Source organism: Oncorhynchus tshawytscha, linkage group LG05 (genome assembly GCF_018296145.1).
Source record: "Oncorhynchus tshawytscha isolate Ot180627B linkage group LG05, Otsh_v2.0, whole genome shotgun sequence".
In the NCBI taxonomy this organism is placed as follows: Eukaryota; Metazoa; Chordata; class Actinopteri; order Salmoniformes; family Salmonidae; genus Oncorhynchus; species Oncorhynchus tshawytscha.
In genome coordinates this window covers 4,419,476-4,563,654 of record NC_056433.1, presented here as the reverse complement: position 1 = coordinate 4,563,654, position 144,179 = coordinate 4,419,476, and the positions used below count along the sequence as shown (strand labels likewise).

Below are 144,179 nucleotides of genomic sequence, written 5' to 3'. Positions count from 1 at the left end.
GCCGTCATTGAAAATAAGAATTTGTTCTTAACTGACTTGCCTGGTTAAATAAAAAATAAAAATTAAATAGCTACTTAAATCCACTGTGTCACACGTTTTGATCTTATCAGCAGCATACATGTATTTAGGCCACGGCTTCCAACTTCTCCTCACTTCTCCAGTATATAAAACCGATACGTCACAGTGGGGTTATTATATGATATATTTGGGGTGTCTTGGGCATTGCTATTTGGGTCACGCTGCTCATCAGAGACGCAGCTAGAAACACTGAGATCCGAGGTTATTACACGCTTGTTGTTGGACAGAGGAGTTAACGACGGACGGATGGACACACGCACACACACATAGAGAAACATGAACCCGTACTATTCTCCCTGCAGAACTATAAAGCATTTGTTATTTCTCTTTCTCTCTCTTTCTCTCTGTTTCATGTATATTAGATACCCAAACACATTGGAAACAACAGGGCCTTTATGTGTGATGTAAAAGCAGTGGTTTAACAGCTTTATGTTGTGATGATGTTTGAGCACCAACAAAGTCATACGGTATTTAACCACAACCATCAACACATTACCTTATTGAACCACAACCATCAACACATGACCTTATTGAACCACAACCATCAACACATTACCTTATTGAACCACAACCATCAACACATTACCTTATTGAACCACAACCATCAACACATGACCTTATTGAACCACAACCATCAACACATTACCTTATTGAACCACAACCATCAACACATGACCTTATTGAACCACAGCCATCAACACATTACCTTATTGAACCACAACCATCAACACATTACCTTATTGAACCACAACCATCAACACATTACCTTATTGAACCACAACCATCAACACATTGCGGTATGCACCACAACCATCAACACATTACCTTATTGAACCACAACCATCAACACATTACCTTATTGAACCACAACCATCAACACATTACCTTATTGAACCACAACCATCAACACATTACGGTATGCACCACAACCATCAACACATTACCTTATTGAACCACAACCATCAACACATTACCTTATTGAACCACAACCATCAACACATTACCTTATTGAACCACAACCATCAACACATTACGGTATGCACCACAACCATCAACACATTACCTTATTGAACCACAACCATCAACACATTACGGTATTTAACCACAACCATCAACACATTACCTTATTGAACCACAACCATCAACACATGACCTTATTGAACCACAACCATCAACACATTACCTTATTGAACCACAACCATCAACACATTACCTTATTGAACCACAACCATCAACACATTACCTTATTGAACCACAACCATCAACACATTACGGTATGCACCACAACCATCAACACATTACCTTATTGAACCACAACCATCAACACATTACCTTATTGAACCACAACCATCAACACATTACCTTATTGAACCACAACCATCAACACATTACGGTATGCACCACAACCATCAACACATTACCTTATTGAACCACAACCATCAACACATTACCTTATTGAACCACAACCATCAACACATTACGGTATGCACCATAACCATCAACACATTACGGTATGCACCACAACCATCAACACATTACCTTATTGAACCACAACCATCAACACATTACGGTATTTAACCACAACCATCAACACATTACCTTATTGAACCACAACCATCAACACATTACCTTATTGAACCACAACCATCAACACATTACGGTATTTAACCACAACCATCAACACATTACCTTATTGAACCACAACCATCAACACATTACCTTATTGAACCACAACCATCAACACATTACGGTATGCACCACAACCATCAACACATTACGGTATGCACCATAACCATCAACACATTACCTTATTGAACCACAACCATCAACACATTACGGTATGCACCATAACCATCAACACATTACCTTATTCTTCTGAACAGTCGGGAGTGTGAAATTCGCAAACCCTGTTAGTTGTGTGTGTGTGTGTGTGTCAGTGTGTGTGTGTGTTCGGTGTGTGTGTGTGTTCGGTGTGTGTGTGTGTCAGTGTGTGTGTGTGTGTGTGTGTGTTGTGTGTGTGTGTGTGTTCGGTGTGTGTGTGTGTGTTGTGTGTGCGTGTGTGTGTGTGTGTGTGTGTGTGTGCATGTGGCATGTCAGTGGAAAGGGTATGTGTGTGTGTGTGTGTGTCGGTGTGTGTGTGTGTGTGTGTGTCAGTGTGTGTGTCAGTGTGTGTGTGTGTCAGTGTGTTTGTCAGCGTGTGTGTGTGTTCAGTGTGTGTATCAGTGTGTGTGTTCGGTGTGTGCATGTGGCATGTCAGTGGAAAGGGTATTGAATAATACAGTGCCTTGCGAAAGTATTCGGCCCCCTTGAACTTTGCGACCTTTTGCCACATTTCAGGCTTCAAACATAAAGATATAAAACTGTATTTTTTTGTGAAGAATCAATCATCTCGGACCTGCCTGGTGTGTTCCTTGTTCTTCATGATGCTCTCTGCGCTTTTAACGGACCTCTGAGACTATCACAGTGCAGGTGCATTTATACGGAGACTTGATTACACACAGGTGGATTGTATTTATCATCATTAGTCATTTAGGTCAACATTGGATCATTCAGAGATCCTCACTGAACTTCTGGAGAGAGTTTGCTGCACTGAAAGTAAAGGGGCTGAATAATTTTGCACGCCCAATTTTTCAGTTTTTGATTTGTTAAAAAAGTTTGAAATATCCAATAAATGTCGTTCCACTTCATGATTGTGTCCCACTTGTTGTTGATTCTTCACAAAAATGTACAGTTTTATATCTCTATGTTTGAAGCCTGAAATGTGGCAAAAGGTCACAAAGTTCAAGGGGGCCGAATACTTTCGCAAGGCACTGTATTATTCCACATTGGACACTAATTGGGCTTCCAATGACATTGGTGTGTAGAATACAGTAGGCAGAGCAAGAGCAAGAGCTAGCTAGAACAGGCGGCAGGTAGCCTAGTGGTTAGGTTGTTAGATCGAATCCCAGAGCTGACGAGGTAAACATCTTTCCTTCTGCCCCCTGAACAAGGCAGTTAAACCCACTGTTCCTAGGCCGTCATTGTAAATAATCTTTTGTTCTTAACTGACTTGCCTAGTTAAATTTAAAAAACAGAGTAGAACAGAGTTAGTTAGCTAGAGCAGAGTTAGCTAGCTAGAGCAGAGTTAGTTAGCTATAGCAGAGTAGAACAGAGTTAGCTAGCTAGAGCAGAGTAGAACAGAGTTAGCTAGCTAGAGCAGAGTAGAACAGAGCAGAGTTAGCTAGCTAGAGCAGAGTAGAACAGAGTTAGCTAGCTAGAACAGAGTTAGCTAGCTAGAACAGAGTTAGCTAACTAGAACAGAGTAGAACAGAGTTAGCTAGCTAGAACAGAGTTAGCTGGCTAGAGCAGAGTAGAACAGAGTTAGCTAGCTAGAACAGAGTTAGCTAGCTAGAGCAGAGTAGAACAGAGTTAGCTAGCTAGAACAGAGTTAGCTAACTAGAGCAGAGTAGAACAGAGTTAGCTAGCTAGAACAGAGTTAGCTAGCTAGAGCAGAGTTAGCTAGCTAGAGCAGAGTAGAGCAGAGTTAGCTAGCTAGAGCAGAGTTAGCTAGCTAGAGCAGAGTTAGCTAGCTAGAACAGAGTTAGCTAGCTAGAACAGAGTAGAACAGAGATAGCTAGCTAGAACAGAGTAGAACAGAGATAGCTAGCTAGAACAGAGCAGAGATAGCTAGCTAGAACAGAGCAGAGTTAGCAAGCTAGAGCAGAGTAGAGCAGAGCAGAGTTAGCTACCCAGACTGTTCTGTCTTTGGTCAGACAGAACAGAGCTAACTAGGTAGCTAGAGCCGGTCTCAGCAGGCAAGTCACACAGCATCTGAAACATCGGAGAACAATCAACTGACCTTTATGGCACCCAAATATGAATTCAAAACTCACTATCATACCACAACAAGAATATAGTTTTGCCTTCTTCCCAGTTTGGATTGAAAAGGAATGATCATGTAAATGGTCACGGATGATAAACCGAAAAATGATCACCCCATAAAACCAAATAGTAAACGTGGACATTTTGCTGATATTGTTAGGTCAAACCTGTTGTCTACACACTGACCTGTCTCCTGAGTTGAAGCCTGACTCCAGCTCTAGGTTACGGCCTGGTTAGGCCAACCTGCATAAAGTCTCAACTGGATTGAAAAAATAGGAAAATACAATTAGAAAGAAATCAGTGTGGTTATGACTCCAACCTGCACGCTGGCTGCTATGACAACAGGAAACAGTGTGGTTTTGACTCCAACTATGACACGCTGGCTGCTATGACAACAGAAAACAGTGTGGTTATGACTCCAACCTGCACGCTGGCTGCTATGACAACAGAAATCAGTGTGGTTATGACTCCAACCTGCACGCTGGCTGCTATGACAACAGGAAACAGTGTGGTTTTGACTGGCTGCTATGACTACAGGGTTTATATAAAGCCAGGATACTATGGAAGGAGAGGGTCAAACACTGTCTCTGTTGTCTACTTAATATACACAGCTATTATCTATCCAAAGCCTTTGCGTGTGCGTGTGATACCTCCAGCACTCTGCATAAGGAAGCCATCTTAGGGCTGAGTCCCAAATGGCACCCTATTCCCTATGGGCTCTCTGGTCAAAAGTAGTGCACTATAAAGGGAATAGGGTGCCATTTGGGAAGCATATTGGATCAATACCGCTCCCTGTAGCTTCCTATAGTCCACTTAAAGAAGAAACAGCTAATGTAGTGCACTATATAGGGAATGGTTCTCTGGTCTAAAGTAGGGCACTATATAGGGAATAGGGTGCCATTTGGGAAGCATATTGGATCAATACCGCTCCCTGTAGCTTCCTATAGTCCACTTAAAGAAGAAAGAGCTAATGCATTCACTATGTCTGCATTCAAAATAGCAAAAAATTCCCTTTGGAGCCAATAGGGCCCTGGTCTAAAGTAGTGCACTATTTTGGGAATAGGGCCCTGGTCTAAAGTAGTGCACTATGTAGGGAATAGGGCTCTGGTCTAAAGTAGTGCACTATATAGGGAATAGGGCCCTGGTCTAAAGTAGTGCACTATGTAGGGAATAGGGCTCTGGTCTAAAGTAGTGCACTATATAGGGAGTAGGGCTCTGGTCTATAGTAGTGCACTACATAGGGAGTAGGGCCCTGGTCTAAAGTAGTGCACTATGTAGGGAGTAGGGTGACATTTGGGACATGTGTTGTATGGACCAGTGGGAAGATGTCAACGGTCATCCTATAGAATGCTTTAGTGAGCTTTGTTAAGACTGAAGGCCAGCCATTCACCTTGGCCTTTAGAACCAGCCATTCACCTTGGCCTTTAGAACCAGCCATTCACCTTGGCCTTTAGAACCAGCCACTCACCTTGGCCTTTAGAACCAGCCATTCACCTTGGCCTTTAGATAGGCCTTTAGAACCAGCCATTCACTTTGGCCTTTAGAACCAGCCATTCACCTTGGCCTTTAGAACCAGCAATTCACTTTGGCCTTTAGAACCAGCCATTCACCTTGGCCTTTAGAACCAGCCATTCACCTTGGCCTTTAGAACCAGCCATTCACTTTGGCCTTTAGAACCAGCCATTCACCTTCGCTTTTAGAACCAACCACTCACCATGGCCTTTAGAACCAGCCATTCACCATGGCTTTTAGAACCAACCACTCACCATGGCCTTTAGAACCAACCACTCACCATGGCCTTTAGATAGGCCTTTAGAACCAGCCATTCACCTTGGCCTTTAGAACCAGCCATTCACCTTGGCCTTTAGATAGGCCTTTAGAACCAGCCATTCACCTTGGCCTTTAGAACCAGCCATTCACCTTGGCCTTTAGAACCAGCCACTCACCATGGCCTTTAGAACTAGCCACTCACCATGGCCTTTAGAACCAGCCATTCACCTTGGCCTTTAGAACCAGCCATTCACCTTGGCCTTTAGAACCAGCCATTCACCATGGCCTTTAGAACCAACCACTCACCATGGCCTTTAGAACCAACCATTCACCTTGGCCTTTAGAACCAACCATTCACCTTGGCCTTTAGAACCAACCACTCACCATGGCCTTTAGAACCAGCCATTCACCTTGGCTTGTAGAACCAACCACTCACCATGGCCTTTAGAACCAGCCATTCACCATGGCTTTTAGAACCAACCATTCACCATGGCTTTTAGAACCAACCACTCACCACTGCTTTTAGATAGGCCTTTAGAACCAGCCATTCACCATGGCCTTTAGAACCAGCCATTCACCATGGCTTTTAGAACCAACCACTCACCATGGCCTTTAGAACCAGCCATTCACCATGGCTTTTAGAACCAACCACTCACCACGGCCTTTAGAACCAGCCATTCACCATGGCTTTTAGAACCAACCACTCACCATGGCCTTTAGAACCAGCCATTCACCATGGCTTTTAGAACCAACCACTCACCACGGCCTTTAGAACCAGCCATTCACCATGGCTTTTAGAACCAACCACTCACCATGGCCTTTAGAACCAGCCATTCACCATGGCTTTTAGAACCAACCATTCACTTTGGCCTTTAGAACCAGCCATTCACCTTGGCCTTTAGAACCAGCCATTCACTTTGGCCTTTAGAACCAGCCATTCACCTTGGCTTTTAGAACCAACCACTCACCATGGCCTTTAGAACCAACCACTCACCATGGCCTTTAGAACCAACCACTCACCATGGCCTTTAGAACCAGCCATTCACCATGGCCTTTAGAACCAACCACTCACCATGGCCTTTAGAACCAACCACTCACCATGGCTTTTAGAACCAACCACTCACCATGGCCTTTAGAACCAGCCATTCACCATGGCCTTTAGAACCAGCCATTCACCATGGCCTTTAGAACCAGCCACTCACCATGGCCTTTAGAACCAACCACTCACCATGGCCTTTAGAACCAGCCGTTCACCTTGGCCTTTAGAACCAGCTATTCACCATGGCCTTTAGAACCAACCACTCACCATGGCCTTTAGAACCAACCATTCACCTTGGCCTTTAGAACCAGCCATTCACCTTGGCCTTTAGAACCAGCCATTCACCTTGGCTTTTAGAACCAGGCACTCACCATGGCCTTTAGAACCAACCACTCACCATGGCCTTTAGAACCAGCCATTCACCTTGGCCTTTAGAACCAGCCATTCACCTTGGCCTTTAGAACCAGCCATTCACCTTGGCCTTTAGAACCAGCCATTCACCTTGGCTTTTAGAACCAGGCACTCACCATGGCCTTTAGAACCAACCACTCACCATGGCCTTTAGAACCAGCCATTCACCTTGGCCTTTAGAACCAGCCATTCACCATGGCCTTTAGAACCAGCCATTCACCATGGCCTTTAGAACCAGCCACTCACCATGGCCTTTAGAACCAACCACTCACCATGGCCTTTAGAACCAGCCGTTCACCTTGGCCTTTAGAACCAGCTATTCACCATGGCCTTTAGAACCAACCACTCACCATGGCCTTTAGAACCAACCATTCACCTTGGCCTTTAGAACCAGCCATTCACCTTGGCCTTTAGAACCAGCCATTCACCTTGGCTTTTAGAACCAACCACTCACCATGGCCTTTAGAACCAACCACTCACCTTGGCTTTTAGAACCAGCCATTCACCTTGGCCTTTAGAACCAGCCATTCACCTTGGCCTTTAGAACCAGCCATTCACCTTGGCCTTTAGAACCAGCCATTCACCTTGGCTTTTAGAACCAGGCACTCACTATGGCCTTTAGAACCAACCACTCACCATGGCCTTTAGAACCAGCCATTCACCTTGGCCTTTAGAACCAGCCATTCACCTTGGCCTTTAGAACCAATCACTCACCATGGCCTTTAGAACCAGCCATTCACCATTGCTTTTAGAACCAACCATTCACCATGGCTTTTAGAACCAACCACTCACCATGGCTTTTAGATAGGCCTTTAGAACCAACCACTCACCATGGCCTTTAGAACCAGCTATTCACCATGGCTTTTAGAACCAACCACTCACCATGGCCTTTAGAACCAGCCATTCACCATGGCTTTTAGAACCAACCACTCACCATGGCCTTTATAACCAGCCATTCACCATGGCTTTTAGAACCAACCACTCACCATGGCCTTTGAACCAACCACTCACCATGGCCTTTAGAACCAGCTATTCACCTTGGCTTTTAGAACCAACCACTCACCATGGCGTTTAGAACAAACCACTCACCATGGCCTTTAGAACCAACCATTCACCATGGCCTTTAGAACCAGCCATTCACCTTGGCTTTTAGAACCAACCACTCACCATGGCCTTTAGAACCAACCACTCACCATGGCCTTTAGAACCAACCACTCACCATGGCCTTTAGAACCAGCCATTCATCATGGCCTTTAGAACCAACCACTCACCATGGCCTTTAGAACCAACCACTCACCATGGCCTTTATAACCAACCACTCACCATGGCCTTTAGAACCAACCACTCACCATGGCCTTTAGAACCAGCCGTTCACCTTGGCTTTTAGAACCAACCACTCACCATGGCCTTTAGAACCAACCATTCACCATGGCCTTTAGAACCAACCACTCACCATGGCCTTTAGAACCAGCCACTCACCGTGGCCTTTAGAACCAACCAGTCACCATGGCCTTTAGAACCAACCACTCACTGTGGCCTTTAGAACCAACCACTCACCGTGGCCTTTAGAACTAACCATTCACCGTGGCCTTTAGAACCAGCCACTCACTGTGGCCTTTAGAACCAACCACTCACTGTGGCCTTTAGAACCAACCCCTCACTGTTGCCTTTAGAACCAGCCATTCACCTTGGCCTTTAGATAGGCCTTTAGAACCAGCCATTCACCTTGGCCTTTAGAACCAGCCATTCACCTTGGCCTTTAGAACCAGCCACTCACCATGGCCTTTAGAACCAACCACTCACCATGGCCTTTAGAACCAACCACTCACCGTGGCCTTTAGAACCAACCACTCACCGTGGCCTTTAGAACCAACCACTCACCATGGCCTTTAGAACCAACCATTCACCATGGCCTTTAGAACCAACCACTCACCGTGGACTTTAGAACCAACCACTCACCGTGGCCTTTAGAACCAACCACTCACCGTGGCCTTTAGAACCAGCCACTCACCGTGGCCTTTAGAACCAGCCACTCACCGTGGCCTTTAGAACCAGCCACTCACCATGGCCTTTAGAACCAACCACTCACCATGGCCTTTAGAACCAACCACTCACCGTGGCCTTTAGAACCAACCACTCACCATGGCCTTTAGAACCAACCATTCATCATGGCCTTTAGAATCAACCACTCACCGTGGACTTTAGAACCAACCACTCACCGTGGCCTTTAGAACAAACCACTCACCGTGGCCTTTAGAACCAGCCACTCACCGTGGCCTTTAGAACCAGCCACTCACCGTGGCCTTTAGAACCAGCCACTCACCATGGCCCTTAGAACCAACCACTTACCATGGCCTTTAGAACCAACCACTCACCATGGCCTTTAGAACCAACCACTCACCGTGGCCTTTAGAACCAGCCTCTCACCGTGACTCTCCGTTGATTTGCTGCATGACAATAGGTTTTCTGAAAGTTGATTATACATTTTTCCCACAGACCAGGTATACAAGTTATGCATGCCAGGATCAGTAATGTAGTTGATATTGTTTTGAACATGTCGTCAATAAATTGTTAATCGTTGCTTTTGTTTTGTTGGCTGTTGTTCAAACTGGGGTGATAATGAGTTACACAGTGCTGATCTTGGATCAGGTTTGCCTTTTAGATCTCAATTAAAACGATTATATAGACAGGGGGGAACCTGATCCCAGCACTCTTACTCCTCAATACATAAGGCCCCTGGGCACCAATAATGATTAACTGGCAATGAATGAATTTCTTTCTAAGCCCCCTTCAGAGGTTTTAGAGATTTGACAAGATAGCATAAGATTTAGTAATGAGGTTTTAAGACTGTAAAGCTTTAGTGATTTGTTCTGTTATTTTCTTCTCTGCACTGTGATAGTCAGATTTTCCTCCCAAATGGCACCCTAATCACTATCAGGCCCTGGTCAAAAGTAGTGTACTATAGTGTACTATATAGTATATAATATATCTTTGGTCCGTCTGTGATCTATGGCCTACTTAATATTCATGACTTCCCCTTCACACCCTGCTGTGATTGGCCTGCTGTTTGTCCCGTATGAACCAGGTTAGGAAGAGCAGTAGTGGAGTTACTAGTTTAAAACTCATCCTATATCTGTCTCTCTCTAACTGTGATGGATGGCATTGGGGTCTGTAGGCCAGAGATAGATGAGGATACAATATACTTTCATTACAAATCAAATTATCATGGAAAATGTTTTATAAAAATGTCATATCAACTTCTTATGATGAAGTTAACGTGTAAATGTTCAATGAATTGATCGTCACCAATGGATATCTCTCTCTTCTCCATTTAACTAGTTGAAACATCTGAAAATATACTGTATGTGTAGCCAGAGGAGGGTTTATCCATACCCTAGGCCCCATTGGTTGATGGGAGTTGTATTGTTCTCCCCTCCTGCAGAATCTCCTACTGTACTGCAGATAAAACCCAGGACAAAGTGTTTGCCTACGTCTCCCAGATTCAGTTAGACGAGACCCTCGAGTGCCACGCCTTCCTCTGTCACAAGAAGAAGATCGTAAGTGACAAGTGGGCACTAGTTCAAAACACTTTTCACTTTCCGTCTCTGTTTACAACTTTTGATAATGAACCCAAGACACATGCCTGAATATTTCAGAATTAAACACGGATGAAAGTAATTTAATGTCGTTAATTTTAATTTCTATTTAATTTAATTTAATTTGTCTATTTAATTTAATTTAATTTGTCTATTTAATTTAATTTCTATCTTTATATGTCGTTAGGGAAACACGAGAAGTTACCAATCATTGAAATAATGTTTCCAATCCAAAACAATTCTTATTTTAGACGTTTACATCTGAAATTATGATGGTGTCTGGCTCCATCTTGTGGTACTGTAGGTGCTTGCAAACCACAATCAAATTATGTTATACAGTATGTCTCTGTTCTGTGGTTTGTCAGGCCCAAGCTGTGACTCTCACCGTAGCCCAGGCCTTCACAGTAGCTCTGGACCTGTGGGAGATTGCTCAGGAAGGTGAGTACTAACTCTAACCGTAGCCCAGGCCTTCACAGTAGCTCTGGACCTGTGGGAGATTGCTCAGGAAGGTGAGTACTAACTCTAACCGTAGCCTAGGCCTTCACAGTAGCTCTGGACCTGTGGGAGATTGCTCAGGAAGGTGAGTACTAACTCTAACCGTAGCCCAGGCCTTCACAGTAGTTCTGGACCTATGGGAGATTGCTCAGGAAGGTGAGGATTAGGGTGAATGTCAGCAAAACATTTTTACTGTCCGTTCTCCAACGTTTTGTCTCCAACGTTTTGTCTCCAACGTTTTACCTCCAACGATTTGTCTCCAACGTTTTACCTCCAACGTTTTGTCTCCAACGTTTTACCTCTAACGTTTTGTCTCCAACGTTTTACCTCCAACGTTTTGTCTCCAACGTTTTACCTCCAACGTTTTGTCTCCAACGTTTTACCTCTAACGTTTTGTCTCCAACGTTTTGTCTCCAACGTTTTGTCTCCAACATTTTGTCTCCAACGTTTTGTCTCCAACGTTTTACCTCCAACGTTTTGTCTCCAACGTTTTGTCTCCAACGTTTTGTCTCCAACGTTTTGTCTCCAACGTTTTACCTCCAACGTTTTGTCTCCAACGTTTTACCTCCAACGTTTTGTCTCCAACGTTTTACCTCCAACGTTTTGTCTCCAACGTTTTACCTCTAACGTTTTGTCTCCAACGTTTTGTCTCCAACGTTTTGTCTCCAACGTTTTGTCTCCAACGTTCTCCAACGTTTTTCAGCTGGACTACATGTTCCTGGGGTCTGACACTTTTCCTCTCCTCTCTGTCCTCAGATAAAAGTCAGAAGGCCAGGAGGACATGCTGCTCGTGTTCTGTCAGTGATGGACAGACAGAGACTACAAACACACACAGCGTCTCAGGTAGGTCAACTTCATTTGTAGTACTCTTCCTGTAATGATCTTGACATCTATTGGTCTATAAATCTTTGCACGCTTGTTAAGGTACACCCACTAGGGCTGGGCAATATAGCCTAAACGTACTGCAGGGCTTCAGACCTTCGCCAGACAGCCACAAGTAGTTATTTCACTTCCTCCACTCTCCTCCTCACCCTCAGGAACCTAGCCTGATCAGTGCTGAATGTTTAGGGTCTATTCTCTCTCTCTCTCCCTCTCTCTCTCTCTCTCTCCCTCCTTATCTCTCTCTCTCTCTCCCTCCTTATCTCTCTCTCTCTCTCTCTCCCTCCTTATCTCTCTCTCTGTCTCTCTCCCTCCTTATCTCTCTCTCTGTCTCTCTCTCTCTCTCTCTCTCTCTCTCCTCTCTTTCTCTCTCTCTCTCTCTCTCACTCTCTCCTTATCTCTCTCTCCCTCTCTCTCTCCTTCTCTCTCTCTCTCTCCCCCCTTCCCTCCCTCCGTCCCCCTCTCTCTCTCTGTCTCAGACTCAGAGAAGCAGCAGCCCCTGAGGAAGGAGGAGAAACAGAGACGGCCATTTTTCTCCATGTCATTCAGCTCTCCTTCACCCAGTAACAAACCCGCCAGGAAACGACCAATCAAACACGGCTCCTGGGTAAGTCATGTCCTTGGGTTCCAGGCCCTTGATTGGTCTAGCCAGTCATCATTATCACGCCTGATATAACGTAAACAATATGTATTCTCCATGGACAAGCTGGGACTGTTAAAGGCTATTGCTAATGATAAGAGGTGAACCCCATTAGACATGGCATTACCTCCACTATAGTTGAGATGGATGTCCTCCAGTATAGTTGACCTCCAGTATAGTTGACCTCCAGTATAATTGAGATGGATGACCTCCAGTATAGTTGAGGTGGATGACCTCCAGTGTAGTTGACCTCCAGTATAGTTGACCTCCAGTATAATTGAGATGGATGACCTCCAGTATAGTTGAGGCGGATGACCTCCAGTGTAGTTGACCTCCAGTATAGTTGAGATGGATGACCTCCAGTATAGTTGAGGTGGATGACCTCCAGTATAGTTGAGATGGATGACCTCCAGTATAGTTGAGGTGGATGACCTCCAGTGTAGTTGACCTCCAGTATAGTTGAGATGGATGACCTCCAGTATAGTTGAGGTGGATGACCTCCAGTATAGTTGAGGTGGATGACCTCCAGTATAGTTGAGATGGATGACCTCCAGTATAGTTGAGGTGGATGAGCTCCAGTATAGTTGACCTCCAGTATAGTTGAGATGGATGACCTCCAGTATAGTTGAGGTGGATGACCTCCAGTGTAGTTGACCTCCAGTATAGTTGAGATGGATGACCTCCAGTATAGTTGAGGTGGATGACCTCCAGTATAGTTGAGATGGATGACCTCCAGTATAGTTGAGGTGGATGAGCTCCAGTATAGTTGACCTCCAGTATAGTTGAGGTGGATGACCTCCAGTATAGTTGACCTCCAGTATAGTTGAGATGGATGACCTCCAGTATAGTTGAGGTGGATGACCTCCAGTATAGTTGACCTCCAGTATAGTTGACCTCCAGTAAAGTTGAGATGGATGACCTCCAGTATAGTGGTGGTGGATGTCCTCCACTATAGTTGAGGTGGATGACCTCCAGTATAGTTGAGATGGATGACCTCCAGTATAGTTGACCTCCAGTATAGTTGAGATGGATGACCTCCAGTGTAGTCCTTCACCCAGTAACAAACCCGCCAGGAAACGACCAATCAAACACGGCTCCTGGGTAAGTCATGTCCTTGGGTTCCAGGCCCTTGATTGGTCTAGCCAGTCATCATTATCACGCCTGATATAACGTAAACAATATGTATTCTCCATGGACAAGCTGGGACTGTTAAAGGCTATTGCTAATGATAAGAGGTGAACCCCATTAGACATGGCATTACCTCCACTATAGTTGAGATGGATGTCCTCCAGTATAGTTGACCTCCAGTATAGTTGACCTCCAGTATAATTGAGATGGATGACCTCCAGTATAGTTGAGGTGGATGACCTCCAGTGTAGTTGACCTCCAGTATAGTTGACCTCCAGTATAATTGAGATGGATGACCTCCAGTATAGTTGAGGTGGATGACCTCCAGTGTAGTTGACCTCCAGTATAGTTGAGATGGATGACCTCCAGTATAGTTGAGGTGGATGACCTCCAGTATAGTTGAGATGGATGACCTCCAGTATAGTTGAGGTGGATGACCTCCAGTGTAGTTGACCTCCAGTATAGTTGACTCCAGTATAATTGAGATGGATGACCTCCAGTATAGTTGAGGTGGATGACCTCCAGTGTAGTTGACCTCCAGTATAGTTGAGATGGATGACCTCCAGTATAGTTGAGGTGGATGACCTCCAGTATAGTTGAGATGGATGACCTCCAGTATAGTTGAGGTGGATGAGCTCCAGTATAGTTGACCTCCAGTATAGTTGAGATGGATGACCTCCAGTATAGTTGAGGTGGATGATCTCCAGTATAGTTGAGATGGATGACCTCCACTATAGTTGAGGTGGATGTTCTCCAGTATAGTTGACCTCCAGTGTAGTTGATCTCCAGTATAGTTGAGATGGATGACCTCCAGTATAGTTGTGGTGGATGTCCTCCACTATAGTTGAGGTGGATGACCTCCAGTATAGTTGAGATGGATGACCTCCAGTATAGTTGACCTCCAGTATAGTTGAGATGGATGACCTCCAGTGTAGTCCTTCACCCAGTAACAAACCCGCCAGGAAACGACCAATCAAACACGGCTCCTGGGTAAGTCATGTCCTTGGGTTCCAGGCCCTTGATTGGTCTAGCCAGTCATCATTATCACGCCTGATATAACGTAAACAATATGTATTCTCCATGGACAAGCTGGGACTGTTAAAGGCTATTGCTAATGATAAGAGGTGAACCCCATTAGACATGGCATTACCTCCACTATAGTTGAGATGGATGACCTCCAGTATAGTTGACCTCCAGTATAGTTGACCTCCAGTATAATTGAGATGGATGACCTCCAGTATAGTTGAGGTGGATGACCTCCAGTGTAGTTGACCTCCAGTATAGTTGAGATGGATGACCTCCAGTATAGTTGAGGTGGATGACCTCCAGTATAGTTGAGATGGATGACCTCCAGTATAGTTGAGGTGGATGACCTCCAGTATAGTTGACCTCCAGTATAGTTGAGATGGATGACCTCCAGTATAGTTGAGGTGGATGATCTCCAGTATAGTTGAGATGGATGATCTCCACTATAGTTGAGGTGGATGTTCTCCAGTATAGTTGACCTCCAGTGTAGTTGATCTCCAGTATAGTTGAGATGGATGACCTCCAGTATAGTTGTGGTGGATGACCTCCACTATAGTTGAGGTGGATGTTCTCCAGTATAGTTGACCTCCAGTGTAGTTGATCTCCAGTATAGTTGAGATGGATGACCTCCAGTATAGTTGTGGTGGATGTCCTCCACTATAGTTGAGGTGGATGACCTCCAGTATAGTTGAGATGGATGACCTCCAGTATAGTTGACCTCCAGTATAGTTGAGATGGATGACCTCCAGTGTAGTTGAGATGGATGACCTCCAGTATAGTTGACCTCCAGTATAGTTGACCTCCAGTATAGTTGAGATGGATGACCTCCAGTATAATTGAGGTGGTTGACCTCCAGTATAGTTGAGGTGGATGACCTCCAGTATAGTTGACCTCCAGTATAGTTGAGATGGATGACCTCCAGTATAGTTGAGGTGGATGATCTCCAGTATAGTTGACTTCCAGTATAGTTGATCTCCAGTATAATTGAGATGGATGACCTCCAGTATAGTTGAGATGGATGACCTCCAGTGTAGTTGAGGTGGATGACCTCCAGTGTAGTTGAGGTGGATGACCTCCGGTATAGTTGAGGTGGATGACCTCCAGTGTAGTTGAGGTGGATGACCTCCAGTATAGTTGAGGTGGATGACCTCCGGTATAGTTGAGGTGGATGACCTCCAGTGTAGTTGAGGTGGATGACCTCCAGTATAGTTGACCTCCAGTATAGTTGAGATGGATGACCTCCAGTATAGTTGAGATGGATGACCTCATGTATAGTTGTCCTCCAGTATAGTTGATCTCCAGTATAATTGAGGTGGATGACCTCCAGTATAGTTGAGATGGATGACCTCCAGTATAGTTGAGGTGGATGACCTCCAGTATAGTTGAGGTGGATGACCTCCAGTATAGTTGAGATGGATGACCTCCAGTATAGTTGAGGTGGATGACCTCCAGTATAGTTGTCCTCCAGTATAGTTAAGATGGATGACCTCCAGTATAGTTGAGGTGGATGACCTCCAGTATAGTTGAGGTGGATGACCTCATGTATAGGTATCCTCCAGTATAGTTGATCTCCAGTATAATTGAGGTGGATGACCTCCAGTATAGTTGAGATGGATGACCTCCAGTATAGTTGAGGTGGATGACCTCCAGTATAGTTGAGATGGATGATCTCCAGTATAGTTGAGGTGGAAGACCTCCAGTATAGTGACCTCCAGTATAGTTGAGATGGATGATCTCCAGTATAGTTGACCTCCAGTATAGTTGAGGTGGATGACCTCCAGTATAGTTGAGATGGATGACCTCCAGTATAGTTGAGGTGGATGACCTCCAGTATAGTTGACCTCCAGTATTGTTGACCTCCAGTATAATTGAGGTGGATGTCTCCAGTATAGTTGAGGTGGATGATCTCCAGTATAGTTGACCTCCAGTATAGTTGAGATGGATGACCTGTTCCTGGAGGTCATTCACCTGTAAGGTGTATATTCTACCTGGAGGTCATTCACCTGTAAGGTGTATATTCTACCCCTGTTCCTGGAGGTCATTCACCTGTAAGGTGTATATTCTACCTGGAGGTCATTCACCTGTAAGGTTTATATTCTACCTGGAGGTCATTCACCTGTAAGGTGTATATTCTACCCCTGTTCCTGGAGGTCATTCACCTGTAAGGTGTATATTCTACCCCTGCTCCTGGAGGTCATTCACCTGTAAGGTGTATATTCTACCTGGAGGTCATTCACCTGTAAGGTGTATATTCTACCTGGAGGTCATTCACCTGTAAGGTGTATATTCTACCTGGAGGTCATTCACCTGTAAGGTTTATATTCTACCTGGAGGTCATTCACCTGTAAGGTGTATATTCTACCCCTGTTCCTGGAGGTCATTCACCTGTAAGGTGTATATTCTACCTGGAGGTCATTCACCTGTAAGGTGTATATTCTACCCCTGTTCCTGGAGGTCATTCACCTGTAAGGTGTATATTCTACCTGGAGGTCATTCACCTGTAAGGTGTATATTCTACCTGGAGGTCATTCACCTGTAAGGTGTATATTCTACCTGGAGGTCATTCACCTGTAAGGTGTATATTCTACCCCTGTTCCTGGAGGTCATTCACCTGTAAGTTGTATATTCTACCTGGAGGTCATTCACCTGTAAGGTGTATATTCTACCCCTGTTCCTGGAGGTCATCATCCTGTAATTTGTATATTCTACCTGGAGGTCATTCACCTGTAAGGTGTATATTCTACCTGGAGGTCATTCACCTGTAAGGTGTATATTCTACCCCTGTTCCTGGAGGTCATTCACCTGTAAGGTGTATATTCTACCTGGAGGTCATTCACCTGTAATGTGTATATTCTACCCCTGTTCCTGGAGGTCATTCACCTGTAAGGTGTATATTCTACCTGGAGGTCATTCACCTGTAAGGTGTATATTCTACCTGGAGGTCATTCACCTGTAAGGTGTATATTCTACCTGGAGGTCATTCACCTGTAAGGTGTATATTCTACCTGGAGGTCATTCACCTGTAAGGTGTATATTCTACCTGGAGGTCATTCACCTGTAAGGTGTATATTCTACCTGGAGGTCATTCACCTGTAGGGTGTATATTCTACCCCTGCTCCTGGAGGTCATTCACCTGTAAGGTTTATATTCTACCTGGAGGTCATTCACCTGTAAGGTGTATATTCTACCTGGAGGTCATTCACCTGTAAGGTGTATATTCTACCTGGAGGTCATTCACCTGTAAGGTGTATATTCTACCTGGAGGTCATTCACCTGTAAGGTGTATATTCTACCCCTGTTGCTGGAGTGCTGCAGGTAAATTGTAAAGTAAAGTACAGATTTTTAAAAACAACTACTTAAGTAGTTTAAAGTATTTTTACTTCAGTACTTTACACCCCTGCCTACCCCTTGATTCTAATTGGTCCAAACATGTATCTGGCCCTGTTTGGGAGTCTTGGCCAGTGTAGGCCATCATTGTAAATAACAATTTGTTTTTTTAACTGTCTTGCCTTGTTAAATAAAGGTTTAAAAAAAACACAAAAAACACAAGAGTAGTTAACATTATGCAGCTGTGTTGGCATATCCTTACCACTAGATGGCAGCGTTTCCCTGTGAATGCTACCATAGACTAAGTCGGCTCTTATTGGTTAAATATTCCATCCACCTCATCTGATACGTGTCTTATTTTTTCTCTACTGATTGGGATCTTGGTAAACCCATAAAAAAGATGCACAATTTGTCAGTGCCACAAACCAGTAGAATAATATTGACAAACAAATATTGATGTTAAATATTGATATTGAAAACTGTCTGAGCTGAGTATACTGCCATGCAACTCTTGCTAATTTACCTAATCAAGAAAGCATCACTTCAGGATTTAATTGAAGCTATATTGAAGGTAATGACAAATTGTTGCTGATACACTGAGGAGGTGTATGCAATAGATACTGGTTCTTGAGTTTGTAGGTTATATTGCCTACGCATTGATGCATACTGCAGTACAGTCTCATCGAGTTGTCTTGGTACTGTTTCTATTCCTGGTACTGTTTCTATTCCTGGTACTGTTTCTATTCCTGGTACTGTTTCTAATATAGGTACTGTTTCTATTCCTGCTACTGTTTCTATTCCTGCTACTGTTTCTATTCCTGGTACTGTTTCTATTCATGGTATTGTTTCTATTCCTGGTACTGTTTCTAATATAGGTACTGTTTCTATTCCTGGTTCTGTTTCTATTCCTGGTACTGTTTCTATTCCTGGTTCTGTTTCTATTCCTGGTACTGTTTCTAATATAGGTACTGTTTCTATTCCTGGTTCTGTTTCTATTCCTGGTACTGTTTCTATTCCTGGTTCTGTTTCTATTCCTGGTACTGTTTCTATTCCTGGTTCTGTTTCTATTCCTGGTACTGTTTCTAATATAGGTACTGTTTCTATTCCTGGTTCTGTTTCTATTCCTGGTACTGTTTCTAATATAGGTACTGTTTCTATTCCTGGTACTGTTTCTATTCCTGGTACTGTTTCTAATATAGGTACTGTTTCTATTCCTGGTTCTGTTTCTATTCCTGGTACTGTTTCTATTCCTGGTACTGTTTCTAATATAGGTACTGTTTCTATTCCTGGTTCTGTTTCTATTCCTGGTACTGTTTCTATTCTTGGTACTGTTTCTATTCCTGGTTCTGTTTCTATTCCTGGTACTGTTTCTAATATAGGTACTGTTTCTATTCCTGGTACTGTTTCTATTCCTGGTACTGTTTCTATTCCTGGTACTGTTTCTAATATAGGTACTGTTTCTATTCCTGGTTCTGTTTCCTAGGTACTGTTTCTATTCCTGGTTCTGTTTCTATTCCTGGTACTATTTCTAATATAGGTACTGTTTCTATTCCTGGTTCTGTTTCTATTCCTGGTACTGTTTCTAATATAGGTACTGTTTCTATTCCTGGTTCTGTTTCTATTCCTGGTACTGTTTCTATTCCTGGTACTGTTTCTATTCCTGGTTCTGTTTCTATTCCTGGTACTGTTTCTATTCCTGGTACTGTTTCTAATATAGGTACTGTTTCTATTCCTGGTTCTGTTTCTATTCCTGGTACTGTTTCTATTCCTGGTTCTGTTTCTATTCCTGGTACTGTTTCTATTCCTGGTACTGTTTCTATTCCTGGTTCTGTTTCTATTCCTGGTACTGTTTCTATTCCTGGTACTGTTTCTAATATAGGTACTGTTTCTATTCCTGGTTCTGTTTCTATTCCTGGTACTGTTTCTATTCCTGGTACTGTTTCTATTCCTGGTTCTGTTTCTATTCCTGGTTCTGTTTCTATTCCTGGTTCTGTTTCTATTCCTGGTACTGTTTCTATTCCTGGTACTGTTTCTATTACTGGTACTGTTTCTATTCCTGGTTCTGTTTCTATTCCTGGTACTGTTTCTATTCCTGGTTCTGTTTCTATTCCTGGTTCTGTTTCTATTCCTGGTACTGTTTCTATTCCTGGTTCTGTTTCTATTCCTGGTTCTGTTTCTATTCCTGGTACTGTTTCTATTCCTGGTTCTGTTTCTATTCCTGGTACTGTTTCTAATATAGGTACTGTTTCTATTCCTGGTTCTGTTTCTATTCCTGGTACTGTTTCTATTCCTGGTTCTGTTTCTATTCCTGGTACTGTTTCTATTCCTGGTACTGTTTCTAATATAGGTACTGTTTCTATTCCTGGTACTGTTTCTATTCCTGGTACTGTTTCTAATATAGGTACTGTTTCTATTCCTGGTACTGTTTCTATTCCTGGTTCTGTTTCTATTCCTGGTACTGTTTCTATTCCTGGTTCTGTTTCTATTCCTGGTTCTGTTTCTATTCCTATTCCTGGTACTGTTTCTAATATAGGTACTGTTTCTATTCCTGGTACTGTACTGTTTTATTCCTGGTACTGTTTCTATTCCTGGTACTGTTTCTAATATAGGTACTGTTTCTATTCCTGGTACTGTTTCTATTCCTGGTACTGTTTCTATTCCTGGTACTGTTTTTATTCCTGGTTCTGTTTCTATTCACAGGATGTGGAGGATGGCCTCGATGATGCATTCTCAAGGTAATATTTACATGATGTTTTACATTATATTGTATCTAAAGTACTGTATATCTCATTTCTATACTCAAGGTCACATCGATACGCTAAGATAATTAGAAATATATAATTAATGATATCAGTAATCTGTTCAACAGCAAATAGTCTTTGAGAAATGAATACATTCCCAAATGTATCAGTACTTCGATAAAGGTAATTTAATTTCACCCTTTCGAACGGGCTTCAGATCCAACCATTCTACCGCAACAGCATTGTGAAACTAACGACATAAATCCTTTATCTGACCAAGGCAAACTAACTGCGGCCATCTTCATTGAGTTATCAAAAGCATTTTGATTTAGTTCGTCATTCTGTCTTCGTAGGAAAACGTCGAAACAGTGGTTTCGCTAACAGATTCCTAAACCGGTTCCATAACAGATTCCTAAACCGGTTCCATAACAGATTCCTAAACCGGTTCCATAACAGATTCCTAAACCGGTTCCATAACAGATTCCTAAACCGGTTCCATGCATTTAAGCAATAGAAAACAACGTGTTTGCATAGAAGGTCAGAAAACACAACTTCTTGGACTTTAATAGAGGTGTACCTCAAGGCTCAGTATTACCCCCCCCCTTTCTTTTCTCTGTATTCATAAATCTATTGCCTCTAATTTGTCAGAATACACTTGTTCACTTATACACTGATGCAACAGTGCTTTTGTACATCAGGTTAAAATATTGTGCAGATACAAGCAACTCTCCGATATGATTTTAACACTTTACAAAAATGGTTTCTAGCAAATAATTTGGTTTTAAATCGAATTAAGTCCTATACCCTGCTGTTTGGTACACGGCAAAAAATAAACTCCGCCGATGGTCATTTCTAAATTCATGCAGGTGATGGAACAGTGCTTTAAATCATTGGTTGTTCTAAAAAGGACGGATTCTGAATTCTCTTTTGGAAGGCATATTGATTCAGCGAGCTCCAACGTCAAAATTAATTACAGATTTCTTAAGTTGGATCTTAGATTAATTCTGTTTGAGGAAGTGAAATAGGATTTCCGAATCTACAGCGTCTCATGAGGGACGATAATCACTAACCATACACGGAATCGGTCAGGATACACACCTCCAAGACTGAAATCTCGTTTTTTTTTCGAATGAGCAACAGAAAAACACGTGCCAATCGGCTCTTTAAAACGGTTCTTTAAATAAGCTTTGTTGTACTAGTAAAGGTCAAATACACTGCATTTTAAAGCAGTCAGCAATACTATAATGAATTCAGAGCTAGGGAAATTATACCGAGGCTGAATATATGCAGGTGGCAGCCAATGATCCTCTCAGCAGACCAGACAATCAGCAGACCGGACAATCAGCAGACCGGACAATCAGCTGACCGGACAATCAGCTGACCGGACAATCAGCTGACCAGACAATCAGCTGAACGGACAATCAGCAGACCAGACAATCAGCTGACCAGACAATCAGCTGACTGGACAATCAGCTGACTGGACAATCAGCTGACTGGACAATCAGTTGACCAGACAATCAGCAGACCGGACAATCAGCTGACCAGACAATCAGCTGAACGGACAATCAGCTGACCAGACAATCAGCTGACCAGACAATCAGCTGACCGGACAATCAGCTGACCAGACAATCAGGAGACCAGACAATCAGCAGACCAGACAATGCCCTCAGGCCTGGAGGGAAGCTAAAGTCATTCCCGCTACCCAGGAATAGTAAAGCCCCCATTACTGGCTCAAATAGCCGACCAATCAGTCTGTTACATGTACAACAAACTTTCAGCTTATAGGGAAGGACACTCAACAAGCACAGCACTTACACAAATTACTGATGATTGGCTGAGAGAAATTGATGATGAAATGATTGTGGGGGCTGTCTTGTTAGACTTCAGTGTGGCTTTTGACATTATCGATCACAGTCTGCTGCTACAATAAATATTTAACTTTCATGAAATCACAAGTGTAATACATCAAAATAAAGCTTAACTTGTTGTTAATCCAGCCGCCCTGTCAGATTTCAAAAAGGCTTTAAGGCGAAAGCAAACCATGCGATTATCTGAGGACGGCGCTCAGCACACAAAACATTACATACAGTTACCAGCCAAGTAGACTAGTCACGAAAGTCAGAAATATGATGATCTTCATATGGTTGCACTCACAAGACTCCCAGTTACACAATAAATGTTCATTTTGTTCGATAAAGTCCCTCTTTATATCTTGAAACCTCCATTTTGTTGGCACATTTTGTTCTGTAATCCAATGGCTCAAATGCGGTCACAAGAGGCAGACGAAAATTCCAAATAGTATCCGTAAAGTTTGTAGAAACATGTAAAACGATGTTTATAATCAATCCTCAGGTTGTTTTTAGCCTAAATAATCGATAATATTTCAACTGGCAACAGCGTCGTCAATATAAAAGAAAAACAAGAAAGGTGCTCTCTGCAGGACCCAGCTCTGGGGACATCCCACTATCCACTGACTCAATGTGGTCATTCTCCCTCATTTTTCAGAATACAAGCCTGAAACAATGTCTAAAGACTGTTCACATCTAGTGTTAGCCATAGGGAACGGAATCTGGGTCTTATCCCTTTAAATGGTGGATAGGCTTTCATTGGAAAAACAGCCATTTCAAAATAATGGCACTTCCTGGATGGATTTTCCTCATGTTTTTGCCTGCCTTTTCAGTTCTGTTATACTCACAGACAATATTTTTTAAGTTTTAGAAACTTTGGAGTGTTGTCTTCCAATTCTACTAATTGTATGCATTTCCTAGCTTCTGGTCCTGAGTAGCAGGCAGTTTACTTTGGGCCAGAGGTGAAAATAGTGAGGTTAACAAAGAGCTGCAGTTCGTTTCAGAGTGGGTAGCAAGGAATAAGTTAGTCCTAAATATATCCAAAACTAAAAACATTGTATTTGGGACAAATCATTCACTAAACCCTAAACCTCAACTATATTTCGTAATGAATAATGTGGAAATTGAGCAAATTGAGGTGACTAAACTGCTTGGAGTAACCCTGGATTGTAAACTGTCATGGTCAAAACATATTGATTCAACAGTAGCTAAGATAAAATTAATAAATCCCTAATAAAATTCAAACTCTTCTGCAGAAATGGAAAGTAAAATCACAGAAAATAGATAGTGTGGCGGAAGCCACAGAGAAGTACTTGGGTACTTGGGTTTACAACGTTTTACTGCAGACGGATTACAAGGTGTATTGAATGAAAGAGTCCCGTCCTCCCAGGCCGTGGGCCTTGTTTAGGGGCAGTATTTTACCCCACTTGGGCTTTTACTTCTGTAATGTGATTGATCACGTTACCCCTCACAAGCAAAACGTGAGAACGCCATGATGAAGATGAAGTAAATATGGAACATTACGCTAAAAAATACATTCAAATGAATCCGATATTCGCCCTACTACAAAGCCAAACATGGAACACATTCCACACAGGTAACACACAGAACACATTTAAAAACACACACACACACACACACACACACACACACACACACACACACACACACACTACTGTACTAAAGTCCTATGGTGTCAAACCCGATTCAAAAGTCGAACGAGCAAACACTAAGGAGGCAGGGGAGGCGGGTAGCCTAGTGATTAGAGCAGGTAGCCTAGTGGTTAGAGCAGTAGCCTAGTGGTTAGAGCAGGTAGTCCCTAGTGGGTAGAGCAGGTAGCCTAGTGATTAGAGCAGGTAGCCTAGTGGTTAGAGCAGGTAGCCTAGTGATTAGAGCAGGTAGCCTAGTGGTTAGAGCAGGTAGCCTAGTGGTTAGAGCAGGTAGCCTAGTGGTTAGAGCAGGTAGCCTAGTGGTTAGAGCAGGTAGCCTAGTGATTAGAGCAGGTAGCCTAGTGGTAGAGCAGGTAGCCTAGTGATTAGAGCAGGTAGCCTAGTGGTTAGCTAAAAAATACATTAGCCTAGTGGTTAAAGCAGGTAGCCTAGTGGTTAGAGCAGGTAGTCTAGTGGGTAGAGCAGGTAGCCTAGTGATTAGAGCAGGTAGCCTAGTGGTTAGAGCAGGTAGCCTAGTGGTTAGAGCAGGTAGCCAAAAGTGGTTAGAGCAAGCCTAAGTGGTTAGGGGAGGCAGGTAGCCTAGTGATTAGAGCAGGTAGCCTAGTGGTTAGAGCAGGTAGCCTAGTGGTTAGAGCAGGTAGCCTAGTGGTAGAGCAGGTAGCCTAGTGATTAGAGCAGGTAGCCTAGTGGTTAGAGCAGGTAGCCTAGTGGTTAGAGCAGGTAGCCTAGTGGTTAGAGCAGGTAGCCTAGTGGTTAGAGCAGGTAGCCTAGTGGTTAGAGCAGGTAGCCTAGTGGTTAGAGCAGGTAGCCTAGTGGTTAGAGCAGGTAGCCTAGTGGTTAGAGCAGGTAGCCAAGTGGTTAGAGCAGGTAGCCAAGTGGTTAGAGTGTTGGGCTAGTAACCAAAAGGTTGCAAGATCAAATCCCCGAGCTGACAAGGTACAAATCTGTCGTTCTGCCCCTGAACAAGTCAGTTAACCCACTGTTCCTAGGCTGTCACTGTAAATAAGAATTTGTTCTTAACTGACTTGCCTAGTTTAAATTTAAAAAAATACAAATAAAGAGAGAAGAAATGTGGTCATGGGAGCAGAGGAATATCACAGATCAAAAATGTAAATATCTTAAACAGTACATAGTAAGCAAAGAAACTTGATTCAAACATGTCCCCATTTTTTTTAACACAAATTGTGCACCAGCAATATTCACTTGTCATTGTCAAGTTTTCGCTCTCAATTCCTCTAATTGCTCTCTCTCTCTCTCAATTCAATTCAATTCAAGGGCTTTATTGGCATGGGAAACATGTGTTAACATTGCCAAAGCTCTCTCTCTCTCTCTCTCTCTCTCTCCTTTCTCTCTCTCTCTCTCTCTCTCCTTTCTCTCTCTCTCTCTCTCTCTCCTTTCTCTCTCTCTCCTCTCTCTCTCTCCTTTCTCTCTCTCTCCTTTCTCTCTCTCTCTCTCTCCTCTCTCTCTCTCCTCTCTTCTCTCCTTTCTCTCTCTCTCTCTCCTTTCTCTCTCTCTCCTTTCTCTCTCTCTCTTTCTCTCTCTCTCCTTTCTCTCTCTCCTTTCTCTCTCTCTCTCTCTCTCTCTCTCTCTCTTCCTCTCTCTCTCCTTTCTCTCTCTCCTTTCTCTCTCTCTCATCTCTCTCTCTTTTTATTCAACAAATACATCTGTTCAGGAATATAACTGTGAAATGATGCTGCCACAATAAACAGGATATAGAGACGATAAACAGAATATACAGACACAAAAATATGTAGATGCAGAATTTACACATTTCCACATATAGCATATACACTATGAACACTGTGAACACTATGAACACTATGTACACTATGAACACTATGAACACTATGTACACTATGAACACTATGAACACTATGTACACTATGAACACTATGTACACTATGAACACTATGAACACTATGTACACTATGAACACTATGTACACTATGAACACTATGTACACTATGAACACTATGTACACTATGAACACTATGTACACTATGAACACTATGTACACTATGAACACTATGTACACTATGTACACTATGAACACTATGTACACTATGAACACTATGTACACTATGAACACTATGTACACTATGAACACTATGTACACTATGAACACTATGTACACTATGAACACTATGTACACTATGAACACTAACACTATGTACACTATGAACACTATGTACACTATGTACACTATGTGCACTGAACACTATGTAACACTATAACACTATGAAACATGTACTGAACACTATGTACACTATGAACACTATGTACACTATGAACACTATGAACACTATGAACACTATGTACACTATGAACACTATGTACACTATGAACACTATGTGAACACTATGAACACTATGTACACTATGAACACTACGTACACTATGTACACTATGAACACTATGTACACTATGTACACTATGTACACTATGAACACTATGTACACTATGAACACTATGTACACTATGAACACTACGTACACTATGTACACTACGAACACTACGTACACTATGTACACTATGAACACTATGTACACTATGTACACTATGAACACTATGTACACTATGAACACTATGTACACTATGAACACTATGTACACTATGTACACTATGAACACTATGTACACTATGAACACTATGTACACTATGAACACTATGTACACTATGTACACTATGAACACTATGTACACTATGAACACTATGTACACTATGAACACTATGTACACTATGAACACTATGTACACTATGAACACTACGTACACTATGTACACTATGAACACTATGTACACTATGTACACTATGAACACTATGTACACTATGAACACTATGTACACTATGAACACTACGTACACTATGTACACTACGAACATGAACACGTACACTATGTACACTATGAACACTATGTACACTATGAACACTATGTACTACTATGTACACTATGTACACTATGAACACTATGTACACTATGAACACTATGTACACTATGAACACTATGTACACTATGTACACTATGAACACTATGTACACTATGAACACTATGAACACTATGTACACTATGAACACTATGAACACTATGTACACTATGAACACTATGAACACTATGTACACTATGAACACTGTGAACACTACGAACACTATGTACACTATGTACACTATGAACACTATCTACACTATGAACACTATGTACACTATGAACACTATGTACACTATGTACACTATGAACACTATGTACACTATGTACACTATGAACACTATGAACACTATGTACACTACGAACACTACGTACACTATGTACACTATGAACACTATGTACACTATGTACACTATGAACACTATGTACACTATGAACACTATGTACACTATGAACACTATGAACACTATGTACACTATGAACACTATGTACACTATGAACACTATGTACTCTATGAACACTAACACTGTGCAGTTCTGGGAAGAATAGTGCAGGGTGCTGGTTTGTGGATGAATAGTGCAGGGTGCTGGTCTGTGGATGAATAGTGCAGGGTGCTGGTCTGTGGATGAATAGTGCAGGGTGCTGGTCTGTGGATGAATAGTGCATGGTGCCTAGTCTGTGGATGAATAGTGCATGGTGTCTAGTCTGTGGATGAATAGTGCAGGGTGCAAAGTCTGTGGATGAATAGTGCATGGTGCCTAGTCTGTGGATGAATAGTGCAGGGTGCCTAGTCTGCGAATGAATAGTGCAGGGTGCCTAGTCTGTGGATGAATAGTGCATGGTGCCTAGTCTGTGGATGAATAGTGCATGGTGCCTAGTCTGTGGATGAATAGTGCAGGGTGCCTAGTCTGCGAATGAATAGTGCAGGGTGCCTAGTCTGTGGATGAATAGTGCATGGTGCCTAGTCTGTGGATGAATAGTGCAGGGTGCCTAGTCTGTGGATGAATAGTGCATGGTGCCTAGTCTGTGGATGAATAGTGCAGGGTGCCAAGTCTGTGGATGAATAGTGTGGGGTGCCTAGTCTGTGGATGAATAGTGCAGGGTGCCTAGTCTGTGGATGAATAGTGCATGGTGCCTAGTCTGTGGATGAATAGTGCAGGGTGCTGGTCTGTGGACGAATAGCGCAGGGTGCCTAGTCTGTGGATGAATAGTGCAGGGTGTCTAGTCTGTGGATGAATAGTCCACGGTGTAAAGTCCATGGATGAGAGGACCAGGTGGACGGTTGGTGGGGGCCACGGCGTGGGGGAAGAAACTGTTCAGGTGGTGGGAGGTTTTGGTCGTGATTGACCTGAACCATTTGCCAGAGGGGAGTCTTTGGAAGTGATGATTTTTCCTGCACGCTTCCTTGCCCTGGGTTTTTGCTGGACCTTGATGGAGGGCAGGTGGCAGCCAATGATCCTCTCAGCAGACCGGACAATCCGTTGCATTGATGGAGGAGGTAATGATGGTCATTTAGAACTGAATCAGCATTCAAAGGAGGACTGAGGACAAAACAACACCATTTATCCACCAAACATTACACTGAGGACAAAACAACACCATTTATTCACCAAACATTACACTGAGGACAAAACAACACCATTTATTCACCAAACATTACACTGAGGACAAAACAACACCATTTATTCACCAAACATTACACTGAAGGCAAAACAACACCATTTATTCACCAAACATTACACTGAGGACAAAACAACACCATTTATTCACCAAACATTACACTGAGGACAAAACAACACCATTTATTCACCAAACATTACACTGAAGGCAAAACAACACCAATATTCTCCAAACATTACACTGAGGACAAAACAACACCATTTATTCACCAAACATTACACTGAAGACAAAACAACACCATTTATTCACCAAACATTACACTGAGGACAAAACAACACCATTTATTCACCAAACATTACACTGAGGACAAAACAACACCATTTATTCACCAAACATTACACTGAGGACAAAACAACACCATTTTTTCACCAAACATTACACTGAGGACAAAACAACACCATTTATTCACCAAACATTACACTGAGGACAAAACAACACCATTTATTCACCAAACATTACACTGAGGCAAGCCTGAGCCATCTGTGGAAAGAGGAGTCTCATCAGATGGTATCAGTAAGCTAGAGCCATCTGTGGAAAGAGGAGTCTCATCAGATGTTATCATCAAGCCAGAACCATCTGTAGAAAAAGGAGTCTCATCAGATGTTATCATGAAGCCAAAACCATCTGTAGAAAGAGGAGTCTCATCAGATGTTATCATCAAGCCAGAACCATCTGTAGAAAGAGGAGTCTCATCAGATGTTATCATCAAGCCAGAACCATCTGTAGAAAGAGGAATCTCATCAGATGTTATCATGAAGCCAGAACCATCTGTAGAAAGAGGAGTCTCATCAGATGTTATCATGAAGCCAGAACCATCTGTAGAAAGAGGACAAGTAGAACAAAGAAATAAGTGCAAACAGATACCAAATGTATCATTCAACATCCGATTCCACCTAAAACAATGATATGAACTCCTTACTTCCTCTCTTCTCGCGTCCTTCTCAAATCCTATTAGAGGTCTGGGGTGAGGAACCTTGGGTCGTCTTCTCCGATGGGGTTGTAGAAGGAGGCACAATGGTCAGTCTTCGCATCCATAGACCTGTCTATTAATTTCAACCAGCCCCGTCCCTCAGCTTTTTACGACACAGGAGTGAGGAAAAAAACAGAACTCTATACACACAGACAACGTTTAACATTTTGCAATCATTGGTTCGTTTGACATACATTTCTCTGTTGAAAAATCGGGAGACTCAGCATCACTCCCTTACCGCGATATTTCCCTGTACCAATCTACGCCACTTGTCAGTCAGCATGGCTCAGTATTGAACAGCATGGTAAGGGATGAAGTGGACCTATAGGAGGATAGTTCTCCACGAGGTGGGTTGGGCATGAACTGGAGAGCAAACTGGAAAATTGGTGTGGGCTGGAGAAAAGACATCACTATGGGAAGCGGCATATTTGAGAGAGTGCAGTAATTTTAAGAGTCTTGACATGTAGTAAGTATTTCTTCAGGCGAACAAAAATCTCCGCTCTCAAATTAATTTACTGCTTGCATTTTTACTGGTTTAGGACTCCAGATTGATTTAGGGCTCCAATCGAGTTTGGGCTCCAATTGAGTTTGGGCTCCAGATAGAGTTTGGGCTCCAGATTGAGTTTGGGCTCTAGGTTGAGTTTGGGCTCCAGGTTGAGTTTGGGCTCCAGATTGAGTTTGGGCTCCAGATTGAGTTTGGGCTCTAGATTGAGTTTGGGCTCCAGGTTGAGTTTGGGCTCCAGATTGAGTTTGGGCTCCAGATTGAGTTTGGGCTCTAGATTGAGTTTGGGCTCTAGGTTGAGTTTGGGCTCCAGGTTGAGTTTGGGCTCCAGGTTGAGTTTGTGCTCCAGATTGAGTTTGGGCTCTAGGTTGAGTTTGGGCTCCAGGTTGAGTTTGTGCTCCAGATTGAGTTTGGGCTCTAGGTTGAGTTTGGGCTCCAGGTTGAGTTTGTGCTCCAGATTGAGTTTGGGCTCTAGGTTGAGTTAGAATACAGGAAATGACAATTATAAGTGTTAAAAAATGCACAAAATCTCTGAGTCCAAAGGGGGGTACAGCTCAGCCCCAATCCAAGCCTCCCCCTCGACATCAGCACCTTGTTAAAATTTCCTGGGGAGAACCCTGGTCGTTACTGCCTGACAGTCTTTATCAAGTGCCTTTGTATTACATATGCGTTGTCCCAAATGGCCTCCTATTCCCTATATAGTGCACTTCTTTTGCCCAGGTTGGCCCATAGGGAATAGGGTTCCATTTGAGATGCAGACAGGTTGGAAATATGAATCATCTTTCCATAGACTGATGGAATATAGCTGATAGCATTCACTCATATCAGATGGACTGAGTCTGAATCCCAAATAGTGTTTGATTAGAAGTACTTGTCATCTCTCTCATATTCACACACTTTCTCACACACACGCACATACTCATGCATGCACTCACGACCGCGCGCGCACACACACACACACACACACACACACACACACACACACGGTTCACAAATCTAAGTAGCTGAAGGCAGTGTGATTTTCCTCTCTTTCTCAATTGAACCGCTATAGGTGCTATTAAAGACTACAATCAATCACAATGCCTCGTGGGTAACAGAGTTCTTTCTTTTGTTCTTTCTTTCTTTCTTTCTGTTTGTTGGTTTTCCTTTTATTTTGGGCCCAGATTGATCCAGAACCCTTTACAGACTGCTAGAATATTACAGTACAGATGGGAGTTGGTTTAAAAGTTGATTGGTATGTCATGAATTGGTCATGAAAGCAGATTAAAAGATACATTACTGTAGGGTATTGTCCGTGTCAATGTCACTCTAACATGCTGACCACACTGCTTGGGTTACGTGCGCGAGCACTGCAAAATAAATGTACATATACATGTTATTCAATCAAACGTCATCATCCAAATTTCCCCGCGGTGTCAACGAGCGTCTGCGTAGCCTTGCAGCAAGTCCCGCCTCTCTCGTCTCCTCATTGGTGTTTAGGAGCATATACCCACGCGCCATCACCTCATTGTGTTTAGGAGCATATACCCATGTGCCATCTCCTCATTGGTTTTTAGGAGTATATACCCACGTGCCATCTCCTCATTGGTTTTTAGGAGTATATACCCACTTGGGTGATTGAAAGATTAACTGAGGTCCACACTCCAGTCCAGTTGGTGGTGCTAATGCACCTTAAAGTTGGTTACCAACCGCCATATAAAGACCACAGAAGAAGAAGAAGCCTGAAGGAGGAGAGATTACTAGAAACTAACTCGGTTTACCCTTTTATCTGTGGATTCATTGTCAGAGTAGAGGACCTTGTACATTTCAGGTAAAATAACAACCCGATGTTTATATCCCTATTTAGCAAGCTAGCTAAATAGAACAAATTAGCTAGCAACAGCAAGCTAGCTAAATAGAACAAATTAGCTAGCAACAGCAAGCTAGCTAAATAGAACAAATTAGCTAGCAACAGCAAGCTAGCTAAATAGAACAAATTAGCTAGCAACAGCAAGCTAGCTAAATAGAACAAATTAGCTAGCAACATAAAGCTAGCTAAATAGAACAAATTAGCTAGCAACAGCAAGCTAGCTAAATAGAACAAATTAGCTAGCAACATAAAGCTAGCTAAATAGAACAAATTAGCTAGCAACAGCAAGCTAGCTAAATAGAACAAATTAGCTAGCAACAGCAAGCTAGCTAAATAGAACAAATTAGCTAGCAACAGCAAGCTAGCTAAATAGAACAAATTAGCTAGCAACAGCAAGCTAGCCACTGTAGCTAAATTGCCATGAACGTGTAATGCTTTTCGACCTGTTGTCACGTTCTGACCTTAGTTCTTTTGTTTTGTCTTTGTTTTAGTATGGTCAGGGCGTGAGTTGGGTGGGTTGTCTATGTTCTTTTTTCTATGTGGTGTTTTTGTGTTTGGCCTGGTATGGTTCTCAATCAGAGGCAGGTGTCGTTAGTTGTCTCTGATTGAGAATCATACTTAGGTAGCCTTTTCCCACCTGTGTTTCGTGGGTGATTATGTTTCCGTTTCAGTGTTTGCACCATTCGGGACTGTTTTCGGTTTTCATTTTGATTCTCTTGTTCTTTTTGTATTTTCACATTCATTCCTATTAAAATACATGATGGGCACCACACTGCACATTGGCCCTCCTACAGCTCCTCCTACCGTTAACACCCCAAATGAATATAGTTAGTCCTGTGTTTGTTTTGATATTTCAACCTGTGTGTCTCGTCTGGTGTGGAATCAACATAACAGCGATGGAGGACACCTCGTTCTAGTCAGCATCTAATTCTTGTTACACACTATGCATCATAAGATGGACTTTGGATTGTTTTTTCTCTCCAGTTTTCTCTCATCTCTCAAGTTAAATCTGCAGTTCGACAGAGATGAAAACGTTGGCTTCTTAATGTATTATGGAAGTTTGAATAATTCAACCTGATCTAAAATGGGATGTTCTCATGGCTTTCAGAATTCAGCTAAAGTTTCAGAGTCGGACCCAGACTTGGGGGACGTTGGTTTAGTGCATTTAACTTTAAACTTTAAGTCTCTATTTGTGTTCATTACATTTACTAATGAGTGTAACAAAAATACTCAAAAGCACCTGCTATTCAGTCTGTTCAACTCTCTCCTAGTGAAGGAACTGTTTCAATGAAGGACACTACGTCGTTTCTCAAAGTCCAGCATTGCTGCGTTTGTGTGTGTGTGTGTGTGTGTGCACGTGCGTGTGTGTGCGTACGAAGGTTTCTTATTGGATAGAGAAGTGATGGTGTGTTTTGTGTCTCTTCATCCCACCATGCAGCAGTATGGAGGTAGAAGAGATGGACACTGGTAAGTGAGGTGTGAGGTTACACAATGCATGATATATATTATATTATAAACTGGGTGGTTCGAGCAGTGAATGCTGATTGGCTGACAGCCGTGGTATATCAGACATTATAAACTGGGTGGTTCGAGCAGTGAATGCTGATTGGCTGACAGCCGTGGTATATCAGACCGTATACCACGGGGTATGACAAAATTACATTGGTAACCAGTTTATAACAGCAATAAGGCACCTTGGGGGTTTGTGGTATATGACCAATATACCACAGTACTAAGAACAGCCTTTAGCCATGGTATATTGGCAATATACCACCACCCCCTCTGACCTTATTGCTTAATTATCTATAATGTATACTATATGTTAGTATGTTAGTAAGTACAGTAGCATGTTATGTGAAGGAACTGGTCAAACACATGTCTTACATCCCCATTACAAATGTATCAGTCAGCAGTATTTGGAAAAGTGTTTGTGAATGTGGATGTCTGTCTGCCTGCCTGCCTGCCTGCCTGCCTGCCTGCCTGTCTGTCTGTCTGTCTGTCTGTCTGTCTGTCTGTCTGTCTGTCTGTCTGTCTGTCTGTCTGTCTGTCTGTCTGTCAGCACTCAGTACCTTTGTCTCGTCTCCCTCCCCCTGTCCCCCCACTTTTAATATTGTCTCCTATTCGTTTAAACTTCTCCTCCTCATTCTCTCCTCCCTCCCTTTCCCTCCCCCCCCTCTCGCTTTCCCCCAGTCTTTCTGAGCCCCCTGCAGCAGGAGGACCACCCCCCCCCCTAGAGGACCTCATGTCTCCTCAGACTAACACCCCCACACTTTCTCCACAGTCTGAGGATACAGCTCTGAGCCCCCTGCAGCAGGAGGACCACCACCACCTCCCCCCTAGAGGACCTCATGTCCCCGAGCAGTGACGACTCAGACTAACACAACTGCCAGACACACTGCTGTCCCCACAAAACAACCAAGGCTGCCAAAACATACTGCTGTCCCCACAAAACAACCAAGGCTGCCAGAACATACTGCTGTCCCCACAAAACAACCAAGGCTGCCAGACATACTGCTGTCCCCACAAAACAACCAAGGCTGCCAGAACATACTGCTGTCCCCACAAACCACCAGCTCTGGACAGGTCAAACATACTGCTGTCAAACATACTGCCCCCACAAACCACCAGCTCTGGACAGGTCAAACATACTGCTGCCCCCACAAACCACCAGCTCTGGACAGGTCAAACATACTGCTGCCCCCACAAACCACCAGCTCTGGACAGGTCAAACATACTGCTGCCCCCACAAACCACCAGCTCTGGACAGGTCAAACATACTGCTGCCCCCACAAACCACCAGCTCTGGACAGGTCAAACATACTGCTGCCCCCACAAACCACCAGCTCTGGACAGGTCAAACATACTGCTGCCCCCACAAACCACCAGCTCTGGACAGGTCAAACATACTGCTGCCCCCACAAACCACCAGCTCTGGACAGGTCAAACATACTGCTGTCCCCACAAACCACCAGCTCTGGACAGGTCAAACATACTGCTGTCCCCACAAACCACCAGCTCTGGACAGGTCAAACATACTGCTGGACAGGTCAAACATACTGCTCCCCCCACAAACCACCAGCCCCACAAACCACCAACCACCAGCTCTGGACAGGTCAAACATACTGCTGCCCCCACAAACCACCAGCTCTGGACAGGTCAAACAGCCCTCTCTGGCTGCCTGTAGATCATTCTTATTCTAGTGTACTAGAACTAATCATCACTCAACATGGACAAACAGCAATCATCTCTCTACCTAAGTCTCTGCTCTCTCAGTCTGCGTGTGAAGTGACACCCTATTCGCTAGAGTTTCCAAGTCCGTAACTAGCCTACTGATATTGTTGAACTCTCTTTGTCTAGGGCTCCTAGGCCTAGTTACATGGTCTGTATCCTGAATGAATCGTGTTGGATGCACATGTGCCCAAGGAAATGGCTCAGTCAGGACCTCTTTGTCGGGCCAGTCCAAACGGATTACTAGTTGTTCAGATGGTGACGAAAATAAACATAAAAAAAACGTGGCCACCAAACCAACCAGCAGCCTCACGACTTTCCAGCTGGGACACTGACTGACCATCATCCTAATTATCAACACCTGATGATGTGTTCATCAACCAGGCTCAGCACTGCTTCAAGAATGCTGCTGCCCCCTGGGGGTTGGAGTGTGGAAATGTATACTGGATAGTGTGTTTTATGTCCCAACACTGACCTTCCCACCCCATAACGTAACACTATATAGTACACTACTGTTGATCAGGACCCACATAGGTCTCTTGTCGAAAGTAGTGCACTACAGTGCCTTGCAAAAGGTTTCATCCCCTTTGGCGTTTTTCCTATTTTGTTGCATTACAACCTGTAATTTAAATGGATTTTTATTTGGATTCCAGGTAATGGACAAACACAAAATAGTCCAAATTGGTGAAGTGAAATTTAAAAAAGGACTTGTTTCAAAAACAAACAAAAAAACAAAAAAGTGTTTGCTATGAAGCCCCTAAATAAGATCTGGTGCAACCAATTACCTTCAGAATTCACATAATTGGTTAAATATAGTCCACCTCTGGGGCACCACCAAGCAAGCGGCATCATGAAGACCAAGGAGCTCTCCAAACAGGTCAGGGACAAAGTTGTGGAGAAGTACAGATCAGGGTTGGGTTATAAAAAAATATCAGAAACTTTGAACATCCCACGGAGCACCATTAAATCCATTATTAAAAAATGGAAAGAATATGGTACCACAACAAACCTGTCAAGAGAGGGCCGCCTACCAAATCTCACAGACCAGGCAAGGAGGGCATTAATCAGAGAGGCAACAAAGAGGCCACAGATAACCCTGAAGGAGCTGCAAAGCTCCACATTGGAGATTGGAGTATCTGTCCATAGGGCCACTTTAACCCGTACACCTCACAGAGCTGGGCTTTACGGAAGAGTGGCAAGAAAAAAAGCCATTGCTTACAGAAAAAATAAGCAAACATGTTTGGTGTTCGCCAAACGGCATGTGGGAGACTCCCCAAACATAAGGAAGAAGGTACTCTGGTCAGATGAGACTAAAATGTAGCTTTTTGGCCACCAAGGAAAACGCTATGTCTGGCGCAAACCCAACACCTCTCATCACCCCGAGAACACCATCCCCACAGTGAAGCATGGTGGTGGCAGCATCATGCTGTGGGTAGGTTTTTCATCGGCAGGGACTGGGAAACTGGTCAGAATTGAAGGAATGATGGATGGCGCTAAATACAGGGAAATTCTTGAGGGAAACCTGTTTCAGTCTTCCAGAGATTGGGACAGAGGTTCACTTTCCAACAGGACAATGACCCTAAGCATACTGCTAAAGCAGCACTCGAATGGTTTAAGGGGAAACATTTAAGGGGAAACAAAATGTCTTGGAATGGCCTAGTCAAAGACCAGACCTCAATCCAATTGAGAATCTGTGGTATGACTTAAAGATTTCTGTACACCAGCAGAATCCATCCAATTTGAAAGAGCTGGAGCAGATTGCCTTGAAGAATGGGCAAAAATCCAAGTGGCTAGATGTGCCAAGCTTATAGAGACATACCTCAAGAGACTTGCAGCTGTATTTGCTGCAAAAGGTGACTCTACAAAGTATTGACTTTGGGGGGTGAATAGTTATGGCCACCAGTAGTATGCCACCAGTAGTCTGCCACCAGTGGTCTGCCACCAGTAGTCTGCCACCAGTGGTCTGCCACCAGTAGTCTACCAGTGGTTTTTTTGCATATATTTATATTTTGCATCTTCAAAGTTGTAGGCATGTTGTGTAAATCAAATGATACAAGTCCCCCCCCAAAATCAATTTTAATTCCAGGTTGTAAGGCAACAAAATAGGAACAATGCCAAGTGGGGTGAATAGTCTTTCTGCCAAGCCACTGTATATAGGGAGTCTGGGAGCTATTTGGGATGAAGTAGAGGTGCAACTGTTGTCTCAAGAGTCTACCACCAGTAGTCTGCCACCAGTAGTATGCCACCAGTAGTATGCCACCAGTAGTCTGCCACCACCAGTGGTCTGCCACCAGTAGTCTGCCACCAGTGGTCTGCCACCAGTGGTCTGCCACCAGTAGTCTGCCACCAGTGGTCTGCCACCAGTGGTCTGCCACCAGTAGTCTGCCACCAGTAGTCTGCCACCAGTAGTCTGCCACCAGTAGTCTGCCACCAGTAGTCTGCCACCAGTAGTCTGCCACCAGTAGTCTGCCACCAGTAGTCTGCCACCAGTAGTCTGACACCAGTAGTCTGCCACCAGTGGTTTGCCACCAGTAGTCTGCTACCAGTAGTCTACCACCAGTAGTCTGCCACCAGTAGTCTGGTGAGAAAGCTGCTGGAACAGACTGTCTTGCAAATGATCTGAAGAATTATAAATCCCTTTTATCAGGCATGTTGATTAAAGGCTTTGTTTGTGAAGAACAAAGAATAACAGGAGACATTTAATCCATTCTTAGCTATTGTACTGCTGCATTTATTTTACACCCCCTCCCCTTCCATTTTACAACATTTTACAACATTTTAACGCCTATGAAATTCTAACAAAATAATCTGGCTAAACAGAAGAATAAAACCCTGTATGGTTCTTCAAAAGGATCTACAAAGAACCTTAAAGATTTAGGAATGCTCTTTAAAAAAAACATTCTCCATAAAAATTCTATAAAGAACCTTCAAAAAGCGTTCTATATAGCACCCACAAAGGGTGGTAACCATAGCGCAGCCCTTATAGAACCTTTTATTAATGTTTCTTTATAAAACCTTTTGGAAGAAGTTATTCATAGCACCTTAAAGGTTCCATTTAGAACCATATTCATGAGCATGGTTCTTTAAAGAACCTTCAAAAAAGGGTTCTTTATAGCACAATAAAAGGGATGCTATGGTTACAAGCCAAAGAACCCTTATTTGGCAAGATATAGAACCATTTGTTTAGTGTGTATAAAATAGATTTATTTCCATATGCTGAATTTGTTCAATTGTTAATAAATTGTGTAATAATCATTATGTATTTTCAGTTATTTTAAATTATTAGGTTCTGGTCGGAAAATAGAATCAAAGTTTGTTAGTCAATGTTTTTGTTGTCTAATCATTTAATCTTTCACGTCAAGAATTAGACCTGAATATAAATGTCTAAATACTCATTTGTTTTTCGTTGATATACAGGAGGCATGTAGTTGTGTGAAGTGGATGAAATCCTCTGTTTTCACCGCGGTAACAACGTGGACAATGTGATTGCCTCTTGTGTTCTTCTGATACACAGCTTATTTTTTCCTAACAGAGTTTGTCCTCACACACACAAAGGATGTCCTTGGAGGGAGTCGTGATGAGATGTGTGTGTGTGTTGGGGGTGTGAGTATGTGAGTGGGGGTGTGTGTGTGGGGGGTGTACGTGCGTGTGTGTGGGTGTGGGGGGGAGGGTATGTGCATGTGTATGTACATTTTAGCAAATGTATAAAAAATACACAAATAAAATATCACATTTACATAAGTATTCAGACCCTTTACTCAGTACTTTGTTGAAGCACCTTTGGCAGTGATCACAGCCTTGAGTCTTCTTGGGTATGATGCTACAAGCTTGGCACACCTGTATTTGGGGAGTTTCTCCCATTCCTCTCTGCAGATCCTCTCAAGCTCTGTCAGGTTGGATGGGGAGAGTCACTGCACAGCTATTTTCAGGTCTCTCCAGAGATGTTAGATCGGGTTCAAGTCCGTGCTCTGGCTGGGCCACTCAAGGACATTCAGAGACTTGTCCCAAAGCCACTCCTGCATTGTCTTGGCTGTGTGCTTGGGGTTATTGTCCTGTTGGAAGGTGAACCTTCGCCCCAGTCTGAGGTCCTGAGCCCTCTGGAGCAGGTTTCCATCAATGGTCTCTCTGTACTTTGCTCCGTTCATCTTTCCCTCGATCCTGACTAGTCTCCCAGTCCCTGCCACTGAAAAACATCCCCACAGCATGATGCTGCCACCACCATGCTTCACCGTAGGGATGGTGGCAGGTTACCTCCAGACGTGACGCTTGGCATTCAGGCCAAAGAGTTCAATCTTGGTTTTAAGGCACCAGAGAGTCTTGTTTCTCATGCTCTAAGAGTCCTTTAGGTGCCTTTTGGCAAACTCCAAGTGGGCTGTCATGTTTCTTTTACTGAGGAATGGCTTCCATCTGGCCACTCTACCATAAAGGCCTGATTGGTGGAGTGCTGCATAGATGGTTGTCCTTCTGGAAGGTTCTCCCATCTCCACAGAGTGACCATCGGTTCTTTGTCACTTCCCTGAGCAAAGCCCTTCTCCAATTATTGCTCAGTTTGGCCGGGCAGCGAGCTCTAGGAAGAGTTTTGGTGGTTCTAAACTTCTTCCATTCAAGATTGATAGAGGCCACTGTGTTCCTTGGTACGCTTCCCCAGATCTGTGCCTCGACAAAATCCTGTCTCGGAGCTCTATGGACAATTCCTTCAACCTCATGACTTAGTTTTTGCTCTGACATGCACTGTCAACTGTGGGACCTTATAGATATATAATAATATGTATAGACAGCCTTTCCAAATCATTTCCAATCAATTGAATTTACCACAGGTGGATTCCAATCAAGTTGTAGAAACATCAATGGAAGGATGATCAATGGAAACAGGATGCACCTGAGCTCAATTTCGAGTCTCATAGCAAAGGGTCTGAATACTTATCTATGGTATTTCTGTTTTATATTTTTAATACATTTGCAAACAATTCTAAAAACCCCTGTTTTTGCATTGTCATTATGGGGTATTGTGATGTCATTATGGGGTATTGTGTGTAGATTGCTGAGGAAAATGTTTTATTTAATCCATTTTAGAATAAGGCTGTAAAGTAACAAAATGTGTAAAAGGGGAAGGGGTCTGAATACTTTCCCGATTGCACCGTACGTGTCCTCAAAGATGGAAGGTGAGGGAGAAGGTGAGAGCAGGAGGGACCATTCTAGCCAATGAGAGGGCAGATATGCGTGAACAACATACAACAAAAATTCTCACTCTGTGGTCTTATTGTTGTGGACAGACTTTGGGTGGAGTCGTCCCTCTCTTCCTCTCTGGTCCCACCCAGTTGGGTACTTCAAAATGGTGGAAGCCTTCAACGGTAATGTCCATTGCCAAAATGGGTATTTATCTAGCTTCACTACATGACCAAAAGTATGTGGACCCCTGCTCATTGAACATCTCATTTCAAAATCATGGGCATTAATATGGAGTTTGACCCCCCTCCTTTGATGCTTTGACAGCCTCCACTCTTGCTGCGGGGACTTGCTTCCATTCAGCCACAAGAGCATTAGTGAGGTTGTGCACTGATGTTGGGTGATTAAGCTCCTGACTAGCAGTTATTGTGCTGACATTGCATCCAGAGGCAGTTTGGAACTTGGTAGTGAGTGTTGCAACAAAGGACAGATGATTTTTTACGTTCTTCAGCACTCGGCGGTCCCGTTCTATCAGCTTGTGTGGCCTACCACTTCGCAGCTGAGCCGTTGTTGCTCCTAGACGTTTCTACTTCACAATAACAGCACTTACAGTTGACCGGGGCAGGTCTAGCAGGGCAAAAAAATTATGAACTGACTTGTTGGAAAGATGGCATCCTATGATGGTGCCACGTTGAAATTCACTGAGCTCTTCAGTAAGGTAATTCTACTGCCAATGTTTGTCTATGGAGATTGCATTGCTATGTGCTCGATTTTATACACCTGTCAGCAACGGGTGTGGCTGAAGTAGCAGAATCTACTAATTTGAAGGGGTGTCCACATACTTTTGATTATATATATATGGTTCCACTATGGTTTAATACTGTATGAAAGTGACAACATCTTTTTCCATGAAGTAAGCTTGTCATTTAAAAAAAAAACTTTTGTAGGGTTTTTGAATGGCATTCAATTGGCGAAATTAGCTAAATTATCTTCAGCGCAAAAACTTCATAAAATCTGGTAGAAGTAAATCCATCAACAAACACAAATATAATTGTATATGTACAGTAACAGTCAAAAGTTTGGACACACCAACTCATTCAAGGGTTTTTCTTTATTTTTACTGGGATGAGTTAGACCGCAGAGTGAAGGAAAAGCAGCCAACAAGTGCTCAGCATATGTGGGAACTCCTTCAAGACTGTTGGAAAAGCATTCCTCATGAAACTGGTTGAGAGAATGCCAAGAGTGTGCAAAGCTGTCATCAAGGCAAAGGGTGGCGACTTTGAAGAATCTCAAATATAAAATATATTTTGATTTGTTCAACACTTTGTTTGGTTAGTACATGATTCCATATGTGTTATTTCATAGTTGTGATGTCTTCACTATTATAGAAAATAGTACAAATAAAGAAAAACCCCTTGAATGAGTAGGTGTCCAAACTATTCTTTGGTGTATATCTTAAATGACAGCGTTGTCATGGATTTGATGATCTAATTGTCAAGCCCATTGAAAAGATTTATGGGATAGGACCCAGAAGATATAGGACTGCGTCAGAAATACCACGTCAGTCTGTGGAGACTGATTGCTGTGGCTCGTTGGTAGACAGACACCTTTACTGAAAAAACAACCTTTTCTTTCTTCCCACTTCATTAAACAGTAAAGGTGAACAAGAATCGAATACAATTCTAACATTGGAGGAGGAAAAAAAAATATTGTTTTCACACTCCTTTCAAGTCCAAGGTCAAACCTTTCAAGTCCAAGGTCAAACCTTTCAAGTCCAAGGTCAAACCTTTCAAGTCCAAGGTCAAACCTTTCAAGTCCAAGGTCAAACCTTTCAAGTCCAAGGTCAAACCTTTCAAGTCCAAGGTCAAACCTTTCAAGTCCAAGGTCAAACAGGTTCTCTCAACCTTTTTCCTCTGTTGTTGACATTGTTTATCAAAGTGCAGCTGCTACTCTTATTAAATCCTTGATTGCCATCTACCATAGTGCCCTTCATTTTGTTACAGGCGACAGTTTGATCCTCATCACTGTATCCTGTATCAAAGGGTTGGCTGGACTTCACTATAGACACGTAGATCTCTACATTTACTCCCTCTTTTTTGTTTAGAAGGTCCTACTTTATTGCTGTTGAAGTATAGACACATGGGTTGTTTAAACCCTTTCACAGGATTGGTTAACTCTTGAGGTTCCTCAGGTCTCCACCCAGCTAAGTAAAATCAGAGTTTAGTTTTAATGCACCTGAATTATAGCTAAACAGACTGGAACCCAGGCTAACAGTTGGCTGTTTGAATTGGAAGGATCGGGTGTTTAGTTTTAATGCACCTGAATTATAGCTAAACAGACTGGAACCCAGGCTAACAGTTGGCTGTTTGAATTGGAAGGATCGGGTGTTTAGTTTTAATGCACCTGAATTATAGCTAAACAGACTGGAACCCAGGCTAACAGTTGGCTGTTTGAATTGGAAGGATCGGGTGTTTAGTTTTAATGTAACCTGAATTATAGCTAAACAGACTGGAACCCAGGCTAACAGTTGGCTGTTTGAATTGGAAGGATCGGGTGTTTAGTTTTAATGCACCTGAATTATAGCTAAACAGACTGGAACCCAGGCTAACAGTTGGCTGTTTGAATTGGAAGGATCGGGTGTTTAGTTTTAATGCACCTGAATTATAGCTAAACAGACTGGAACCCAGGCTAACAGTTGGCTGTTTGAATTGGAAGGATCGGGTGTTTAGTTTAATGTGAACGTTCACAACACATTTCATCTTGATATTCTGGTGTCACTCAGGCAGTTTAGAGTTTTGATTTGGGGACTTATTTGTGGAGGAATGTGACTGTTTTTCTGGGTGATTTGTGATGTTTCATTAGTGCTTCCCATGACAGTGTTTTTGTATTTAATGTGTGTATATATATATATATATATATATATATATGTATATATATGTGTGTGTGTGTGTGTGTGTGTGTGTGTGTGTGTGTGTGTGTAACACTGAGTAAACATTAGGAACACCTTCCTAACACTCCCCTTTTGCCCCCAGAACAGCCTCAATTAGTTGTGGCTGTATGAACTCTACAAGGTGTTGAAAGCGTTCCATAGGGATGCCCATGTTGACTTCAATGCTTCCTACAGTTGTGTCAAGTTAGTTGGATGTCCTTTGGGTGATGGACCATTCTTGATACACACAGGAAACCCAGCAGAGTTGTAGTTCTTGATTACAAACCTGGCACCTACTACCATACCCCCGTTCAAAGAAACTTAAATATCACGTCTTCCCCATTCACCTTCTGAATGGCACACATAGACAGTCTATGTCTCAACTCGACTCCTCCCCTTCATCTTTAACCTGTCTCCTCCCCTTCATCTTTAACCTGTCTCCTCCCCTTCATCTTTAACCCTGTCTCCTCCCCTTCATCTTTAACCTGTCTCCTCCCCTTCATCTTTCACCCTGTCTCCTCCCCTTCATCTTTAACCTGTCTCCTCCCATTCACCTTCTGAATGGCACACATAGACAGTCTATGTCTCAAGTGTCTCAAGGCTTAAAAATCCTTCTTTAACCCATCTCCTCCCCTTCATCTTTAACCTGTCTCCTCCCCTTCATCTTTAACCCTGTCTCCTCCCCTTCATCTTTAACCCTGTCTCCTCCCCTTCATCTTTAACCTGTCTCCTCCCCTTCATCTTTAACCTGTCTCCCCTCCTTCATCTTTAACCTGTCTCCCCTCCTTCATCTTTAACCCGTCTCCTCCCCTTCATCTTTAACCCGTCTCCCCCCCTTCATCTTTAACCCGTCTCCTCCCCTTCATCTACACTGAGTGAAGTGGATTTAACAAGTGACATCAATAAGGGATCATAGCTTTCACCTGGATTCACCTGGTCAGTCTATGTCATGGAAAGAGTAGGTGTCCTTAATGTTCTGTACACTCAGTTTGTATATATCTTGTGTATAATGTATTTATATTGTATTATAAAGGGCACATTTGGATGAGAGTTGTGAATATGTCTGTTGAAATAAAGGTTCAATAAATAATACAAAATAACAAATGCATCCCAAATGCACCCTATTCCCTATATAGCGCACTATTACCCTATGGGCCCTGGTCAAAAGTAGTGCACTAAATAGGGAATAGGGTGCATTTGGCCCAAGTTGAAGTGAAGCTTTACTTTTCTGGGCACGTCTTCTTTCCACTCTGGAGGAAATGTTTTAATTAGCAGCAGTTACCTCAGCCTTGAAGCTGGTTTGTGTGTGTGTGTGTGTGTGTGTGTGTTTGTGTGTGTTACATGGTGTGTATGTTTTTTTAATATGGCGAGTTTGACTCAATCTAACAGGGAGAGATCTTCAGATGAGCTGTGTTCCCTTAGCAACACTCGGAAAATGGGTTTCAAAATGGCGGATCAATAAACAGGATCAATAAACTAAACCAATATCTGGAGTAACAGATAAGCAGTGTACCAGATGAGTTATTCACAATCTCCTTTGTGTCTTGATAAGCTACTCAATAAAGAGAGAACGTTTGTGCCCCCCGAACACACCCCCCAAATACAACTGAAATACTGTTACAGTCCAGGATTAAAATGGCTGACTATTGATCAAAGAAACTATCATGTTTTAGATTTAATGTAGTCCTAATCCCAACCGGGCAAAATACCAGAGCTTTATTCTTCCAAGTAAAATCCCTTAACGATGAAGTCATCCTATAAACTATCCTTTAGGTAATGTTTTATAAAAAATATTTTTAAAATGTTTTCATTTAAAAAAGGAGAATAGATTTGATCTGTCTCGCGATAAGTTTGTAATGAAGTTTATCGTTTTATCACTCGGTCTATTTTACAAAGGAAGGTGTTTAGTTTTGCTGAGGTCTATAGTTGGATTTCCGTGAACAATGTGGGGATATTATCACTTGTGAAGAACTGCATTACAGTGTCCTGACCATGTAAAGGAATCTTTTGTACACACTTTGTACAGAGAACATTTTTTTGGGTTTCATAAACAATAATAATGCATAATAAAGAACATTGTTAAAATATAGAAAGTTGTTATTTATTACTGTGATTTATACAAGGATGTCGACATGAAGCCGCATTGTCACTGCACTTGACTTTTAAAAGGTAAATTACGCTTCAGTGGGCTTCTGCAGCGTTTTGTCCGTGAATGTGATATCTGCGAATGGGAAATTGTCTTGAGTTGAGATATTTCAGATAAAGATATTTTTAAACCTCACAGCCTCGGTGCTTTAACAGAGCTTATTGTAACCCAGATCAATAGACAGAGCTGCATCAGAGGTGTTTGTGTGTGTGTGTGGGCGAGTGCGCGTGAGGTGTGTGAGCGTGTGTGAGCGTGTGTGAGCGTGAGTGTGTGTGAGGTGTGTGAGTGTGTGTGAGCGTGAGTGTGTGTGAGCGAGTGCACGTGAGGTGTGTGAGCGTGAGTGTGTGTGAGCGAGTGCGCGTGAGGTGTGTGAGCGTGAGTGTGTGTGAGCGAGTGCGCGTGAGGTGTGTGAGCGTGTGTGAGTGTGTGTGAGCGAGTGCACGTGAGGTGTGTGAGCGTGAGTGTGTGTGAGCGAGTGCGCGGGTGTTCTCTGTGTAATTGGCTCCTGGAGATTTATAGAGGTGCCAAACTGTGTGATCTCTCGGACACCAGACACACACACAACCACACACACAACCACCTACACACAACCACAACCACACACACAACCACAGACAACCACACACACACACACACACAACCACACATACAACCACACACACAACCACATACACAACCACACACACAACCACACACACACACACACACACACACAACCACACACACACAACCACACACACACACACACACAACCACACACACACACACACATGAATACCAACACTTTAATACCCCCAAATAAACCCTGCCTTCATTCTCCACTCTATGCTTTTCTTTGTTGTGGACTGTTTAGACTTTCTACACTATACGGTCACTATACTGTTACTATACTGTCACTATACTGTTACTATACTGTTACTATACTGTCACTATACTGTCACTATACTGTTACTATACTGTCACTATACTGTTACTATACTGTTACTATACTGTTACTATACTGTCAATATACTGTCACTATACTGTTACTATACTGTCAATATACTGTCACTATACTGTTACTATACTGTCAATATACGGTCACTATACTGTTACTATACTGTCAATATACTGTCACTATACTGTCACTATACTGTCACTATACTGTCAATATACTGTCAATATACTGTCACTATACTGTCACTATACTGTTACTATACTGTTACTATACTGTTACTATACTGTTACTATACTGTTACTATACTGTTACTATACTGTTACTATACTGTTACTATACTGTTACTATACTGTTACTATACTGTCACTATACTGTCACTATACTGTTACTATACGGTCACTATACTGTCACTATACGGTCACTATACTGTTACTATACTGTCAATATACTGTCACTATACGGTCACTATACTGTCACTATACTGTCACTATACTGTTACTATACTGTCAATATACTGTCACTATACTGTCACTATACTGTCACTATACTGTTACTATACTGTCACTATACTGTCACTATACTGTTACTATACTGTCACTATACGGTCACTATACTGTTACTATACTGTCAATATACTGTCACTATACTGTCACTATACTGTTACTATACTGTCACTATACTGTTACTATACTGTTACTATACTGTCACTATACTGTCACTATACTGTCACTATACTGTCAATATACTGTCACTATACTGTCACTATACTGTTACTATACTGTTACTATACTGTCACTATACTGTTACTATACTGTCACTATACTGTCACTATACGGTCACTATACTGTTACTATACTGTCAATATACTGTCACTATACTGTCACTATACTGTCACTATACTGTTACTATACTGTCAATATACTGTCACTATACTGTCACTATACTGTCACTATACGGTCACTATACTGTTACTATACTGTCAATATACTGTCAATATACTGTCACTATACTGTCACTATACTGTTACTATACTGTCACTATACTGTCACTATACTGTCACTATACTGTCACTATACTGTCACTATACTGTCACTATACTGTCACTATACTGTTACTATACTGTCACTATACTGTTACTATACTGTCACTATACTGTTACTATACTGTCACTATACTGTTACTATACGGTCACTATACTGTTACTATACTGTCACTATACTGTTACTATACTGTCACTATACTGTTACTATACGGTCACTATACTGTTACTATACTGTTACTATACTGTTACTATACTGTTACTATACTGTCAATATACTGCCACTATACTGTCACTATACTGTCAATATACTGCCACTATACTGTCAATATACTGTCACTATACTGTTACTATACTGTCACTATACTGTTACTATACTGTTACTATACTGTTACTATACTGTTACTATACGGTCACTATACTGTTACTATACTGTCAATATACTGTCACTATACTGTTACTATACTGTCAATATACGGTCACTATACTGTCACTATACTGTCACTATACTGTTACTATACTGTCAATATACTGTCAATATACTGTTACTATACTGTCAATATACTGCCACTATACTGTCACTATACTGTCAATATACTGTCAATATACTGTCACTATACTGTCACTATACTGTCAATATACTGTCAATATACTGTCACTATACTGTCACTATACTGTCAATATACTGTCACTATACTGTCACTATACTGTTACTATACTGTCAATATACTGTCAATATACTGTCACTATACTGTCACTATACTGTTACTATACTGTCAATATACTGTCACTATACTGTCACTATACTGTCACTATACTGTCACTATACTGTCAATATACTGTCACTATACTGTCACTATACTGTCACTATACTGTCACTATACTGTCAATATACTGTCACTATACTGTTACTATACTGTCAATATACTGTCACTATACTGTCAATATACTGTCAATATACTGTTACTATACTGTCACTATACTGTCACTAGCAGCACCCTTCTACAATATACTGTCACTATACTGTCACTATACTGTCACTATACTGTTACTATACTGTCAATATACTGTCACTATACTGTCAATATACTGTCAATATACTGTCACTATACTGTCAATATACTGTCACTATACTGTCACTATACTGTCACTATACTGTCACTAGCAGCACCCTTCTACAATATACTGTCAATATACTGTCACTATACTGTCAATATACTGTCACTATAATGTCACTATACTGTCACTATACTGTCACTAGCAGCACCCTTCTACAATATACTGTCAATATACTGTCACTATACTGTCACTATACTGTCACTATACTGTCAATATACTGTCACTATACTGTCACTATACTGTCACTATACTGTCACTATACTGTCAATATACTGTTACTATACTGTCACTATACTGTCAATATACTGTCACTATACTGTCAATATACTGTCAATATACTGTCACTATACTGTCACTATACTGTCACTATACTGTCAATATACTGTCACTATACTGTCACTAGCAGCACCCTTCTACAATATACTGTCAATATACTGTCACTATACTGTCAATATACTGTCACTATAATGTCACTATACTGTCAATATACTGTTACTATACTGTCACTCTACTGTCAATATACTGTTACTATACTGCCACTATGCTGTCAATATACTGTCACTATACTGTCACTATACTGTCACTATACTGTCACTATACTGTCACTATACTGTCAATATACTGTCAATATACTGTCACTTTACTGTCACTATACTGTCAATATACTGTCACTATACTGTCACTATACTGTCACTAGCAGCACCCTTCTACAATACACTGTCAATATACTGTCACTATACTGTCAATATACTGTCAATATACTGTCACTATACTGTCACTATACCGTCACTATACTGTCACAATACTGTCACTATACTGTCATTATACTGTCACTATACTGTCACTATACTGTCTCTAGCAGCATCCTTCTACAATATACTGTCAATATACTGTCAATATACTGTCACTATACTGTCACTATACCGTCACTATACTGTCACAATACTGTCACTATACTGTCATAATACTGTCACTATACTGTCGCTATACTGTCAATATACTGTCACTATACTGTCACTATACTGTCTCTAGCAGCATCCTTCTACAATATACTGTCACTATACTGTCACTATACTGTCACTATACTGTCGCTATACTGTCACTATACTGTCAATATACTGTCACTATACTGTCACTATACTGTCTCTAGCAGCATCCTTCTACAATATACTGTCACTATACTGTCACTATACTGTCACTATACTGTCACTATACTGTCAATATACTGTTACTATACTGTCAATATACTGTTACTATACTGTCACTATACTGTCAATATACTGTTACTATACTGTCACTATACTGTCACTATACTGTCACTATACTGTCACTATACTGTCACTATACTGTCACTATAATGTCACTATACTGTCAATATACTGTCACTATAATGTCACTATACTGTCACTATACTGTTACTATACTGTCACTATACTGTCACTATAATGTCACTATACTGTCACTATACTGTCACTATACTGTCACTATAATGTCACTATACTGTCACTATACTGTCACTATAATGTCACTATACTGTCACTATACTGTCACTATAATGTCACTATACTGTCACTATACTGTCAATATACTGTTACTATACTGTCACTATACTGTCAATATACTGTTACTATACTGTCACTATACTGTCACTATACTGTCACAATACTGTCACTATACTGTCATAATACTGTCACTATACTGTCAATATACTGTCACTATAATGTCACTATACTGTCACTATACTGTCAATATACTGTCACAATACTGTCACTATACTGTCATAATACTGTCACTATACTGTCGCTATACTGTCATAATACTGTCACTATAATGTCACTATACTGTCACTATACTGTCAATATACTGTCACAATACTGTCACTATACTGTCATAATACTGTCACTATACTGTTACTATACTGTCACTATACTGTCAATATACTGTCAATATACTGTTACTATACTGTCACTATACTGTCAATATATTGTCAATATACTGTCACTATACTGTCACTATACTGTCACTATACTGTCACTATAATGTCACTATACTGTCACTATACTGTCACTATACTGTCACTATACTGTCACTATACTGTCAATATACTGTTACTATACTGTCACTATACTGTCAATATACTGTTACTATACTGTCACTATACTGTCACTATACTGTCACTATACTGTCACTAGCAGCATCCTTCTACAATATACTGTCAATATACTGTCACTATACTGTCACTATACTGTCGCGATACTGTCACTAGCAGCACCCTTCTACAATATACTGTCACTATACTGTCACTATACTGTCACTATACTGTCAATATACTGTCACTATACTGTCACTATACTGTCACTATACTGTCAATATACCCTTTACTACAGGGAGAAACAGAGACAGAGACAGAGACAGAGACAGAGACATAGACAGAAACAGAGACAGACACAAACCCTTTACTACAGGGAGAAACGGAGACAGAGACAAACCCTTTACTACAGGGAGGAACAGAGACAGAGACAAACCCTTTACTACAGGGAGGAACAGAGACAGAGACAAACCTTTACTACAGGGAGAAACAGAGACAGAGACAAACCCTTTACTACAGGGAGAAACAGAGACAGAGACAAACCCTTTACTACAGAGAAACAGAGACAGAGACAAACCCTTTACTACAGGGAGGAACAGAGACAGAGACAAACCCTTTACTACAGGGAGAAACAGAGACAGAGACAAACCCTTTACTACAGGGAGAAACAGAGACAGAGACAGAGACAAACCCTTTACTACAGGGAGAAACAGAGACAGAGACAGAGACAAACCCTTTACTACAGGGAGAAACAGAGACAGAGACAAACCCTTTACTACAGGGAGAAACAGAGACAGAGACAAACCCTTTACTACAGGGAGAAACAGAGACAGAGACAAACCCTTTACTACAGGGAGAAACAGAGACAGAGACAAACCCTTTACTACAGGGAGAAACAGAGACAGAGACAAACCCTTTACTACAGGGAGAAACAGAGACAGAGACAGAGACAAACCCTTTACTACAGGGAGAAACAGAGACAGAGACAAACCCTTTACTACAGGGAGGAACAGAGACAGAGACAAACCCTTTACTACAGGGAGAAACAGAGACAGAGACAAACCCTTTACTACAGGGAGAAACAGAGACAGAGACAAACCCTTTACTACAGGGAGGAACAGAGACAGAGACAAACCCTTTACTACAGGGAGAAACAGAGACAGAGACAGAGACAGAGACAAACCCTTTACTACAGGGAGAAACAGAGACAGAGACAAACCCTTTACTACAGGGAGAAACAGAGACAGAGACAAACCCTTTACTACAGGGAGAAACAGAGACAGAGACAAACCCTTTACTACAGGGAGAAACAGAGACAGAGACAAACCCTTTACTACAGGGAGAAACAGAGACAGAGACAGAAACAGAGACAGAGACAAACCCTTTACTACAGGGAGGAACAGAGACAGAGACAGAGACAGAGACAAGCCCTTTACTACAGGGAGGAACAGAGACAGAGACAAACCCTTTACTACAGGGAGAAACAGAGACAGAGACAAACCCTTTACTACAGGGAGAAACAGAGACAGAGACAAACCCTTTACTACAGGGAGGGAGAAACAGAGACAGAGACAGAGACAAACCCTTTACTACAGGGAGAAACAGAGACAGAGACAAACCTTTACTACAGGGGAGAAACAGAGACAGAAACAGAGACAGAGACAAACCCTTTACTACAGGGAGAAACAGAGACAGAGACAAACCCTTTACTACAGGGGAGAGACAGAGACAAACCCTTTACTACAGGGAGAAACAGAGACAGAGACAAACCCTTTACTACAGGGAGAAACAGAGACAGAAACAAACCCTTTACTACAGGGAGAAACAGAGACAGAGACAAACCCTTTACTACAGGGAGAACAGAGACAGAAACAGAGACAGAAACAAACCCTTTACTACAGGGAGAAACAGAGACAGAGACAGAGACAAACCCTTTACTACAGGGAGGAACAGAGACAGAAACAGAGACAGAGACAAACCCTTTACTACAGGGAGAAACAGAGACAGAAACAGAGACAGAGACAGAGACAAACCCTTTACTACAGGGAGAAACAGAGACAGAGACAAACCCTTTACTACAGGGAGGAACAGAGGGAGAAACAGAGACAGAGACACTACAGGGAGAAACAGAGACAGAGACAAACCCTTTACTACAGGGAGAAACAGAGACAGAAACAGAAACAGAGACAGAAACAGAGACAGAGACAAACCCTTTACTACAGGGAGAAACAGAGACAGAAACAGAAACAGAGACAGAAACAGAGACAGAGACAAACCCTTTACTACAGGGAGGAACAGAGACAGAAACAGAGACAAAGAGACAGAAACAGAGACAGAGACAAACCCTTTACTACAGGGAGGAACAGAGACAGAAACAGAAACAGAGACAGAAACAGAGACAGAGACAAACCCTTTACTACAGGGAGAAACAGAGACAGAGACAAACCCTTTACTACAGGGAGGAACAGAGACAGGGAGAAACAGAGACAGAGACAAACCCTTTACTACAGGGAGAAACAGAGACAGAGACAGAGACAAACCCTTTACTACAGGGAGAAACAGAGACAGAAACAAAACCCTTTACTACAGGGAGAAACAGAGACAGAGACAAACCCTTTACTACAGGGAGAAACAGAGACAGAGACAAACCCTTTACTACAGGGAGAAACAGAGACAGAGACAAACCCTTTACTACAGGGAGAAACAGAGACAGAGACAGAGACAGAGAAACCCTTTACTACAGGGAGGAAACAGAGACAGAGACAGAGACAAGCCCTTTACTACAGGGAGGAACAGAGACAGAGACAGAGACAGAGACAAGCCCTTTACTACAGGGAGGAACAGAGACAGAGACAAAACCTTTACTACAGGGAGAAACAGAGACAACCCCTTTACTACAGGGAGAAACAGAGACAGAGACAAACCCTTTACTACAGGGAGAAACAGAGACAGAGACAAACCCTTTACTACAGGGAGAAACAGAGACAGAGACAGGAACAGAGACAGAGACAAACCCTTTACTACAGGGAGAAACAGAGACAGAGACAGAGACAAACCCTTTACTACAGGGAGAAACAGAGACAGAGACAGAGACAGAGACAACCCTTTACTACAGGGAGAAACAGAGACAACCCCTTTACTACAGGGAGAAACAGAGACAGAGACAAACCCTTTACTACAGGGAGAAACAGAGACAGAAACAAACCCTTTACTACAGGGAGAAACAGAGACAGAGACAAACCCTTTACTACAGGGAGAAACAGAGACAGAGACAAACCCTTTACTACAGGGAGAAACAGAGACAGAGACAAACCCTTTACTACATGGAGAAACAGAGACAGAGACAGAGACAAACCCTTTACTACAGGGAGAAACAGAGACAGAGACAAACCCTTTACTACAGGGAGAAACAGAGACAGAGACAAACCCTTTACTACAGGGAGAAACAGAGACAGAGACAAACCCTTTACTACAGGGAGAAACAGAGACAGAGACAAACCCTTTACTACAGGGAGAAACAGAGACAGAGACAGAAACAGAGACAGAGACAAACCCTTTACTACAGGGAGAAACAGAGACAGAGACAAACCCTTTACTACAGGGAGAAACAGAGACAGAGACAAACCCTTTACTACAGGGAGGAACAGAGACAGAGACAAACCCTTTACTACAGGGAGAAACAGAGACAGAGACAGAAACAGAGACAGAGACAGAAACAGAGACAGAGACAAACCCTTTACTACAGGGAGAAACAGAGACAGAGACAAACCCTTTACTACAGGGAGGAACAGAGACAGAGACAAACCCTTTACTACAGGGAGAAACAGAGACAGAGACAAACCCTTTACTACAGGGAGGAGACAAACAGACAAACCCTTTAACAGGGAAACAGAGACAGAGACAGAGACAAACCCTTTACTACAGGGAGAAACAGAGACAGAGACAAACCCTTTACTACAGGGAGAAACAGAGACAGAGACAAACCCTTTACTACAGGGAGAAACAGAGACAGAGACAAACCCTTTACTACAGGGAGAAACAGAGACAGAGACAAACCTTTACTACAGGGAGAAACAGAGACAGAGACAAACCTTTACTACAGGGAGAAACAGAGACAGAGACAAACCCTTTACTACAGGGAGAAACAGAGACAGAGACAAACCCTTTACTACAGGGAGAAACAGAGACAGAGACAAACCCTTTACTACAGGGAGAAACAGAGACAGAGACAAACCCTTTACTACAGGGAGAAACAGAGACAGAGACAAACCCTTTACTACAGAGGAGAAACAGAGACAGAGACAGAGACAAGCCCTTTACTACAGGGAGAAACAGAGACAGAGACAGAGACAGAGACAACCCCTTTACTACAGGGAGGAGAACAGGGAGAAACAGAGACAACCCTTTACTACAGGGAGGAACAGAGACAGAGACAAACCCTTTACTACAGGGAGAAACAGAGACAGAGACAAACCCTTTACTACATGGAGAAACAGAGACAGAGACAAACCCTTTACTACAGGGAGAAACAGAGACAGAGACAAACCCTTTACTACAGGGAGAAACAGAGACAGAGACAAACCCTTTACTACAGGGAGAAACAGAGACAGAGACAGAGACAAACCCTTTACTACAGGGAGAAACAGAGACAGAGACAAACCCTTTACTACAGGGAGAAACAGAGACAGAGACAAACCCTTTACTACAGGGAGAAACAGAGACAGAGACAGAAACAGAGACAGAGACAAACCCTTTACTACAGGGAGAAACAGAGACAGAGACAAACCCTTTACTACAGGGAGAAACAGAGACAGAGACAAACCCTTTACTACAGGGAGAAACAGAGACAGAGACAGAAACAGAGACAGAGACAAACCCTTTACTACGGGGAGAAACAGAGACAGAGACAAACCCTTTACTACAGGGAGAAACAGAGACAGAGACAAACCCTTTACTACAGGGAGAAACAGAGACAGAGACAAACCCTTTACTACAGGGAGAAACAGAGACAGAGACAAACCCTTTACTACAGGGAGAAACAGAGACAGAGACAAAAACCCTTTACTACAGGGAGAAACAGAGACAGAGACAAACCCTTTACTACAGGGAGAAACAGAGACAGAGACAAACCCTTTACTACAGGGAGACAAACAGAGACAGAGACAAACCCTTTACTACAGGGAGAAACAGAAACAGAGACAAACCCAGAGACAGAGAAACAGAGACAAGACCCTTTACTACAGGGAGAAACAGAGACAGAGACAAACCCTTTACTACAGAGACAGAGACAAAAACAGAGACAGAGACAAACCCTTTACTACAGGAAGAAACAGAAACAGAAACAGAGACAGAGACAGAGACAAACCCTTTACTACAGGGAGAAACAGAGACAGAGACAAACCCTTTACTACAGGGAGAAACAGAGACAGAGACAGAGACAAACCCTTTACTACAGGGAGAAACAGAGACAGAAACAAACCCTTTACTACAGGGAGAAACAGAAACAGATACAAACCCTTTACTACAGGGAGGAACAGAGACAGAGACAAACCCTTTACTACAGGGAGAAACAGAGACAGAGACAAACCCTTTACTACAGGGAGGAACAGAGACAGAGACAAAACAGGGAGAAACAGAGACAGAGACAAACCCTTTACTACAGGGAGAAACAGAGACAGAGACAAACCCTTTACTACAGGGAGAAACAGAGACAGAGACAAACCCTTTACTACAGGGAGAAACAGAGACAGAGACAAACCCTTTACTACAGGGAGAAACAGAGACAGAGACAGAGACAAACCCTTTACTACAGGGAGAAACAGAGACAGAGACAAACCCTTTACTACAGGGAGAAACGGAGACAGAGACAAAACCTTTACTACAGGGAGAAACAGAGACAGAGACAGAGACAAACCCTTTACTACAGGGAGAAACAGAGACAGAGACAAACCCTTTACTACATTGAGCTGTCTGGTATTACTAACAGACTGTACAGCTACAAGTAGAGAGTGGTGTTACAAACAGACTGTACGGCTACAAGTAGAGTGGTGTTACTAACAGACTGTACAGCTACAAGTAGAGTGGTGTTACAAACAGACTGTACAGCTACAAGTAGAGGGTGGTGTTACTAACAGACTGTACAGCTACAAGTAGAGGGTGGTGTTACTAACAGACTGTACAGCTACAAGTAGAGGGTGGTGTTACTAACAGACTGTACAGCTACAAGTAGAGAGTGGTGTTACAAACAGACTGTACAGCTACAAGTAGAGAGTGGTGTTACAAACAGACTGTACAGCTACAAGTAGAGAGTGGTGTTACTAAAAGACTGTACGGCTACAAGTAGAGAGTGGTGTTACTAAAAGACTGTACGGCTACAAGTAGAGAGTGGTGTTACTAAAAGACTGTACGGCTACAAGTAGAGAGGGTGTTATTAACAGACTGTACAGCTACAAGTAGAGAGTGGTGTTATTAACAGACTGTACAGCTACAAGTAGAGAGTGGTGTTATTAACAGACTGTACAGCTACAAGTAGAGCGTGGTGTTAATAACAGACTGTACAGCTACAAGTAGAGAGTGGTGTTACACACAGACTTTACAGCTAGCTACAAGTAGAGAGTGGTGTTAATAACAGACTGTACAGCTACAAGTAGAGAGTGGTGTTACACACAGACTGTACAGCTACAAGTAGAGAGGGGTGTTAATAACAGACTGTACAGCTACAAGTAGAGAGGGGTGTTAATAACAGACTGTACAGCTACAAGTAGAGAGTGGTGTTACACACAGACTGTACGGCTACAAGTAGAGAGTGGTGTTACACACAGACTGTACAGCTACAAGTAGAGAGTGGTGTTACACACAGACTGTACGGCTACAAGTAGAGAGTGGTGTTACACACAGACTTTACAGCTACAAGTAGAGAGTGGTGTTACTAACAGACTGTACGGCTACAAGTAGAGTGGTGTTACTAACAGACTGTACGGCTACAAGTAGAGTGGTGTTACTAACAGACTGTACGGCTACAAGTAGAGAGTGGTGTTACTAACAGACTGTACTAAACAAGTTAAATATCTTACATGTGATGAAATGTTTTCCACACACATAGCTATGTGTAGTCTACTTGGACACCGGGTTCCCACAGTTCCCACTCTCCCACTCTGAATAGCTTGAAGAGACACCGGGTTCCCACAGTTCCCACTCTCCCACTCCGAATAGCCTGAAGAGACACCGGGTCCCCACAGTTCCCACTCTCCCACTCCGAATAGCCTGAAGAGACACCGGGTCCCCACAGTTCCCCCTCTCCCACTCCGAATAGCCTGAAGAGACACCGGGTCCCCACAGTTCCCACTCTCCCACGCCGAATAGCCTGAAGAGACACCGGGCTCTTTTCACAGCCTCTATAAGTTCTAGGTCAGGATATTTGACCTGGTTACATTGAACAAACAACAATTTTTTGGGCATGTTTTTATTTATTTCTGTTTAACAAAAAATCGACAATCAAGTTTGCTCTTTTACACTGGAGGTCAATGGGAAATAATGTTTGTTTCCCCCAATTTGTGGTAATTTTATTATGTTAATATCGACTCGGACTACAGTACCGGTCAAAAGTTTGTATTCACCTACTCATTCAAGGGTTTTTCTTTATTTTTACTATTTTCTACATTGGGGAATAATAGTGAAGACATCAAAACTATGAAATGACCTCATATGGAATAATGTAGTAACCAAAAAATGTTAAACGATATATTTTATATTTGAGATTCTTCAAAGAATCTTTGCCTTGATGACAGCTTTGCACTCTTGTCATTCTTTCAACCAGTTTCACGTGGAATGCTTTTCCAACAATCTTGAAGGAGTTCCCATATTTGCCTGTTGGCTGTTGGCTGCTTTTCCTTCACTCTGCGGTCCAACTCATCCCAAAACATCTCAATTGGGTTGAGGTCGGGTGATCTGATGCAGCACTCCATCACTCTCCTTTTTTGTCAAATAGCCCTTACCACCCTGGAGGTGTGTTTTGGGTCATTGTCCTATTGAAAAACAAATGATAGCCCCACTTAGCTCAAACCAGATGGGATGGCGTATCACTGCAGAATGCTGTGGTAGCCATGCTGGTTAAGTGTGCCATGAATTCAAAATAAATCACTGACAGTGTCACCAGGAAATAACCCCCACACCATCACACCTCCTCCATGCTTCACGGTGGAAACCACACATGCGGAGATCATCCATTCACCTACTCCACGTCTCACAAAGACACGGTGGTTGGAACCAAACATCTCAGATTTAGACTCATCAGACTAAAGGACAGATTTCCACCGGTCTAATGTCCATTGCTTGTGTTTCTTGGCCCAAGCACGTCTCTTCTTCTTATTGGTGTACTTTAGTAGTGGTTTCTTTGCAGCAATTTTACCATGAAGGCCTAATTCAATCAGTCTCCTCTGAACAGTTGATGTTGAGATGTGTCTGTTACTTGAACTCTGTGAAGCGTTTATTTGGGCTGCAATTTCTGAGGCTGGTAACTCTAATGAACTTATCCTCTGCAGCAGTAGTAACTCTGGGTCTTCCTTTCCTGTGGCGGTCCTCATGAGAGCCAGTTCCATCATAGCGCTTGATGGTTCTTGTGACTGCACTTGAAGAAACTTTCAAAGTTCTTTAAATGTTCCTGATTGACTGACCTTCATGTCTTAATGTAATGATGGACTGTCGTTTCTCTTTGCTTATTTGAGCTGTTCTTGCCATAATATGGACTTGGTATTTTACCAAATAGGACTCTCTTCTGACTTGGTCTTTTACCAAATAGGACTCTCTCCCACCCCTACCTTGTTACAGCACAACTGATTGGCTCAAACACATTAAGAAGGAAAGAAATTCCACAAATTAACTTTTAACAAGGTACACTTGTAGACATTGAAATGCATTCCAGTCACCTTATGAAGCTGGTTGAGAGAATGCCAAGAGTGCGCAACGCTGTCATCAAGACAAAGGGTGGTTACTGTGAAGAATCTCAAATATAAAATATATTTTGATTTGTTTAGCACTTTTTTGGTTACTACATGATTCCATATGTGTTATTTAATAGTTTTGATGTCTTCACTATTATTCTAGAATGTAGAAAATAGTAAAAATAAAGAAAAACCCTTGAATGAGTAGGTGTTTCCAATTGTTTTGACTGGTTCTGTATATGCCTAGTCATTCTGGCCTACAAACGTTTAGCCTACATCAAATGCTTTTTGACAGCATCCTCTCCCGTAGTAATTGTGCTATTCCAACAACTGGGAAAATAAACAAATAGCATTCTAAAATAAACAAATAACAATCTAAAATAAACAAATTATAATCTAAAATAAACAAATACTAATCTATATTAAACGAATAACAATATAAAATAAACAAATACTAATCTATATTAAACGAATAACAATCTAAAATAAACGATTAATAATACTCTTTAATAAACAAATAACAATCTAACAATACATAGAGAACGTCTAAGTTTGTAGCCCAGGGGAGACTTCCTGTACCTAACAGGAAGCAGATGTGTTGGTAATGGAAGGGACCTAACGTCTAAGTTTGTAGCCCAGGGGAGACTTCCTGTACCTAACAGGAAGCAGATGTGTTGGTAATGGAAGGGACCTAACGTCTAAGTTTGTAGCCCAGGGGAGACTTCCTGTACCTAACAGGAAGCAGATGTGTTGGTAATGGAAGGGACCTAACGTCTAAGTTTGTAGCCCAGGGGAGACTTCCTGTACCTAACAGGAAGCAGATGTGTTGGTAATGGAAGGGACCTAACGTCTAAGTTTGTAGCCCAGGGGAGACTTCCTGTACCTAACAGGAAGCAGATGTGTTGGTAATGGAAGGGACCTAACGTCTAAGTTTGTAGCCCAGGGGAGACTTCCTGTACCTAACAGGAAGCAGATGTGTTGGTAATGGAAGGGACCTAACGTCTAAGTTTGTAGCCCAGGGGAGACTTCCTGTACCTAACAGGAAGCAGATGTGTTGGTAATGGAAGGGACCTAACGTCTAAGTTTGCAGCTCAAAGGAGACTTCCTGTACCTAACAGGGAGCTGATGTGTTGGTAATGGAAGGGACCTAACGTCTAAGTTTGCAGCTCAAAGGAGACTTCCTGTACCTAACAGGAAGCAGATGTGTTGGTAATAGAAGGGACCTAACGTCTAAGTTTGTAGCCCAGGGGAGACTTCCTGTACCTAACAGGAAGCTGATGTGTTGGTAATGGAAGGGACCTAACGTCTAAGTTTGTAGCCCAGGGGAGACTTCCTGTACCTAACAGGAAGCAGATGTGTTGGTAATGGAAGGGACCTAACGTCTAAGTTTGTAGCCCAGGGGAGACTTCCTGTACCTAACAGGAAGCAGATGTGTTGGTAATGGAAGGGACCTAACGTCTAAGTTTGTAGCCCAGGGGAGACTTCCTGTACCTAACAGGGAGCTGATGTGTTGGTAATGGAAGGGACCTAACGTCTAAGTTTGTAGCCCAGGGGAGACTTCCTGTACCTAACAGGAAGCTGATGTGTTGGTAATGGAAGGGACCTAACGTCTCCTCCTGCCAACTGTCCTCTTGCGCCTCACTGAGTAGCTCTTATGCCTTCTGCAGACTGGGTGATGCTTGTTGTTATACCCATTGAGAAGCTGGACCTGCGTTTTTATATACTATATGCCATGCAAAAGTACAATAATACTGACTCCTATTCTGCTTCATAATATGCCCACCAGGCAACCTCCCAATAACCTCCCAACCAGGCAACCTCCCAATAACCTCCCAAACAGGCAATCTCCCAACCAGGTAACCTCCCAACCAGTCAACCTCCCAACCAGTCAACCTCCCAACCAGGCAACCTCCCAACCTCCCAACCAGTCAACCTCCCAACCAGTCAACCTCCCAACCAGGCAACCTCCCAATAACCTCCCAACCAGGCAATCTTCCAACCAGGCAACCTCCCAAAATTCTCCCAACCAGTCAACCTCCCAACCCCCAACAACCTCCCAACCAGTCAACCTCCCAACAACCTCCCAACCAGGCAACCTCACAACCAGGCAATCTCTCAACCAGGTAACCTCTCAACCAGTCAATCTCCCAACCAGGCAACCTCTTAACAATCTCCCAACCAGGTAACCTGCCAACCAGTCAACCTCCCAACAACCTCCCAACCAGTTAACCTCCCAACAACCTCCCAACCAGGCATTCTCCCAACAACCTCCCAACCAGGCAACCTCTTATGCAAACCAGACGGCACAATTTTCTTGCTTTTTTATTTACGGATAGCCAGGGGCACATTCCAACACTCAGACATCATTTACAAACGAAGCATTTGTGTTTAGTGAGTCTGCCAGATCAGAGACAGTAGAGATGACCAGGGATGTTCTCTTGATAAGTGTGTGAATTGGACCATTTTCCTCTTAAGCATTTAAATTGTAACAAGTACTTTTGGGTGTCAGGTCAAATATATGGACTAAAAAGTACATGATTTTCTTTAGGAACGTAGTGAAGTAAAAGTAAAAATTGTCAAAAATATAAATAGTAAAGTATAGTTCAGATACCCCCAAAAAACGAATTAAGTAGTATTTTTTAATTGAAGTACTTTACATCACTGGTGGTCATTGCGTTCCTCGTCAGCTATTCATACATGACTAATTAACAGTTAATTAACTGCAGTGTGATGATGTAGTTAATTAGGCAATTAGCCTTTAAATGTGCTGAACATTCTCCCCACTATCATCTGTCCTCTATTCTGTGTGACTGAAGTGGTGTCTAGTCACTATCATCTGTCCTCTACACTGTGTGACTGAAGTGGTGTCTAGTCACTATCATCTGTCCTCTATACTGTGTGACTGAAGTGGTGTCTAGTCACTATCATCTGTCCTCTACACTGTGACTGAAATGGTGTCTAGTCACTATCATCTGTCCTCTATACTGTGACTGAAATGGTGTCTAGTCTCCTATTGTGTCATTACTGTTCTATTGTTTCTTGGTAAATTCTGGAGCAATTCATGATGACAAGAGAAAATAGGACAGCACATAAATAAAAACATTTTTTGGGGGGGGGGCACCCATTCTTTAGCATAAACAAATAAGAATAACACGATAACTTTATTAATTTATTAAGCAATAATCTTTATCATCGTCCTACATGTGTGAATATAGAAAACAATATAGAAAACGTGTCATCTGTTTTAGTAGTAGTCAATTGACTATGGATGCAATTAGAACTCGGATCACTTCCTGTTATGTCATAATCGTACCTTTTGGGAAGCTAAAAAAACACCCTGGTTCGATAAGTCAGGTAAGACGCAGTGATCAGGATATTTGCAATTGTAACTATCTTCTTCATCTGAGGAACAGGACAGATCAGACCAAAACGCAGCGTGGTAAGTGTCCATGTTAAATTTAATATAACTAAACACGAAATGCAAAATAACAACGTGAAACAACGAAAATCGAAACAGTCCTATCAGGTGACACAACACAAAACAGGAAACAACTACCCACAAACACCAGGTGGGAACAGGCTACCTAAGTATGGTTCTCAATCAGAGACAACGATAGACAGCTGCCTCTGATTGGGAACCATACCAAAGCCAAACACATAGAAATACAAAAACATAGAACAACAACATAGAATTCAGGTCAGGACGTGACAACAATAGGGTCAAAACCCAAAGGTATGAACAGACAAACAAGTCCCTCACTAAGAGGAAGGAGGACAATAATAACATAAATAACATTTATCTTGGCGTCTTTTGATGCCAACCCGACAGGTGAAACACCAGCGATGCCAACCCGACAGGTGAAACACCAGCATGCCAACCCGACAGGTGAAACACCAGCATGCCAACCCGACAGGTGAAACACCAGCATGCGCCCTCCAGTAGTCAACGTATGGGACCCTTTCTTTACCATACTGTACAGTCAGGGGTCATTGATGCGTTGGGGAATGGTCTGCTGTTTCATCCACCACTACATGTGTCCAGAACTACTTTATATCATTTACACGTATTAACATTGCTTGGCTATATTCTATGGTTTGATTCACAACATTTCACCTGGGATAACTACTTGAAGAATTATCTAATTATTTGTAGCAACCAAATTGGATCTTATTGACTGTACAAAAGCAATCTAAGGTGGAAGGGAATTATGATAAGCAGAACAACTAACTAAGGGGGGAAGAGAATTATGATAAGCAGAACAACTAACTAAGGGGGAAGAGAATTATGATAAGCAGAACAACTAACTAAGGGGGGAAGAGAATTAGGAAAAACAAAAAGCTGAAAAATGACAGGATATTTAACCAAGAATAGAAGAGCAGGGAGTCCAGTTAGACAATATCACAAATAACCTGCTCATGACAACTTGAGGACACAGATGGCCACAAGTGTTCTGCAATTGCAAACCAAGTATCTATATGATGCTTTAACATGAACTGAAACGTGTGTTAATTAGCATAACAGTATGCACAATAAACCTGCAGGAGAAAGTTTGTCTGTTTTATGTGTGCATGACTGTGTTTGCTTAGCTGTGTGTTTGTGTGTGTGTGTGTGTGTGTGTGTGTGTGTGTGTGTGTGCACTTAGACTCAACTGTGTGTGTGTGTGTGCATGCATGTGTGTCCTTTGCTCGATTAACTTGGCCGACTGGCATTGACAGTCGCTCCTTGCCGGTGCAGTTAAGATAATGGCTTGTTCCGCCCAGAGTTCTGTCTTCATTGAGGAAGAGGAGGGGGGGAGGAGGAGGAGGAGAGAAGGAAAGGAGGAATGAGGAGGAGGAGAGAAGGAAAGGAGGAATGAGGAGGAGGAGAGAAGGAAAGGAGGAATGAGGAGGAGGAGAGAAGGAAAGGAGGAATGAGGAGGAGGAGAAAAGGAGGAGGAGGAGAGAAGGAAAGGAGGAATGAGGAGGATGAGAGAAGGAAAGGAGGAATGAGGAGGAGAGAAGGAAAGGAGGAATGAGGAGGAGAGAAGGAAAGGAGGAATGAGGAGGAGGAGAGAAGGAAAGGAGGAATGAGGAGAAGAGAAGGAAAGGAGGAATGAGGAGAAGGAGAGAAGGAAAGGAGGGATGAGGAGAAGAGAAGGAAAGGAGGAATGAGGAGAAGAGAAGGAAAGGAGGAATGAGGAGAAGGAGAGAAGGAAAGGAGGAATGAGGAGAAGAGAAGGAAAGGAGGAATGAGGAGAAGGAGAGAAGGAAAGGAGGGATGAGGAGGAGGAGGGGGGAAGTTGCTTTCTTCACTTTTCCCATCAAACCTCCATGATGTTGATAGATTGTAGCGATGGATGAAACTGCAATAAATAGGGAGAGAGAAATAGATACATGTGACTGTTGTTAAGCAGCGCTATCCTGTCCTGTCCGAGGAAGAGGACTGAGACATCATCTGCATCCCAAATAGCACCAGATACCCTATATAGTGCACTACTTTTGTCCAGGGCCCATAGGGTGTAGGGTGCCATTTGAGACACCCACTGCAGGAGGAGGTAGAGGGGGTGACATTATGTTTAAAATAACATGCTAATCTAATGTCGTTGCCTCAGTTTACCAATCAGAGCATGTGTTGGGCATCTCTGTAGGAAAAGAGGACGGTTAAAAAACGTGGATAACATAACACTAACACATTGTCTCTGTCAGTAATCATACATATTCAGGGAATTGTTGCTGTTGTCAGAGCAGTTATGTTGTTTCCTGCTCTGCCCTTGTCAGTCTCAGCGATCTGTCCAGCCAACTTTGGTCTTTGACAGATAAAACCATCATCACCATTGATCACAATAAGTCATCGGTTAGTGAAGCCAGGCAAGAACACTTAGCGATGTCAGGCTAGATCGTTTAGGTGAGACGAGGAGGAAGGGAATCGATCTCCATAAAAGCCACTTTCCTATCCAGCCCCCCCCTCTCGCATATCTACTACCTCTCCTATAGTGTTATCTACTACCTCTCCTATAGTGTTATCTACTACCTCTCCTATAGTGTTATCTACTACCTCTCCTATAGTGTTATCTACTACCTCTCCTATAGTGTTATCTACTACCTCTCCTATTATGTTGTCTATGAAGCAGCAATATTCACACTAACATAGCAGTCAGAATGAATCGGTGTATTGGTCATTCTGAGTGGCTGTGGACAGTGGAAGGTAGCTATTCCCAATGTAGCCCATCAAGACAACACACACAAACACACGCAGACACACCGATTGACTTTCTGCAACACAACGTGTCACGTTCTGACCTTAGTTCCTTTGTTTTGTCTTTGTTTTAGTATGGTCAGGGCGTGATTTGGCGTGGGCAGTCTATGTTTGTTTTTCTATGTTTGGTTTTTGTGTTTGGCCTGGTATGTTTCTCAATCAGAGTCAGGTGTCGTTAGTTGTCTCTGATTGAGAATCATACTTAGGTAGCCTTTTTCCACCTGTGTTTGGTGGGTGTTTGTTTCCTGTTTAGTGTTTTGTCATTCACCTTACGGGACTGTTTGTTTGTTGTTTATGTTCAGTGTTCATTTTGCTTCATTAAATTATGGACATTTACCACGCTGCGTTTTGGTCCTCCGATCCTTCTCGCTACTCCTCTTCAGAAGAGGAGGATGAGATCCATTACAACACGTCGGCTTTGATTTAATGACCAAATTGCAGATAATTTTTCTCAGCAGTTTTATTAAGTCACCTCTTTAGATAGAAATAATTAAAATGTCTGAACAACACATTTGTGACAGTAAAATCATCTCGTAACGCTTAAACTAGTCATTCTGGAAAATTGTCGTGACCCTCATCAGAAACCCTTTCTTTCCCCATTGACCTCCTAATGAGAAGAGGAAAAGGAGAGAGGCACAGAGGTTTACCCCTGAGCGTCTTCAAACAGGAGAGAGGGGAACAGAGGTTTACCCCTGAGATTCTTCAAACACGAGAGAGAGGAACAGAGGTTTACCCCTGAGATTCTTCAAACAGGAGGAGAGAGGAACAGAGGTTTACCCCTGAGATTCTTCAAACAGGAGGAGAGGAACAGAGGTTTACCCCTGAGATTCTTCAAACAGGAGGAGAGGAACAGAGGTTTACCCCTGAGCTTCTTCAAACAGGAGAGAGAGGAACAGAGGTTTACCCCTGAGCGTCTTCAAACAGGAGAGAGCGCAGTACCTCACTCAGTTCATTTCTCTCTACCCTGGGGTGGTGTACTATCTGAAGCAGATCTACCCTGGGGTGGTGTACGATCTGGTACAAATCTACCCTGGGGTGGTGTACTTTCTGATGTAGATCTACCCTGGGGTGGTGTACTATCTGATGCAGATCTACCCTGGGGTGGTGTACTATCTGATGCAGATGACCCCTCTGATCGATTGGCTGGTGGCTTCAGTACAAAGACTAAGGATGCTCCCCAAAAAGCACCCTATTCCCCACGTAGCCCATAGGCACTGTAGTGCGCTATACAGGGAATGACAAATAGTGCACTATACAGAGAATGAAAAGTAGTGCACTATGCGGGGAATGACAAATAGTGCACTATACAGGGAATGAAAAGTAGTGCACTATACAGGGAATGAAAAGTAGTGCACTATACAGGGAATGAAAAATGTAGTGCGCTATACAGGGAATGAAAAGTAGTGCACTATACAGGGAATGAAAAGTAGTGCACTATACAGGGAATGAAAAGTAGTGCACTATACAGGGAATGAAAAGTAGTGCACTATACAGGGAATGAAAAGTAGTGCGCTATACAGGGAATGAAAAGTAGTGCGCTATACAGGGAATGAAAAGTAGTGCACTATACAGGGAATGAAAAGTAGTGCACTATACAGGGAATGAAAAGTAGTGCACTATACAGGGAATGAAAAGTAGTGCACTATACAGGGAATGAAAAGTAGTGCGCTATACAGGGAATGAAAAGTAGTGCACTATACAGGGAATGAAAAGTAGTGCGCTATACAGGGAATGAAAAGTAGTGCACTATACAGGGAATGAAAAGTAGTGCAGTGCACTACTATACAGGGAATGAAAAGTAGTGCACTATACAGGGAATGAAAAGTAGTGCACTATACAGGGAATGAAAAGTAGTGCACTATACAGGGAATGAAAAGTAGTGCACTATACAGGGAATGAAAAGTAGTGCACTATACAGGGAATGAAAAGTAGTGCACTATACAGGGAATGAAAAGTAGTGCACTATACAGGGAATGAAAAGTAGTGCACTATACAGGGAATGAAAAGTAGTGCACTATACAGGGAATGAAAAGTAGTGCGCTATACAGGGAATGAAAAGTAGTGCACTATACAGGGAATGAAAAGTAGTGCGCTATACAGGGAATGAAAAGTAGTGCACTATACAGGGAATGAAAAGTAGTGCGCTATACAGGGAATGAAAAGTAGTGCACTATACAGGGAATGAAAAGTAGTGCACTATACAGGGAATGAAAAGTAGTGCGCTATACAGGGAATGAAAAGTAGTGCACTATACAGGGAATGAAAAGTAGTGCGCTATACAGGGAATGAAAAGTAGTGCGCTATACAGGGAATGAAAAGTAGTGCACTATACAGGGAATGAAAAGTAGTGCACTATACAGGGAATGAAAAGTAGTGCACTATAAAGGGAATGAAAAGTAGTGCACTATGCTGGGAATGAAAAGTAGTGCACTATACAGGGAATGAAAAGTAGTGCACTATGCTGGGAATGAAAAGTAGTGCACTATACAGGGAATGAAAAGTAGTGCACTATACAGGGAATGAAAAGTAGTGCACTATGCTGGGAATGAAAAGTAGTGCACTATGCTGGGAATGAAAAGTAGTGCACTATACAGGGAATGAAAAGTAGTGCACTATGCTGGGAATGAAAAGTAGTGCACTATACAGGGAATGAAAAGTAGTGCACTATGCTGGGAATGAAAAGTAGTGCACTATACAGGGAATGAAAAGTAGTGCACTATACAGGGAATGAAAAGTAGTGCACTATACAGGGAATGAAAAGTAGTGCACTATACAGGGAATGAAAAGTAGTGCACTATACAGGGAATGAAAAGTAGTGCACTATACAGGGAATGAAAAGTAGTGCACTATACAGGGAATGAAAAGTAGTGCACTATGCTGGGAATGAAAAGTAGTGCGCTATACAGGGAATGAAAAGTAGTGCACTATACAGGGAATGAAAAGTAGTGCGCTATACAGGGAATGAAAAGTAGTGCACTATGCTGGGAATGAAAAGTAGTGCACTATGCTGGGAATGAAAAGTAGTGCACTATACAGGGAATGAAAAGTAGTGCACTATGCTGGGAATGAAAAGTAGTGCACTATGCTGGGAATGACAAATAGTGCACTATACAGGGAATGAAAAGTAGTGCACTATGCTGGGAATGACAAATAGTGCACTATACAGGGAATGAAAAGTAGTGCACTATGCTGGGAATGAAAAGTAGTGCACTATGCTGGGAATGACAAATAGTGCACTATACAGAGAATGAAAAGTAGTGCACTATGCTGGGAATGAAAAGTAGTGCACTATGCTGGGAATGAAAAGTAGTGCACTATGCTGGGAATGAAAAGTAGTGCACTATGCTGGGAATGAAAAGTAGTGCACTATGCTGGGAATGAAAAGTAGTGCACTATGCTGGGAATGACAAATAGTGCACTATACAGAGAATGAAAAGTAGTGCACTATGCGGGGAATGACAAATAGTGCACTATGCACTACTTTAAATAATTCCATCTGAGCTCCTAGAGTGTGAGGCTCTACTTTTCTTTTCCAAGTGTTCTACTCTGCTAGCCAGCACCTCCCCTAAACAGGTGTTCTACTCCGCTAGCCAGCACCTCCCCTAAACAGGTGTTCTACTCCGCTAGCCAGCACCTCTCCTAAACAGGTGTTCTACTCTGCTAGCCAGCACCTCCCTAAACAGGTGTTCTACTCTGCTAGCCAGCACCTCCCCTAAACAGGTGTTCTACTCCGCTAGCCAGCACCTCCCTAAACAGGTGTTCTACTCTGCTAGCCAGCACCTCCCCTAAACAGGTGTTCTACTCCGCTAGCCAGCACCTCTCCTAAACAGGTGTTCTACTCTGCTAGCCAGCATCTCTCTCTCTCTCTCTCTCTGTCTCTCTCTCTCTCTCTCTCTCTCTCTCTCTCTCTCTCTCTCTCTCTCTCTCTCTCTCTGTCTCTCTGTCTCTCTCTCTCTCTCTCTCTCTCTCTCTGTCTCTCTCTCTCTCTCTCTCTCTGTCTCTCTGTCTCTCTCTCTCTCTCTCTCTCTCTCTCTCTGTCTCTCTCTCTGTCTCTCTCTCTGTCTCTCTCTCTCTGTCTCTCTCTCTCTCTCTCTCCCTCTCTCTCTCTCCTTTCTCTCTCTGTCTCTGTCTCCTCTCTCTCTCTCTCTCTCTCTCTCTCTCTCTCTCTCTCTCCAGTCATTCATCTATGTACCTTGCTCCGTAGCAGTCCTCCAGAGCAGTGTTCTGGAGTGCTCGCCATCGACGATGGTTTAACCTTGTCTTTACCAGAGCTGGAGTCGTTGTCCTTGATGATGTCATACTGCCGACAGAACAAGGCGATTACAGCTGTGTGTGGGGGGGGTAGACAGGAGAGATGGGGATTAACATACTGTCATTGTCACTCACAGGCTTGTCATCACTTCCTGTTATTGTAACCTGGGGTTGTAGAGGCATGTTGAAAAGGTAGCTGGCTCATTCCCAGGGAGTGTATGGTGGTGATCACAGGCGGAGTCTTCATCTTTTATTATTTATACCTTTATTTAACACGGCAAGTCAGTTTAAGAACAAATTCTTATTTTCAATGATGGCCTACCAGAACAGTGCCTTGTTCAGAGGCAAAACGACAGATCTGTACCTTGTCAGCTCTGGGATTCGAACTTGCAACATTTCTGTTACTGGCCCAACGCTCTAACCACTAGGCTACCTGCTCTAACCACTAGGCTACCTGCTCTAACCACTAGGCTACCTGTTCTAACCACTAGGCTACCTGCTCTAACCACTAGGCTACCTGCTCTAACCACTAGGCTACCTGCACTAACCACTAGGCTACCTGCTCTAACCACTAGGCTACCTGCTCTAACCACTAGGCTACCTGCTCTAACCACTAGGTTACCTGCTCTAACCACTAGGATACCTGCCTCTAACCACTAGGCTACCTGCTCTAACCACTAGGCTACCTGCACTAACCACTAGACTACCTGCTCTAACCACTAGGCTACCTGCTCTAACCACTAGACTACCTGCTCTAACCACTAACCACTAGGCTACCTGCTCTAACCACTAGGCTACCTGCTCTAACCACTAGGCTACCTGCTCTAACCACTAGGCTACCTGCTCTAACCACTAGGCTACCTGCTCTAACCACTAGGCTACCTGCTCTAACCACTAGGCTACCTGCTCTAACCACTAGGCTACCTGCTCTAACCACTAGGCTACCTGCTCTAACCACTAGGCTACCTGCTCTAACCACTAGGCTACCTGCTCTAACCACTAGACTACCTGCTCTAACCACTAGGCTACCTGCTCTAACCACTAGGCTCTAACCACTAGGCTACCTGCTCTAACCACTAGGCTACCTGCTCTAACCACTAGGCTCTAACCACTAGGCTACCTGCTCTAACCACTAGGCTACCTGCTCTAACCACTAGGCTACCTGCTCTAACCACTAGACTACCTGCTCTAACCACTAGGCTACCTGCTCTAACCACTAGACTACCTGCTCTAACCACTAGGCTACCTGCTCTAACCACTAGGCTACCTGCTCTCTATTTATATTACACTCAGAAAAAAAAGCAAACATCCCTTTTTCAGGACCCTGTCTTTCAAAGACAGTTAGGGGAGTGATGAGCTCTACAGCAGAGTCTCACAACTCAATCGCTGGTTGAAACTGTTTTCTGCCTCTCCCAAAAGATCGAATTTGTAGATAATTGGCCCTCTTTCTGGGACTCACCCACAAACAGGACCAAACAGGACCAAGCCTGGCCTGGTGAAGAGTGATGGACTCCATCCTACCTGGAGGGGTGCCCTCATATTGTCTACCAACACAGACAGGGCTCTAACTCCTCTAGCTCCACAATGAGATAGGGTGCAGTCCAGGCAACAGGCTGTTAGCCAGCCTGCCAGCTTAGTGGAGTCTGCCACTAGCACAGTCAGTGTAGTCAGCTCAGCTATCCCCATTGAGACTGTGTCTGTGCCTTGACCTGAGTTGGGCAAAACTAAAAATGGCGGTGTTCGCCTTAGCAATCTCACTAGGATAAAGACCACCTCCATTCCTGTCATTATTGAAAGAGATCGTGATACCTCACATCTCAAAATAGGGCTACTTAATGTTAGATCTCTTACTTCAAAGGCAGTCATAGTCAATGAACTAATCACTGATCATAATCTTGATGTGATTGGCCGGACTGAAACATGGCTTAAGCCTGATAAATTTACTGTGTTAAATGAGGCCTCACCTCCTGGTTACACTAGTGATCATATCCCCAATGCATCCCGCAAATGCAGAGGTGATGCTAAGATTTACGATAGCAGGATGGCTAATAGCAGTGTATATACAATAGGGTATATAATAGTATATATAATAGGGTATATAGTAATATATATATAATAGGGTATATAATAGTGTATATATAATAGGGTATATAGTAATATATATAATAGGGTATATAATAGTATATATATAATAGGGTATATAATAGTATATATAATAGTATGTATAATAAGGTATATAATAGTGTATATATAATAGGGTATGTAATACTATATTTAATAGGGTATAAAATAGTACATAGAATAGGGTATATATAATTGGGTATATAATAGTGTATATAATAGGGTATATAATTGTATATATAATAGGGTATATAGTAGTGTATATATATATATAATAGGGTATATAATAGTGTATATATAATAGGGTATATAGTAGTGTATATATAATAGGGTATATAATTGTATATATAATAGGGTATATAGTAGTATATATAATAGGGTATATAGTAATATATATATATAATAGGGTTTATAGTAGTGTATATATAATAGGGTATATAATAGTATATATAATAGGGTATATAGTAGTGTATATATAATAGGGTATATAGTAGTCTATATATAATAGGGTATATAATTGTATATATAATAGGGTATACAGTAGTATATATAATAGGGTATACAGTAATATATATATAATAGGGTATATAGTAGTGTATATATAATGGGGTATATAATTGTATATATAATAGGGTATATAGTAATATATATATATATAATAGGGTATATAATAGTGTATATATAATAGGGTATATAGTAATATATATAATAGGGTATATAATAGTATATATAATAGGGTATATAATAGTATATATAATAGTATGTATAATAAGGTATATAATAGTGTATATATAATAGGGTATATAATAGTATATATAATAGTATGTATAATAAGGTATATAATAGTGTATATATAATAAGGTATATAATAGTATATTTAATAGGGTATAAAATAGTATATATAATAGGGTATATAGTAGTGTATATATCATAGGGTATATAATAGCGTGTATATAATAGGGTATATAGTAGTATATATATATAATAGGGTAAATAGTAATAATATATATATAACAAGGTATATAATACTGTATATATAATAGGGTATATAGTAATATATATAATAGGTTATATAATAGTATATTTAATAGGGTATAAAATAGTTTATAGAATAGGGTATATAGTAGTGTATATATAATAGGGTATATAGTAGTGTATATATAATAGGGTATATAGTAGTGTATATATAATAGGGTATATAATTGTATATATAATAGGGTATATAGTAGTATATATAATAGGGTATATAGTAATATATATATAATAGGGTATATAGTAGTGTATATATAATAGGGTATATAATAGTATATATAATAGGGTATATAGTAGTGTATATATCATAGGGTATATAATAGCGTGTATATAATAGGGTATATAGTAGTATATATATATTAGGGTATATAGTAATATATATATATATATAATAAGGTATATAATAGTGTATGTATAATAGGATATATAGTCATATATATAATAGGGTATATAATAGTATATATAATAGGGTATATAGTAATATATAAATACATAATAGGGTATATAATAGTGTACATATAATAGGGTATATAGTAGTGTATATATAATAGGGTATATAGTAGTGTATGTAAAATAGGGTATGTAGTAGTGTGTATATAATAGGGTATATAATTGTATATATAATAGGGTATATAGTAATATATATATATATATATAATAGGGTATATAATAGTGTATATATAATAGGGTAAATAGTAATACATATATAATAGTATATATAATAGGGTATATAATAGTATATATAATAGTATGTATAATAAGGTATATAAAAGTGTATATATAATAGGGTATATAATAGTATATATAATAGTATGTATAATAAGGTATATAATAGTGTATATATAATAAGGTACATAATAGTATATTTAATAGGGTATAAAATAGTATATATAATAGGGTATATAGTAGTGTATATATAATAGGGTATATAATAGTGTATATATAATAGGGTATATAGTAGTGTATATATAATAGGGTATATAATTGTGTATATAATAGGGTATATAGTAGTATATATATAATAGGGTATATAGTAATATATATATATATAATAGGGTATATAATAGTATATATAATAGGGTATATAGTAGTGTATATATCATAGGGTATATAATAGCGTGTATATAATAGGGTATATAGTAGTATATATATAATAGGGTAAATAGTAATATATATATATAACAAGGTATATAATAGTGTATATATAATAGGGTATATAGTAATATATATAATAGGGTATATAATAGTATATATAATAAGGTATATAGTAATTTATAAATACATAATAGGGTATATAATAGTGTACATATAATAGGGTATATAATAGTGTATATATAATAGGGTATATAATAGTATATACAATGGGGTATATAGTAGGGTATATTTAATAGGGTATATAATAGTGTATATATAATAGGGTAAATAGTAGTGTATATATAATAGGGTATATAATAGTGTATATATAATAGGGTATATAGTAGTGTATATATAATAGGGTATATAGTAGTGTATATATAATAGGGTATATAATAGTGTATATATAATAGGGTAAATATTAGTGTATATATAATAGGGTCTATAATAGGGTATATATAATAGGGTATATAATAGTGTATATAGTAGTGGATATATAATAGGGTATATAATAGTATATATAATAGGGTATATAATAGGGTATATAATAGTATATATAATAGGGTATATAATAGTATGTATAATAGGGTATATAGTAGTATATATAATAGGGTATATAATAGGGTATATAATAGGGTATATAATAGTATATATAATAGGGTATGTAGTAGTGTATATATAATAGTATATATAATAGGGTATATAGTAGTGTATATATAATAGGGTATATAATAGTATATATAATAGGGTATATACTAGTATATATAATAGGGTATATAATTGTGTATATAGTAGTGTATATATAAAAGGGTATATAACAGTATGTATAATAGGGTATATAATAGTATATATAATAGGGTATATAATAGTGTATATAGTAGTGTATATATAAAAGGGTATATAATAGTATATATAATATGGTATATAATAGTGTATATAGTAGTGTATATATAATAGGGTATATAATAGGATGTATAATAGGGTATATAATAGTATATATAACAGGGTATATAATACTATATATAATAGGGTATATAATAGTGTATATATAATAGGGTATATAATAGTATATATAATAGGGTATATAATAGCATATATAATTGTGTATATAGTAGTGTATATATAATAGGGTATATAGTAGTGTATATATAATAGGGTATATAATAGTATATATAATAGGGTATATAATAGTGTATATAGTAGTGTATATATAAAAGGGTATATAATAGTATATATAATATGGTATATAATAGTATATATAATAGGGTATATAGTAGTGTATATAATAGGGTATATAATAGTATATATAATAGGGTGTATAATAGTATGTATAATAGGGTATATAATAGTATATATAATAGGGTATATAGTACTGTATATATAATAGGGTATATAATAGGGTATATAATAGTATATATAATAGGGTATGTAGTAGTGTATATATAATAGTATATATAATAGGGTATATAGTAGTGTATATATAATAGGTTATATAATAGTATATATAATAGGGTATATACTAGTATATATAATAGGGTATATAATTGTGTATATAGTAGTGTACATATAACAAGCTATATAATAGTATGTATAATAGGGTATATAATAGTATATATAATAGTATATATAATAGGGTATATAATAGTGTATATAGTAGTGTATATATAATAGGGTATATAATAGTATATATAATACGGTATATGATAGTGTATAGTAGTAGTATATATAATAGGGTATATAATAGTATATATAATAGGGTATATAATAGTATATATAACAGGGTATATAATAGTATATATAATAGGGTATATAATAGTGTATATATAATAGGGTATATAATAGTATATATAATAGGGTATATAATAGCATATATAATTGTGTATATAGTAGTGTATATGTAATAGGGTATATAATAGTATATATAATATGGTATATAATAGTGTATATAGTAGTGTATATATATATAACAGGGTATATAATAGCATGTATAATAGGGTATATAATAGTTTATATAATAAGGTATATAATAGTATATATACTAGGGTATATAATAGCATATATAATAGGGTATATAATTGTATATATAATAGGGTATATAGTAGTGTATATATAATAGGGTATATAGTAGTGTATATATAATAGGGTATGTTATAGTGTACATATAATAGTATATATATTAGTGTAAATATATAATAGTTTATGTAATAATGTATATATAATAGGGTTTATAATGCTGTGTATTTATTAGGGTATATAATAGTATATATATAATAGGGTATGTATTAGTGTATATATAATAGGGTATATAGTAGTGTATATATAATAGGGTATATAGTAGTGTATATATAATAGGGTATATAGTAGTATATATAGTAGTGTATATATAAAAGGGTATATAATAGTATATATAATATGGTATATAATAGTGTATATAATAGGTATATATAGTAGTGTATATAATAGGGTATATAATAGTATATATAATAGGGTGTATAATAGTATGTATAATAGGGTATATAATAGTATATATAATAGGGTATATAGTACTGTATATATAATAGGGTATATAATAGGGTATATAATAGTATATATAATAGGGTATGTAGTAGTGTATATATAATAGTATATATAATAGGGTATATAGTAGTGTATATATAATAGGTTATATAATAGTATATATAATAGGGTATATACTAGTATATATAATAGGGTATATAATTGTGTATATAGTAGTGTACATATAACAAGCTATATAATAGTATGTATAATAGGGTATATAATAGTATATATAATAGTATATATAATAGGGTATATAATAGTGTATATAGTAGTGTATATATAATAGGGTATATAATAGTATATATAATACGGTATATGATAGTGTATATAGTAGTGTATATATAATAGGGTATATAATAGTATGTATAATAGGGTATATAATAGTATATATAACAGGGTATATAATAGTATATATAATAGGGTATATAATAGTGTATATATAATAGGGTATATAATAGTATATATAATAGGGTATATAATAGCATATATAATTGTGTATATAGTAGTGTATATGTAATAGGGTATATAATAGTATATATAATATGGTATATAATAGTGTATATAGTAGTGTATATATATATAACAGGGTATATAATAGTATGTATAATAGGGTATATAATAGTTTATATAATAAGGTATATAATAGTATATATACTAGGGTATATAATAGCATATATAATAGGGTATATAATTGTATATATAATAGGGTATATAGTAGTGTATATATAATAGGGTATATAGTAGTGTATATATAATAGGGTATATAGTAGTATATATTAGGGTATATAATAGTGTATATTTCATAGGGTATATAGTAGTATATATATAATAGGTTTTATAATGCTGTGTATATGTTAGGGTATATAATAATGTTTATAATATGTTAATGGAAGGACACAGAGATCTCACCGCCAAGACCATCAGTAGCACTGAGTAGCATCTACCTTCCTATACAGTGGTACTATAGTAACACTGCTGGAAGCCAAAAGCTAGGCGAAGTTGTCGTTCAGACACACAACTATGTTTGACAAATTGCCTCTATTATAAAGCAATACCAATTGTGTTCTCATTGCAATTTCATGCAGGTATTTTCTTTTTCTTTAATTCACAGCCTCCTAGGACCCCCTCCCGATGGTTTGTATTCGGGAGTCAAATCTGAGGTGCCTTTATATCTAGGAAGCAGACGATCCTGAGATTGATGTGAAGTCAGCAAACCATTTATCTACCCATCAGGAGAAACTGGCAATTCAATCTTCTGTGTGTTGAAATCTTTATGAGGGTAAAGCGTAGCTGTTCATTTCATACGCCAGAGAAAAGCCAATGGTGTGACAATGATATTAGTTGTTTATAAAGCATTCATAACACATTTATAAGCTATTTAATAAGAATGTATATGGCCTTTGTCCCATTACCCCATACACTAAAAGGTGTAGAGTTGGTGATGGAACTGACAGTTACTGCCTCCCAAATAGTACCCGAGTCCCTTCAAATAGCACCCTATTCCCTTCAAATAGCACACTATTCCCTTCAAATAGCACACTATTCCCTTCAAATAGCACACTATTCCCTTCAAATAGCACCCTATCACCCTATTCCCTTCAAATAGCACCCTATCACCATATTCCCTTCAAATAGCACCCTACTCCCTTCAAATAGCACACTATTCCCTTCAAATAGCAACCTATTCCCTTCAAATAGCAACCTATTCCCTTCAAATAGCACACTATTCCCTTCAAATAGCAACCTATTCCCTTCAAATAGCACCCTATTCCCTTCAAATAGCACCCTATCACCCTATTCCCTTCAAATAGCACCCTATTCCCTTCAAATAGCACACTATTCCCTTCAAAAAGCACCCTACTCCCTTCAAATAGCACACTATTCCCTTCAAATAGCACCCTACTCCCTTCAAATAGCACTCTATCACCCTATTCCCTTCAAATAGCACACTATTCCATTCAAATAGCACCCTATTCCTTTCATAGTGCCCTATTCCCTCCATATGATGCTCTCTATATAGTGAGTATGGTGCCATTTGGGAGTCATGTTCTATTTTACATCACAGAGGCTCCTGTCTTCAGAGGCTCCTGTCTTCAGAGGCTCCTGTCTTCAGCGGCTCCTGTCTTCAGCGGCTCCTGTCTTCAGAGGCTCCTGACTTCAGAGGCTCCTGTCTTCAGAGGCTCCTGTCTTCTCTCCTGACTTCAGAGGCTCCTGTCTTCTCTCCTGTCTTCAGAGGCTCATGTCTTTTCTCCTGTCTTCATAGTCTCCTGTCTTCTCTCCTGTCTTCAGAGGCTCCTGTCTTCTCTCCTGTCTTCAGAGGCCCCTGTCTTCAGAGGCTCCTGTCTTCTTTCCTGTCTTCAGAGTCTCCTGTCTTCAGAGGCTCCTGTCTCTCTCCTTTCTTCAGAGGCTCCTGTCTTCAGAGGCTCCTGTCTTCAGAGGATCCTGTCTTCTCTCCTGTCTTCAGAGGCTCCTGTCTTCAGAGGCTCCTGCCTTCTCTCCTGTCTTCAGAGGCTCCTGTCTTCTCTCCTTTCTTCAGAGGCTCCTGTCTTCTCTCCTTTCTTCAGAGGCTCCTTTCTTCTCTCCTTTCTTCAGAGGCTCCTTTCTTCTCTCCTTTCTTCAGAGGCTCCTGTCTTCTCTCCTGTCTTCAGAGGCTCCTGTCTTCAGAGGCTCCTGTCTTCAGAGGCTCCTGTCTTCTCTCCTTTCTTCAGAGGCTCCTGTCTTCTCTCCTGTCTTCAGAGGCTCCTGTCTTCTCTCCTTTCTTCAGAGGCTCCTGTCTTCTCTCCTGTCTTCAGAGGCCCCTGTCTTCTCTCCTTTCTTCAGAGGCTCCTGTCTTCTCTCCTTTCTTCAGAGGCTCCTGTCTTCTCTCCTGTCTTCAGAGGCTCCTGTCTTCTCTCCTTTCTTCAGAGGCTCCTGTCTTCTCTCCTGTCTTCAGAGGCCCCTGTCTTCTCTCCTTTCTTCAGAGGCTCCTGTCTTCTCTCCTTTCTTCAGAGGCTCCTGTCTTCTCTCCTGTCTTCAGAGGCTCCTGTCTTCAGAGGCTCCTGTCTTCTCTCCTTTCTTCAGAGGCTCCTGTCTTCTCTCCTGTCTTCAGAGGCTCCTGTCTTCACAGACTCCTGTCTTCTCTCTTGTCTTCAGAGGCTCCTGTCTTCAGAGGCTCCTGCCTTCTCTCCTGTCTTCAGAGGCTCCTGTCTTCAGAGGTTCTTGTCTTCTCTCCTGTCTTCAGAGGTTCTTGTCTTCTCTCCTGTCTTCAGAGGCTCCTGTCTTCAGAGGCTCCTGTCTTCAGAGGCTCCTGTCTTCTCTCCTTTCTTCAGAGGCTCCTGTCTTCTCTCCTGTCTTCAGAGGCTCCTGTCTTCACAGACTCCTTTCTTCTCTCTTGTCTTCAGAGGCTCCTGTCTTCAGAGGCTCCTGTCTTCTCTCCTGTCTTCAGAGGCTCCTGTCTTCAGAGGTTCTTGTCTTCTCTCCTGTCTTCAGAGGTTCTTGTCTTCTCTCCTGGCTTCAGAGGCTCCTGTCTTCAGAGGCTCCTGTCTTCAGAGGCTCCTGTCTTCTCTCCTATCTTCAGAGGCTCCCGTCTTCAGAGGCTCTTGTCTTCTCTCCTGTCTCAGAGGCTCCTGTCTTCTCCTGTCTTCAGAGGCTCTTGTCTTCTCTTCTATCTTCAGAGGCTCCCGTCTTCAGAGGCTCCTGTCTTCTCTCCTGTCTTCAGAGGCTCCTGTCTTCAGAGGCTCCTGTCTTCTCTCCTGTCTTCAGAGGCTCCTGTCTTCAGAGGTTCTTGTCTTCTCTCCTGTCTTCAGAGGTTCTTGTCTTCTCTCCTGGCTTCAGAGGCTCCTGTCTTCAGAGGCTCCTGTCTTCAGAGGCTCCTGTCTTCAGAGGCTCTTGTCTTCTCTCCTGTCTTCAGAGGCTCTTGTCTTCTCTCCTATCTTCAGAGGCTCCCGTCTTCAGAGGCTCCTGTCTTCAGAGGCCCCTGTCTTCTCTCCTGTCTTCAGAGACTCCTGTCTTCAGAGGCCCCTGTCTTCTCTCCTGTCTTCAGATGCTCCTGTCTTCAGAGGCTCCTGTCTTCTCTCCCGGCTTCAGAGTCTCCTGTCTTCTCTCCCGTCTTCAGAGACTCTTGTCTTCTCTCCTGTCTTCAGAGGCTCCCGTCTTCAGAGGCTCTTTTTCAGAGGCTCCTGTCTCTCCTGTCTCAGAAGCTCCTGTCTTCAGAGGCTCCTCTCTTCAGAGGCTTCTGTCTTCAGAGGCTCTTGTCTTCTCTCCTGTCTTCAGAGGCTCCTGTCTTCTCTCCTGTCTTCTCTCCTGTCTTCAGAGGCTCCTGTCTTCTCTCCTGTCTTCAAAGGCTCCTGTCTTCTCTCCTGTCTTCAGGGGCTCCTGTCTTCAGAGACTCCTGTCTTCTCTCCTGTCTTCAGAGGCTCCTTTCTCCTCTCCTGTCTTATTTCCTGTCTTCAGAGACTCCTGTCTTCAGAGGCTCCTGTCTTCAGAGGCTCCTGACTTCAGAGGCTCCTGTCTTCAGAGGCTCCTGTCTGCGCTCCTGTCTTCTCTCCCGTCTTCCTTCATGTAGTTTGTATTAACCCTCTCCACAGCCAGGTCCCTGGGGTAGGAAACCCTGTGTGCATCCATCACCCCACTGTGTACTCCTTTCACTGCTTCCCACAAAAGCATTTGATTGGTGCAGACATGGGCTAGTGGGAGTTACCACCATGTTTATTTTTTTAAACGTTCTAATCAGTGAAGAGAAGTAAAGGAGTGTATACTTCAGGAAGGAGGAGGAGCTAATTGGGAAATAGCCCCAGGTGGTGCAGGTCCATGAGGTATCCCAGCATGCCTTATTGGATCACACTGCTCATCAATGAGAATAGATGCACGAGGCATGGCTAATCAATTACTGGGCTGGAGGGTTACATACCTGGGACGAGTGGGAGAAATGTGATATAGATGTGATGTGTTCATAGAGGGGAAGATATGTAGAAATACTGAGCCTCTCTGTTAATGTGATCTTACTTCAATTACAACTAACCCCGATTTTGACTATTTGGCCCGTTTATTTATTTTTGTCAAAAGATGACCTTGAAGTGCTTTGATTTATTCATTGATTGGTTGATTGATTGATTAAATAATTGATTGATTGATTGACAGAGAAACCAGGACCCTGAAACTCTATCTGAACTTGTACTCCCGAGCTCATCATTAATGATCCTGTAAATAATGTAAAACATATACAGTTGATAAATGATTAAGATCACTACTGTACCTGTAATGATCAATACTATACCTGTAATGATCACTACTGTACCTGTGATGATCACTGCTGTACCTGTGATGATCACTACTGTACCTGTAATGATCACTACTGTACCTGTAATGATCAATACTGTACCTGTAATGATCAATACTGTACCTGTAATGATCACTGCTGTACCTGTAATGATCACTCCTGTACCTGTAATGATCACTACTGTACCTGTGATGATCACTACTGTACCTGAGATGATCACTACTGTACCTGTAATGATTGTACCTGTAATTATCAATACTGTACCTGTAATGATCACTACTGTACCTGAGATGATCACTACTGTACCTGTAATGATTGTACCTGTAATGATCAATACTCTACCTGTAATGATCAATACTGTACCTGTAATGATCACTACTGTGCCTGTAATGATCACTACTGTGCCTGTAATGATCACTACTGTACCTGTAATGATCACTACTGTACCTGTGATGATCACTGCTGTACCTGTAATGATCACTACTGTACCTGTAATGATCACTACTGTACCTGTGATGATTACTACTGTACCTGTAATGATCACTACTGTACCTGCTATGATCACTACTGTACCTGTAAAGCCAGTCTGTACCTGTAAAGCCAGTCTGTACCTGTAAAGCCAGTATGTACCTGTAATGCCAGTATGTACCTGTAAAGCCAGTCTGTACCTGTAAAGCCAGGCCGTACCTGTAAAGCCAGTCCTTACCTGCCCACATGAGAAGCACTACCACGATGATGATCATCTCCCCAGTCTGGAGCTGTCGGGACTTGTCCACTCCCTCCACAGCAGGGTCATCTGTGGGAAAAGAGACAACAGATCTGGTTAGTATCAGTCAGTACCAAGACTATAATACACAAGAGAGACCATAGGCCAAAGACTATAATACACAAGAGAGACCATAGGCCAAAGACTATAATACACAAGAGAGCAAACTGACAACAGGCAGTACCAGTCAGTACCAACTCAGACTGGCTCAGTCAGTACCAGTCAACAGTACCAGACGACAGTACCAGTCAACAGTACCAGTCAGTACCAGTCAGTACCAGTCAACAGTACCAGTCAGTACCAGTCAGTACCAGTCAACAGTACCAGACGACAGTACCAGTCAACAGTACCAGTCAGTACCAGTCAGTACCAGTCAGTACCAGTCAGTACCAGTCAACAGTACCAGTCAGTACCAGTCAGTACCAGTCAGTTACCAGTCAACAGTACCAGTCAGTACCAGTCAGTACCAGTCAACAGTACCAGTCAGTACCAGTCAGTACCAGTCAGTACCAGTCAACAGTACCAGTCAGTACCAACACAGACTGGCTCTTTCTTCTTTCATCCGTTAACCTGTAACATGATGGAACACATCCATAGCAACTATTCTTTAACCTGTAACAGGGTGGAACACATCCATAGCAACTATTCTTTAACCTGTAACATGGTGGAACACATCCATAGCAACTATTCTTTAACCTGTAACAGGGTGGAACACATCCATAGCAACTATTCTTTAACCTGTAACAGGGTGGAACACATCCATAGCAACTATTCTTTAACCTGTAACAGGGTGGAACACATCAATAGCAACTATTCTTTAACCTGTAACATGGTGGAACACATCCATAGCAACTATTCTTTAACCTGTAACATGGTGGAACACATCCATAGCAACTATTCTTTAACCTGTAACATGGTGGAACACATCCATAGCAACTATTCTTTAACCTGTAACATGGTGGAACACATCCATAGCAACTATTCTTTAACCTGTAACAGGGTGGAACACATCCATAGCAACTATTCTTTTGTCACGCCCTGGTCTTAGTATTTTGTGTTTATATATTTATTTGGTCAGGCCAGGGTGTGACATGGGGTTATTTTGTGTTGTGTTGTGGTATGGGGCGTTTTAGTAGGTATTGGGATTGTGGCTGAGTAGGGGTGTCTAGCATAGTCTATGGCTGCCTGAGGTTCTCAATCAGAATCAGGTGATTCTCGTTGTCTCTGATTGGGAACCATATTTAGGTAGCCTGGGTTTCACTGTGTGTTTGTGGGTGATTGTTCCTGTCTTTGTGTTTGCACCAGATAGGGCTGTTTCGGTTTTCACATTACGTTTTTTGTAAGTTCGTGTTTCTTTATTATTTAATAAACATGGATTGCAATAGCCACGCTGCATTTTGGTCCGACCCTCCTTCGACGGAAGAAAGCCGTAACATCTTTAACCTGTAACATGGTGGAACACATCCATAGCAACTATTCTTTAACCTGTCACATGGTGGAACACATCCATAGCAACTATTCTTTAACCTGTAACAGGGTGGAACACATCCATAGCAACTATTCCTTAATCTGCAACATACAGCCGGGAAGAACTACTGAATATCAGGGCGCCGTCCTGCTGTTGGTCTTCAACACTGTTGACAACACCCTGCTGTTGGCCTTCAACACTGTTGACCATACCCTGCTGTTGGCCTTCAACACTGTTGACCATGCCCTGCTGTTGGCCTTCAACACTGTTGACCACACCCTGCTGTTGGCCTTCAACACTGTTGACCATACCCTGCTGTTGGCCTTCAACACTGTTGACCACGCCCTGCTGTTGGCCTTCCACACTGTTGACCATACCCTGCTGTTGGCCTTCCACACTGTTTACCATACCCTGCTGTTGGCCTTCAACACTGTTGACCATGCCCTGCTGTTGGCCTTCAACACTGTTCACCATACCCTGCTGTTGGCCTTCAACACTGTTGACCATGCCCTGCTGTTGGCCTTCAACACTGTTGACCATGGCACCTGACCTGTTGCTGTTGGCCTTCAACACTGTTTACCATGTCCTGCTGTTGGCCTTCCACACTGTTGACCATGCCCTGCTGTTGGTCTTCAACACTGTTGACCATGCCCTGCTGTTGGCCTTCAACACTGTTGACCACGCCCTGCTGTTGGCCTTCAACACTGTTGACCACGCCCGTGCTGTTGGCCTTCAACACTGTTGACCACGCCCTGCTGTTGGCCTTCAACACTGTTGACCACGCCCTGCTGTTGGCCTTCAACACTGTTGACCATGTCCTGCCGTTGTCCTTCAACACTGTTGACCATACCCTGCTGTTGGCCTTCAACACTGTTGACCACGCCCTGCTGTTGGCCTTCAACACTGTTGACCATGCCCTGCTGTTGGTCTTCAACACTGTTGACCACGCCCTGCTGTTGGCCTTCAACACTGTTGACCACGCCCTGCTGTTGGCCTTCAACACTGTTGACCATGCCCTGCTGTTGGTCTTCAACACTGTTGACCACACCCTGCTGTTGGCCTTCAACACTGTTGACCATGCCCTGCTGTTGGCCTTCCACACTGTTGACACTGTTGACCACGCCACCCTGCTGTTGGCCTTCCACACTGTTGACCACACCCTGCTGTTGGCCTTCCACACTGTTGACCACACCCTGCTGTTGGCCTTCCACACTGTTGACCATACCCTGCTGTTGGCCTTCAACACTGTTGACCATACCCTGCTGTTGGACCTTCAACACTGTTGACCATACCCTGCTGTTGGCCTTCAACACTGTTGACCATGCCCTGCTGTTGGTCTTCAACACTGTTGACCATGCCCTGCTGTTGGCCTTCAACACTGTTGACCACGCCCTGCTGTTGGCCTTCAACACTGTTGACCATGTCCTGCCGTTGTCCTTCAACACTGTTGACCATACCCTGCTGTTGGCCTTCAACACTGTTGACCACGCCCTGCTCTTGGTCTTCAACACTGTTGACCACGCCCTGCTGTTGGCCTTCAACACTCAATCTTAGGTCTGATCCTTTATTACACTGTATATAAATGATTTAGGGAAGACTGTTGACTCTGCAAATCACCCTTTTCAGGAATTACAGTTGGCCTTTGATGTTTTTTCAAAGGCAGCTTTTCCAAATTAAACTTGTGCTCGATGAAAGGAAAAGAAAGTTGATGGTTTTCTCTTCCCTGAAAGTTAACAGATGGAGTCACTTAAAGATTTATAAAAGGCCAGAAAATTGATCGGGTCACCTCCTATAAGTATCTTGGGATTTGGTTAGATGAAAAAGTTGAATTTTAAACAGCACATTGATAACTTGACCAAGAAAACTGAAGTTGAAACTGGGTTTCTATTTCAGGAACATATCTTGCTTTTCAATGTTTGTCAGAAAATATCTTGTTCAAACACTTCTTTTTAATCAGTGCTGTATTATGGTGACATTGTCTATATGCCTCAGCAAGGACCTTAAACTCTGAACACAGTGTGTCATGGTGCTTTAAGATCTATTACCAACGCTCGATCACTGACCCATCACTGTGATCTGTATGCTGTGGTGCAATGGACCTGTCCACCTCTCCACCAGGAGGCTAAAGCACTGGAACACTTTTGTGTACAAAACATTGATGGGACAACTCCCTTTGTATCTCTGTTCTTTACTGAGCAGATCAGTCACTCAATACAGTCTTCGTTCACAGTCGCTGCTGTCCTTGTCTGTTCCTGAGGCTAGAACTGAGATGGGGACAATATTTCTTCCCATAATGTCCCTTCATCTTGGAACATGCTTCAGAAGATTGTAAAGTTAGGGGAGTTGGTGTCCTTGTCTGTTTTTAAGACTCTGATTGACAACAGTGTTTGTTATAACTGCAGTTGTTTCTGATCTTCAATTGTATCTTTAACTTGTGACACTTTGTCTTTGGTGTGTATTCTGTATTTTTCTGTAATGTTTTATGGACACGTTGCTATTTCCCTGTTTTGCCTTCTTGCCAGGTCGCCCTCGCAAAAGAGGTTTTTATCCTCAATGGGTTTTACCTAGTTAAATAAAGGTTACAAAAAAAAGTATGCTCTTGGGGCTGAATGGAAGCAAGTCCCTGCAGCAATGTTCCTACATCTAGTGGAAAGCCTTCCCAGAAGACTGGAGGCTGTTATAGCAGCAATGTTCCAACATCTAGTGGAAAGCCTTCCCAGAAGAGTGGAGGCTGTTATAGCAGCAATGTTCCAACATCTAGTGGAAAGCCTTCCCAGAAGAGTGGAGGCTGTTATAGCAGCAATGTTCCAACATCTAGTGGAAAGCCTTCCCAGAAGAGTGGAGGCTGTTATAGCAGCAATGTTCCAACATCTAGTGGAAAGCCTTCCCAGAAGAGTGGAGGCTGTTATAGCAGCAATGTTCCAACATCTAGTGGAAAGCCTTCCCAGAAGAGTGGAGGCTGTTATAGCAGCAATGTTCCATCATCTAGTGGAAAGCCTTCCCAGAAGAGTGGAGGCTGTTATAGCAGCAATGTTCCAACATCTAGTGGAAAGCCTTCCCAGAAGACATGGAGGCTGTTATAGCAGCAATGTTCCAACATCTAGTGGAAAGCCTTCCCAGAAGAGTGGAGGCTGTTATAGCAGTAATGTTCCAACATCTAGTAGAAAGTTTTCCCAGAAGAGTGGAGGCTGTTATAGCAGCAATGTTCCAACATCTAGTGGAAAGCCTTCCCAGAAGAGTGGAAGCTGTTATAGCAGCACTGTTCCAACATCTAGTGGAAAGCCTTCCCAGAATAGTGGAGGCTGTTATAGCAGCAATGTTCCAACATCTAATGGAAAGCCTTCCCAGAAGACATGGAGGCTGTTATAGCTGCAATGTTCCAACATCTAGTGGAAAGCCTTCCCAGAAGAGTGGAGGCTGTTATAGCAGTAATGTTCCAACATCTAGTAGAAAGTCTTCCCAGAAGAGTGGAGGCTGTTATAGCAGCAATGTTCCAACATCTAGTGGAAAGCCTTCCCAGAAGAGTGGAAGCTGTTATAGCAGCACTGTTCCAACATCTAGTGGAAAGCCTTCCCAGAAGAGTGGAGGCTGTTATAGCAGTAATGTTCCAACATCTAGTAGAAAGTCTTCCCAGAAGAGTGGAGGCTGTTATAGCAGCAATGTTCCAACATCTAGTGGAAAGCCTTCCCAGAAGAGTGGAGGCTGTTATAGCAGCAATGTTCCAACATCTAATAGAAAGCCTTCCCAGAAGAGTGGAAGCTGTTATAGCAGCACTGTTCCAACATCTAGTGGAAAGCCTTCCAAGAATAGTGGAGGCTGTTATAGCAGCACTGTTCCAACATCTAGTGGAAAGCCTTCCAAGAAGAGTGGAGGCTGTTATAGCAGAAAAGCGGGCACCAACTCCATATTAATGCCCATGATTTTCGAATTAGATGTTTGATGAGTAGGTGTCCACATACTTCTGGTCAGGTAGTGTACACATACAGTACCAGTCACAAGTGTGGACACACCTACTCATTCAAGGGTTTTTCTTTATTTTGACTATTTTCTACATTGTAGAATAACAGTGAAGACATAAACAACTATGAAAAAGCACATATGGAATCATGTAGTAACCAAAAAAGTGTAAAACAAATCAAAATGTATTTTATTCTTCAAAGTAGCCAGCCTTTGAGTTGATGACAGCTTTGCACACTCTTGGCATTATCTCAACCAGCTTCATGAGCCGTACTGTATAATGGTGTGTATGGACAGTGTATGAATATAAAAGGCAAAGTTGATGATAGTGTTGGTGTCGTGCTTGGCCATGAAGTCAGGCAAGACAGGAGGGGGCTGAGCACGCACCCCTGTGGGGCCCCTGTGTTGAGGATCAGCTTAGTGGAGGCCTACTCTTTTCACCTGGGGTCAACCGTCAGGAAGTCCAGGATCCAGTCACAGAGGGATCCAGTTCCTGAGCTTAGGGGCGGCAGGGTAGCCTAGTGGTTAGAGCGTTGGACTAGTAACCGAAAGGTTGCAAGTTCGAATCGCCGAGCTGACAAGGTGCAAATCTGCCGTTCTGCCCCTGAACAGGCAGTTAACCCACTGTTCCTAGGCCGTCATTGAAAATAAGAATTTGTTCTTAACTGACTTGCCTAGTAAAATAAAGGTAAAATAAAAAAATAAAAAATTAGTAATGACCTTTATCTAATATTAGGTTTTGGTTGAAGAACATTCAGTGAAAGTGCAGAGCTCCAAATTCAAACAACAGAAATCTCATAATTAAAATTCCTCAAACATACATGTATCTTATACCATTTTAAAGATAATCTTGTTGTTAATCCCACCAAAGTGTCCAATTTCAAATAGGCTTTACAGCGAAAGCACCACAAATGATTATGTTAGGTCACAGAAAAAATCTGCCATTTTTCCAGCCAAAGAGAGGAGTCACAAAAAGCACAAATAGAGATAAAATGAATCACTAACCTTTGATGATCTTCATCAGATGACACTCATATGACTTTATGTTACACAATACATATATGTTTTGTTCGATAAAGTGCATATTTAAAAAATCTCAGTATGCATTGGCGCGTTATGTTCACTAGTTCCAAAAACATCCGGTGATATTGCAGAGCCACATCATTTTACAGAAATAATCACAATAAATGTCGATGAAAATACAGTTGTTAGACATGGAAATATAGATACACTTTTCCTTAATGCTGTGTCAGATTTCAAAAACACTTTATGGAAAAAGCAAACCATGCAATAATCTGAGTACAGCTTTCAGACAACAAAGCAGCCAAAAAGATATCCGCCATATTGGATTGTCAACATTAGTCAGAAATAGCATTATAAATATTCACTTACCTTTAATGATCTTCATCAGAATGCACTCCCAGGAATCCCAGTTCCACATTAAATGTTTGATTTAGTTCGATAATGTCCATCAATTATGTCCAAAGAGCTACATTTGTTAGCATGTTTGGTAAACAAATCAGACGAAATGTCAAAAAGTTCCATTACTGTCCGTAGAAACATGTCAAACAATGTATGGAATCAATCTTTAGGATGTTTTTAACATAAATCTTCAATAACTTTCCAACCGTAGAATTCCATTGTCTTCAGAAGTGCGATGGAACAGAGCTCTCTCTCTCATGTGAACGTGCATGGTCAGAGCATGGCAGACCTGACTCATTCCTCTCTCATTCGGTCCCACTTCACAGTAGAATCCTCAAACAATTTTCTAAAGACGGTTGACATCTAGTGGAAGCCTTAGGAAGTGCAACATAACCAATATCCCACCGTGTATTCAATAGGGGCTGGGTTTAAAATCGACCAACCTCAGTTTTCCCAAATCCTGTTTGGATTTCTTCTCAGGTTTTTGCCTGCCGTATGAGTTCTGTTATACTCACAGACATCATTCAAACAGTTTTAGAAAAGTCAGAGTGTTTTCTATCCAATTCTACTAATAATATGCATATATTAGCAACTGGGACTGAGGAGCAGGCAGTTTATTCTGGGCCCTTCTGGGCACCTTTCATCCAAGCCACTCAATACTGCCCCTGCAGTCATAAGAAGTTATTTTAATAGAACTAACACTACAATCATACAGTAACGTTACAGTGTACAGTCAGTAAGCAATTGCACCGGCGGGTCCCGGTGCAATAAATTAATAATACCAAAAGCTAACCTTGACTTGGAATAGTTCCAGTGTTGTGTTGGATAGTCATAGCCGGATAGCTAACATAGCATTCCTCTGTTTGAGCCTGGTGTTTGAGTAACTAAACTAGCCAGTAGCATTTTCTAGCTAAGTAAGTGAAACTGAAAGTGAAAGAAAATGACACTCTCTCTCTCTCTCTCTCTCTCTCTCTCTCTCTCTCTCTCTCTCTCTCTCTCTCTCTCTCTCTCTCTCTCTCTCTCTCTCTCTCTCTCTCTCTCTCTCTCTGTCTCTCTCTCTCTCTCTCTCTCTCTCTCTCTCTCTGTCTCTGTCTCTCTCGCTCTCTCTCTCTCTCTCTGTCTCTCTCTCTGTCTCTGTCTCTGTCTCTCTCTCTCTCTCTCTCTCTCTCTCTCTCTCTCTCCTCTCTCTCTCTCTCTCTCTCTCTCTCTCTCTCTCTCTCTCTCTCTCTCTCTCTCTCTGTCTCTCTCTCTCTCTCTCTCTCTCTCTCTCTCTCTCTCTCTCTCTCTCTCTCTCTCTCTCTCTGTCTCTCTGTCCTCTCTCTCTGCCTCTCTCTCTCTCTCTCTCTCTCTCTCTCTCTCTCTCTCTCTCCTCTCTCTCTCTCTCTCTCTCTCTCTCTCTTGCTTGAAATTCAGAAAACTGTTCAACTATTGTCTTTCTCTCTCTTTGAGTCAACTACTCATCAGTTGTTATGCACTGCAGTGCTAGCTAGCTGGAACTTATGCTTTCAGTACTAGATTCATTCTCTGATCCTTTGATTGGGTGGACAACATGTCAGTTCATGCTGCAAGAGCTCTGATAAGCTGGAAGACGTCCTCCCGGAAGTTGTCATAATTACTGTGTAAGTCTATGGAAGGGGGTGAGAACCATGAGCCTCCTATGTTTTGTATTGAAGTCAATGTACCTAAAGGAGGACGGAAGCTAGCTGTCCTCCGGCTACACCATGGTGCTACCCTATAGAGTGCTGTTGAGGTTACTGTAGACCTTAATTTTCAAAACAGTGTGTGTTAATCAATTATTTATTTACATGTGAATATATTTAGTATATCTTTTTTTTAAATTTTTTTAAAATTTTTCAATGTTTTAAAATGTTTCTTTTTGATGGTCCTCCCCTTCCTCCTCTGAGGAGCCTCCACTGGTGTAGTCAGCGTTTTGATCTATAGAATATAATTATGACTCCGAGGCAGATACTGACTGACATAAATCCTGTTCTCCTTGGGGTTGATCCCTAACCAATACATTCATTCATTCATCTAACAATGACAGAGCTGCCGTTTCAATAGCACACAATGTAGTATGTGTGGATGGATTTTGAATTTGAAAAGGTTATTGTTGTGGAATCAATGCTTTGCCCGAGTTTTCCCATCTGGAAAAACAAGCATAGTTCAATTTCATTACTGCCTAGTAAAAATATAAAAATGTACACATGTGCTTTGGCCATAAAGAGAGGCCTTCAGAAGAGAGCCGGCATCCCAAATGGTACCCTATTTCCTAAATAGTGCACTACTTTTGACCAGAGCTCTATGGGCTCTGGTTAAAAAGTAGTGCACTATAAAGGGAATAGTGTGCCGTTTGGGATGCTGGCAAAGAGTTTCTCCTTGCTCTCAGAACAGTCGTCAGGCCAGCTGGGAAAAACACTGAGTGGTGTTTTATTATATTTTATTTATATGGTGTTCTAGAATGGGACAAATCTGGCTCCGCATGCATACTGCAGCAATGAAACTGATTCTGGGTCTGCTTCCCAAAATGGCACCCAATCTCTATATAGTATACTACTTTAGACCAGGGCCCATAGGGGTTGGTATATAGTGTACTACTTTAGACCAGGACCCATAGGGGTTGGTATATAGCATACTACTTTAGACCAGGACCCTTAGGGGTTGGTATATAGTATACTACTTTAGACCAGGACCCATAGGGGTTGGTTTATAGGATACTACTTTAGACCAGGACCCTATGAATAGGGAATATGGTTATTTGGATGTAAACATGTCAAATCTTTGTACTCTATGTGAACTGTGTACTTCCGTTGTAGAAATATTCACACATCTGGTAACGAGGTCCTTTTAGACAACATTACTGTGAGACTTGAAACGAAGACAGGTTCTGACTGAACTCACTATCTAAAACCAGCTGCATGGGCTTGACAACAGACAACAGTAAGAAAGCAAAACACAACGCTGTCTGCATCTCAATAAGCTGTAGACAGACTGTTTGTGAACAGATGAACACAAACACGTCTTTGCAGCAGGAGAAAGATAAGCTTGTTTAGCTCACATCAAATTAATGGTGCAATTGATTGTCCACAACTGTAGACAGACTGAATCGTTCCAGAAGTAAATCGAATCAAGTAAAACAGCCCCGGACCATTATTCCTCCTCCACCAAACTTTACAGTTGGCACTATGCATTGGTGTAGGTAGCGTTGTCCTGACATCCGCCTAACCCAGAAGCGTGATGCATGACTCCAGAGAACGTGTTTCCGCTGCTCCAGAGTCCAATGGCGGCGAGCTTTACACTACTACAACCAACGCTTGGCATTGCGCATGGTGATCTTAGGCTTCTGTGCGGCTGCTCGGCCATGGAAACCCATTTCATGAAGCTCCCAACAAACAGTTGTTGTGCGGACATTGCTTCCCAGAGGCCGTTTGGAACAAGGTAATGAGTGTTGCAACCGATGACAGGCAATTCTTTGCGAGCTTCGCGCTAAGCCCTTCAGCACACCGCGGTCCCGTTCTGTGAGCTTGTGTGGACTACCACTTTGTGGCTGAGCCGTTGTTGCTCCTAGACATTTCCGCTTCACAGTAACATCACTTAGAGTTGACCAGATCAGCTCTAGCAGAGCAGACTTTTGACAAACTGACTTGTTGGAAAGGTGACACTCTATGACTGTGACACGTTGAAAGTCACTGAGCTCTTCGATAAGACCATTCTAATAACAATGTTTGTCTATGGAGCATGCATGGCTGTGTGGTCGATTTTATACACCTGTCAGCAACGGGTGTGGCTGAAATAGCTGAATCCACTCACTCCACAAATTTCAAAGGGGTGTCCACACATTTTGGTATATGCTGTACATATACTGTATACAGGCCTCCCGGATGGCGCAGTGGTTAAGGGCGCTGTACTACCAGAGACTCTGGGTTCGCGCCCAGGCTCTGTCGTAACTGGCCGCGACCGGGAGGTCCGTGGGGCGACGCACAATTGGCCTAGCGTTGTCCGGGTTAGGGAGGGGTTGGCCGGTAGGGATGTCCTTGTCTCATCGCGCACCAGCGACTATTGTGGCGGGCTGGGCGCAGTGCTCGCTAACCAAGGTTACCAGGTGCACGGTGTTTCCTCCGACACATTGGTGCGGTTGGCTTCCGTTTTGGATGGCACTGTGTTAAGAAGTGTGGCTTGGTTGGGTTGTGTATCGGAGGACGCATGACTTTCAACCTTCGTCTCTGCCGAGCCCATTGGGAGTTGTAGCGATGAGACAAGATAGCAGCTACTAAACAATTGGATACCACGAAATTGGGGAGATAAAGGAATATATATATATATATATATATATATATATACAGTAACAGTCAAAAGTTTGGACACACCTACTCAGTCAAGGGTTTTTCTTTATTTCTACTATTTTCTACATTCTAGAATAATAGTGAAGACATCAAAACTATGAAATAACCAATACCAATAATATAATATGTAGTAACCAAAAAAGTGTTAAACAAATTAAATGTATTTTATATTGGAGATTCTTCAAATTTACCACCCTTTGCCTTGATGACAGTTTTGCACACTCTTGGCATTCTCTCAACCAGCTTCACCTGGAATGCTTTTCCAACATCTTGAAGGAGTTCCCACATATGCTGAGCACTTGTTGGCTGCTTTTCCTTCACTCTGTGGTCCAACTCATCCCAAACCATCTCAATTGGGTTGAGGTCAGGTGATTGTGGGGGTCAGGTCATCTGATGCAGCACTCCATCACTCTCCTTGGTCAAATACCCCATACAAAGCCTGTTTTGGGTCATTGTCCTGTTGAAAAACAAATTATAGTCCCACTAAGCGCAAACCAGATGGGATGGGGTATCGCTGCAGAATGCTGTGGTAGCCATGCTGGTTAAGTGTGCCTTGAATTCTAAATAAATCACTGAAAGTGTCCCCAGTAAAGCACCCCCACACCTCCTCCTCCATGAATCACGGTGGAAACCACACATGTGGTGATCATCCTGCTCTGCGTCTCACAAAGACACAGTGGTTGGTACTTTGACACAACACAACTGATTGGCACAAACGCATTAGAAGGAAAGAAATTCCACAAATTAACTTTTAACAAGGCACACCTGTTAATGGAAATGCATTCCAGGCATTCCAAGCAGCCAACAAGTGCTCGGCATATGTGGGAACTCCTTCAAGACTGTTGGAAAAGCATTCCAGGTGAAGCTGGTTGAGAGAATGCCTTGTGACCCCTCTGCGGCATCACAAAGAACCGGATGCATCTGTTTTTTAAGGGAAATGGAAAGAGAGCCTGTGACGCTACTTGGACAACATTGTTCAGCTGAAGGGTGGGACTAATAACAAGATAACCAACGTAAAGCATACGGGATCTGTAAAATGTATATAGGTACGGAGCTTTTGTGAAATAGCACAGTTACAAATATAAATCAAACTGGATGGACATCAGAAATAGAGGAAGGACTACGAACAAACAAAGAGAGAACTATTGTAAAGTAGACTGTGTCTGTAGAGTGTGTATAAGATGTATAAATTGAAGGTAAAAGCCAAAGTGTTTATATTAGTTTACTCCAATTGGGGGATCGGCGGAAGGGTTTGCAGGGAATAATAATAAAGGTATATTCTTTAAAAAAGTATGTCTATATAGGTATGTGTATGTATATATGTATATATGTATGTCTGTATAGGTATGTGTATGTATATATGTATGTCTATATAGGTATGTGTATGTATATATGTGTATATGTATGTATATGGATATATTTACCAAAACAACATGGGTGATTGGAAATTATGCAGACAATTACATTGATGGAAGCAACATTCTTTCCGCAATATTAAGCTGATCCACACTTAAAAAAAAGTTTTAAAAAGATCTTCATACCAACGGTCAGGCGTGGGTGGTGTAATGGTTTCGGGTGGTGTGATGGTTTTGGGTGGTGTGATGGTTTTGGGTGGTGTGATGGTTTGGGTGGTGTGATGGTTTGATTGGAAATTATGCAGGGTGTGTGATGGTTTCGGGTGGTGTGATGGTTTTGGGTGGTGTGATGGTTTGTGATGGTGGTGTGATGGTTTCGGGTGGTGTGATGGTTTCGGGTGGTGTGATGGTTTCGGGTGGTGTGATGGTTTCAGGTGGTGTGATGGTTTTGGGTGGTGTGATGGTTTCGGGTGGTGTGATGGTTTTGGGCGGTGTGATGGTTTTGGGTGGTGTGATGATTTTGGGATGCTTTGCTGCCTCACATCTTAACATTGAAGGAACCATGAATTCTGCTCCGTATCAGAGAATTCTACAGGAGAATGTCAGGCCATCTGTCCGTAGGGGCATTTGGGTGTTGCATAACTTTGTTTATTTAAAACAATTAGTATCCATTTTTTGTGTTATTTGTTTACTTGGGTTCCCTTTATCTAATATTAGGTTTTGGTTGAAAATCTGATTACATTTAGTGAGAAAAATAGGCAAAAATAGAGAAAATCAGAAAGTGGGCAAATACTGTTTAAAGGCACTGTAGGAGATTTGCTGGTGGGAATAACAACACTGCTATTGATTCTGGACTGTATAGCTGTGTCTCATTGGATGGCCTGTACATGCATTCGGCTGCTCTGTTAATCAATTAAGTTCGAATGGGAGATTGAATGTGAGATGGGAAAAAGCTTTCTGCTTTGGCTGTAACAAAAGATCCCTGAAACGTCTCTGTTATGTTGTGAGGAAGCCAGATTAAAAAGGCTTTTCAAAGCACAGCCGTTGCTCGGGCAGTGGGTCTGAATCTCACATAAAAGAGAGACTTGTGACATTACGTTAAGGAGGTGAGTTATAACTTAATTGTGTGGTGGAGATTGTACTAAGAGGGGGACAGATGAGGCTATTTTGGGATGGAGGTGGAGGCTGAATTCCAGACGTCCTGTCCTCTCCTCTCCTCTCCTCTCCTCTCCTCTCCTCTCCTCTCCTCTCCTCTCCTCTCCTCTCCTCTCCTCTCCTCTCCCTCTCCTCTCCTCTCCTCTCCTCTCCACTCCTCTCCTCTCCTCTCTACTCCACTCCATCTTTAAATGAAATTATGGGCAGAAAGACAAATTAAACGCCATCTTTCATCGAATCCGATGGCTTATTCATCACGAAACCATTTGATGTTGCCAGTTATTTTAATGATTATTTCATTGGCAAAGTGGGCAAACTTAGGCAGGAAATGCCAACAACGAACAGTGAGCAATTGTATTCATGCATAATTTTTGAATTTTTTAAAGTTAGTGTGGGAGAGGTGGAAAAATATTTTTTATGGATCAATAATGACAAACCTCCTGGCATTGACAACTTAGATGGAAAGCTACTGAGGATGGTAGCTGACTCTATAGCCACTCCTACTGAAGATGGTAGCTGACTCTATAGCCACTCCTACTGACTCTATAGCCACTCCTACTGACTCTATAGCCACTCCTACTGAGGATGATAGCTGACTCTATAGCCACTCCTACTGAGGATGGAAGCTGACTCTATAGCCACTCCTTTCTATCATATTGTTGTTGTATCTGTCCTCAGGCCTGGAGGGAAGCCAAAGTAATTCCGTTACCCAAGAGTGGTAAAGTGGCCTTTACTGGTTCTAGCAGCAGACCTATAAGCTTGCTGCCACTTAAAAATCATACAATGTGATTTTCTGGATTTTTGTTTTAGATTCCGTCTCTCACCGTTGAAGTGTACCTATGATAAAAATTACAGACCTCTACATGCTTTATAAGTAGGAAAACCTGCAAAATCGGCAGTGTATCAAATACTTGTTCTCCCCACTGTATGCATTGATATGTAGGCTACGTGTGCCTTTAAAAAAAATGTATGTAGTTCTGTCTTTGAGCTGTTCTTGTCTAATGATGTTCTGTATTATGTCATTGTGTATTGTGTTTCGTGTTTTGTGTGGACCCCAGGAAGACTAGCTGCTGCTTTTGCTAATGGGATCCTAATAAAATACCCAAAATCTCCTCTCCTCTCCTCTCCTCTCTCTCTCCTCTCCTCTCCTCTCCTCTCCTCTCCTCTCCTCTCTCCTCTCCTCTCCTCTCCTCTCCTCTCCTCTCCTCTCCTCTCCTCTCCTCTCCTCTCCTCTCCTCTCCTCTCCTCTCCTCCTCTCCCTCTCCTCTCCTCTCTTCTCTGAGCTATAACAAGCCCATAGATACCAAGATAATGCAACTGTAATTCTGAGATAACAACCACCATTAATCTTCCTGAGGTCAGGGAGTTATCACTGTTAGCGATATTGCTAATAGATATAGTATGTTCTTTGCAGTAGCCTACAAGGAGTGTGCCTGAAGTGCTTCATCCTCTCATTTTCAGTAAGTTTCAGGAGTACAGTTCAAGACGTGTGTGGTTGAGAGGTAAAGCATTATCGTGTGTGGTTGAGAGGTAAAGCATTATCGTGTGCGGTTGAGAGGTAAAGCATTATCGTGTGCGGTTGAGAGGTAAAGCATTATCATGTGTGGTTGTTGAGAGGTAAAGCATTATCATGTGTGTTTGTTGAGAGGTAAAGCATTATCATGTGTGTTTGTTGAGAGGTAAAGCATTATTGTGCGTGGTTGAGAGGTAAATCATTATCATGTGTGGTTGAGAGGTAAAGCATTATCAAGTTTGGTTGAGATGTAAATCTTGGACACCCAGCACATCTGTCTACAAGTGAAATGGTGAAAGAGCTTGACCTAGACATTGAGAAATTAATAGATGAGTCTCATTCAGCTCTTTCATTCTGTTGATCCTGCTAGCCTATCTATTGTTGATTATGCTAGCCTATCTATTGTTGATCCTGCTAGCTTATCTATTGTTGATCCTGCTAGCCTATCTATTGTTGCTCCTGCTAGCCTTTCTCTTGCTGATCATGCTGATCATGCTAGTCTATCTATTGTTGCTCCTGCTAGCCTTTCTCTTGTTGATTATGCTAGCCTTTCTCTTGTTCATCATGCTAGCCTCTCTCTTGTTGATCATGCTAACATATCTATTGTCGATCCTGCTAGCTTTTCTCTTGTTGATTATGCTAGCCTTTCACTTGTTGATTATGCTAGCCTTTCTCTTGTTGATTATGCTAGCCTTTCTCTTGTTGATTATGCTAGCCTATCTATTGTTGATCCTGCTAGCCACATTGATGATTCACTGTACAGAACCTGATAGACTACCACACCATCACTACTTAAACCACACCATCACTACTTAAACCACACCATCATCTCCTTCACGTTCATTCCACCATGTCCATCTGTGCTGACTGGGAGTACAGACAGCTATTGAAGCCTCAGTCGATTGGTCACGGCCCCACCGATTTCAGACGCAGCCATCGGCGTAGCCCAGGACCTGACTTGAAGTGTTTTAGAGTGTGTGTCAGAATCCTGATTACCCGGAGTGAGATAGAGTTGCTTAATTTCACAGCAGCCTGCAGCAATGTGTGAGAGAGAGAGAGAGAGAGAGAGAGAGAGAGAGAGAGAGAGAGAGAGAGAGAGAGAGAGAGAGAGAGAGAGAGAGAGAGAGATAGAGAGAGCGAGATGGAAACTGTGCATTTCTTACTTTGTTACCCCAGGAATGATTAGGTTTTATTACATACAGTCAGGAGGAACTATTGGATATAAGAGCAACGTCAACTCACCAACATTATGACCAGGAATACGACTTTCCCGAAGCAGATCCTCTGTTTGGTCCACCACTCAGGACAATGGATCGGATCCCAGCCGGCGAACCAAAACAATGGCGCCGCAGAAGGGGCAGACGGAGCGGTCTTCTGGTCAGGCTCCGTAGACGGGCACATCGCCCACACATCGTATGCTCCCTAGTATACTATACTACTAGCCAACGTCCAGTCTCTTGACAACAAGGTAGACGAAATCCAAGCAAGGGTTGCCTTCCAGAGAGACATCAGAGATTGTAACGTTCTTTGTTTCACGGAAACATGGCTCACTCGGGATATACGTTATCTGAGTCGGTACAGCCACCTAGTTTCTTCACGCATCACGCCGACAGAAACAAGCATCTCGCTGGTAAGAAGAGGGGCAGGGGTGTATGCCTTATGATTAACGAGTCGTGGTGTGATCATAACAACATACAGGAACTCAAGTCCTTTTGTTCACCTGACCTAGAATTTCTTACAATCAAATGCCGACCGCATTATCTACCAAGAGAATTCTCTTCGATCATAACCACAGTCGTATATATCCCCTCCAAGCAGACACATCGACGGCCAATGAAAGAACTTAATTTGACTCTATGTAAACTGGAAACCACATATCCTGAGGCTGCATTTATTGTAGCTGGGGATTTTAACATGGTTAATCTGAAAACAAGGCTCCCTAATTTTTATCAGCATATCGAATGTGCGACCCGGTCTGGCAAAACCATGGATCATTGTTATTCTAACTTCCACGACGCATATAAAGCCCTCCCCCGCCCTCCTTTCGGAAAATCTGACCACGACTCCATTTTGTTGCTCCCAGCCTATAGACAGAAACTAAAACAGGAAGCGCCCAAGCTCAGGTCTGTTCAATGCTCGTCCGACCAATCGGATTCCACGCTTCAAGATTGCTTCGATCACGTGGACTGGGATATGTTCCGCATAGCGTCGGACAATAACATTGATGAATACGCTGATTCGGTGAGCGAGTTCATTAGCAAGTGCATCGGTGATGTTGTACTCACAGCGTCTATTAAAACATTCCCCAACCAGAAACCGGATTGATGGCAGCATTTGTGCAAAACTGAAAGCGTGAACCACTGCTTTTAATTAGGGCATGGTGACCGCAAATATGACCGAATACAAACAGTGTAGCTATTCCCTCCGCAAGGCAATCAAACAAGCTAAGGGTCAGTATAGAGACAAAGTAGAGTCACAATTCCACGGCTCAGACACGAGGGGTATGTGGCAGGGTCTACAGTCTATCACGGACTACAAAAGGAAAACCAGCCCTGTTGCGGACCAGGATGTCTTGCTCCCAGACAGACTAAACAACTTCTTTGCTCGCTTTGAGGACAATACAGTGCCACTGACCCGGCCCGCTGCCAAAACCTGCGGGCTCTCCTTCACTGCAACCGACATGAGTAAAACATTTAAACGTGTTAACCCTCGCAAGGCTGCCGGCCCAGACTGCATCCCCAGCCGTGTCCTCAGAGCATACGCAGACCAGCTGGCAGGTGTGTTTACGGACATGTTCAATCAACCCTTATCCCAGTCTGCTGTGCCCACATGCTTCAAGATGGCCACCATTGTTCCTATTCCGAAGAAAGCTAAGGTAACTGAACTAAACGACTACTGCCCCGTAACACTCACTTCCGTCATCATGAAGTGCTTTGAGAGACTAGTCAAGGACCATATCACCTCCACCCTACCTGACACCCTAGACCCACTCCAATTTGCTTACTGCCCCAATAGGTCCACAGACAACGCAAACGCAATCACTCTGCACACTGCACTAACCCATCTGGACAAGAGGAATACCTATGTAAGAATGCTGTTCATCGACTACAGCTCAGCATTTAACGCCATGTACCCTCCAAACTCGTCATTAAGCTCGAGACCCTGGGTCTCGACCCCGCCCTGTGCAACTGGGTGCTGGACTTCCTGACGGGCCGCCCCCAGGTCGTGAGGGTAGGTAACAACATCTGATCCTCAACACTGGGGCCCCACAAGGGTGCGTTCTCAGCCCTCTCCAGTACTCCCTGTTCACCCATGACTGCGTGGCATGCACCCCTCCAACTCAATCATCAAGTTTGCGGACGACACTACAGTTGTAGGCTTGATTACCAACAACAACGAGACGGCCTACAGGGAGGAGGTGAGGGCCCTGGTGTCAGGAAAATAACCTCACACTCAACATCAACAAAACAAAAGAGATGATCGTTGGACTTCAGGAAATGGCAGAGGGAACACCCCCCTATCCACATCGACGGGACAGTAGTGGAGAAGGTGGAAAGTTTTAAGTTCCTCGGCGTACACATCATCAACTCGAAGCATAAGCATTTCGCTACACTTGCATTAACATCTGCTAACCATGTGTATATGACAAATACATTTTATTTGATTTGAGAGGGGGAGAGAAAGAGAGAGAGGGGTAGTGACAAAAAGATCAGGATAGAGAAAGGGAGATGGGAAGAAAGAGAGAGACTTGGACTCTGTCAATAATGCTGGGAGAACTATGGTAGAGAGAGGGATAGAGACAGTGGAGGCCCCTGGGAGCGGCTGGGAGAACAGTCCTGAAGGCTACAGGCACTTAACCAGCCTCACCGGCTCATCAAATACTTTAAGCCTTTGCTCTAGCCTGCCTGGAGTGCCAGATGGGTTTAGTTTGCAGTTTTTTTATTTAAATTGTGCCAGCCAAGGTCAATCAAGCCCCACTCGAGACAGAGAGATGCAGAGAGACAGAGAGAGAGAGACAGAGAGAGAGAGAGAGAGAGAGACAGAGAGACAGAGAGACAGAGAGAGAGAGACAGAGACAGAGACAGAGACAGAGAAGAGTGCAGGAAGAATAGCATGGTCGTCCTCTTCAATTACGTGGGGCTTCCTGTCTTCTGTACGTCTGAAGGCAGAAAGCTACCTGAGGTGTGTGGGTGTTCAGAATGGTGAACTTACTAAATGACTAGAGTTGACTGTGTGATATTAGGTTGCTTCTGTGTAAATATTTTCCGGCTGGACTTTAATGATTTGTATGTGGGATAGAACGTGATTGGTCTCAGGTAAAACACTTCTGCTCTGTTAATAATGTGTCAATAACAGTGTGTCCTACGCACTGGTAATTAACTGTAATTTACAATGATGTTAACGATGCACTGGTAAATAACCGTAAATTACAATGATGATAAAAAGGCACTGGTAAATAACTGTAATTTACAATGATGTTAAAGGTGCACTGGTAATTAACTGTAAATTACAATGATGTTAACGATGCACTGGTAATTAACTGTAAATTACAATGATGTTAAAGGTGCACTGGTAATTAACTGTAAATTACAATGATGTTAAAGGTGCACTGGTAATTAACTGTCATTTACAATGATGTTAAAGGTGCACTGGTAATTAACTGTAAATTACAATGATGTTAAAGGTGCACTGGTAATTAACTGTAAATTACAATGATGTTAAAGAGGCACTGGTAATTAACTGTAAATTACAATGATGTTAAAGAGGCACTGGTAATTAACTGTAATTTACAATGATGTTAAAGGTGCACTGGTAATTAACTGTAAATTACAATGATGTTAACGATGCACTGGTAATTAACTGTAAATTACAATGATGTTAAAGGTGCACTGGTAATTAACTGTAAATTACAATGATGTTAAAGGTGCACTGGTAATTAACTGTCATTTACAATGATATTGCTGTTGATTTGATTTGATTTACATTATATGATTAAGAACCTCATTAAAACCTCACTACAGACACTGAATCGATCATTTAATCGAAAGTGCCAATCCCATGGCCCATATTCTGTATGATGAAACTGAAGTCCAAAGTTAGTGTGACTGTACCTTGGTTGGAATGTTAAGGGTCAGGACACAGGCGTCAGAGTTTCCTTGGTTGGAGGGTTAGTGTCGTTGGGGTGTCGTGTCTTTACTATCATTAACTGAAGACTTATAGGTTTTATCAACGATTCTCTGTAATTAGTATTACGCGATCATACTGATTAATCATGTAACTGTAATTAACTAGGAAGTCGGGGCACCAAGGAAAAATATTCAGATTACAAAGTTATCATTTTCTAAAATAACTTTTCAGATATTTTATCTGATCAATTAGTCTTCGAATTAATGAATGATTTACTTTACCTCACGTTCGTCTCATTCCAAACGTCGTAAATTGTTGGTTATCTGCACGAACCCAGTCTTCACTATGGGTCATCCATACATCAATTGTCTTAAATCATTTATTTATTACTAACTAAGTAATTCACAGAAATGCATAAATAAACAAACAAACAAGGTAAATGTGGTTACATGAAATGATAGGAGAATGTGCCCTAGTGGGCTGAACCTTCATGGTGGCTTGTTAGATAAAAGGGGAGATGTGGGGGTCGACTAAGAAGTCTCTGCAGAGTGATAATTATAACAATTGAAATGCTAATCCTTTACACATGAACGCTCACTCATTTGGGAACAATTGCAATCAATCAATATATTTACGCTCAGTGTGTCGTCTTGATCGCTGGTGAAAAGTGTGTTTCTTTTGTAGAATTGTCCGTCTCTCTCCCTCTCTGTCGTGGTTATAGTGGATAGTTCAGAGTGACATTCATTCGTTTCGTTATAGAATGAAAGTTTCGGTGGTTGTCGTTCTTCGCGTTCAATGATACCGAATTCCTAGCTGCAGACTAGTAATTAATATCAAAGACTTGTCCTTATTCTGTCGGTATCGATAGTTGAAGAGTTTAACCACGTGGTATGGTTAAAAGATTCAGCAATGGCCTACAACTTTTGTCCTCTCAGAATGGAGAAAAACATGATCTGCAACCTTTAGCCATCTCGTAATTGAGGTAAGCTCGGTCTGCTGATCGAAAACCCGAGTGGGGGTTTTATTCGGAAGGCAGAAAACAGCTGTCCCAGGACGCCTGACCCTAACCGGGTTCAGGGGCGGTCCTCTGATTTAGTTAACTCCAATCCCCTTTTTGAGTTTTCCTTCATTAAACAGTCCAAAATCACATTGTAAAATTGTGTAAACAGTATCATACTCACTCATTCATCTTATACAACAATTAGATGTAAACCTCATATCTGAGGCTATTATATAAACAGCGTTATGGTAATATGGCCACACCGTCTCCCATGAGCTTCCCCAAGTTGTGACAAACGGACCAATTCGTAGCTGGATTCTTCACCGATCTTTTATACTTTCTCCTGAACATGAAATTTGTTCGTACCTCATGTTCTGTGAGCTGGAAGGATTTCCTTTGTCCTCTGTGAAAATCTACTCTGCCTATACTGTGTGTCCATGAGGAGATCCTCAGGAATTTATGACGTCTCTCTGACCACAGCAGCCTAGTTGAAGGAGGCAAGGGGGAGGCAGGGAGAGGGGGAGGGGGCTCGCTATACCCAAAGAGGTCAATGTCATGACAGGGGTCAGAGGTCAGGGTTACCTTGGTTGGAGCTGTTGAAGAGTGAGGATTAGTGTTAGGGGTCACCTTGGTTGGAGGGTTAGTGCTAGGGGTCAGGATTACCTTGGTTGGAGGGTTAGTGCTAGGGGTCAGGATTACCTTGGTTGGAGGGTTAGTGTTAGGGGTCAGGGGTCAAGATTACCTTGGTTGGAGGGTTAGTGCTAGGGCTCAGGATTACCTTGGTTGGAGGGTTAGTGATAGGAGTCAGGATTACCTTGGTTGGAGGGTTAGTGTTAGGGGTCAGGGGTCAGAATTACCTTGGTTGGAGGGTTAGTGTTAGGGGTCAGAATTACCTTGGTTGAAGGGTTAATGATAGGGGTCAGGGTTTCCTTGGTTGGAGCTGTTAAAGAGTGAGGGTTAGTGTAAGGGGTCAGGGGTCAGGGTTACCTTGGTTGGAGGGTTAGTGTTGGGGGTCAGGGTTACCTTGGTTGGAGGGTTAATGTTGGGGATCAGGATTACCTTGGTAGGAGGGATAGTGTTGGGGGTCAGGGTTATCTTGGTTGGAAGGTTAGTGATAGGGGTCAGGGTTACCTTGGTTGGAGCTGTTGAAGAGTGAGGGTTAGTGTTAGGGGTCAGTGGTCAGGGTTACCTTGGTTGGAGCTGTTGAAGAGTGAGGGTTAGTGTTAGGGGACAGTGGTCAGGGTTACCTTGGTTGGAGCTGTTGAAGAGTGAGGGTTAGTGTTAGGGGTCAGTGGTCAGGGTTACCTTGGTTGGAGCTGTTGAAGAGTGAGGGTTAGTGTTAGGGGTCAGTGGTCAGGGTTACCTTGGTTGGAGCTGTTGAAGAGTGAGGGTTAGTGTTAGGGGTCAGTGGTCAGGGTTACCTTGGTTGGAGCTGTTGGAGGGGAAGCGGTCAGACTTCTTGAGGGTTCTGAAGTGAACCCTCTTGCTGGCCTGACTCTCTCCGTACAGACCAATAGACTGGACCTGGATAATATAGTCTGTCTCCTGGTCCAGATCCCACAGAACACAGCTCCTGCTGGTGGTGTTCACCTCTCTGATGAAGCGCTGGGTGTGGCCCTCCTGCCTCTGAGATATAACACAGAGATATAGGGTAGAAAGGTTTGAGTTGAGATGGAAACTAACTACCTCCCCACAGTCCTCCATGTTCTCCCTGTCTAACTCCCCACAGTCCTCCATGTTCTCCCTGTCTAACTCCCCACAATCCTCCATGTTGTCCCTGTCTAACTCCCCACAGTCCCTCATGTTCTCCCTGTCTAACTCCCCACAGTCCTCCATGTTCTCCCTATCTAACTCCTCACAGTCCTCCATGTTCTCCCTGTCTAACTCCCCACAGTCCTCCATGTTCTCCCTGTCTAACTCCCCACAATCCTCCATGTTGTCCCTGTCTAACTCCCCACAGTCCCTCATGTTCTCCCTATCTAACTCCCCACAGTCCTCCATGTTCTCCCTATCTAACTCCTCACAGTCCTCCATGTTCTCCCTGTCTAACTCCCCACAGTCCTCCATGTTCTCCCTGTCTAACTCCCCACAGTCCTCCATATTCTCCCTGTCTAACTCCCCACAGTCCTCCATATTCTCCCTGTCTAACTCCCCACAGTCCTCCATATTCTCCCTGTCTAACTCCCCACAGTCCTCCATGTTCTCCCTGTCTAACTCCCCACAGTCCTCCATGTTCTCCCTATCTAACTCCTCACAGTCCTCCATGTTCTCCCTGTCTAACTCCCCACAGTCCTCCATGTTCTCCCTGTCTAACTCCCCACAGTCCTCCATATTCTCCCTGTCTAACTCCCCACAGTCCTCCATATTCTCCCTGTCTAACTCCCCACAGTCCTCCATATTCTCCCTGTCTAACTCCCCACAGTCCTCCATATTCTCCCTGTCTAACTCCCCACAGTCCTCCATGTTCTCCCTGTCTAACTCCCCACAGTCCTCCATGTTCTCCCTGTCTAACTCCCCACAGTCCTCCATATTCTCCCTATCTAACTCCCCACAGTCCTCCCTGTTTTACCCCACAGTCTTCCCAATCTAACTATCCACAGACCTCCTTGTTCTCTCTGTCTAACTCCTCACAGTCCTCCCTGTCTAACTTCCCACAGTCTTCCCTGTTCTCCCAGTCTAACTTCCCACAGTCCTCCATGTCTAATCCCACATTCTTCCCTATCAAACTCCCACAGTCCTATTCATCAAACTCCCCACAGTCCTTCCTATCTAACTCCCCACAGTCCATAATGATCTTATTGTTTAACTCCACACAGTCCTCTGTGTTTAACTCCACACAGTCCTCTCTGTCTAACTAACCACAGTCTTCAATGATTTTACTGTCTAACTCCCCACAGTCCTCTCTGCTTTCCCTGTCTAACTGCACACAGTCCTCTCTGTCTAACTAACTCCCCACAGTCCTCCATGTTCTACTTATCTAACTCCCCACAGTCCTCCATGTTCTCCCCGTCTAACTCCCCACAGTCCTCCATATTCTCCCTGTCTAACTCCCCACAGTCCTCCATGTTCTCCCTGTCTAACTCCCCACAGTCATCCCTGCTCTCTCTGTCTAACCGCCCAAAGTCCTTCCTGTCTAACTGCCCACAATCCTCCCTGTCTAACTGCCCACATTCCTCCATGTTCTCCCTGGCTAACTCCCCACAGTCCTCCCTGCTCTCCCTGTCTAACTGCCCACAGTCCTCCCTGTCTAACTGCCCACAGTCCTCCCTGGCTAACTCCCCACAGTCCTCCCTGCTCTCTCTGTCTAACTCCTGAGTGCCACAGACACAGACTATGATGAAAAGCCATTGAATAACCATTTACATGTAGATGTTGTACAGACTGTCACTAGCGCAGGATGAATGGAAGTACTCACACCTAAACAGACATGAGGCTGTATATATCCCTTTCTTCAACATCATCATGCTTAGATAGTTTCACGATTCTAACAGAGATGGGAAGTGGCTCTACGACAATAGCAAATAAGAGGATAGTGAGGACAGCCTTGTCTGGTTCCACGCTTTAATGAAAAGTATTGCGATTTACTGCCTTTGGATTAACTGAGGCTGATAGGGTATGTGTCACGCCCTGATCAGTTTCACATGTCCTTGTGCTCGTCTTCACCCCCTCCAGGTGTCACCCATCTTCTACACTTATCCCCTGGGTATTTATATCTGTGTTTTCTGTCTGTCTGTTGCCAGTTCGTCTTGTCCCAGTCTCTCTTTTTCTCGTCCTCCTGGTTTTTGACCGTTGCCTGTCCTGATCCTGTACCCATCCACCTGACTACTCTGCTTGACCCTGAGCCTGCCTGCCGTCCTGTACCTTTGCTCCACCTCTGGATTACCGACCTCTGCCTGATCTGACCCTGAGCCTGCCTGTTGTCCTGAACCTCTACTCTGGATTACCGACCTCTGCCTGACCTGACCCTGAGCCTGCCTGCCGTCCTGTACCTTGACCTCTACTCTGGATTACCAACCTCTGCCTGACCTGACCCTGAGAATGCCTGCCGTCCTGTACCTTGACCTCTACTCTGGATTACCGACCTCTGCCTGACCTGACCCTGAGCCTGCCTGCCGTCCTGTACCTTGACCTCTACTCTGGATTAACGACCTCTGCATGCCTTGACCTGTCGTTTGCCTGTCCCTGTTGTTACAATAAAACATTGTAACTTCAACACAGTCTGCACTTGGGTCTTACCTTGATACCTGATAGTATGAATTTTGCACATGAAGAGACAAAGTTGTAACCAAAAGCATATGTATCCAATGTTTCAAACTGTGTCACTAGTGTTGATATAATATCAGACATAGTTCACTGTACATCATTCATAGGTCTATTACATTTAAACAAGAAGGAGGCTGTGTAACTACAGTATGCACATGTTGTATGTTTAAACATCAGTATGCATAGGTAGTTCCACTACTACTACTACTACTACTACTACTACACTACTACCACTATACTACTACTACTACTATACTACTACTACTACTACTACTACTCCTACTACTCCTACTATACTATCACTACTACTACTACTACCACTACTACTAAGCAGGCCTACTACTACTACTACTACTACTACTACTACTACTACTACTACTACTACTACTAAGCAGGCCTACTACTACTACTACTACTACTACTACTACTACTAAGCAGGCCTACTACTACTACTACTACTTACACAGAGCATACAGCTACTACTACTACTCAGTATGCACAGTGAGTATGTTTAAAAATGAGTATGCGTAGGTAGTTCTACTATTCTAAGCATTCTCAAAGCAATCCCACCTGAAAACGGCTCTCTGGGAGCTGTGGATATTAACCCTGGAACCGTATATCTCCTGACAAATCAAACACGTTGAACTTTATTTACATTCTTAGCTGGGGGCGGGGCAGAGTCAAACCTTCCTTCATGGTAATTTATATTAGCATGTGAACCAAGCCTTAGGTATTGCTGAGAAATAGTGAACATGTTAAGGCCTACAGTGCTATATCCATCCACATTATGCATGAATGGTTGTTCTTCTCTTCACTGTATCTATTCTCTCATTATAATTGATACCATCTTCATATTTTTAGCATCATTTGAATATTTAACTAATGCTTTGTTGCATTTTTCCGACTGTGAATATTGGGTTTGAAACTGTCATACAATAATGTTGGAATGGTCATCTCATCTGATGCTGGTAACAACTGGTGGTAACCGGTAACAACTGGAATTTTTGTGGGTGAAATCTAGAGCATTCTAGTCATATAATCGAATATTGTAGTTTGGATAATATTTTTATCTCTGCTTTTTGATCATGAGGTGTTTTGAAACTCTTTGGAAAGTTCTCAGACCCCTTGCATTTTTTACACAATTTGTTAAGTTACACAAGTTAAATAAAAAAATCCTTAGAAATCTAAACACAACACCCCATAATGACAAGGCAAAAATGTTTTTTTTAGAAATGTTTGCTACTTTACAAAAAAAATTGAAAATAGCTGTGTGACACTTCCCATCCAACCTGACAGAGCTTGAGAGGATCTGCAGAGAAGAATGGAAGAAACTCCCCAAATACAGGTGTGCCAAGCTTGTAGCATCAAACCCAAGAAGACTGGAGGCTGTAATCGCTGCCAAAGGTGCTTCAACAAAGTACTGAGTAAAGGGTCTGAATACTTATGTAAAATGTGATATTTCAGTATTTTAGTTGTAATGAATAAAGCTCTGATTAAGGCCGTGAGGCCGATACATGAAGCTTATTGAAGATCAGTGACCAAGAGCAGTGTGCGGTTCCCTTTTTCCCACATCTTGTTCAACTGTTACCACGCACCTGCAAAAAAAGATGGCTCAGATGTGCGAGTGCTTCTTGAAATTTTGAGTTGTAATGAATTTGCAAACATTTCGGAAAAAAATGTTTGTTTTTTTGCTTTGTCATTATTTGGGGGTTTTGTGTGTAGATTGATACAACAACAAAAAAGTTGGAAAAAGGCTGTAACGTAACAAAGTGTGTCAAAGGTCAAGGGGTTTGAATACTTTCTGAATGCATAAAGTATTACAGTAGTAAACATGCAGTGTATATATACGTCTGTATTCACCTTAAAACACATCAGACATTTAGCACATAACATACTGATGTAAACAGAACCTCTACAACAATGACATTTAGTAAATACACATCTTAACAGTGGAATTCACTTAGCAAACTAAACCTTCACCAAGATCTCATCCACCCATTACATTTGTATATTTTGTCAACAAGACCATTAGGCTAGATAATAATAATAATAATAATAATAAAAATTATAATTAATAACTATTAATAATAACTACATAGTAGTCACCTGCTGTGAGATGGAGAAGCCGATGATGACTTCACCCTCAGGTATCTCCCAGTAGACAGTGGCTGAGTCGGCCCTCAGGTGCATCACAGACACGTTGACAGGAGCAGGGGGACGGTCTGAGGAGAGAGGAACAAGAGCTGGTTAGGGGGAAAAGTACATTACGTAAGTCTCTAAAAGGAAAGGAGATTTTTCATTTGAGTTAGTTTCAAGGTGGGGAGACCGACAGAGAGGCGGTCTGAGGAGAGAGGAACAATAACATATAAGGGGTGAGGATACAGAAGTAAACAAATTATTTGTTTGTATCGGTGCCAGGGGGTGTGACTGACTGTTTGTATCGGTGCCAGGGGGTGTGACTGACTGTTTGTATCGGTGCCAGGGGGTGTGACTGACCGTTTGTATCGGTACCAGGGGGTGTGACTGACTGTTTGTATCGGTACCAGGGGGTGTGACTGACCGTTTGTATCGGTACCAGGGGGTGTGACTGACCGTTTGTATCGGTACCAGGGGGTGTGACTGACCGTTTGTATCGGTACCAGGGGGTGTGACTGACCGTTTGTATAGGTGCCAGGGATGTGACTGACTGTTTGTATCGGTACCAGGGGGTGACTGACTGTTTGTATCGGTGCCAAGGGGTGTCACTGACCGTTTGTATAGGTCCCAGGGGGTGTGACTGACTGTTTGTATCGGTGCCAGGGGGTGTGACTGACCATTTGTATCGGTGCCAAGGGGTGTGACTGACCATTTGTATAGGTCCCAGGGGGTGTGACTGACTGTTTGTCGGTGCCAGGGGTGTGACTGGTGCCAGGGGGTGTGACTGACCGTTTGTATAGGTCCCAGGGGGTGTGACTGACCATTTGTATAGGTCCCAGGGGTGTGACTGACTGTTTGTATCGGTGCCAGGGGGTGTGACTGTATCGGTCCCAGGGGGTGTGACTGACCGTTTGTATAGGTCCCAGGGGGTGTGACTGACCATTTGTATAGGTCCCAGGGGGTGTGACTGACTGTTTGTATCAGTACCAAGGGGGTGTGACTGACCGTTTGTATCGGTACCAGGGGGTGTGACTGACTGTTTGTATCGGTACCAGGGGTGTGACTGACCGTTTGTATCGGTACCAGGGGGTGTGACTGACCGTTTGTATCGGTACCAGGGGTGTGACTGACCGTTTGTATCGGTACCAGGGGGTGTGACTGACCGTTTGTATAGGTGCCAGGGATGTGACTGACTGTTTGTATCGGTACCAGGGGGTGACTGACTGTTTGTATCGGTGCCAAGGGGTGTCACTGACCGTTTGTATAGGTCCCAGGGGGTGTGACTGACTGTTTGTATCGGTGCCAGGGGGTGTGACTGACCATTTGTATCGGTGCCAAGGGGTGTGACTGACCATTTGTATAGGTCCCAGGGGGTGTGACTGACTGTTTGTATCGGTGCCAGGGGGTGTGACTGACCATTTGTATCGGTCCTAGGGGGTGTGACTGACCGTTTGTATAGGTCCCAGGGGGTGTGACTGACCATTTGTATAGGTCCCAGGGGTGTGACTGACTGTTTGTATCGGTGCCAGGGGTGTGACTGACCATTTGTATCGGTGCCAAGGGGTGTGACTGACAGTTTGTATCGGTGCCAGGGGTGTGACTGACCGTTTGTATAGGTGCCAGGGGTGTGACTGACTGTTTGTATCGGTGCCAGGGGTGTGACTGACCGTTTGTATCGGTGCCAGGGGGTGTGACTGACCGTTTGTATAGGTGCCAGGGATGTGACTGACCGTTTGTATCGGTGCCAGGGGGTGTGACTGACCGTTTGTATCGGTGCCAGGGGTGTGACTGACTGTTTGTATCGGTGCCAGGGGGTGTGACTGGCCATTTGTATAGGTGCCAGGGGGTGTGACTGACTGTTTGTATAGGTGCCAGGGATGTGACTGACTGTTTGTATCGGTGCCAGGGGGTGTGACTGACCGTTTGTATCGGTGCCAGGGGGTGCGACTGACCATTTGTATACAGTGCATTTGGAAAGTTTTCAGCCCCCTTCACTTCTTCCACATTTTGTTACTTTACAGCTTTATTCTAAAATGGATTAAATTAATGTTTTTCCTCATCAATCTACACAGAATACCACATAATGAAAAAGCCTAAACAAGTTGCTTGAAATCTTTGTAAATTTATTGAAAATAAAACAGAAGTACTTCACAGAAGTATTTACATAAGTATTCAGAGCCTTTGATTAAAGACTCGAAATTGAGCTCAGGTGCATCCTCTTTCCATTGATCATCCTTGAGATGTTTCTACAACTTGATTGGTGTCCACCTGTGGTAAATTCAATTGATTGGACATGATTAGGAAACGCACACACCTGTCTATACAAGGTCCAACAGTTGACAGTGCATGTCACAGCAAAAACCAATCCATTAGGTTGACGGAATTGTCCGTAGACCTCCGAGACAGGATTGTCTCGAGGCACAGATCTGGGGAAGGGTACAAAACATTTCTGCAGCATTAAAGGTTCCCAGGAACACAGAGGCCTCCATCATTCTTAAATGGAAGATGTTTGGAACCACCAAGACTCTTCCTAAAGCCAAACTGAGCAATCAGGGGAGAAAGGCCATGGTCAGGGAGGTGACCAAGAACGCTATGGTCACTCTGACAGAGCTCCAGAATTCCTCTGTGGCGATGGGAGAACCTTCCAAAAGGAGAACCAATAAGGCCTATATGGTAGAGTGGCCAGATGGAAGCTACTCCTCAGGATAAGTCACATGACAGCCCGCTTTGAGTTTGCCAAAAGTCACCTAAAGGACTCTCAGACCATGTGAAACAAGATTTTCTGGTCTGATGAAACCTGGCGCCATCCCTACGGTAAAGTACGTTGGTGACCGCATCATACTGCGGGGTTGTTTTCAGGCACCAGGGACTGGGAGACTAGTCAGGTTCGAGGGAAAGATGACCAGAGATAAAGTACAGAGAGACCATTGATGAAAACCTGCTCTAGAACGCTCAGGACCTCAGACTGGAGCGAAGGTTCACATTCCAACAGAACAACGACCCTAAGCACACAGCCAAGACATCGCAGGAGTGGCTTCGGGACAAGTCTCTGAATGTCCTTGAGTAGCCTAGCCAGAGCCCGGACTTGAACCCGATCAAACATCGAGAGAGACCTAAAAAAAGCTGTGCAGCAACACTCCCCATCCAACCCGACAGCCAGTTAGCTGGAGAGTTGTAATCCAAAACGCTATATCCACTCATTTTCATGTGTTTTTCATCAGAAGTAATTCTTCAAGGGTACCTTCATGTATAAAGGGTACCTTCAAGGGTACCTTCATGTATAAAGGGTACCTTCAAGGGTACCTTCATGTGTGTATAAAATATTACAAGTTCTAGATTTTACATATGTATTAAAATGGTTTTGTTGCGGAACGTTATATATCCATTGTTCAGCTGGAATAGAATGTTTGTGTTCTGTGTATTTGGCTGTGATATGTGGTCACCTAGCTATCTTTAAGATGAAAGCACTAACTGTAAGTCGCTCTTACATACGAGCATCTGCTAAACGTATCATTTGATCAGTTATTTATTTAAAAAAATTAAAAAACGTAGTTATTACATTTGACATTAGTAAACTACTTATTTCTCTGAGAGTGAGGCGGATATTTAACAAAAATGATTATGCGTGTCTCTGAAATGAAACCATCAAGTGAGAGATTTAAAATAAATACATCTGTCATCGAACAACCCCATGGCATGATGGTTAAAAAACCCCATGGCATGATGGTTAAAAAACCCCATGGCATGATGGTTAAAAACCCCATGGCATGATGGTTAAAAAACCCCATGCATGATGGTTAAAAAACCCCATGGCATGATGGTTAAACAACCCCATGGCATGATGGTTAAAAAACCCCATGGCATGATGGTTAAAAAACCCCATGGCATGATGGTTAAACAAAAAACCCCATGGCATGATGGTTAAACAACCCCATGGCATGATGCATGATGGTTAAAAACCCCATGGCATGATGGTTAAAAACCCCATGGCATGATGGTTAAAAACCCCATGGCATGATGGTTAAAAACCCCATGGCATGATGGTTAAAAACCCCATGGCATGATGGTTAAACAACCCCATGGCATGATGGTTAAAAAACCCCATGGCATGATGGTAAAAACCCCATGGCATGATGGTTAAAAACCCCATGGCATGATGGTTAAACAACCCCATGGCATGATGGTTAAAAACCCCATGGCATGAACCCCATGGCATGATGGTTAAAAACCCCATGGCATGATGGTTAAAAACCCCATGGCATGATGGTTAAAAAATGGCATGATGGTTAAAAACCCCATGGCATGATGGTGGCATGATGGTTAAAAACCCCATGGCATGATGGTTAAAAAAAAACCCCATGGCATGATGGTTAAAAAACCCCATGGCATGAAAACAACCCCATGATGGCATGATGGTTAAAAACCCCATGGCATGATGGTTAAAAAACCCCATGGCATGATGATGGCATGATGGTTAAAAACCCCATGGCATGATGGTTGGCATGATGGTTAAAAAATGGCATGATGGTTAAAAAACCCCATGGCATGATGGTTAAAAACCCCATGGCATGAAAAACCCCATGGCATGATGGTTAAAAAACCCATGGCATGATGCATGATTGGCATGAAAAACCCCATGGCATGATGGTTGGCATGAAAAACCCATGGCATGATGGTTAAAAAACCCCATGGCATGATGGTTAAAAAACAACCCCATGGCATGATGGTTAAAAACCCCATGGCATGATGGTAAAAACCCCATGGCCCCATGGCATGATGGTTAAAAAATGGCATGATGGTTAAAAACCCCATGGCATGATGGTTAAACAACCCCATGGCATGATGGTTAAAAAACCCCATGGCATGATGGTTAAAAACCCCATGGCATGATGGTTAAAAAACCCCATGGCATGATGGTTAAACCCCATGGCATGATGGTTAAAAAACCCCATGGCATGATGGTTAAAAAACCCCATGGCATGATGGTTAAAAAACCCATGGCATGATGGTTAAACAACCCCATGGCATGATGGTTAAAAAACCCATGGCATGATGGTTAAAAGAACCCATGGCATGATGGTTAAAAAACACACCAATCTTTTTTTATGAAGTTCTTTAAATAATACAGTAAGGTATAACATGAGGGAAGGTGGCTGGAGGACTCCACTGACTGACTACACCCTTTATTTTTAACACCTAAAGGGGTGTTATGAGAAATATGGAAAGGGGGGGGGTCCAAGTCTGTTTTTTTGTGAGAAAATAATGGAAAAGAGAGCTTTTTAAGTAGCCATCAATGATAGCTGCATGATATGGCAAAGAGTATCAGCAAGCATTGACAGATAACGTAATTGAAAACATCAAAATTACTATGGAATCCAATTACCTTTAGCAGAATCCAATTAGTTATTGCATTCCGATAGTAATTGGATATTCATTGATATTAGCAGTATGTGTTGCATTTAGGACGCTTTTAGGAAATTGATAAGGCAGGCAAACCTTTAATAAAGTTATCCTGAGCCACACGCGAGGTTGATGACATGAGAGGAGAAAGATGAAAGGAGAAAATGAAGGTGAAATTGGGAAATCCCTCCCTCCCTCCCTCTATCCCTCCATCCCTCCACCCCTCCATCCCTCCTTCCTATCTCCAGTCCCTCCCTCCCTCCCTCACTCCCTCCTTATCTCCAGTCCCTCCCTCCCTCCTATCTCTCGTCCCTCCCTCCCTCCTTCCTATCTCCCTCCCTCACTCCCATCTCCAGTCCCTCCCTCCCTCCAATCTCCAGTCCCTCCCTCCTTCTTTCTTATCTCCAGGTACAATCAATACTGGCCTCCCTGTTCTGTTCTGTTCTGCCACCAAGGTGACCGATGACACACAGTATAAGAAAGAAAATCAATTCCAACCAATGACAGATACGGTAGAATGTCAGCGGGACAGGGGTCCAGCTATCACTCCAAGAGTGAGGAGACTTACTTCCCAAATTGCACTCTATTCCCTATGAGCTCTGGTCAATAGTACTGCACTATATAGGGAATAGGGTGGTTATGGGCCCTGGTCTAAAGTAGTGTACTAGGTAGGGAATAGGGTGGTTATGGGCCCTGGTCGAAAGTAGTGCACTATGTAGGGAATAGGGTGGTTATGGGTCCTGGTCTAAAGTAGTGCACTAGGTAGGGAATAGGGTGCAATTTGGAACGTCACACAATGTCATCCATTCCCACCAGTCTTTAAGATAACTTTAAGATGACACACCCTGCTGGGGTCAGGGTTAGATACAGGTCTGCCTAGTGGAGCCAATGTCTGGTGACACACATGGGAAAAGACTGTTAAGGTATCTGTGTTGGGGGGTGGAGAGATATTGAGTGACATCATGGGGTCGCGGGGTCAGGTCTACCTCATTTTCCCATTTGAGAAGCTCCGATTGTAGAGGTGGGTTAACATAGATAGATGCTTTTACTAGGGTAAGCTTGGCGGCGTGAGTGAAGGAGGCTTTGTTGCGGAATAGAAAGCCGACTCTTGATTTGATTTTTGATTGGAGATGTTTGATATGAGTCTGGAAGGAGAGTTTGCAGTCTAGCCAGACACCTAGGTACTTATAGATGTCCACATATTCAAGGTCGGAACCATCCAGGGTGGTGATGCTAGTCGGGCATGCGGGTGCAGGCAGCGATCGGTTGAAAAGCATGCATTTGGTTTTACTAGCGTTTAAGAGCAGTTGGAGGCCACGGAAGGAGTGTTGTATGGCATTGAAGCTTGTTTGGAGGTTAGATAGCACAGTGTCCAATGACGGGCCGAAAGTATATAGAATGGTGTCGTCTGCGTAGAGGTGGATCAGGGAATCGCCCGCAGCAAGAGCAACATCATTGATATACACAGAGAAAAGAGTCGGCCCGAGAATTGAACCCTGTGGCACCCCCATAGAGACTGCCAGAGGACCGGACAGCATGCCCTCCGATTTGACACACTGACCTCTGTCTGCAAAGTAATTGGTGAACCAGGCAAGGCAGTCATCCGAAAAACCGAGGCTACTGAGTCTGCCGATGAGAATATGGTGATTGACAGAGTCGAAAGCCTTGGCAAGGTTGATGAAGACGGCTGCACAGTACTGTCTTTTATCGATGGCGGTTATGATATCGTTTAGTACCTTGAGTGTGGCTGAGGTGCACCCGTGACCGGCTCGGAAACCAGATTGCACAGCGGAGAAGGTACGGTGGGATTCGAGATGGTCAGTGACCTGTTTGTTGACTTGGCTTTCGAAGACCTTAGATAGGCAGGGCAGGATGGATATAGGTCTGTAACAGTTTGGGTCCAGGGTGTCTCCCCCTTTGAAGAGGGGGATGACTGCGGCAGCTTTCCAATCCTTGGGGATCTCAGACGATATGAAAGAGAGGTTGAACAGGCTGGTAATAGGGGTTGCAACAATGGCGGCGGTTGGTTTCAGAAATAGGGGGTCCAGATTGTCAAGCCCAGCTGATTTGTACGGGTCCAGGTTTTGCAGCTCTTTCAGAACATCTGCTATCTGGATTTGGGTAAAGGAGAACTTGGAGAGGCTTGGGCGAGGAGCTGCCGGGGGAGGAACTGTTGGCCGAGGTTGGAGTAGCCAGGCGGAAGGCATGGCCAGCCGTTGAGAAATGCTTATTGAAGTTTTCGATAATCATGGATTTATCGGTGGTGACCGTGTTACCTAGCCTCAGTGCAGTGGGCAGCTGGGAGGAGGTGCTCTTGTTCTCCATGGACTTCACAGTGTCCCAGAACTTTTTGGAGTTGGAGCTACAGGATGCAAACTTCTGCCTGAAGAAGCTGGCCTTAGCTTTCCTGACTGACTGCGTGTATTGGTTCCGGACTTCCCTGAACAGTTGCATATCACGGGGACTATTCGATGCTATTGCAGTCCGCCACAGGATGTTTTTGTGCTGGTCGAGGGCAGTCAGGTCTGGGGTTAACCAAGGACTGTATCTGTTCTTAGTTCTGCATTTTTTGAACGGAGCATGCTTATCTAAAATGGTGAGGAAGTTACTTTTAAAGAATGACCAGGCATCCTCAACTGACGGGATGAGGTCAATGTCCTTCCAGGTTACCCGGGCCAGGTCGATTAGAAAGGCCTGCTCACAGAAGTGTTTTAGGGAGCGTTTGACCGTGATGAGGGGTGGTCGTTTGACTGCGGCTCCGTAGCGGATACAGGCAATGAGGCAGTGATTGCTGAGATCCTGGTTGAAGACAGCGGAGGTGTATTTGGAGGGCCAGTTGGTCAGGATGACGTCTATGAGGGTGCCCTTGTTTACAGAGTTAGGGTTGTACCTGGTGGGTTCCTTGATGATTTGTGTGAGATTGAGGGCATCTAGCTTAGATTGTAGGACTGGCGGGGTGTTAAGTATATCCCAGTTTAGGTCACCTAACAGAACAAACTCTGAGGCTAGATGGGGGGCGATCAATTCACAAATGGGGTCCAGGGCACAGCTGGGAGCTGAGGGGGGTCGGTAGCAGGCGGCAACAGTGAGAGACTTATTTCTGTTGAGGGTAATTTTCAAAATTAGTAGTTCGAACTGTTTGGGTATGGACCTGGAAAGTATGACATTACTTTGCAGGCTATCTCTGCAGTAGACTGCAACTCCTCCCCCTTTGGCAGATCTATCTTGACGGAAGATGTTATAGTTGGGTATGGAAATCTCTGAATTTTTGGTGGCCTTCCTGAGCCAGGATTCAGACACAGCAAGGACATCAGGGTTAGCAGAGTGTGCTAGAGCAGTGAGTAAAACAAACTTAGGGAGGAGGCTTCTGATGTTGACATGCATGAAACCAAGGCTTTTACGATCACAGAAGTCAACAAATGAGGGTGCCTGGGGACATTAAACTCGGACAAAACAGAGATGCTTGTTCTAGGTCCCAAGAAACAAAGAGATCTTCTGTTGAATCTGACAATTAATCTTAATGGTTGTACAGTCGTCTCAAATAAAACTGTGAAGGACCTCGGCGTTACTCTGGACCCTGATCTCTCTTTTGAAGAACATATCAAGACCATTTCAAGGACATCTTTTTTCCATCTACGTAACATTGCAAAAATCAGAAACTTTCTGTCCAGAAATGATGCAGAAAAATTAATCCATGCTTTTGTCACTTCTAGGTTAGACTACTGCAATGCTCTATTTTCCGGCTACCCGGATAAAGCACTAAATAAACTTCAGTTAGTGCTAAATACGGCTGCTAGAATCCTGACTAGAACCAAAAAATTTGATCATATTACTCCAGTGCTAGCCTCTCTACACTGGCTTCCTGTCAAAGCAAGGGCTGATTTCAAGGTTTTACTGCTAACCTACAAAGCATTACATGGGCTTGCTCCTACCTATCTCTCTGATTTGGTCCTGCCGTACATACCTACACGTACGCTACGGTCACAAGACGCAGGCCTCCTAATTGTCCCTAGAATTTCTAAGCAAACAGCTGGAGGCAGGGCTTTCTCCTATAGAGCTCCATTTTTATGGAACGGTCTGCCTACCCATGTCAGAGACGCAAACTCGGTCTCAACCTTTAAGTCTTTACTGAAGACTCATCTCTTCAGTGGGTCATATGATTGAGTGTTGTCTGGCCCAGGAGTGGGAAGGTGAACGGAAAGGCTCTGGAGCAACGAACCGCCCTTGCTGTCTCTGCCTGGCCGGTTCCCCTCTTTCCACTGGGATTCTCTGCCTCTAACCCTATTACAGGGGCTGAGTCACTGGCTTACTGGGGCTCTCTCATGCCGTCCCTGGAGGGGGTGCGTCACCTGAGTGGGTTGATTCACTGTTGTGGTCATCCTGTCTGGGTTGGCGCCCCCCCTTTGGGTTGTGCCGTGGCGGAGATCTTTGTGGGCTATACTCAGCCTTGTCTCAGGATGGTAAGTTGGTGGTTGAAGATATCCCTCTAGTGGTGTGGGGGCTGTGCTTTGGCAAAGTGGGTGTGGTTATATCCTTCCTGTTTGGCCCTGTCCGGGGGTGTCCTCGGATGGGGCCACAGTGTCTCCTGACCCCTCCTGTCTCAGCCTCCAGTATTTATGCTGCAGTAGTTTGTGTCGGGGGCCTGGGGTCAGTTTGTTATATCTGGAGTACTTCTCCTGTCCTATTCGGTGTCCTGTGTGAATCTAAGTGTGCGTTCTCTAATTCTCTCCTCCTCTCTTTCTTTCTCTCTCTCGGAGGACCTGAGCCCTAGGACCATGCCCCAGGACTACCTGACATGATGACTCCTTGCTGTCCCCAGTCCACCTGGCCATGCTGCTGTTCCAGTTTCAACTGACCTGAGCCCTAGGACCATGCCCCAGGACTACCTGACATGATGACTCCTTGCTGTCCCCAGTCCACCTGGCCATGCTGCTGCTCCAGTTTCAACTTCCACCTGACTGTGCTGCTGCTCCAGTTTCAACTGTTCTGCCTTATTATTATTCGACCATGCTGGTCATTTATGAACATTTGAACATCTTGGCCATGTTCTGTTATAATCTCCACCCGGCACAGCCAGAAGAGGACTGGCCACCCCACATAGCCTGGTTCCTCTCTAGGTTTCTTCCTAGGTTTTGGCCTTTCTAGGGAGTTTTTCCTAGCCACCGTGCTTCTACACCTGCATTGCTTGCTGTTTGGGGTTTTAGGCTGGGTTTCTGTACAGCACTTTGAGATATCAGCTGATGTACGAAGGGCTATATAAATAAATTTGATTTGATTTGATTTGATTTGATTTGACATGCAGGGCCTGGGTTTACCTCCACATCACCTCCACATCGGAACAGAGAAGGAGTAGTATGAGGGTGCGGCTAAAGGCTATCAAAACTGGTAGAGCGTTGGGGACAGAGAATAAGAGGAGCAGGTTTCTGGGCATGGTAGAATATATTCAGGGCATAATGCGCAGACAGGGGTATGGTGGGGTGCGGGTACAGCGGAGGTAAGCCCAGGCACTGGGTGATGATGAGAGAGGTTGTATCTCTGGACATGCTGGTTGTAATGGGTGAGGTCACCGCATGTGTGGGAGGTGGGACAAAGGAGGTATCAGGGGTATGAAGAGTAGAACTAGGGGCTCCATTGTGAACTAAAACATTGATAACTAATGTGTTCTCATTCATTACCCAATCTAACGTGTTCTCATTCATTACCTAATGCAGTACGCCACAGGATGTTTTTGTGCCGGTCAAGGGCAGTCAGGTCTGGAGTGAACCAAGGGCTATATCTGTTGCTGTTTCTACATTTTTTGAATGGGGCATGCTTATTTAAGATTGTGAGGAAGGCACTTTTTTAAAGAATAACTAGGCATCCTCTACTGACAGAATGAGGTCAATATCCTTCCAGGATACCCGGGCCAGGTCGATTAGAAAGGCCTGCTGAAGTGTTTTAGGGAGGGTTTGACAGTGATGAGGGCTGGTCGTTGATGAGGCAGTGATCGCTTAGATCCTGGTTGAAGACATCAGAGGTGTATATGTAGGGCAGGTTGGTCAGGATAATATCTATGAGGGTGCCCATGTTTACAGATTTGGGGTTGAACCTGGTAGGTTCATTGATCATTTGTGTGAGATTGAGGGCATCTAGCTTAGATTGTAGGTCGTTCGGGGTGTTAAGCATGTCCCAGTTTAGGTCACCTAACAGTACGAGCTCTGAAGATAGATGGGGGGCAATCAATTCACATATGGTGTCCAGGGCACAGCTGGGGGCAGAGGGTGGTCTATAGCAAGCGGCAACAGTGAGAGACTTGTTTCTGAAAAGGTGGATCCAAAGAAGTAGAAGCTTGAATTGAAGCCACGTTGCTCTTATCATTGACAGATACTGTACAATTGTTGAGTTGACAACTCAAACATGTAAATAACTGTCCACACAGTAAGTAATGATCAAATCAAATCTAATGTAATTTGTCACATGCACCGAATACAACAGGTGTAGATCTTTAGTCATTACCAAATCTAATGTGTTCTCATTCATTACCAAATCGAATGTCTTCTCATTCATTACCAAATCGAATGTCTTCTCATTCATTACCAAATCTAACGTGTTCTCATTCATTACCAAATCTAATGTGTTCTCATTCATTACCAAATCTAATGTGTTCTCATACAGACCAAATCTAAATTGTTCCAAAATTGCTTTCCTTATGAATTTGTCAAATACCTGTCATGTACCGTGACCATCACTGCTTTCCTTATGATCTTGTCAAAAAATATATAATATAATATAGCCTATCAAATCAATTCACATTTTACTGGTCACATACACGTGGTTGGCAGATGTTAATGAGAGTGTAGCAAAATGCTTGTGCCATATAACCAATGTCATATACCCTATGTCATATAACCTATGTCATATACCCTATGTCATATAACCTATGTCATATACCGTATGTCATATACCCTATGTCATATAACCTATGTCATATAACCTATGTCATATACCCTAAGTCATATACCCTATGTCATATACCCTAAGTCATATACCCTATGTCATATAACCTATGTCATATACCCTATGTCATATACCCTATGTCATATACCATGTCATATACCCTATGTCATATAACCTATGTCATATAACCTATGTCATATACCCTAAGTCATATACCCTATGTCATATAACCTATGTCATATAACCTATGTCATATACCCTATGTCATATACCCTATGTCATATAAGTCATATACCCTATGTCATATAACCTATGTCATATAACCTATGTCATATACCCTATGTCATATACCATGTCATATACCCTATGTCATATAACCTATGTCATATACCCTATGTCATATAACCTATGTCATGTACCCTATGTCATATAACCTATGTCATATACCCTATGTCATATACCCTATGTCATATAACCTATGTCATATACCCTATGTCATATACAGTGCCATGCTAAAGTATTCACCCCCCTTGGCATTTTTCCTATTTTGTTGCATTACAACCTGTAATTTGAATAGATTTTTATTTGGATTTCATGTAATGGACATAAACAAAATAGTCCAAATTGGTGAAATGAAATGAAAAAAAATTCTTATTTCAAAAAATGCAAGAAAAATAACAACTGAAAAGTTGTGTGTGAATATGCAATGACCCCCCTTTGCTATGAAGTCCCTAAATAACATCTGGTGCCACCAATTACCTTCAGAAGTCACACCATTAGTTAAATAAAGTCCACCTGTGTGGAATCTAAGTGTCACATGATCTGTCACATGATCGCAGTATATTTATACACCTGTTCTGAAAGGCCCCAGAGTCTGCAACACCACTAAGCAAGGGGCTCCACCAAGCAAGGGGCACCATGAAGACCAAGGAGCTCTCCAAACAGGTCAGGGACAAAGTTGTGGACAAGTACAGATCAGGGTTGGGTTATAAAAAAATATCAGAAACTTTTAACATCCCACGGAGCACCATTATTAAAAAATTGAAAGAATATGGCACCACAACAAACCTGCCAAGAGAAGGCCACCCACCAAAACTCACGGACCAGGCAGGGAGGGCATTAATCAGAGAGGCAACAAAGAGACAAAATATAACCCTGAAGGAGCTGCAAAGCTCCACAGAGGAGATTGTAGTATCTGTCCATAGGTCCACAGAGCTGGGCTTTACGGAAGAAAAAAAGCCATTGTAATATAACCCATGTAATATAACCATGATATGGCCATAGTAAAGATTTAAACCCTTGTCACAATCTGCAACCATGGAGCTAGTCACCCAACACAGAGAGCAATTTGACCAGGCAATCAAATACACCTGATTTAGTTGCTTTGATTATCAGAATGTGCTTTTGAACTTCTGTTAAGGACGCTTCAATAAACAAGTGTTGGAACATGTCCAACTACGTCAACGATTTTAATTGGCTCATACAGAATTTGTTACAAGAAATCATTTACAGGCCACCTGGTGAGGTTAGCATAGGGCTAAATGTGTAAGCTTATGTGATGGGAACAGCTAACATGTAGCCTTTAATCGCGTAGCAACTACGTCAACTTAACCTTCAACTTCTAATGTCACATAATTAGTTAAATAAAGTCCACCTGTGTGCAATCTAAGTGTCACATGATCTGTCACATGATCTCAGTATATATACACCTGTTTCGCAAGTATGTGTTTAGATGATGGTTGTTGTTTTGTTTGGAAAGCACCTTGAGGATACCTGACAGTGTCAGAAACAAGTGTAGATGCCACCAGAACTCCACAACATTCTAATCTTCCATTCTAAACAAAGCCAGGCAGTCTCTACAATGGCTACAGCAAGCAAGCTTAGTGATGGGTCAAATGGAGGACAGCTAGATAGTCAGGGAAGTGTCTCACACTGTCATCTCCCTCAGGTGTAACAGCGTTCATTCATCCTATAAGAGACAGTCTGTCTGAAATGACACCCTACTCCCTAGTCATTTTATAGGGCACTACTTTTGACCAAGGCCCTATATGGGGAGGGTAGTATTTGTGACACAGCTCAGAAGGTGACCAGGGACAGTGTGACAATACACTAGGACCAGATGGGTCCAGGGGCTAGTATGAGTTTAATGTAATCACCGCCTACAATCCCTCAGGCATACAGGCAGGCAGACAGACAGACAGACAGACAGACAGACAGACAGACAGACAGACAGGCAGGCAGGCAGGCAGGCAGGCAGGCAGACAGGCAGACAGGCAGACAAGCAGAAAGACAGGCTGACAGACATCCAGACAAGCAGTCAGGTAGTCAGCCAGACAGATAGGCACCCATAAATGTAGATAGACACACAGACAGTTAGACAGATAGGCACCCATACAGGTAGATAGACACACAGACAGTTAGACAGACAGGCACACATACAGGCACGCAGGCAAACAGACAGACAAGCAGACAGACAGGCAGACAGAGAGACAGAAAGACAGGCAGATATACAGGCACTGTCATGCCCTAACCTTAGAGAGCTGTTTTATTTCTCTATTTGGTTAGGTCAGGGTGTGATTAGGGTGGGCATTCTATGTTTCCTATTTCTTGGTGTGTGGTTTCCAATCAGAGGCAGCTGTCTATCGTTGTCTCTGATTGAGAATCATACTTAGGCAGCCTTTTCCCCACCTGTGTTTTGTGTGTAGTTATTTTCTGTTTTTCACTTTGTTATTTTGTCCGAGTGTGTTTTGAGTAATAAAGAACTTACCACGCTGCGTTTTGGTCCTTCCGACGAGAGACGTTGCAGAACTACTCACCACCAAAGGACCCAAGCAGTGTGGTCAAAAGGACGAGTGGACATGGGAGGAGATCCTGGACGGAAAAGGACCCTGGGCGCAGGCTGGAGAGTATCGCCGTCCAAGGGAGGAGAAGCAGAAAGAAGGAACGGCGAAGAGACGAGGAACTAGAGGAACGGCAACGAGACCAGACGTCACGACAACAACGGGAGGCGAGAGGCAGCCCCCACACGGGGAGATTGTTGGGGTCAGGGTTTAGACCTGAGCCAACTCCCCGTGCTTACCGTGGGGAGCGTGTGACTGGTCAGGCACATTGTTATGCGGTGATGCACAAGGTGTCTCCAGTGAGCATTCACAGGCCGGTGCACTCTGTGCCAGCACCCCTCGTTTACCGGGCGGAAGTGGGCATCCAGCCAGGATGGGTTGTGCCAGCTCTAAGCTCGAGACCTCTAGTGCACCTCCACGGCCCAGTGTATCCTGTGCCTGTGACACACACCAGGCTTCCAGTGCATCTCCCCAGTCCGGTGAGTCCTGTTCCGGTTCCACGTAATGTACCAGGCCTCCAGTGTGTCTCCACAGCCTGATAAGCCCTGTGGCAGCTCCACGCACCAGGCCTCCAGTACGTCTCCTCAGTCCCGCGAGACCTGTTCCGGCTCCACGTACGAAGCCTCTAGTGATGATCCATGGCCCGGAGCCTCCAGTGATGATCCATGGCCCGGAGCCTCCAGTGATGATCCATGGCACGAAGCCTCCAGTGATGATCCATGGCACGAAGCCTCCAGTGATGATCCATGGCACAAAGCCTGTAGTGAAAATCCAGGGCAAGGAGCCTCCAGCAACGGTCCCCAGTCCAGAGACTTCAGCGACAGTCCCCAGTCCAGAGCCTCCAGCGACGGTCCCCAGTCCGTATCCTCCAGCAACGGTCCCCAGTCCAGAGCCTCCAGCGACGGTCCCCAGTCCAGAGCCTCCAGCGACGGTCCCCAGTCCGTATCCTCCAGCGACGGTCCCCAGTCCGGAGCCTCCAGCGACGGTCCCCAGTCCGGAGCCTCCAGCGACGGTCCCCTGTCCGGAGCCTCCAGAGATGGTCCCCAGTCCCCAGCTGCCACCGAGGGTAGATGCCCACCCGGACATTCCCCTATAGGTACTGTCACGCCCTGACCTTAGAGAGCCGTTTTATTTCTCTATTTGGTTAGGTCAGGGTGTGATTAGGGTGGGTATTCTATGTTTCCTATTTCTTTGTTTTTGGCAGAGTGTGGTTCCCAATCAGAGGCAGCTGTCTATCGTTGTCGTTATCGTTAAATATCAGTCAAAGAACTGAAAGATGAGTGACTGAATGTTGAATTTTCTTTACAATATCAATACGTTCAGCTGCTTCAAGTATTTGTCACAATGTTTTTGTATAGCCACTCCATGGCCCATCTGTCCATGAGAGTCAGAGATACACATACATTCTACCCTAATACAATCCTCTAGCAGCCTGGTGGTATAATTCAAGCCTGTAAGTATAATTCAAGCCTGCAGGTATATTTCAAGCCTGGTGGTATAATTCATGCCTGGTGGTATAATTCAAGCCTGGTGGTATAATTCAAGCCTGGTGGTATAATTCAAGCCTGGTGGTATAATTCAAGCCTGGTGGTATAATTCAAGCCTGGTGGTATAATTCAAGCCTGGTGGTATAATTCAAGCCTGGTGGTATAATTCAAGCCTGGTGGTATAATTCAAGCCTGCTGGTATAATTCAAGCCTGCTGGTATAATTCATGCCTTGTGGTATATTTCAAGCCTTCCTGTCTACGTCTCTATATTTCAAGCGTGGTGGTATAATTCATGCCTGGTGGTATAATTCAAGCCTCGTGGTATATTTCAAGCCTGCAGGTATATTTCAAGCCTGGTGGTATAATTCAAGCCTGCAGGTATATTTCAAGCCTGGTGGTATAATTCAAGCCTGCAGGTATATTTCAAGCCTGGTGGTATAATTCAAGCCTGGTGGTATAATTCAAGCCTGCAGGTATATTTCAAGCCTGGTGGTATAATTCAAGCCTGCAGGTATATTTCAAGCCTGGTGGTATAATTCAAGCCTGCAGGTATATTTCAAGCCTGGTGGTATAATTCAAGCCTGGTGGTATAATTCAAGCCTGCAGGTATATTTCAAGCCTGGTGGTATAATTCAAGCCTGCAGGTATATTTCAAGCCTGGTAAATGACCGTTTGTGTCACTAACAACCCAATGTATTTTTCTTGGATTTTCACCGTGTGGACCGAGAAGATCAGGTCAAGGTAATGTATTTTATTATCACCGCTGATGACTCCCAACTGGTCTGGCTGTCTGTGTGAGTGTTTGTATATGTGTTTATGTGTGTGTGTGCGTGGGTGTGTCTGTTTGTTTGTGTGTATGTGTGTTTTGTGTGTGTGTAAGCTTGACATTCTGCACAGGGACTCTACAGTGGGACGAGCAACGATGGTGGCATTGCAGATCTCGGTGTGAGTCGGGGACAACGCCTCTGGCTCTCAGAGAAAACCTTATGGACCACACATATTGTCCTGTTCCTTCCTGTCTATGTCTCTACAGTCACCACATGTCTTGTCCTGTTCCTTCCTGTCTACGTCTCTACAGTCACCACATGTCTTGTCCTGTTCCTTCCTGTCTACATCTCTACAGTCACCACACGTCTTGTCCTGTTCCTTCCTGTCTACATCTCTACGGTCACCACATGTCTTGTTGTCACGTTCTGACCATCGTTTATATGTGCTTTCCTTGTTTTAGTGTTGGTCAGGACGTGAGCTGGGTGGGCATTCTATGTTGTGTGTCTGGTTTGTCTATTTCTATGTTTGGTTCCCTCTATGTTTGGCCTTGTCTCTGATTGGGAACCATATTTAGGCAGCCATATTCTTTGAGTTTGTCGTGGGTGATTGTCCTTAGTGTCCTTGTTCCTGTCTATGTGTTAGTTTACACAAGTATAGGCTGTTTCGGTTTTCATTACGTTTATTGTTTTTGTAGTGTTTGTATTTAGATTCATGTTACGTTTGTTTATTAAATTATGGATCGCAATCTACACGCTGCATTTTGGTCTGACTCTCCTTCACACCTAGAAAACCGTTACACTTGTCCTGTTCCTTCCTGTCTACATCTCTACAGTCACCACACACACACCAGGGGACTCCTGTCAGCTATCGGCAGCAGGCCTACAAGGTAAAATATATATTTTTTGCTCTTTCAAATCATTTTGATAAAGTAACAGACATGGTGTCGAACAGGAAGATTGGAATGCTGTGAACCAAGAGGTTGTGAGTTAAAGTCCCAGATGAGGACATGTTGAATAATAACCACTGTATAAATGAAAATGCACAACATAATCATATATTTAAATGTTTCAAATAAGTTTTGTAAGTTGAAAACATTGTTTGTCAAAAGCACTGTGTGTTTCTAATTAGGTCAACAGCCTTTTTTTTTTAGGTGAAATGCCCAAATAATATTTTCTAGTTGAATGAACATAAGAGACAAGTTGAGCAAACACATCATTTTAAATTGACCAAATTTTAATCTACGTTTTGTCAAGTTGGATCTACATTTGTGCAAAACATGTTTTGTTCACATAACACTAGTTACTTAATAAAAAATAATTGAAACAACTTTTTTTCTTTTTTTTCCTACAGTTTTTCCTACAGTTTATATGGGCGATTCATGTCCACCTGATTTGTCCCCTTCTAAAATATATTTCACACCATAATTCCCCATTTATTCAATGACGTCATGTCATTTCGTTAAAATAAAACCTAATGGGGAACCATAAAATGTTGTATTGGATGTTCAAATTAAAATAGACAGATTGTAAATCCCAACTGTCTCGGTGCGTTCAGAATGGCCAACCTTAGTTCCACAGCTATTTCATCATCCAGGTCTGTTTGCAGTGAGCCATTCATATTTAGGACAGTCCTAATGATTATTCTAATGTTTTTCCTGTTCCTGATGGCTCTGAGAATCCCCTTTTCCCCGCAGAGATGAAACATCAATGCGCGCTACATCAATCGACTGTCAACCGAGTGGGCAGCACGCTTCTTCCCACTGGACAGAAAGCACACAACCCAAGGTGCGGGCCCACGGAAGCCCCGCGTTTTCAAACCCACTTCAAACGTGGAGAATTGCAGCGTTCTGTGAATTCAGAGAGAGATTAGAGAACGGATTGTGAGAAACCTTGATTAAAATGGAAAATTCTGAGGTACAACATGAATTCATCATGCCTACTATTGGCCTATATGTTTTCTTATTTTGCAATGCATATGGATGTATATGCATTAGTCTAATGGCCAGTTTATACTTGGTCTAACTACATGTGTGTAGACAATTATAACGCGACAATTGTCACTGGTCAAAAAAAGTTGACCGAAGTAACGTCCGATGTCGTTGTTACCGGAATGGCACAGCAACCAAATCCTCCCGTGACAAGATGATGCAGGACTTTAAAAAAATGATCCGATAGAATTATCTACTTTTATTTATTCACGGTGTGACCATAAGCTATTTTCTGTAAAGCTCACTATTACCTTGTAAATAATTATTAGGCTGTTTTTACATGTATTTTCCTGAAAAAAAATGAACAAAAAGTAGCTACATTTCAGACATTGTCATTTATACTCTGTCATTCATTATTTGAACTGGATAGCCTCTAGATAACTAGCTAGCAACTAACCAAAACATTGTTTACAAAATTGCTTTTAGTTGCCTGGCTTGCTAGGCTGATATTTCCTGAATTCATTTTGAGATGGATGGGTTTATCGGTGTTAAAATAGTGAAGGTATGCTATCTGGAGCACCGGGATGCTGATGCATTGCAGAAGCTGTCGTTTTGTGTTTATACTTTTTCTTCACGAAAAACGACAAGTTTGATGTCGGACGACAATAAAATGTTCAAGATGTCGCTACGAGTTTACAGACATGTCGATAGACAGGTAGCTTGCTGTATGTAAAGCACTGGGACTTAATGGATGGATACACAATGGTAAATCATTGATGATACAATAGATGTCCAAGTTTCCACTGTCTTCAAAGAAGCCTTTGCTGTAGATGTCCAGTGATTGAATCAACGGTATCATGGCAATACAAGAAACAATGTCGTCCACATTTAGCAAAGGGAACACGTGCAATTATACTGTATGACTATGGTTAATAACGATGGCTAGACAATCTGGACCCTTTCTTTCTAAAATTATCTCCCGAAATTGTTGCAACCCCTATTAGTTGCCTGTTCAACCACTCTTTCGTATCATCCGAGATCCCCAAAGATTGGAAAGCTGCCGTGGTCAGCTAGACCCAAACTAGACCCCAACTAGACCCACACTCTAGACCCAAACTGCTACAGACCAATATCTATCCTACCCCACCTTTCTAAGGTCTTCGAAAGCCAAGTTAACAAACAGATCACCGACCATTTAGAATCTCACCGTATTCATCGATCTGGCCAAGGCTTTCTACTCTGTCAATCACCACATTCTTATCGGCAGACTCAACAGCCTTGGTTTCTCAAATTACTGCCTCGCCTGGTTCACCAACTACTTCTCAGATAGAGTTCAGTGTGTCAAATCGGAGGTCCTGTTGTCTGGGCCTCTGGCAGTCTCTATGGGGGTGCCACAGGGTTCAATTCTCGGGCCGACTTTCTTCTCTGTATACATCAATGATGTCGCTTTTGCTGCTGGTGATTCTCTGTTCCACCTCTACACAGACGACACCATTCTGTATACTTCTGGCCCTTCTTTGGACACTGTGCTAACTAACCTCCAGATGAGCTTCAATGCCATACAACTCTCCTCCGTGGCCTCCAACTGCTCTTGAATGCAAGTAAAACTAAATGCATGCTCTTCAACCGATTGCTACCAGCTCCTGCCTGCCCGTCCAGCATCACTACTCTGGACGGTTCTGACCTAGAATATGTGGACAACTACAAAATACCTAGGTGTCTGGTTAGACTGCAAACTCTCCTTCCAGACCCACATTAAGCATCTCCAATCCAAAATTAAATCTAGAATCGTCTTCCTATTTTGCAACAAAGTATCCTTCGCTCATGCTGCCAAACATACCCTCGTAAAACTGACCATCCTACCGATCCTCGACTTCGGCGATGTCCTTTACAAAACAGCCTCCAACACTCTACTCAACAAATTGGATGCAGTCTATCACAGTGCCATCCGTTTAGTCACCAAATCCCCATATACTACCCACCACTGCGACCTGTATGCTCTCGTTGGCTGGCCCTCGCTTCATACTCGTCGCCCAACCCACTGTCTACAGGTCTCTGCTAGGTAAAGACCAGTCTTATCTCAGCTCACTTGTCACCATAGCAGCTGTTACGGTTTTCTTGCGGTGCAGGAGAGTTGGACCAAAATGCAGCGTGGTTAATACGATACATCTTTAATGAAGATGAAACACGAACAATACAAAAACAATAAACGTAACGTGAAAACCTAAACAGCCTAAACTGGTGCAAACTAACACAGAGACAGGAACAATCACCCACGAAACACTCAAAGAATATGGCTGCCTAAATATGGTTCCCAATCAGAGACAACGATAAACACCTGCCTCTGACTGAGAACCACTCCAGACAGCCATAGACTATGCTAGAAAACCCCACTAAGCCACAATCCCAATACTTACGAAAAACCCCAAGACGAAACACACCACATAAAAACCCATGTCACACCCTGGCCTGACCAAATAAATAAATAAAACACAAAATACTAAGACCAGGGTGTGACAGCAGCACCCATCTGTAGCACGCGCTCCATCAGGTATATCTCACTTGTCAGCCCCAAAGACAATTCCTCCATTGGCCGCCTTTCCATCCAGTTCTCTGCTGCCAATGTCTGGAACGAACTGCAAGAATCACTGAAGCTGGAGACTCTTACCTCCCTCACTAACTTCAAGCAGCAGCTGTCAGAGCAGCTCACAGATCATTGCACCTGTACATAGCCCATCTGTAAATAGCCCATCCAACTACCTCATCCCCATAATGTATTGATCTATTTATTTTGCTCCTTTGCACCCCAGTATCTCTACTTGCACATTCATTTTCTGTACATCTATCACTCCAGTGTTTAATTGATATATTGTAATTACTTTGCCACTATGGCCTATTTTATTGCCTTACCTCCCTTGTCTTACCTCATTTGCACTCACTATATATATACTTCTTTTTTTTTCTACTGTATTATTGACTGTATATTTGTTTTACTCCATGTGTAACTCTGTGTTGTTATATGTGTCAAACTGCTTTGCTTTATCTTGGCCAGGTCGCAGTTGCAAATGAGAACGTGTTCTCAACTAGCCTACCTGGTTAAATAAAGGTGAAATAAATAAATAAATAAATAACAACTATGGTTAATAACTATGGTTCATATCTATGGTTAATATATATGGTTAATATATATGGTTAATATCTATGGTTAATAACTATGGTTAATATATATGGTTAATATCTATGGTTAATATATATGGTTAATATCTATGGTTAATATCTATGGTTAATAACTGGTTATCTATGGTTAATATCTATGGTTAATATCTATGGTTAATATCTATGGTTAATATCTATGGTTAATATCTATGGTTAATATCTATGGTTAATATCTATGGTTAATATCTATGGTTAATAACTATTAACTAATAATCACTGGCTAATTAGAAACAGGTTTGCAAAATAACCAAGTGAAGGTTACTTGTAAAAGTTGAACGATCAAGTCAACATGTTACATGCGTCTGAATAATTTAAAATCCATCACAATAAATGGTGAATTAAATATTGGAGCTGTCTGTTCAGCATTTACCCACCAACCTATCGTTGGCGAAAGCGCATTCAATGTCCACATTTCCAGATGGATATTCTGTTTTGGCACAGTGAGTGAGAAAGGATTGGCAGAAACAGCTCGTTAGAGAAAAATAAGAAAGCCATGACAATAATATTCAATATTAACTTACTTGCTGTGACCACAAACATGTCGCTGGAGAAGAGCAACTGGACAGCACAGTTCACCAACACAAGCAGACGAGACATGGCTTGGCGTTTTATTCGTCCCAGATCTATAGACCAAAATGCATAAATGTCCGATCTTCTTCAAGTACCCAACTTTTCGGCAACTTAATGCCTGCTGCAATTTATAGCAAATTAGGACAACAATTCCTTTCACGAATCATCCCTATTATCCGAAGTGACCGTTGAAACCGAGTCCAATTACCCTATTCAGAGTAGGTTAACTACATTCAGATATGTGATAAAAGAGATCACATTAACAAACATTTTTGTCAACATGTCCCGGTACATTCATGTCAACAATAATCCAATATGTATTCGTTAACCATCCCTCGGATAGCAGAGACTCCTCACCTCCTCTCCTTTCTCAAACCGCCTTGTCCAAATGACGGCGTTCCGATGCCTTCGATCTTCTCCAAGGATTTATTTAAAAAAGACGCTTCCACAAAAATATAACGCTCATGCCATCTTCAAGTGTGATTCTCAATCTCCTAGGAGCTAGTCATGTATCATGTACAATGAATAGGCTACAGGTAACCTGTGATTAAGACAATGAGGGGGATGCGTTGAGACCTACAAGCATTTCGCTACACTCGCATTAACATCTGCTAACCATGTGTATGTGACAAATAAGATTTGATTTGATTTGATTTGACCTTCAGCACCTCGGACAGCGCTCCAGCAGCGCTATACGCTACAGACAGCACCTCGGACAGCGCTCCAGCAGCGCTATACGCTACAGACAGTACCTCGGAGAGCGCTCCAGCAGCGCTATACGCTACAGACAGCACCTCGGAGAGCGCTCCAGCAGCGCTATACGCTACAGACAGCACCTCGGACAGCGCTCCAGCAGCGCTATACGCTACAGACAGTACCTCGGAGAGCGCTCCAGCAGCGCTATACGCTACAGACAGCACCTCGGAGAGCGCTCCAGCAGCGCTATACGCTACAGACAGCACCTCGGCAGCAGGCAGCGCGCCTCAATCTAGTAAGCACTGCTTTCTGATCATTTATTCATGTTGATCTCTCTCTCTCTCAATTTCAATTTAAGGGGCTTTATTGGCAAAGCAAGTGAAAGACAATAAACAAAAGTGCAATAAACAGTACAGAATGAATAGTAAACATTGCACTCACATAAGTTCCAGAGGAAAAGAGACGTTTAAAATGTAATAATGTGTCTATGTAAAGTGTTGTAATGATGTGCAAATAGTTCAAGTACAAAATGGAAAATAAATCAACATAAACATAAATATGGGTTGTATTTACAATGGTGTTTGTTCTTCACTGGTTGCTCTTTTCTTGTGGCAACAGGTCACACATCTTGCTGCTGTGATGTCACACTGTGGTATTTCATCCAGCAGATATGGGAGTTTATCAACATTGGGTTTGTTTTTAAATTATTTGTGGGTCTGTGTAATCTGAGGGAAGTACAGTGTATTCAGAAAGCACTCAGGGTTACTCTGATTACTTCTGTAAATAAGGTATTTCTGTTATTCATTTTGTATACATTTGCAAATGTTACAAAAAAATCTGTTTTCGCTTTTGTCATTATGGGGTATTGTGTATAGATTGATGAGAAAAAATAAAATAATTTAATCAACTCTGTGGTTGACAGAACGTAGACGGATAGTGACAGCATGTCTCCTACGGTGTGCCCTTTAATAAGGGCGAAGACACAGACTGAAATAATAGACACACACTGAAATAATACAACTATCATAGTTATGTGTCACCGTGCTGCAGGTCCTCCACCGTAAAAACACTGTTACTAGCAATAGATCATCTACTTAACAGCTGTTGGAATTAGTTATTCGGTCAAAATACTGTAATCACAGGACTTCATGTGCAATTTTTGAGAGCATACGGGATCTGTCGAAGGGAGCGTTTTTTTCACAACAGATCCCCAATACCCTGTGGTCATCATATATTATGTACTAATACCTACCCAACAATAATACTAATCATGATCCTGCAATGGCAACAAGATGGTCTTTATGAGCAATATAGAAGGAGGGGGAGATACCGAGTCAGTTGTACAATTGACATGTGTCTTCCGCCCTCTGAATCAGAGAGGTGCGGGGGGGCTGACTTAATCGACATCCATGTTTTCGGCGCCCGAGGAACAGTGGGTTAACTGCCTTGTTCAGGGGCAGAACGGCAGATTTTTACCTTGTCAGCCCGGGGATTCGATCCAGCAACCTTTACGGTTATTAATCGAACACTCTAATCACTAGGCTACCTGAGCATACAAGTTGTGTTATAAGGAGCGATCATTCACAATAGATCCTCCAAAACACTGCAATGATGTCAAGCTATTTCTACAAATAGACAATGTGGGATCAGGCAGCTGTAATGGCAACTCTAGTATAATATATAATAGGCTAATGCTAGGCTGGACAAAAAGCTTTATGGCTGACTCCCAAATGGGAACCTATTCCCTTTATTGTGCCCTATGGGCCCTGGTGAAAAGTAGTGCCCTACATAGGGAATAGGGTGCCATTTCTACATAGGTAATTGGGTGCCAGTCTCCACAGTAGGCTGAGGATGTTGAGCACATAGAAACCATGGCAACATCCATAAAGAACAACAGTACTGTTAGCATCACCATGGCTGATATTGATGGTAGTAACTTTACACAGATCATGTTCGCTCTGTAGTAAAAAACAACAACCATGATGCTACATAGGCTATCTCTATGCTACATAGGCTATCTCTCACTAGACAAAACAAAGCGCTGGCTGTGAGCGAGAGCGAACTTAGCAGCAAGAAGAGACAGGACACTCGCTGGTCATCTTTCGACATAGAGTTTCAACTAAACTATAATTAAACACCTGCTCCATTTGGGCATCGTACCATAACACTAGATGCCTGCGGCTTCAGAATGCTATTTGGCCCTTAAGGTTAATAACTTCTCATGTTCATAACTGTGCACTCTCCTCAAACAATAGCATGGTATTCTTCCACTGTAATAGCTACTGTAAATTGGACAGTGTAGTTAGATTAACAAGAATTTAAGGTTTCTGCCCATATCAGATATGTCTATGTCCTGGGAAATGTTCTTGTTACTTACAACCTCATTCTAATCACATTAGCCTACTGACCCACCGATCCTGAAGACTTTAAATGATTTCATGCTGAGCATCTGACATGTGTGCTGCAGGAGCTGTGTGTGTGTGTGTGTGTGTGTGTAACTGAATCAAATCAAATCAAATGTATTTATATAGCCCTTCTTACATCAGCTGATATCTCAAAGTGCTGTACAGAAACCCAGCCTAAAACCCCAAACAACAAGCGATGCAGGTGTAGAAGCACGGTGGCTAGGAAAAACTCCCTAGAAAGGCCAAAACCTAGGAAGATACCTAGAGAGGAACCAGGCTATGAGGGGTGGTCAGTCCTCTTCTGGCTGTACTGGGTAGAGAGGAACCAGGCTATGAGGGGTGGCCAGTCCCCTTCTGGCTGTGCCGGGTGGAGATTATAACAGAACATGGCCAAGATGTTCAAATGTTCATAAATGACCAACATGGTCAAATAATAATAATCACAGGCAGAACAGTTGAAACTGGAGCAGCAGCATGGCCAGGTGGACTGGGGACAGCAAGGAGTCATCATGCCAGGTAGTCCTGAGGCATGGTCCAAGGGCTCAGGTCCTCTGAGAGAGAGAAAGAAAAAGAGAAAGAGAGAATTAGAGAGAGCATACTTAAATTCACACAGGACACGACAGGATAAGGCAGGAGAAGTACTCCAGATATAACAAACTGACCCTAGCCCCCCGACACATAAACTACTGCATCATAAATACTGGAGGCTAAGACAGGAGGGGTCAGGAGACACTGTCCCCATCCGATGATACCCCCGGACAGGGCCAAACAGGAAGGATATAACCCCACCCACTTTGCCAAAGCACAGCCCCCACACCACTAGAGGGATATCCTCAACCACCAACATACCATCCTGAGACAAGGCCGAGTATAGCCCACAAAGATCTCTGCCATGGCACAACCCAAGGGAGGGCGCCAACCCAGACAGGAAGATCACATCAGTGACTCAACCCACTCAAGTGACGCACCCCTCCTTGGGACGGCATGAAAGAGCCCCAGTAAGCCAACAACTCAGCCCCTGTAATAGGGTTAGAGGCAGAGAATCCCAGTGGAAGAGACAGCAAGGGCAGTTTGTTGCTCCAGAGCCTTTCTGTTCACCTTCACACTCCTGGGCCAGACAACACTCAATCATATGACCCACTGAAAAGATGAGTCTTCAGTAAAGACTTAAAGGTTGAGACCGAGTCTGCGTCTCTCACATGGGTAGGCAGACCATTACATAAAAATGGAGCTCTATAGGAGAAAGCCCTGCCTCCAGCTGTTTGCTTAGAAATTCTAGGGACAATTAGGAGGCCTGCTTCTTGTGACCGTAGCATACGTGTAGGTATGTATGGCAGGACCAAATCAGAGAGATAGGTAGGAGCAAGCCCATGTAATGCTTTGTAGGTTAGCAGTAAAACCTTGAAATCAGCCCTTGCCTTGACAGGAAGCCAGTGTAGGGAGGCTAGCACTGGAATAACATGATCCAATTTTGGGGGTCTAGTCAGGATTCTAGCAGCCGTATTTAGCACTAACTGAAGTTTATTTTGTGCTTTATCCGGGTAGCCGGAAAGTAGAGCATTGCAGTAGTCTAACCCAGAAGTAACAAAAGCATGGATACATTTTTCTGCATAATTTTTGGGCAGAAAGTTTCTGATTTTTGCAATGTTACATAGATGGAAAAAATCTGTCATTGAAACAGTCTTGATATGTTCGTCAAAAGAGAGATCAGGATCCAGAGTAACGCCGAGGTCCTTCACAGTTTTATTTGAGATGACCGTACAACCATTAAGATTAAGATTAAACAGAAGATCTCTTTGTTTCTTGGGACCTAGACCAGATTAAGATTTAACATTAAGATTAAGATTCAACAGAAGATCTCTTAGTTTCTCGGGACCTAGACCAAGCATCTCTGTTTTGTCCGAGTTTAAAAGTAAAATGTTTACAGCCATCCACTTCCTTATGTCTGGTGGACTCACTAAACAGATAACATCCCTGGTCATCCCTACTGTCTCTGATCTGGTGGACTCACTAAACAGATAACATCCCTGGTCATCCTACTGCCTCTGATCTGGCGGACTCACATGCTTTGTAAATTATGTCGGAGTGTTGAAGCATGCCCCTGGCTAAGTAAATTTAAAAAAACAAGAAAATAGTGCCGTCTGGTTTGCTTAATATAAGGAATTTGAAATAATTTATACTTTTACTTTTGGTACTGAAGTCTGTTTTAGCAATTACATTTACTTGTGATACTTAAGTGTATGTAGAATATAAAAATATAAAAGTATGTAAATGCATATAATATATTTTCCAACAAAGGAAATAGGAGGTCATTTAAAGAGGAGAGAGGATCATCACCAGTAATATAGAGAGAGGAGATCATCACCAATAATATAAAGAGAGGAGGGCATCACCAAGAATATATAGAGAGGAGGTCATCACTAGTAATATAAAGAGAGGAGGTCATCACAAGTAATAGAGAGAGGGGAGGTCATGAACAGTAACATAGAGAGAGGAGGTCATCACCAGTAATATAAAGAGAGGAGGTCATCACCAGTAATATAGAGGTCATCACCAGTAATATAAAGAGAGGAGGTCATCACCAGTAATATAAAGAGAGGTCATCACCAGGTATATAAAAGATGAGGTCATCACCAGCAATATATAGAGAGGAGTACATTACCAGTAATATAATGAGAGGAGTTCATCACAAGAGAGAAAAGATCATCACCGGTAACGTTTAGATAGGAAGTCATCACCATTTTTATAAAGAGAGGAGATCATCACCGGAGAAAGGTAATCACTGGTAATATAGACACAGGATGTCAAAATGAGTTATATAGGGAGGAGTTCATCTCCAGTGAAATAGATAGGGAAGTCATCACCAGTAATATATAGAGAGAGTAGGTCATCACCAGTAACATAGAGAGAGGAGGTCATCACCAGTAATATAAAGAGAGGAGGTCATCACCAGGTATATAAAAAGAGGAGTTCATCACCAGTAATATAAAAAGAGGAGGTCATCACCAGTAATATAAAAAGAGGAGGTCATCACCAGTAATATAAAAAGAGGAGATCATCACCAGCAATATATAGAGAGGAGGTCATCACAAGAGAGAAGATCATCACCAGTAATATATTGAGGTGAGATCATCCACATAACTATAGTGAAGTCATCACCAGTAACATTTAGAGAGGAATTCATCACCATTTTTATAAAGAGAGGAGGTCATCACCGGAGAAAGGTAATCACTGGTAATATAGATACAGGATGTCAAAACGAGTTATATAGGGAGGAGGTCATCACTAGTAAAATAGATAAGGAAGTCATCATCAGTAATATATAGAGAGAGGAGGTCATCACCAGTAAAATAGATAAGGAAGTCATCATCAGTAATATATAGAGAGAGGAGGTCATCACTAGTAATATAAAGAGAGGAGGTCATCACAAGTAATAGAGAGAGGGGAGGTCATGAACAGTAACATAGAGAGAGGAGGTCATCACCAGTAATATAAAGAGAGGAGGTCATCACCAGTAATATAAAGAGAGGTCATCACCAGGTATATAAAAGATGAGGTCATCACCAGCAATATATAGAGAGGAGTACATTACCAGTAATATAATGAGAGGAGTTCATCACAAGAGAGAAAAGATCATCACCGGTAACGTTTAGATAGGAAGTCATCACCATTTTTATAAAGAGAGGAGATCATCACCGGAGAAAGGTAATCACTGGTAATATAGACACAGGATGTCAAAATGAGTTATATAGGGAGGAGGTCATCTCCAGTGAAATAGATAGGGAAGTCATCACCAGTAATATATAGAGAGAGTAGGTCATCACCAGTAACATAGAGAGAGGAGGTCATCACCAGTAATATAAAGAGAGGAGGTCATCACCAGGTATATAAAAAGAGGAGTTCATCACCAGTAATATAAAAAGAGGAGGTCATCACCAGTAATATAAAAAGAGGAGGTCATCACCAGTAATATAAAAAGAGGAGGTCATCACCAGCAATATATAGAGAGGAGGTCATCACAAGAGAGAAGATCATCACCAGTAATATATTGAGGTGAGATCATCCACATAACTATAGTGAAGTCATCACCAGTAACATTTAGAGAGGAATTCATCACCATTTTTATAAAGAGAGGAGGTCATCACCGGAGAAAGGTAATCACTGGTAATATAGATACAGGATGTCAAAACGAGTTATATAGGGAGGAGGTCATCACTAGTAAAATAGATAAGGAAGTCATCATCAGTAATATATAGAGAGAGGAGGTCATCACCAGTAAAATAGATAAGGAAGTCATCATCAGTAATATATAGAGAGAGGTCATCACTAGTAATATAAAGAGAGGAGGTCATCACAAGTAATAGAGAGAGGGGAGGTCATGAACAGTAACATAGAGAGAGGAGGTCATCACCAGTAATATAAAGAGAGGAGGTCATCACCAGTAATATAAAGAGAGGTCATCACCAGGTATATAAAAGATGAGGTCATCACCAGCAATATATAGAGAGGAGTACATTACCAGTAATATAATGAGAGGAGTTCATCACAAGAGAGAAAAGATAATCACCGGAAACGTTTAGATAGGAAGTCATCACCATTTTTATAAAGAGAGGAGATCATCACCGGAGAAAGGTAATCACTGGTAATATAGATACAGGATGTCAAAACGAGTTATATAGGGAGGAGGTCATCACGAGTAAAATAGATAAGGAAGTCATCACCAGTAATATGTAGAGAGAGGAGGTCATCACTAGTAAAATAGATAAGGAAGTCATCATCAGTAATATATAGAGAGAGGAGGTCATCACCAGCAAAATAGATAAGGAAGTCATCATCAGTAATATATAGAGAGAGGAGGTCATCACCAGTAAAATAGATAAGGAAGTCATCACCAGAGAGAGGTTCTCATCACCAGTAAAATAAAGAGAGGATGTCATCACCAGTAATATAGAGAGAGGAGGTCATCACCAGTAAAATAGAGAGATGAGGTAATCATCAGTAATATAGAGAGGAGGTCATCACCAGTAATATAGAGAGAGAGTAGGTCATCACCAGTAACATAGAGAGAGGAGGTCATCACCAGTAATATAAAAAGAGCAGGTCATCACCAGTAATATAGAGAGAAGAGGGCATCACCAGTAATATAAAGAGAGGAGGTCATCACCAGTAATATAAAGAGAGGAGGTCATCACCAGTAATATAAAGAGAGGAGGTAATCATCAGTAATATAGAGAGGAGGTCATCACCAGTAATATATAGAGAGAGTAGGTCATCACCAGTAACATAGAGAGAGGAGGTCATCACCAGTAATATAAAAAGAGCAGGTCATCACCAGTAATATAAAAAGAGGAGGTCATCACCAGCAATATATAGAGAGGAGGTCATCACAATAGAGAAGATCATCACCAGTAATATATTGAGGTGAGATCATCCACATAACTATAGTGAAGTCATCACCAGTAACATTTAGAGAGGAATTCATCACCATTTTTATAAAGAGAGGAGGTCATCACCGGAGAAAGGTAATCACTGGTAATATAGACACAGGATGTCAAAACGAGTTATATAGGGAGGAGGTCATCACGAGTAAAATAGATAAGGAAGTCATCACCAGTAATATGTAGAGAGAGGAGGTCATCACTAGTAAAATAGATAAGGAAGTCATCATCAGTAATATATAGAGAGAGGAGGTCATCACCAGCAAAATAGATAAGGAAGTCATCATCAGTAATATATAGAGAGAGGAGGTCGTCACCAGTAAAATAGATAAGGAAGTCATCACCAGAGAGAGGTTCTCATCACCAGTAAAATAAAGAGAGGATGTCATCACCAGTAATATAGAGAGAGGAGGTCATCACCAGTAAAATAGAGAGATGAGGTCATCACCAGTAATATAGAGAGAAGAGGGCATCACCAGTAATATAAAGAGAGGAGGTCATCACCAGTAATATAGAGAGAGGAGGTCATCACCAGTAATATAAAGAGAGGAGGTAATCATCAGTAATATAGAGAGGAGGTCATCACCAGAGATATATAGAGAGATTAGGTCATCACCAGTAACATAGAGAGAGGAGGTCATCACCAGTAATATAAAAAGAGCAGGTCATCACCAGTAATATAAAAAGAGGAGGTCATCACCAGCAATATATAGAGAGGAGGTCATCACAAGAGAGAAGATCATCACCAGTAATATATTGAGGTGAGATCATCCACATAACTATAGTGAAGTCATCACCAGTAACATTTAGAGAGGAATTCATCACCATTTTTATAAAGAGAGGAGGTCATCACCGGAGAAAGGTAATCACTGGTAATATAGACACAGGATGTCAAAACGAGTTATATAGGGAGGAGGTCATCACGAGTAAAATAGATAAGGAAGTCATCATCAGTAATATATAGAGAGAGGTGGTCATCACCAGTAAAATAGATAAGGAAGTCATCATCAGTAATATGTAGAGAGAGGAGGTCATCACCAGTAAAATAGATAAGGAAGTCATCACCAGAGAGAGGTTCTCATCACCAGTAAAATAAAGAGAGGATGTCATCACCAGTAATATAGAGAGAGGAGGTCATCACCAGTAAAATAGAGAGATGAGGTCATCACCAGTAATATAGAGAGAGGAGGTCATCACCAGTAATATAAAGAGAGGAGGTAATCACCAGTAATATAGAGAGGAGGTCATCACCAGTAATATAGAGAGAGGAGGTCATCAATAGTAATATAAATAGAGGTCATCACCAGTAACATAGAGAGAGGAGGTCATCACCAGTAACATAGAGAGAGGAGGTCATCACCAGTAATATAGAGAGAGGAGG

At 42.4% G+C, this 144,179-nt stretch overlaps 2 protein-coding genes and 3 long non-coding RNA genes across 5 annotated transcripts in view; 4 read left to right on the top strand and 1 right to left on the bottom strand.

Moving 5' to 3' along the window:
* The window catches only part of LOC112249813 (low density lipoprotein receptor adapter protein 1-like), a 68,578-nt gene extending 57,374 nt beyond the window's left edge, over window positions 1-11,204 (top strand). Inside the window, exons 4-5 of the mRNA XM_042321822.1 lie at window positions 10,602-10,716; window positions 11,121-11,204. Coding sequence (XP_042177756.1) covers window positions 10,602-10,716; window positions 11,121-11,204 — 199 coding nt within the window. The remainder of the gene's footprint in view (window positions 1-10,601; window positions 10,717-11,120) is intronic.
* Window positions 11,205-11,274: 70 nt separating this feature from the next.
* On the top strand, window positions 11,275-12,731 carry LOC121846463. Its single transcript, XR_006083322.1, has 3 exons — window positions 11,275-11,335; window positions 12,007-12,093; window positions 12,609-12,731. It is a non-coding gene; the product is annotated as an uncharacterized LOC121846463 (long non-coding RNA).
* A 2,101-nt stretch (window positions 12,732-14,832) lies between these two features.
* LOC121846461 lies at window positions 14,833-35,466 on the top strand. Its single transcript, XR_006083320.1, has 5 exons — window positions 14,833-14,887; window positions 20,951-20,985; window positions 33,870-33,898; window positions 34,713-35,014; window positions 35,070-35,466. It is a non-coding gene; the product is annotated as an uncharacterized LOC121846461 (long non-coding RNA).
* A 6,726-nt stretch (window positions 35,467-42,192) lies between these two features.
* LOC121846464 lies at window positions 42,193-43,405 on the top strand. Its single transcript, XR_006083323.1, has 2 exons — window positions 42,193-42,562; window positions 42,689-43,405. It is a non-coding gene; the product is annotated as an uncharacterized LOC121846464 (long non-coding RNA).
* Window positions 43,406-65,239: 21,834 nt separating this feature from the next.
* LOC121846590 (fibronectin type III domain-containing protein 4-like) lies at window positions 65,240-134,854 on the bottom strand. Its single transcript, XM_042322736.1, has 6 exons — window positions 134,211-134,854; window positions 111,085-111,200; window positions 106,137-106,341; window positions 83,319-83,408; window positions 70,451-70,584; window positions 65,240-65,365 (listed from the first exon to the last, which is right to left on the bottom strand). Exons 1-6 carry the CDS (start codon window positions 134,284-134,286, stop codon window positions 65,324-65,326), a joined length of 663 nt encoding a protein of 220 aa, XP_042178670.1. The 5' UTR covers window positions 134,287-134,854; the 3' UTR covers window positions 65,240-65,323.
* Window positions 134,855-144,179: the final 9,325 nt, after the last annotated feature.

Excerpts from the sequence above, each read along its gene's own strand:
- LOC121846590 (XM_042322736.1), bottom strand. The coding sequence starts at position 134,286 with ATGTCTCGTCTGCTTGTGTTGGTGAACTGTGCTGTCCAGTTGCTCTTC. Across the intron at positions 106,342-111,084 it reads GCTTCTCCATCTCACAGCAG|AGGCAGGAGGGCCACACCCA; the intron begins GTGACTACTATG and ends GTTATATCTCAG. Across the intron at positions 70,585-83,318 it reads AGTGCTTCTCATGTGGGCAG|CTGTAATCGCCTTGTTCTGT; the intron begins GTAAGGACTGGC and ends CCCCACACACAG.